General features: G+C 39.1%; 1 pseudogene across 1 annotated transcript; it reads left to right on the top strand.

Annotated features, from left to right (window-relative positions):
* The first annotated feature begins 141,434 nt into the window (after positions 1–141,434).
* On the top strand, positions 141,435–142,206 carry LOC308640599 (DNA-binding protein inhibitor ID-4-like; annotated as a pseudogene). The gene has a single exon. The product of its transcript is annotated as a DNA-binding protein inhibitor ID-4-like (transcript).
* Positions 142,207–144,179: the final 1,973 nt, after the last annotated feature.

Genomic DNA, 144,179 nt, shown 5'->3' on the forward strand with positions numbered 1-144,179 from the left:
TAGAAACATTTTAAATTATATATCATATATTACTAGGCATCAGAGAAAACACACTGGAGAGAAGCTCTACAAATGAGACCATTGTACCATTACTCTAAGAAAGGGACAACATTTAATCCTCACCACAATAACCATAGTGTAGAGCAAATTTTGAAATGTGAAAATTGACTATGTGACAATGCCTCTAAAATTTATTCAGCAATACTCAGCACCTGTGGATACATACTGGTGAGAGAAAATACAAATGGAAAAAAAATGTAGCTACATGTTTCTTAAACACTGCTTATTTTTGGAGAATTCATTGTGCCCAGAAACTCTAAAAACTTAAATAATATTTCCAAAATGTATTTAAATTTTAAATTCATTGAACATCTGAAAACTAATACTAGTGAACATTGAACAGATTTTGTCAAAAATGTATGCCTTATATAACAATGAAACATTTATAATAAATATGAGAGTATAGTAAAATTATTATCTATATATTACAGCTTGATGTATATGAGTATCAGGAAAATACAGAAGTCATTTAAGTTTAGAAAACAAGTAGTTGTCTTTAAATTTTGCTTAAATTTATTAAGCATTATCAAGTTATTTTGTAGAAATATCAGTCATAAATATCATATATGTATAGTGAAGAAACCTCATCCTTCAAAGAATTGTTTTTCTAAATCAAAAATTACTATTTTCACTTTTGAATACTGAGAAAAGAATTATATGAAATCTATTTTTGATGTTTAACACTCAAGTGTAATATTTTAAACTTTATTTTTTTGTATTTCAGTTTAATTTTAGGTATTTTTATACACTGAGCCACATTCCTAAGCCCTCTCTCCACTTTTTCAAATTTTGAGACTGTCTTGCTAAGTTGCTTGAAACCACACTACGTTTTTGAGGCTGAATTTAAGTTTCTGAAATTACTCAGCTTCCCAGTTTGCTTGGATTACAAGCATGGACAATCATGCCAGGTTTACAGTGCATTTTTTAACCTATATTTACCTTATGTATGCAATATGTCTTTATAACTGAATATTTGTTTATGTGTTAACACTCATGTATTGCATCCTGTTGTTTAATGACAGACATCATGGTGTTCCACTTGACTAAATGTTCTATGTAACAGTGAAACATACTGTTGAGTGAATAATACTCTAGCATCTGTTAATACTTTTACACATTTTAATAGCAATTGAAAAAATATGCTGATAATGTCTTGAGATAAACTGGCACCTTTGATATTCAGCTACTTTTCTGCATTGATACCAGCTGAGTCATTAGCATGGAACAGGAATGTGAATAGGGTACTTCCTTGGCTTATTGTTTTTGGGTCAGCTGCTCCAACAGGGTGGGGGATCTGAAACTAGGCAGGGGGAAGTAGTTTTGTGTGTGTTCCTTTGCTCTGGCTGAGGTCTATAATTTAAAATGACAAAAGATTTAGAGTAATGTGCTTGGACTTATTTCCCATACACTTCACAGTTTACATCAAGGGCAAGCACCAGCTAGAATTTATCTCAACACCCCTTTACATATAAAATATAGGTTGATATTTAATATGTTGGAAGTTTAATTAAGGTTTATTAATAAGAGAACCAGCTGGTCTAGATAGATGTAGAGTACCACCAAGTCCTCTGTTTTCAGAACAAAAAGGAATGTTAGCTATATAGGCATGCAGAAGAATTTTTTTCTTTGTTATTTGTTTAATATATATATAGAGGAAAATAGGAGACCAAGAGGAAAAAGGAGACCAAGGTGGGAAAAAGGAGACCAAGAGGAAATAGGAGGAAAAAGGAGACCAAGGTGGGAAATATAATTACTGGCAGGACTATGAAACATCAAAAAATAGAATATAGATTTCATAAAAGAAAAATTTGACATATTGTATTTGGATATGTGGATGATATGAGTGCCCATGATAAGAATGTTGTAAGCTTCTGAAAGAAAATTGACATGGTGAAAATAGCTTATATAACCTACATCCTTACTTAAGCCATTTTCTTCCCCCAAAATAAGCAATGCTAGGTAAACCACTGCTTGACTCTACTGCTGAATACTGAATAAAGAAAAGATTGCCAATGAGAGTGTTGCTTCTTATCTTCCACCTTTGTCAGGTTTGTGTCATTTATGCTAATGTTATTCAATCCAAAATTATACAAACAGTAATGACATTTCAGCCCCTTTGAAATTTGTCAATGAATTCCTCACCATTTTGATGGAGGCTCACATCAGGCCTAGCAGGTGTCCTGGAGAAGATTTGGACCTGGATGGCAGCATTAGAACCTTATTTTCCTCCATCTGAAATTAATATCTTGAGATGACTTTCTGGCTGGAGGAAGAAAACAGCAATCATTTAAGAAGAGTGAGTCAGCTCAGAAATGTGTAAAACCCAGCTGGGCACTAGGGTTCAGTAGTTGACTGGTCATAAATATCTGCAGTGGCCTCATAATGGCAGCCTTGCACATAGAAAGATCAATCTTGGTGCTTGCCGGGTTTCCAGGTAAGTCACATGGATCCCAGGCATTGGGCACTCACCTGTCTTCCTACAAAACCTGCAAAGCCACTGCCCAGGTGTTCATTCTTAATAGTAGCTGAACACTCTGTGCTTTTCAAGGTGAATACATAAATAACAGTACCATGACTACTCACCCCAGCCTGATTGTTTCAATGTTAATAGAGTTAATCTGTTTCAAAACTGAGCTAAGTGGGGCTGGGCTTGTGGCTCAGTGGTAGATCACTTACTTAGAATGTGGGAGGCCCTGGTTTCGATCCTCATCATCACATTAGATAAATAAGTAAATATATTGTGTTTATCCACAAGTAAAATATATTAAAAAAAAAGAAGAGGCTCAGTGTTCTGTCTTGCTCCCCAAGTTTCAGTAGTGCAAAAAGTCACATAATCCAGAGAAGACTTATCATTAAGAGAGACTCAGGAAGGAGCGGGCAGGGGCTGCCAAGTGGATGAAGTCCACAGCTGAGGAGGGTCTGGTTCCTGGCGCTCAGGACTTTCTAGAGGGAAGAGAAGGACCCCAGGGCCTGGGGCCCCCTAGTCCACTACCTCCCTGGGAACCACACCCCAGTGCCAGCTGGGTTTTCTGTCATCCGGACTGGACAGGTTTCTGGAGGGTTTCTTGAGGTCCCCAGTCCCTGCAAAGGCAGTGTCTCCCTCTCGGTTTTTCTTCTTCCTGTAGCTCATCGGGTCTAGGGTTAGACACCAGGAGAACAAGTTCCCTCGGGAGTTGGAGCTCGCCCACACCGGGGCGGGAAAACAGGCCCCGGGGCAGCAGAACCTGGCAGGAGGGGAGGCCGGAGCTCCTGGGCCACCTCTGCAGCGAGGGCGGAGGCCTGTAGTAACTGTGGGCTGCGCTCCAATCTCCATGCGCCAGGACTTGTCTCCCAGATCGCTGGGCTCTGCAGGTTCCAGGGCTTGGTGGTGTCTCTGATGCTCTGATCTAGGGCTCTTACCTGTCTCTCTTCATCACTGTGAAGGGACCAGTGTCTGAGCCCACATTCCTGGGGGCTGTGCGGTGCCACCCACTTTGTGCCTTGGAGGTGGGGCTGCCCAGCTCCCAAAAGGACCAGAGCACAGCGTCTGCTCCATGGACACTGAAAGTGCCTCATTGGGGAAACCGACTCCAGTATGGAGCTCCTCTGCACCTGAAGGGATCTCAGGGGACATGTGAGTTGGGTACAGCCTGCAGAATGTGGGTTTTGCGAGGAATTTATAGCCTGTAGGCCTGGCGACAGCAAAGAAGACCCCCAGTTTATCCTCTGGGATGGCCGGTCAGGCACTGTCATGTAGGGCCACCTGGGGCCACCTGTGGGAGGTCAAATGGATGAAAACAACACCTACAGTTTTGGGATGGCAGAGTCTAACAGAGAGGCATTTTCTAAAAGATATGAAGAGATGGAAAATGGTCAAAACTAGTATATTTTAAACTTTATATGAAAGCTTGCAAAATTTTGGCACCATACAGTTTTGTACCTAGTGCCTAAAGAAATATTAGATCATTGACTCCCTTCTACCCTTTTAGTTTTAGTATTTATTTTATTTTAGCAAAGAATCAGTTTTGCCAGCATTTTCCTCAGGAGCTGAGCATTACCCACAGCAGGGATGACAAATTTACAGATCTCAGGTTCATTTTGACTTCAAGTCTGTGCTCTAGCACTTCTAAATGTAGAGGAAAAAAATTCTTGCTTTATTTTCTATGTGTGATTCCTTCCCTTATCATCAAGAACCCTGTGATGTTTGTTTATTGGTTTCATAAGCATCTATCTAAATATACTTTTTGTATGAAATACTCCCAGTTGCCACAGTGTGTAGTTTAGGGATTAGAAAATGCTGTCTGAGAAAACTGCTAGTGGCTTCATTTTCCAAGAATGTAACTCATTTTCTTTCTGTGATCTCAGGGAGTTGATATTTCACAGCATCAGAACTTTGAGGGGAAAATTTTCTGTAATGCATCTGTAATTAAAAAGGCTTTTGGGTTTTCTTCCTAAGAGCAGTGTATAAATTTAAGCCAAGCAATGTTAAAGGATAACTTTTTCAGCATTCAGGGCATTATAAGACTACTGTACAAATAAATTTTAACAACCAAGACCTACAAATGGTCTGCAGGATGTAGAGTGGGGAAGGGGAGAAGACCAGAATCGGGCAGGAAAACAGATGCCTTTGCTTTTGTCCTTCGTAGTATAAATCTTGTAGCACTTATCATTTTTTGGAATTTAGTTTTGGGAAATAAAAGGTTTATGTTTAAAAGAAAATACTTCACAATATGAGACAATTCACATTTGAATGCCTTTTGAGTATGTTTGGAAACATATTGGATTCATATTTTATATTAAAATGGACTTTTGGTAGGATTATTAGATGTAAAGGGTCCCTGAGGGGATATCTAATATCAGGTTATTTGCAGGATATCTTCTTCAGAAAGCAGACTGGCTATAATAAGAACTAACCCACCCTTCCATATCCCCCTTTGAATTGCTTGTAAGAATCCCTGAGATTTGACCTTGATAGGACACAGTAATCAGCAGTTCTTGCAGTAATCAAAACATTTTAGGGGACAGGAAATCTTTCTCTATATACAGTCCCTCCTTTTGGTAGGTATCAGGAGTAAGTACACAATTTGAACATGCAAATTTAAGATGCCGCTTGTTCTACAGGAAAATGCATGAAAATAACATGGGCTATGATACAGACACTGCTTTTGAAAAGAAATTTCAGTGTACCAGTTAACAGTTTCTTAAAACTATCATTAGACTGAGCTAGCTGAATTAGGGGTGAATTAGAGGTTTTTCTAGATTCTGGATCCTGTTTCCACCTTTAACTATGTTTATAAATCTTTTGGATTTCAGAACTTATGACATAATAGACTGTGTACCCTTTTGTGGCAGATACTTGGAATGAGAGTTTCAAACAGAATTGTTCTGACTGAGCTGTCAGTTTTAGAGTTTAATGCAAATGAATTCTGTCTCACAACTAACTTTTTTGATAAAGGAATTCTTTTTGTGGTTTTCAACTTGAATATTGCACATTTTAATTTCCAAAGATGTGTCTTTTTTATAAAACCTGCAGACAATTATTTTATTACATGGAAGCCAGTACCAAGAAAAAATTAATTCAATCCAGATGTAAAAGTGTATGTGAATTTTAAATTTGGATGATCTCAACAAGTTTTATTTTTGTTGATAAGGCTGCCTGGATGCCAGATGGCACTCACAAATTATCCCTTAGGTTGTATTCTTAATTGATAACCAAATTCATGGGCATTCTCTAAAACCATTTTACCATTGTTTTAAGTCTTTACAGGGTAGAAAGTGGAGAGATGATTTTTTTTTCTATTATTTGTGAATACATACTACATAATGCTCTAGTTTGGTTGATGAAGCCTGTTTCTCAAGTGGGAAAATGAGTTATTTAATATTTTGTGTCCTTATGGGTAACATTAAATGATGCATAATAATATAGAGACTTTCTTTTTAATTATGTGCAATTTCAACTTTTTTCCTTTACAGAAAAAAAAAGATTTACTCTTCAATGGAATTCTGCTGCAATAGAGTTTGTGGTTTAGGGTGAAGCAATTGGTTCTTGTATGAAGGCCCTCATTCCTCTATGGCCTTCTTACCCCTGAAAACAAACAAAAGACACAACTTACAAGAAAAGATAGTGTATTTTTCAATCTCTATCCCTAACATTGGAATTTTAAATGGTATTTGTGGCATACTTACAGTTACATATTTTTAGAAAGTCTTTGTATGAATACACACACACACACACACACACATTTTGAGAGTTTGCTACATTGTGATAGTGTTTAAAAAAGAAGGAGTAATAGGAGAAATGTAGGGAAGGAATTATGATAATGAAATTTTAGTTAATATATATCCTTCCTAAACCAAAGGAAAATAGTATTGTGAGCCTCTGTGGTTAAGCTTCAATGTAGGGGGTAGTCTATTTAAATTGTACCTTATGACGATTCCAACGTGGCGGCGGGCTCAGAGAGATCAAGTCCCTGACCTCTTCAGCTGTGCAGGCATAGGGAGTTGTAAATAACCTAAATCTGTTTGCTCAGGATCACTAGGCAATGCTGAGCTGACGTGGATCTGGGGCGAACAGTCTGGGCCTCTCAGAACACACACTGAGCCCGGATCGGCTGAATTCAAGCTCCCATTCGCCTGCTTCCCACAGACAAACAGCTGTGACTCAGCACTAATCCATCCGGCTGAAACAACTGGTCAGCCCTTCTGATCCTACGGAGGTAAATGCCTACCGAGCCTTCATAGGTAGTGGCCACAGGTTTGAAACGGGGCTTGGGAGAGACAGTAAGGACCCACCCGTTGCATTGGTCGCCCGGCAAAGGGAAACGAACTGTCACCATTTGCAAGAGACACCACCATGGCAGAAAACTGACGTCACCAGACTGGGTTGGAGGAGATAACTTCATTGAAACCTACGGCTACAGGTGTGTAATTCCCTAGCCCTCCCTCTCCACACATCGGGGAAACCTTAAGGGCCCCTCCCAGCTCTCCCGTGAGCGCGATAGCCAGCTCGAGGGAATCAGAGGTGGTGCGGGTCCTGCGGCGCGGAACTACCGCTCCCACCAGGGCTGACAGCTGAGGTCTCTTGCACCAGCTACCGGGGGCGTGGCTACCGGAGGGCAAGTAAAATTTGCTGAGGATTCTCAGCCCCAAGCTCTACAAACTTAGGGTCTGAGGGAATGTCAAACTGGAAGAGTGTGCCAAGTCATTCATGAAAACAGGGCTCCCGGGAGCAGCAGACCTGGCGTGTAGCCAGTATTGTGGTGAGCGGCACCCGTGAGAGGGGCCTGGCTAGAGGAAAAGTGGGCAGTGACTAGACACAAGAGGAGGCCCTAGGCACTCAGGATTGGAGACTTGCCCAGTCTGAGAGGAGCTGCTGCAAAGGGATTGGTTCCCACGTATTGACAGGAGAAACTTGGCCTGGTGGGAACAGCGCCACCTACTGGAAGAGAAGTTAATCAAACTCTAAGACTGCATTTATTAGTTTTTTTTTTTTTCTCTTTTTTTTTTTTGATTTGGGTTTTTCTTTCAGTTTCATTTTTCTTTATTCTTGTTTTTCTATTTTTTTAAATTTTTTTCTTCTAATTTTAATTTTATTTTTTTATTATATTTTTAATTTTTTTTTTCTTTTTTATTTCCTATTTTCTTCTTCTTCTCTCTTCTCACTTCTTTTCAATTATCTTATCCCCCCTTCCTTGAATTCTACCTACTTACTCTCATTCTCTTTAGTGGCTGATTGGAAAAGATATACACAGGCTGAAGGTGAAAGGATGGGAAAAAATATACCATGCACACGGTCCTCATAAGCAAGCAGGGGTGGCCATCCCCATATCAAATAAAATCGACTTCAAGACTAAGTTAATCAAAAGGGATAAAGAAGGACATTATATACTGTTAAAAGGAACCATTCACCAACAAGACATAACAATTATCAATATTTATGTAACAAATAATGGTGCTGTGACATTCATAAAACAAATTCTCCTCAAGTTCAAGAATCCAATAGATCACAACACAATAATTATGGGTGACTTCAACACACCTCTCTCACCATTGGACAGATCCTCCAAACAAAAGTTGAATAAAGAAACTATAGAACTCAATATCACAATCAATAACCTAGACTTAACTGACATATATAGAATATATCAACCATCATCAAATGGATATACTTTTTTCTCAGCAGGACATGGATCCTTCTCAAAAATAGACCATATATTATGCCATAGGGCAACCCTCAGTAAATACAAAGGGGTGGAGATAATACCATGCATTTTATCTGATCATAATGGAATGAAACTGGAAATCAATGATAAAAGAAGGAAGGAAAACTCCTACATCACATGGAAAATGAACAATATGTTACTGAATGATCAATGGGTTACAGAAGACATAAAGGAGGAAATCAAAAAATTCTTAGAGATAAATGAAAATACAGACACAACATATCGGAATCTATGGGACACAATGAAAGCAGTTTTAAGAGGAAAATTCATCGCCTGGTGGTCATTCCTCAAAGAAAGAAAAAAACCAACAAATAAGTGAGCTCACACTTCATCTCAAAGCCCTAGAAAAGGAAGAGCAAAACAACAGCAAATGTAGCTGAAGGCAAGAAATAATTAAAATCAGAGCGGAAATCAATGAAATTGAAACAAAAGAAACTATTGAAAAAATTAACAAAACTAAAAGTTGGTTCTTCGAAATATAAATAAGATCAACAGACCTTTAGCCATGCTAACGAAGAGAAGAAGAGAGAGAACTCAAATTACTAACATGCGGCATGAAAAAGGCAATATCACAACAGATGCTACAGAAATACTGGAGACAATTAGAAATTATTTTGAAAACCTATATTCCAATAAAATAGAAGATCATGAAGACATCGATAAATTTCTTAAGTCATATGATTTTCCCAGACTGATTCAGGAGGATACACACAATTGGAACACACCAATATCAATAGATGAAATTGAAGAAGCCATCAAAAGACTACCAACCAAGAAAAGCCCAGGACTGGATGGGTATACAGCGGAGTTTTACAAAACCTTTAAAGAAGAATCAATACCAATACTTTTCAAGTTATTTCAGGAAATAGAAAAAGAGGGAGCTCTTCCAAATTCATTTTATGAGGCCAACATCACCCTGATTCCGAAACCAGACAAAGACACCTCAAAGAAAGAAAACTACAGACCAATATCTCTAATGAACCTAGATGCAAAAATCCTCAATAAAATTCTGGCAAATCGGATACAAAGGCACATCAAAAAAATTGTGCACCATGATCAAGTAGGATTCATCCCTGGGATGCAAGGATGGTTCAATATACGGAAATCAATAAATGTTATTCACCACATCAATAGACTTAAAGATAAGAACCATATGATCATCTCGACAGACACAGAGAAAGCATTCAACAAAGTACAGCATCCCTTTATGTTCAAAACATTAGAAAAACTAGGGATAACAGGAACTTACCTCGACATTGTGAAAGCTATCTATGCTAAGCCTCAGGCTAGCATCATTCTCAATGGACAAAAGTTGAAGGCATTCCCTCTAAAATCTGGAACAAGACAGGGATGCCCTCTCTCACCACTTCTATTTAATTTAGTCCTTGAAATACTAGCCAGAGCAATTAGACAGACAAAAGAAATAAAAGGCATAAAAATAGGAAAAGAAGAACTTAAATTATCACTATTTGCAGATGACATGATTCTATACCTAGAAGACCCAAAAGGGTCTACAAAGAAACTACTAGAACTCATAAATGAATTCAGTGAAGTGGCAGGATATAAAATCAACACGCATAAATCAAAGGCATTTCTGTATATCAGCGACAAAACTTCTGAAACGGAAATGAGGAAAACCACTCCATTCACAATATCCTCAAAAAAAATAAAATACTTGGGATTCAACCTAACAAAAAAGGTGAAAGATTTATACAATGAAAACTACAGAACCCTAAAGAGAGAAGTAGAAGAAGATCTTAGAAGATGGAAAAATATACCCTGTTCATGGATAGGCAGAACTAACATTATCAAAATGGCGATATTACGAAAAGTTCTCTATAGGTTTAATGCAATGCCAATCAAAATCCCAACGGCATTTCTTGTAGAAATAGATAAAGCAATCATGAAATTCATATGGAAAAATAAAAGATCCAGAATAGCAAAAGCAATCTAAGCAGGAAGTGTGAATCAGGCGGTATAGCAATACCAGATTTCAAACTATATTACAGAGCAATAGTGACAAAAACAGCATGGTACTGGTACCAAAACAGGTGGTGGACCAATGGTATACAATAGAGGACACAGAGACTAACCCACAAAGTTACAACTATCTTATATTTGATAAAGGGGCTAAAAGCATGCAATGGAGGAAGGATAGCATCTTCAACAAATGGTGTTGGGAAAACTGGAAATCCATATGCAACAAAATGAAACTGAATCCCTTTATCTCACCATGCACAAAAGTTAACTCAAAATGGATCAAGGAGCTTGATTTCAAATCAGAGACTCTGCGTCTGGTAGAAGAAAAATTTGGCTACCATCTACATATTGTGGGGTCGGGCTCCAAATTCCTTAATAGGACACCCATAGCACAAGAGTTAATAACAAGAATCAACAAATGGGACTTAATTAAACTAAAAAGTTTTTTTCTCAGCAAGAGAAACAATAAGAGAGGTAAATAGGGAGCCTACATCCTTGGAACAAATTTTTTACTCCTCACACTTCAGATAGAGCCCTAATATCCAGAGTGTACAAAGAACTCAAAAAATTAGACAATAAGATAACAAATAATCCAATCAACAAATGGGCCAAGGACCTGAACAGACACTTCTCAGAGGAGGATATACAATCAATCAACAAGTACATGAAAAAATGCTCACCATATCTAGCAGTCAGAGAAATGCAAATCAAAACCACCCTAAGATACCATCTCACTCCAGTAAGATTGGCAGCCATTAGGAAGTCAAACAACAACAAGTGCTGGCGAGGATGTGGAGAAAAGGGTACACTTGTACATTGCTGGTGGGACTGCAAATTGGTGCGGCCAATTTGGAAAGCAGCTTGGAGATTCCTGGGAAAGCTGGGAATGGAACCACCATTTGACCCTGCTATTGCCCTTCTCGGACTATTCCCTGAAGACCCTAAAAGAGCATGCTATAGGGATACTGCCACATCGATGTTCATAGCAGCACAATTCACAATAGCTTGACTGTGGAACCAACCCAGATGCCCTTCAATAGATGAATGGATAAAAAAATATGGCATTTATACACCATGGAATATTACGCAGCACTAAAAATTGACAAAATCATGTAATTGGCAGGGAAATGGATGGCACTAGAGCAGATTATGCTTAGTGAAGCTAGCCAATCCCTAAAATACAAATACCAAATGTCTTCTTTGATATAATGAGAGCAACTATGAACAGAGTAGGGAGGAAGAGCAGAAAGAAAGAATTAACTTTAAACCGAGACATGAGATGGGAGGGAAAGGGAGAGGAAAGGGAAATTGCATGGAGATGAAGGGAGACCCTCATTGCTATACAAAATTACATATAAGAGGTTGTGAGGGGAATGGGAAAATAAACAAGGAGAGAAATGAATTACAGTAGATGGGGTAGAGAGAGGAGATGGGAGGGGAGGGGAGGGGAATAGTAGGGGATATGAAAGGTAGCAGAATACAACAATTACTAATAAGGCATTATGTAAAATTGTGGATGTGTAACCGACGTGATTCTGCAATCTGCATTTGGGGTAAAATTGGGGGTCATAACCCACTTCAATCTAATGTATGAAATATGATATGTCAAGAGCTTTGTAATGTTGTGAACAACCAATAAAAAAAATAAAATTAAAAAAAAATAAATTGTACCTTATCCTGGGGTAGAATACTGGGCATTCTGTTGAAAGGAAAATTTAAACTTAGCATTGTAAGTATTTAAAACAAGGCTGAGGTAGGGAAAACTTTTAATTTAGATGTGGGAATTAAAGATTGAGATCTTTAGTTGAGAAAAAAGGACTAAATGATTGGAATTCAGCTGCCTATAAGCATGGAATATGTCTCTGGTTGATATTTGCCTTGGAAACCTTGTCTGCCTCAGTGTTGTGTTGAATCACTATTTTGATGTTAAATAATGTACAGAGACTGGGTGCTTATTCCTGTCCCCTACCTCTAGTAAAAGCTAGTTTCTGTTACAAAGATTAGGAACATATTTTGTCTAAGAGCTAATGAGGAAATAAATATGAATATTTAATTAGTCCCCCAGCATTTGGGGAAGCTGCCAATGCCTCGCTCCTATGCTGTGGGACCAAAGGGACTCTACAGCAGTAATAGCTGAAGTTATTAAAAAGTTTTGAGTAAAAATGAGTTATCTGTATTTCTCATTATCTTATGTAATTTAGTGTACAATTATTTCTGATGCAAGTTTGTATACTTTCACTTTTTATATGAATCATATTGAGCTATCATGCAGTATACCATATTGATCAAAGAGGGACTACAGAATACTGAGAATGGCAAAGAATTAATTGATCTGACAGTTGGTCATATTCCCTTATCAAGATAAGAATCTTCTAAACAAATTCCCAGCTGAACCCACTATAGACCTAAAGAGAAGGCAGAGTTTTATAGCATTTTTTTAATGGCTTTCCCCATCTGTGGCCTTACCAGTAGAGGTCAGTCTCTACAGCAGGAAACTTGGTAGAGATTGGGTCATTACTAAGGTCCTTGTATTAATGTGGTGATAGTTGGTATGATTTTTAGACCCTTAGTATTCCAGGTATTTTCAGATTTTTTCCTGTTTTTTTTTTAAATTTTTTTTTCTTTAAAACAACACCTTATATAGCCATAGTTATATGTGAGAGAAGAATTCATTTTAAGAATGAATTCTGGAAGATTTTAAGAAATAAATTGAAGATAAACGGTTAGCTTCCTAGGTGGTTCTCTTTCTGGTAACATTAAATAATGCATAATGAATTTTCTCCCCACAGGTAGCAGCACTTGTGGTATAACACTTCAGTAAATTATTTCTTCTTCTTCTTCTTCTTCTTCTTCTTCTTCTTCTTCTTCTTCTTCTTCTTCTTCTTCTTCTTCTTCGTGAGGGTGGGTACTCCTAATTTTATTTCTTCAAATTTGTTCTTGAATTATTACATATAGCCAGAAAAATCCACATGCAGAACAAAGTGATCACATTTGGGAATTAGTATCCAATTCAAGGAACAAAAAACCTCACTGTATAGTCATAGTCCTTGTCCCAAGGTTAACTACTATTCTGACTGCTAATGTCATAGGTTGATCTGTTGTTGGACTGAATTTAAATTCATTCAAACCTTAGATGTCATTTTTTTGTGTCTTCTTTAGCTCAATATAATGCAATGTCATATGTCCAAATTGATAAAAATAGCAACAATTCTTTTTTATTTGTGTGGGAGAATATGCCCAATTTATTTATTTATTCAGCTGGTTAATATTTGCGGAGTTTGGGGCTAGTATTGTTGATTTAATTACTGAAAAAGTTAACATTCAGGTTGGAAGGAGAGCACAGTCTTATGATTAAAAAAATAACTGCCATTTTTTTTTTTAGAATAGTCCATTCAATTATTAAATAAAATGGTGCACATAAAACAACTGGCCTGGTCTTTGCTATATAGTAAAAAAGTCAATAATTGTTGTCTATTATTACATAATACATAAAGAAATTATATATAGAACGATTTGTGTATTAAAAGAGAAGGAGAGGGAGGGAGGGAGGGAAGAGAGAGAGAGAGAGAGAGAGAGAGAGACTGACTCAATGGTCTCTCTCTTTAAAGAAAAAAAAATGGCATTCATTGTGAGTCCAAGAAAGCTAATCCCAGATTTTATCATTTTGCAAAAAAAATTATAGACTTGACAATAAATAAATCTATCAGGACTCTTACTAATTCACTAAAATGCATCCTGCTTCTCTTTGCCCTAATTAAACATGGGAGGCCTTGAGAATTCCTGCTTCCTGGAATTCCTGCTTCCTTCTATGAATGGAGATGAGGTGTGGGGTCCTTACTTTTCTTCTTTGCAGCACCCTGCACCTCTACCTTATTCTCAGTATTTGACACCTTTGGAGGCCTCCACTTACACAGAGATTCAGATGTATTTGAATGTATCAAAAGATATTTTATCATCAGGGTATGATGATATCAATTTTGTTCTGTTATTTCCCACTAGCTGAGTAAATCCCTCAGTAATAAAATAGTCTACAGATGGTCAGCAGTATTCCAATAGGAAGCCTTTATTACTAGCCAGGGCTCACTCCATTACAAAGGATAGTTGCCCCTACTGATGTTAGGGCAGAGTTTAAAAAGAGAAAAATCACAAAAGTACAGTTTTGGTGGCATTTTTCTCTGGTCTTATCAGCGTAGAAATACTCTAAGAGCCTCAGAAGATCTTGTTTCAAAATTTATTAAAAAAAAGAAAGAAATTTTAAAACTTGTGAAAAAAAAGAGAACAGAGAAAAAGGGGTGGGAAGAGAGCAACATTAGTATAGTGCTTGCCTCATGTGCACAGGGCCCTGGGTTCAATACCCAGAAGAAGCACACAGTCTCTCTCTCTCTCTCTCTCTCTCTCTCTCTCTCTCTCTCTCTCTCTCTTTCTCACACATACACACACACACACACACTCACACACAAACAAACACAAAAAACCTGGGGATATAGCTCAGTAGTTAAAGATCCCTGAATTAAATACTCAATATTTTTTAAAAACATAAATAAAAACAAATTTTTCATTCATCTCATATTGTTTTATGCACCCCACCCACATGGGAATAATATGTTTGAGCAAAGACTTACAAAACTTCTAGCATGAACTTGAAGTAAACTAGGAAAAAGGCTGAGAACTGAATTGAAGGAATTAAGAAACAAAAATATATTTAAATTTCTCATCAGAGAAGAAATTTTAAAATGGATATGTCATATTACAGGCATGTTAATAATGCAACATGCTATGGATAATGCAACCGGAAGACTGTATCTGTGTTTCAACATTCTTGTAAATTGAAGCTGGGTGCAGGGGCACATGCTTGAATCTTCAGTGGTACTGGAGGCTGAGGCAACAGAATTGTAAATTCAAAGCCAGTCTCAGCAAGAGTGAGGTGCTAAGAAACTCATTGAGAATCTGTCTTTAAATAAAATTAAAAAATTGGTCTTCAGATATGACTCAGTGTTCAAGTGCCCCAAGATAAATCCCTAGTCCAAAAAAAAAGTTTTTCAAATTGAAAATATAAAATTCCACATAAGAAAATGAAGAAAGAAGTAAATATGGCAATGTTTGTGTTCTATAAAACAAATGCTACACAAATCTTCACTATAAGAATATCATCTGGGGCTGAGATTGTGGCTCAGAGGTAGAGTGGTTTGATCCTCAGCACCACATTAATATAATATAAAGACATTGTGTCTACCTATAACTAAAAAATAAATATTAAAAAAAACTATAAAAAAGAATATCATCTGGAAGTATAACTACAATACTACAATAACAACATACAAAAAAATCATGATACTCCTTGGAATTTGCTTTAAATCAGAGGATTTGTATTAGCCTCAAATTACAAATGGTTTTCAGGTCTTTGGCTGCTGTGCAGGGGCTGAGACCCAGTAAACAAGGTTTAGGGCTCCAGAGTTTAAAGAAGATGTGAAGAGCAGGTGCAATGGTAGAGTTGCTTCATTTGAAGGCAACAGTTGTCTCTTGCCAGCCTCTAGCTTTTACCCTTCAGTCCCCTAAATTATTCCGTAGAAATTTTTTTTTTTTTTAACTGCAGGTCAGACAAAGAAGTCACATTGCCAATATTTTACATAAGTAAGTACATAAACTCAAGAAAATGTTTATGACCTTGAGTATATACACTGAATAAGTATGTTTATGACCTTGGCTGTGTACTAAAATCATAGTCCTCTGGAATCCCTGACACCATGTAACACACTCAGTCACATTTGGCCCTATAAAAACTTTATGGAATTGAGTATTTTACAACTTCTGCTGTAAAGAGCAGTGCTAACTTTTTCATTTTCAGGGCCTACACAGAATGCTATACATCAATAAACCATACACGCATTAAAAACAAACCATTCAGGGGATCTCTTGCCCCATGTTTAACTTATAGTCATAAGTACACAAATTCTGCTTGATAGGTAAAATGTAATGGAATTGGGTACATGCGCCAGCTCTGCCAGTAGTTCACTGGAGCCATTGGCTGCTCTTGTGTCATTTAATGCATCACAATTTACTGGATTTGCTGGCCATTATCCTCCTATTCCTTCCATGACTCTATCAACACTGTGAGGAAAGTTGATGGGTATTTTCAAAATACAGAGATCCTCCTCTACTTATTGTGCCCTGGCTTTATAGGCTCCTTGTTTGTCTTACAATTTTCTAATTGTTTAAGTCTCTAATATATTTTTATCAGTTTTTTTCCTTATTCTTGTTGTTGTTGTTCATTTGTTTTGTTTTGTTTTGTTTTGTTGGTAATGGGGATTGAAATCAGGCACTTAACCCCTATGCCATATCCCCAGAACTGCTTTGTATTTTATATAGAAGTGTGGTATCACTGAGTTGCTAAGAACTTCACTTTTACTGAGGATGGATTTGAACACATGTTCTTCCTGCCTCAGCCTCCTGAGCAGGTGGAATTACATGTGTGAACCACAATATTTAGCTTTTTTTTCAGTTATTTCTGTCACATAAATAGAAACCACTCATACCATGGCCCTAGCACCTGCACATTGTCCTTAGGCCATTTCTACAAGTCATCAGTGCCACTCCTGCCACTTTTTTTTTACATAGCCTGGGACTAAGGCCTTTGCTTCTACTAGTCCTTGACAGTTAAACTTGCTGGGTTCTTGTAAACACACAGTGCAATCAGAAGCCTTTTTTAGGTTTACAAAAAAATGCATCCCATCATATCTTAACTCTTCATAGGGGTACATTCTAATAAGATTGTGGACACTGAGTTCTATATATTTCTTGATTGTCATAGATGCTCCCTGCTCCCCAAACCATCAACACTAATATATCAGGGCTCAGGTATCTCTCACCTGCAAAATATTGTACAGACTATGCCAGTTGCTTTATGGTAGAGCAGATCCAGGAAGCAAGTGTTGGGTCTCTAGCAGTTGAAATATATGAGGTACAATAGGCATAGTAGTTATGCTTATGCAGAGGTGGCCATAGCCTCCTGCATCATTGTGTAGGATATATATATATATATATATATATATATATATATGCCAATTTCAAAAATTTTACATAATGTATACATACTGAAAAACAAATATTTATGACCTTCAATACATATACGGAATCAGGGTGTTTATTACCTTGAGTACATAATAAACCCAAACTGCTAGAAGCATCACCAAGATAACATATGTATACCCATCCTGGGTCTCCCTATTAATCCACATTTTTAGGATCCCTCATCATAAAATCCAAACATCTGAGATCTTCTGTAATAATCCATTAGCAAGAATTTCAGAGCTCTGCATCTCCCATCCAAAACAATATATGTTGCAAAGTCATGTGACCAGAACATAAGGTCCCTGCCTAGAATTACTAAAAGTCACCTCCAGGTGGTACCCAGAGAAGCTCATCATTCATGCAAATGATCATTGGTCAGTTGCTGTGTGGCTGCAACTTTAGAAAGTGTATGTGCTGAAACCATACTAATATTTTTTTAGTTATCTAGAATACATATACAACTAAATATGTTACATACTCATCACTGTCCTGCTGTTAACAAACAAAATGTCATGTGATTATGCAACACAATATTATATATCTGATAGTTTTTATTTACTAGAAATAGCTCCTGAGGTCTATGACTTAAGGATTGTGCTGTATGTTCTCTCAAAGCAATTATCTGCATCTTAGTCACCATGGATGAATTTTAAAAAAAGAAAAAAAGTACCTCATCCTTGGGAGTAACTAGACTTAAAGGCAGGCACCATTAGGTGAGTTTGTATACTCAACTTTAATATCGATACAAAATAGCCATTTGCAGGGTCATGCATTTCAATACCAGTGATACAGGTTTCTGATGCATGAGGATCAAAGTTTGAGATTAGCCTTGACAACTGAGAAAGAACCTGTCATAAAACAAAGAAGAAAAATAACTGGGAGTGTAAGTCAGTGATAGAGAAATCATGAGTTCAATTCTTCATATTGCTAACTAAGTTAGAAATATGAAACAAAAATATTATTACAATTCATACTATTAATATTTTATTTATTATATAGACTTCTCTCTAGCTGTAAATTCATCATAATTTTGCATGGGCATTGAAACCAGTGCTCTAACAGATTGCAGAGAAAGCACAGAAATTTTACAGGATGAATTATATTTTCAAATTAAATCAAGTTTTACACTATAACAAATTGTGTAGATAAAATGTGAATCAACAGACTCCTGATAAAAGTAGATAATATTTCCTCATTATATGTCAAAACAAGTCCAATGTTTAAACCTTAGGAAATAAGACACCATTTAAGATGGGGTGATTATCACAGCTCTCTTTCTGTTTGATATCCCAATTCTGCCTGTGTATGAGCCTGAAAAGGACCGGTATGGTGATATATTTTTCTAATTTCAGTGACTCAGGAGATTGTGGCAGGGAGATTTCACATTCAAGGCCAGCTTCAGCAATTGAGTAAGTACCAAAGCAAACAAACAAACAAAAAATGACTGTGTTGGTGAAGGTGCACACAAGTGTAATTTCAGAAGAATGGGATAATGAGGCAGGAAGATGGTAAATTCAAAGTCACCCTCAGCCAAAGTGAAACTCTAGATAACTCAGTGAGACTCAGTCTTTAAGTATAATACAAAATATGGCTGGGGATGTGGCCCAGAGTCAAGTGTCCCTGGCTTCAATCCCTAGTCCAATAAAATAAAATAAAATAAAATGGAGCTGGAGATGTGACTTTGTGCTTAGATGCCCCTGGGTACAATCTCTGGTACAAAACAAACAAAAATTCTGTGCTTTTGAATAAGTATCACTATCTAACATCCAAGAGAATAGGAAAATATTGATAACACATGTAGCCTAGAGGAGGTTAGTTTTGGCTTTGAGATAAGGCAGAGTTGACCCTGAATTCCAGTAAAGTTACTTAGTAGTTGTGAGACTTAGCAAATATTCTTTCACAATGAACCCCTATGTAAACCTCATCTATTACAAAAGGCATAATAATAATAAGTGCCAACATGTAACAATTCTGCAGCTTGATCTATATACAGAAAGTTGATGTTGTTTTTACTCCTACTCTAGAAAAATGTAGAATGTATTTTCAAAACGTTAAAATGGTCTTTTTATTATTTTATGGATTATGTAATGCTTGTCTATGAAAAAATAATAGTCAGGTATCTGTTCTAGAAACATTTTGAATGCTTTTGTTTTTGATTTCAGAATACTGTTATTTCCATGAGAACGAGCCCACAATTTTTTTTTTTTTTGATAATGAGTTATCCTGGAAAAGAAAATCAGGGTTCTTTATTGGCAGCCAGATAACACTCTAAAGTTCAGTGTACTTACAAACCATCAGCTAATCATATGCAACAAGGATTCCAGGTGAACGGAGCCTAAACTGATGACCATCCCAAATATAAGCTAATAAGTTTTAGAAAGAGTTAACTAGTGACAGATAATTAATTAATTTACTCACTATAGGCTGCATGCCAGAATTCAATCACATGATGTGCAAAAGTTGTATGTAAAACAGCAGCCATCTTATAGATAGCAATTTATTTTTTCTTCATTAAAATTTTGTTGACTCTCTTAATAAACTGTATTGAACTATAGAAAAATATTTATAGACATATATGCCTTTAATTATGCAAATATTCTCGCAGTACCTAATAAATTTGGTATGAATTTTAGCACAATTATAAAAACCAAATATCTCAATTCTGCCTCTAGGGTCAAGGTAAAATTGCAAATAAGTTTCCCTTCAATGTATTTATACTGTAGAATCTGGGCTACAGAAAAATCTGAAGACCTGGCACCATCCACCTTCTGGGACACCAATTATTTCTGTTTACCATGTGATACCTGAAATGGGAATGAATCTGTTTTTAGAATCTAGTGAAAAACAGTCCCCACATTTGTACAGTTCTGGGTTGGAGCTGCCAGCGGTCTCAATGTGCACTGTCTCTCCTGTTCTTTGGCCCTGTTGAGAATTTGTCCAGGAAGTGTATTCTATCACCTAGTGTCAAGGGCTAGAAGGAAGTTCTCCTTCTAAGAATAGCCTGACCTTTACAAGAAACAGCCTGTGGCCATCTGTCTTCCTGAAACATCCTGCGGTTATCTCACTTTGTGCAGACATCCAGCAACTGCTGATAAGAGAGCTTCCCCATACCCAGCATATAAATACCTCTGTGTGAACAATAAGAGTTTGCAGCTTGATCAGAACTCCTGTCTTGCTGTCATCCCTCGTGTCTCTTGTCCCTTCATTTCTCCCCACCTAGGTTCGCCGCCCACGTTGATGTGTCCTGCCGGTCAGGACAACCTAGGATATAAAACTGCATGGTTCAGGCCTTTCATCTTGCTGATGTCAATTAATTCATAGCTCTCAAACAGGAAATTTTGAAGCAGTAAACTGAAATCTGCCTGAGACATCAGGTAAATAGTGAATATTAAGATGGATTTCCAAAAGTACATGTATGTATTAATAAATTGATAATGTCAAGCTATGATAGTATATGAATATAGTGTTTTTAGTTACAATTTGTTTAAGATCTTATTTTCTTCTTTTCCTTCTCCTCCTTTCTTCCTCCTCCTCCTTTTTCATTTAAGGACAGGGTCTTAATGAGTTTTTTAGTGCCTTACTTTTTGCTGAAGGTAATATTGAACTCACAGTTCTCTTGCCTCCACCACCTGGGCCTCTTGGATTACAGGTGTATGTCACTGTGCCTGACTTTTGTTTTTCATTTGTAATGTGAATAGTAAAAACTTTAAAATTATACTTGTGAGTCTCTTTTTTAGGGATGAGAGATATGGGGACATTGATGCCTTAGGAAATTGCTAATGAGTTTAAACTTCAAGCTGTTTTTCATAAGATCAGAGAACAGAAAATTTAAATAAAAATTTAAAGTAACTTTGATATCATTTCCATAAATAAAAATATATACATATTTATCACAAATTGCTTTAACATTATATACAGTGATAAGTTCAATGCACTTCTGTCTGGGTTAGGTCCTACTATTGGGAGCAAATTCTGCCTCAAAGTAAATCCATCCCAAGACACTTAATGCAATTCACAGCTACTCAAAATAATAATAAGAAGAGGCATCACAGGAAAAATTTATACCCTCTCTGAAGATATATATATATATATATATATATATATATATATATATATATATTTACATCCCAATCCCTTTTTAATAATTATAGATATAGATTGATTATATATAGATACATATAATTATTAGTTTTTTTCTTTTTGTGATGCTGGGTGTTAAACGCAGTACCTCACACATACTAGAAAAGCACTCTACCACTTAACAACAACCCCTGTCTCCACAGTCCTTCACTTACTCTTTTTTTGTGTGTGTGTGTATGTGGTGCAGGAAATTGTATCCATGGCCTTGTATAACCAAAAAAAGCACTCTACTAACTAAGCTGTATCCTCAACTCTGATCATTAATCTTTCAACAATGAAAATTGGGAAGTGCCTGAAGCCTTTTACAACCAGTCTCTTAGGTGAAAACTGTCCAATCCTCACACAGCCAGTGATGGATTCCACAATCTTCTGTTCCATTGGTGTCTGGAGCCCAGCATTCTTTCAATTTCTTTGTAGGCTTTCTGTCCTGGATCAGGAGCATAAGTTTCCTTGCTACACAGAAGCTGAAAACAAATCACAGGGCAAATGCTGAGAACACTAAAAGCCAGGAAATGATAAGTGTGCTTGTTTTCCTGAGACTGGGAATAAAGGTTGTTTGAAGCTGGTGGAAGTAGCAATGGCAGGAACTGGAAATTGTGACTATGGACTCCCCCTGGTTCTCTCCAGTGTCTGGGGCAGCTCAGCCTTTCCCCTGTGACTAGTCTAGTGAAGCTTAGATAAGCAGTTGAAAACCAAATAATTTTGTTCCATCATTGTATGGAGTTTTTAGCTTCTTTCTGAAGCCCTTTGTGGGCATTCATGTGCCACAAGTCAAGCATGTCCTCAAATTATTATCCCAGTGCTGAAGACTGGGATAATTATCAGGAGAGAACCCCAACTCCATTTGTTGTATTCATGCATTGGAGAGACTGCTGATTTTAGGGCTTGTTACTCATGAGGTTTGTTTTGTTTTGATTTGTGTTTTCTTTTATTTTGGTACCAGAAATACAATCCAGAGTATTTTTCCACTGATTTACATCCCCAGCCCTTTTTTGTATTTTTATTTGCAGACAGGGTCCCTTTGAATTTTTTAGGTTCTTACTAAATTTTTGATGATGTCTTTTTTTAATTTTTTGTTCACAACATTACAAAGCTCTTGACATCATATTTCAGACATTAGATTCAAGTGGGTTATGAACTCCCAATTTTACCCCAAATGCAGATTGCAGAGTCACATCGATTACACATCCACAATTTTACATAATGCCCTATTAGTAATTGTTGTATTCTGCTACCTTTCCTATCCCATACTATCCCCCCTCCCCTTCCCTCACATCTTCTCTCTCTACCCCATCTAATGTAATTCATTTCTCTCCTTGTTTATTTTCCCATTCCCCTAAAAACCTCTTATATGTAATTTTGTATAGCAATGAGGATCTCCCTTCATTTCCATGCAATTTCCCTTTTTTCTCCCTTTCCCTCCCATCTCATGTCTCGGTTTAAAGTTAATTCTTTCTTTCTGCTCTTCCTCCCTACTCTGTTCATAGTTGCTCTCATTATATCAAAGAAGACATTTGGTATTTGTATTTTAGGGATTGGCTAGCTTCACTAAGCATAATCTGCTCTAGTGCCATCCATTTCCCTGCCAATTACATGATTTTGTCAATTTTTAGTGCTGCGTAATATTCCATGGTGTATAAATGCCATATTTTTTTATCCATTCATCTATTGAAGGGCATCTGGGTTGGTTCCACAGTCAAGCTATTGTGAATTGTGCTGCTATGAACATCGATGTGGCAGTATCCCTATAGCATGCTCTTTTAGGGTCTTCAGGGAATAGTCCGAGAAGGGCAATAGCAGGGTCAAATGGTGGTTCCATTCCCAGCTTTCCCAGGAATCTCCAAGCTGCTTTCCAAATTGGCCGCACCAATTTGCAGTCCCACCAGCAATGTACAAGTGTACCCTTTTCTCCACATCCTCGCCAGCACTTGTTGTTGTTTGACTTCCTAATGGCTGCCAATCTTACTGGAGTGAGATGGTATCTTAGGGTGGTTTTGATTTGCATTTCTCTGACTGCTAGATATGGTGAGCATTTTTTCATGTACTTGTTGATTGATTGTATATCCTCCTCTGAGAAGTGTCTGTTCAGGTCCTTGGCCCATTTGTTGATTGGATTATTTGTTATCTTATTGTCTAATTTTTTGAGTTCTTTGTACACTCTGGATATTAGGGCTCTATCTGAAGTGTGAGGAGTAAAAAATTTGTTCCAAGGATGTAGGCTCCCTATTTACCTCTCTTATTGTTTCTCTTGCTGAGAAAAAAACTTTTTAGTTTAATTAAGTCCCATTTGTTGATTCTTGTTATTAACTCTTGTGCTATGGGTGTCCTATTAAGGAATTTGGAGCCCGACCCCACAATATGTAGATGGTAGCCAAATTTTTCTTCTACCAGACGCAGAGTCTCTGATTTGAAATCAAGCTCCTTGATCCATTTTGAGTTAACTTTTGTGCATGGTGAGATAAAGGGATTCAGTTTCATTTTGTTGCATATGGATTTCCAGTTTTCCCAACACCATTTGTTGAAGATGCTATCCTTCCTCCATTGCATGCTTTTAGCCCCTTTATCAAATATAAGATAGTTGTAACTTTGTGGGTTAGTCTCTGTGTCCTCTATTGTATACCATTGGTCCACCACCTGTTTTGGTACCAGTACCATGCTGTTTTTGTCACTATTGCTCTGTAATATAGTTTGAAATCTGGTATTGCTATACCGCCTGATTCACACTTCCTGCTTAGATTGCTTTTGCTATTCTGGATCTTTTATTTTTCCATATGAATTTCATGATTGCTTTATCTATTTCTACAAGAAATGCCGTTGGGATTTTGATTGGCATTGCATTAAACCTATAGAGAACTTTTCGTAATATCGCCATTTTGATAATGTTAGTTCTGCCTATCCATGAACAGGGTATATTTTTCCATCTTCTAAGATCTTCTTCTACTTCTCTCTTTAGGGTTCTGTAGTTTTCATTGTATAAATCTTTCACCTTTTTTGTTAGGTTGAATCCCAAGTATTTTATTTTTTTTGAGGATATTGTGAATGGAGTGGTTTTCCTCATTTCCGTTTCAGAAGTTTTGTCGCTGATATACAGAAATGCCTTTGATTTATGCGTGTTGATTTTATATCCTGCCACTTCACTGAATTCATTTATGAGTTCTAGTAGTTTCTTTGTAGACCCTTTTGGGTCTTCTAGGTATAGAATCATGTCATCTGCAAATAGTGATAATTTAAGTTCTTCTTTTCCTATTTTTATGCCTTTTATTTCTTTTGTCTGTCTAATTGCTCTGGCTAGTATTTCAAGGACTAAATTAAATAGAAGTGGTGAGAGAGGGCATCCCTGTCTTGTTCCAGATTTTAGAGGGAATGCCTTCAACTTTTGTCCATTGAGAATGATGCTAGCCTGAGGCTTAGCATAGATAGCTTTCACAATGTCGAGGTAAGTTCCTGTTATCCCTAGTTTTTCTAATGTTTTGAACATAAAGGGATGCTGTACTTTGTTGAATGCTTTCTCTGTGTCTGTCGAGATGATCATATGGTTCTTATCTTTAAGTCTATTGATGTGGTGAATAACATTTATTGATTTCCGTATATTGAACCATCCTTGCATCCCAGGGATGAATCCTACTTGATCATGGTGCACAATTTTTTTGATGTGCCTTTGTATCCGATTTGCCAGAATTTTATTGAGGATTTTTGCATCTAGGTTCATTAGAGATATTGGTCTGTAGTTTTCTTTCTTTGAGGTGTCTTTGTCTGGTTTCGGAATCAGGGTGATGTTGGCCTCATAAAATGAATTTGGAAGAGCTCCCTCTTTTTCTATTTCCTGAAATAACTTGAAAAGTATTGGTATTGATTCTTCTTTAAAGGTTTTGTAAAACTCCGCTGTATACCCATCCAGTCCTGGGCTTTTCTTGGTTGGTAGTCTTTTGATGGCTTCTTCAATTTCATCTATTGATATTGGTGTGTTCCAATTGTGTGTATCCTCCTGAATCAGTCTGGGAAAATCATATGACTTAAGAAATTTATCGATGTCTTCATGATCTTCTATTTTATTGGAATATAGGTTTTCAAAATAATTTCTAATTGTCTCCAGTATTTCTGTAGCATCTGTTGTGATATTGCCTTTTTCATGCCGCATGTTAGTAATTTGAGTTCTCTCTCTTCTTCTCTTCGTTAGCATGGCTAAAGGTCTGTTGATCTTATTTATATTTCGAAGAACCAACTTTTAGTTTTGTTAATTTTTTCAATAGTTTCTTTTGTTTCAATTTCATTGATTTCCGCTCTGATTTTAATTATTTCTTGCCTTCAGCTACATTTGCTGTTGTTTTGCTCTTCCTTTTCTAGGGCTTTGAGATGAAGTGTGAGCTCACTTATTTGTTGGTTTTTTTTCTTTCTTTGAGGAATGACCACCAGGCGATGAATTTTCCTCTTAAAACTGCTTTCATTGTGTCCCATAGATTCCGATATGTTGTGTCTGTATTTTCATTTATCTCTAAGAATTTTTTGATTTCCTCCTTTATGTCTTCTGTAACCCATTGATCATTCAGTAACATATTGTTCATTTTCCATGTGATGTAGGAGTTTTCCTTCCTTCTTTTATCATTGATTTCCAGTTTCATTCCATTATGATCAGATAAAATGCATGGTATTATCTCCACCCCTTTGTATTTACTGAGGGTTGCCCTATGGCATAATATATGGTCTATTTTTGAGAAGGATCCATGTCCTGCTGAGAAAAAAGTATATCCATTTGATGATGGTTGATATATTCTATATATGTCAGTTAAGTCCAGGTTATTGATTGTGATATTGAGTTCTATAGTTTCTTTATTCAACTTTTGTTTGGAGGATCTGTCCAATGGTGAGAGAGGTGTGTTGAAGTCACCCTTAATTATTGTGTTGTGATCTATTGGATTCTTGAGCTTGAGGAGAATTTGTTTTATGAATGTCACAGCACCATTATTTGGTACATAAATATTGATAATTGTTATGTCTTGTTGGTGAATGGTTCCTTTTAACAGTATATAATGTCCTTCTTTATCCCTTTTGATTAACTTAGTCTTGAAGTCGATTTTATTTGATATGAGGATGGCCACCCCTGCTTGCTTACGAGGACCGTGTGCATGGTATATTTTTTCCCATCCTTTCACCTTCAGCCTGTGTATATCTTTTCCAATCAGCCACTAAAGAGAATGAGAGTAAGTAGGTAGAATTCAAGGAAGGGGGGATAAGATAATTGAAAAGAAATGAATAGAGAGAAGCCTGTATATGTCTTTTCCAATCAGATGTGTCTCCTGGAGGCAGCATATTGTTGGATTTGTTTTTTTAATCCATGATACCAACCTATGTCGCTTTATTGGAGAGTGTAAGCCATTCACATTCAGAGTTCCTATTGATATATGGTTTGTACTTCCAGCCATGTTTGATTATTTATCCTTTTTTTAAAAAATAATTTAGTTTGTTTCTCCATGATTATCTTTCCCCTCACCCTCTGTCTTATCGAGGCACTTCCCACTGATGATTTTGGTTATTGATATTCATTTATTACTCGTGTAGTGTTTTGCTCAAAATGCTTTGCAATGCTGGTTTTCTGGCTGCAAATTCTTTTAACTTTTGTTTATCATGAAAGATTTTTATTTCATTGTCATACCTGAAGCTTAATTTTGTTGGATACAGAATTCTTGGTTGGCATCCATTGTCTTTCTGTTTGAAATATATTGTTCAATGACCTTCTTGCTTTAAGCGTGTGTGATGAAAAATCCATTTTTAACCTTATTGGTTTACCCCTAAATGTAATCTGTCTCCTTTCTCTTGTAGCTTTTAATATTTTCTCTTTGTTCTGTATATTGGATATCTTCATAACAATGTGTCTTGGCGTTGGTCTACTGTGATTTTGTGTGCTCGGTGTCCTGTATGCATCTTCAATTTGTATATCTGTTTCCTTTTTTATTTCTGGAAAGTTTTCTGTAATTATTTCATTCAGCAGGTTACTCATTCCCTTGGTTTGAATCTCTGTACCTTCTTGTATCCCGATGACTTGTAAGTTTGGTTTTTTTATGTTATCCCATAACTGTTGGATGTTTTTCTCGTGATTTTTTACCAGCCTTTCTGAGTTGGCTAGACTCTTTTCAAGATGATATATTTTGTCTTCATTATCTGACGTTCTGGCTTCTACTTGCTCCACTCTGTTAGTGATACTCTCAATTGAGTCTTTAATTTGGTTTATCATTTCCTTGATTTCTAGAATTATTGTTTGATTATTTTTATAATCTCTATCTCCTGATAAAGATGCTTAACATCTTCTTTTATCTGTTTTTGTAATTCATTCTCAATGTGTTCTCTCGCTGCTTGAATGTCCTGTCTCGTATCCTCTTTAAGGTTCCATTCCATCTGTATAAGGTATTCCTTGAGTTCTTTATATGACCATTTTTCTGGTCCTCCCGAATATTTAGGCTGTCCTGCATTTTTTGTACTCCTTTTCTTCCTTGCTTTTTGAAGCTGCTCATGTTACTTCTTGTTCTGTTTGACTGCCGAGTTACTGTTTACTCCTATAAATTAATGTGATGCTTCGGAGGAAAGGTATTAGAAGGGAAGGGAAGAGGTCACTAAAGAGAATGAGAGTAAGCAGGTAGAATTCAAGGAAGAGGGAATAAGAAAATTGAAAATAAATGAAAAGACAAAAGAAGAAAAAAATAGGAAATAAAAAAAGAAAAAATTAAAAAAATAAAAAAATTTTTAAAATTAGAAGAAAAAAAATTTTAAAAAAATTGTAAAAAAATTAAAAAACAACAAGAAAGAAAAATGAAAATGAAAGAAAAAACCCAAATCCAAAAAAGTGAAAAAACAAAAACAAGAACAAAAAAACTAATAAATGCAGTCTTAGAGTTTGATTAACTTCTCTTCCAGTAGGTGGCGCTGTTCCCACCAGGCCAAGTTTCTCCTGTCAATATGCGGGAACCAATCACTGTGCAGCAGCTCCTCCTCCCAGACTGGGCAAGTCTCCAATCCTGAGTGCCTCGGGCCTCCTCTTGTGTCTAGTCACTTCCCCCACTTTTCCTCTAGCCAGGCCCCTCTCACGGGTGCCGCTCACCACAATACTGGCTACACGCCAGGTCTGCTGCTCTCGGGAGCCCTGTTTTCATGAACTACTAGGCACACTCTCCAAGTTTGCCATTCCCTCAGACCCTAAGTTTGTAGAGCTTGGGGCTGAGAATCCTCAGCGAATTTTACTTGCCCTCTGTTAGCCACGCCCCCGGTAGCTGGTGCAAGAGACCTCAGTTGTCAGCACTGGTGGGAGCGGTAGCCGGGGGTTCCACGCCGCGGGTCCCGCGCCACGTCTGATTCCCTCGGTCTGGCTATTGTGCTCACGGGAGAGCTGGGATGGGCCCTTACGGGAGAGCTGGGAGGGGCCCTTAAGTTTTCCCCGATGTGTGGAGTGGGAAGGCTAGGGAATTACACACCTGTAGCCTTAGGTTTCAATGAAGTTATCTCCTCCAACGCAGTCTGGTGACGTCAGTTCTCTGCCATGGTGGTGTCTCTTGCAAATGGCGACAGTTCATTTCCCTTTTCCGGGTGACCAATGCAACGGGTGGGTCCTTACTGTCTCTCCCAAGCCCCGTTTCAAAGCTGTGGCCACTATCTATGAAGGCTTGGTTGGCATTTACCTCCGTAGGATCAGAAGGGCTGACCAGTTGTTTCAGCCGGATGGATTAGTGCTGAGTCACAGCTGTTTGTCTGTGGGAAGCAGGCGAACGGGAGCTTGAATTCAGCCGATCCGGGCTCAGTGTGTGTTCTGAGAGGCCCAGACTGTTCGCCCCAGATCCACGTCAGCTCAGCATTGCCTAGTGATCCTGAGCAAACAGATTTAGGTTATTTACAACTCCCTATGCCTGCACAGCTGAAGAGGTCATAGACTTGATCTCTCCGCGCCCGCCATCATGTTTGAATTCCTCCGAACCCATTTTCTTTCAGCATATGAAATATGTTGTTCCAGGATCTTCTAGCTTTCAGTGTCTGTGTTGAAAGATCTGCTGTTATCCTGATTGGTTTACCCCTAAATGTAATCTGCTTCCTTTCTCTTGAAGCTTTTAAAATTCTCTCCTTATTCTGTATGTTGGGCATCTTCATTATAATGTGTCTAGGTCTGGATCTCTTATGATTTTGCACATTCGGCGTCCTGTAGGTTCTAGGATTTGGGATTCCTTATCATTCTTCAAGTCTGGGAAGTTTTCTCATATTATTTTGTTGAACATATTGCTCATTCCTTTGGTTTGGACATCTATACCTTCCTGTATCCCAATGACTCTTAAGTTTGGTCTCTTTATGGTATCCCATATTTCTTGGATGTTCTGCTCATGGTTTCTTAAGAGTTTCACTGAGCTGTCTATGCTCTTTTCAAGATGAAATACTTTATCTTCATTGTCTGATGTTCTATCTTCTAAGTGTTCTACTCTGCTGGTAGTATTTTCATTTGAGTTTTTAAGTTGGTTTATTGCTTCCTGCATTTCTTTTTCTTTTTTTTTTTGCTTCATGCATTTCTTTTTCTTTTTTCTTTTTTTTTTTTTTGCTTCCTGCATTTCTAGGATTTCTGTTTGTTTGTTTTTTATAACCTCAATCTCCCTGTATATTTGATCTTTTGCTTCTTGGATTTGTTTATGTAATTCATTGTCGAAGTGATCTTTCATTGTCTGATTTTGCTGTCTAATGTCTTCCTTGAGACTCCATATCATCTGAAGCATGTAAATCCTGAATTCTTTATCTGACATTCCATCTGCTGCAGCTATTACCTCTTCTAAAGTTGAGTTGACCTGCATTGCTTGCGGTCCTTTCTTTCCTTGTCTTTTCATATTGCTCATGTTTCTTTCTGCTTGGTGAAACTGCTGTGTTATTGAATTTCCCCCCTATATATTTATATTGCACTTGTATAGTTGCAAAGTCTCCCTTGCAGGGGCGGGCGGCGGCTGTGCCCCTCCTCCAATTGGGGTGACATGTCTACCACGCTGGCAGGATGCTGGGCCTGTTCTGCCGGTCAGTCGCAGGTCTACCTACCTTGCAGGCATGGGCAGAGACTCTGTTCTGCACCTCCTCCAATTGGGGTGACATGTCTACCACGCCGGTGGGCCGCTAGACCTGTTCTGTTGGTTGGTCGCAGGTCTGCCTACCTTGCGGGCACAGGAGGTGGCTCTGCTCTGCCCCTCCTCCAATTTGGGTGTCATGTCTACCATGCCAGCGGGCCGCTGGGCCTGTTCTGCCAGTTGGTCACAGGTCTGCCTACCTTGCTGGTGTGGGTGGTGGCTCTGCTCTGCCCCTCCTCCAATTGGGGTGATGTGTCTACCACACCGGTGGGCTTCTGGGCCTGTTCTGCTGGTCGGTTGCAGGTCTGCCTACCTTGTGGGCATGGGCGTGGGCGGCGGCTCTGCCCTGCCCCTCCTCCAATTGGGGTGACGTGTCTACCACGCTGGCAGGCTTCTGGGCCTGTTCTCTCCATTGGTCGCAGGTCTGCCTCCCTTGATGTGTAGAATTTCTCACCTATGCCTCTGCTGTCTTGATCTAAGTATCCATACATTTACTTCACACTGATTCATTGATTTGATGCACAAACACAATACCATTTACTGCATTGGAACAGCATGGTTTATATCTTAAGTCCATTTTAAGCATTCAAGGTTATTAGAGTCACAAAACTATTAGAATACTGCCTTTTAATTCACTGGTATATTAACCTATATAAAAGGAGTGGGCTTTTTATAAAAATATTTATAAAATATTTGGACTGAAACATGTGGGAAATAATAATAGATGCCCACTGCTCTTTTGTGTTGCACTAATATTAATGCAGAGACCATTAGGAGCAGTACACTAGCTGAGCTGCATAAAGATGGCAAATTTCTAAGAAAATCAGAATTTATATATACAGGACCTTTTAGATTACATCAGGTTGACTCCTTTGGAAAGCAAATGTGTAAGCCATGCAGCTCACAAGACTTGACATGCTCATTCACATTCCACATGGCTTGTGTGGCCTTTGTTTGGCAGCACAAGACCCTCAACACTGGCTCCCACAGAAGAGATTGTTGCAGTGAAATATTGGGATTAGTAAAGTGCAGTGAACTATGGTGACAGCAATTTTGAATACAGATTCCTTCTGTTTGCTTCCAGCAAAAAGACAGTAAGGAAAATATGAGTGCAAATCCTTTTTCATGAACTCCTCTTTGTTTTGCTTTGTGAGCATACCCTATAAAAGAAATAGAATTCTGACTGTGGGGGGAAATCTGGACCTCCAGTGATTGTTACAGAAGAATGGGAAATGTTGACACCAAGGGTATGCTATTGAATACTTAGCATAGGACTGCCTACTTCTTTGAGAGAAGGCTCTGTGGTAAATAGAAAATGCTGGTCATATCCTTTCTTTTGGATTCTTGAAGGCTAGAGTTTTATTTGGTGTTTGAGATCCATTGTGCTTTGAAATGTAATCCGCTTAGCATCCCTGCCATAGGTTTATATGAAATGTGGGTGATTTAACGTACTGTGGTGGGCTAATCTCCTTTGATTATTTTGATGGGAAACATTTTTTAATAAAAAAATTTTAAAAATGCAAATATTCTTTAATAGGGAAATTTTATGCACTATTGAGTGGAGGCTTTCTTAAATGATTTTATTCAAACACATCTTTTATTTAAAATATATAAATAACTGGCTTTTTAAAGCCAGTCATGTAAAAAATTCAGACACTTTAAAATAAAAGTAAACAGGTAATTCACATCACATTTTCTACAAAAATTTTTATTTGCCATTTTGTTTAGAAAAGTATAAAATAATCAAATTATTTCACATACATATAAAAAGCAAAACTTAGGTAAAACATAGATACATATATACATTTATACATAGTGTTCTGGAGTGTACACACACATTCTAAAATATATAAAGGATTTCATCAACTTGGAGAAAAATTCCAGAAAGTATCTAGTATTGATATTATTTAATGAACTTTCATGGAAAAGTAATTACAAATTCATTTCTAAACTTATAAGAACTAGTTTCATTTGTTTATCTTTATCCCAAGAAAATAAGTTTTCAGAGGTTTTTCAGAGGATAAATAACCTGTGATTCCTCACAGTCTTATCATGCATTCACTACTTTTCTTATTTCTAGCCTGGATACTGTCTCTAGTACTTAAAACTTTTTCTTCATATGTAAATTTATTTTTTCACTTCTACCTATTTTGATTTACTTTCTTAAACACTCTTTGTATTCTCTCTCTCTCTCTCTCTCTCTCTCTCTCTCTCTCTCTCAAAAAATAGACTTAAATGAGAGAATATATTATTTTTAACAAATTTATATATTTTACTTGTGTCAAAAGTACTTGCTTTTTTTCATAATATGTTACAGTTATTACAAACTCCAGAATGGGATATATAAAAAGTTTTCAACATATACAAATATGCTTTTAAGTTTTTTTTATTTTTAAATATTTTTATTTTCTCTGTGTTTGCTCACAGTCTTTTATAAACTAACTTTTTAGATTTTATTATAATTTGTTATATATGATAGTAGAATGCATTGTAATTCATATTACACATATAGAGTACAATTTTTCATATCTCTTGTACACAACATAGAGTCACACCATTCGTGTCTTCATACATGTACTTAGGGTAATGACATCCATCTCATTCTACAACTTTCCTATTCCCATGCCCATTTTCTTTCCCTTCCTCCTCACTGCCTTATCTGGTGGTTATCTATTCCTCCCATGCTTCTTTCTCCTCTCCATTACAAGTCAGAAATTTTATTAACAGAGAAAACATTCAGCATTTGTTTTTATGGGGAGGGGCTTACTTCACTTAGCATTATATTCTTAAATCTTCATCCATTTGCCTGCATATGCTATGATTTCATTCTCTTTTAAGAATGAGCAACATTCCATTTTGTATAAAAATAAAATTTTCTTTATCAATTCATCTACTGAAAGGCATCACAGCACAGTACAAAGATGCAACTTCATCAATGTTTATAGAAGCACACTTCAAAAAATGCTTTTAACTACCAGATTATAATTGAATTTTCTAAAAATCTGATATAAAGATATAAAAATTCTATTTTACATTGTTTCTATTGAACATTGTGGATGTGTAAGGTGTTGAATATTTTCTTATACATTGGTTATCAGAAATACTATTATTTTTTTCTAATAATATGCTTCTAAAATGAAAATACTAAATGGAGAATCCAATGAAGTAATAGTCTTGCCTCATAATTTATTAGGTATAAGACTTTGTGTATATTTTAGTATTTTTAGGTGTAAAATCATAGCTAGATTTTAGTTTAATGCTGCAGTCTGGCTGGGCACAATTCAGGAGCCACTTGTCAAAAGAAACTAATTTTATTTTTAGAACTACAAACACCAAACAAAACAGCTCCTCAGGAAAAAACCCTCAGAGCCCAACTGCCACCACCAGCTTCCCCAAGCCTCTCACCCCCCCACAAACCTCACCACCTCCCACAATCCTCCTGCTCTTGAGGCTGATTGGCTGGGTCGCATGGGCAGAGCCAAAGAAGTCCCCTAATGAGCAGCTCTGTGGAGGAGCCAATCAGCTAGATGTTGCTGGGGCTGCTGTGAACCAATCATCAGCTGGCAGTCTGAAGGGTGGGGAAACAGCCCAATGAACATCACCGCAGAGGAGCCAATCAGCTAGATGTTGCTGGTGCCGCTGTGACCCAATCATCAGCCGGCAGCTGGAAGTTTGCTGGCAGCTGGAAGTTTGCTGGGGCCCCTTTGGCTGTGGCTCTCAACAGTTTAACCTAATGTTAGGTTTTCTCACTTAGTAACTTTATAAACTATGATATATCACTTAAACTCTGGGAATCTCATCAATTTGATCATCTATCAATCATTAATAATTGCTCTCAGATTTCCTGGAAAACTTTAACATGCCCAATATTATTTTCCTAACTTATATGTTATGAGGAATTATTCAGAGCTTCCTAAAGAAAAGTAGCCCATAAAAAGAGCAAGTGCTCTATACAATGTAGACATGTAGTGGTCATAACTATTGAGATCAGAACTACATGAAGCTTGGTTTGTATACTCCATCAATTCAAGTTTTATTAACAAGGAATAACACAAAGTTTTTATACCATGAAGAAGATCTCATAGAGGACAGGTAGAAATTGCAGTCACTTATCTCCATGAAGTCCCAATATCACATCCACTTATCACATCCACTACATTTGCAAAAAGGCATCTCATTATATCAAAATGGTATAGGAGATGTAACCTCACTAAGAGTCTCACCAAGCACAAAAAATTTTGAACACCATACATGGGAGGGAGGAAACCAGGACCAGATCAAACAGAAACTGCTTGCATTAAGATTTGTAACCACCCTGGTGATGTAGGTGAAACCCCCCCCAATAATCAAAGCATGAGTATTGGGGTTTAGAGATAAGCCTGCAAAAGGCTTAATTGTTCTAAGACAAGGAAGCAATGTAAACCATAATTGTAACTATGCAGTTATAAATCACAATTTTGAACAGAAGAACAGAAAAAACAGGCAGAAGAACACAATTAAAGAACAGGATAGAGTTTTTAACTCATAATAGAAGGCCTGACAATCCTTACCAAAGGGGAGAAGATGTTCCAGAAATTGTCCTTAATGAAGATAATTTGTGGAAGGAGTGGTTTTTTTTTTGTTTCTGGAGAAAATTTGGGCACAAAGAATAGAATCAGGGAAGGATTAGCAAAAGCTCAAAACTCACAGAAGGAAGCTAGAGACTAGTAAGATGTCCAGTTATAGGGCTGAGGATGTAGCTCAGTTGGTAGAATGCTTGCCTCACATACACAAGGCCCTGGGTTCAATCTCTAGTACCACCAAAAAAATAAGGAAAAATGATGTTCAGGTAAAATTTTTTGTGTGTGTTTATCATGATGTCATTTAGAATTATGATTAATATTAGTATTAAAATCAGGAATTGTACCCAAAGGTGCTTAACTACTGAGCCAAACCCCAGCTCTTCCCATTTTTTTTTTTTTTTGAGACTGAATCTTGCAGAATTTCTGAGACTGGCTTGGAGCTTGCAATTCTCATGCCTTAGTCTCTAGAGCCAACCAAGATTACAGGCATTCACCACCATGCCCAGTTTGGAATTTTTTATGTGATTTTATTTGTATATATCAGGACTTCATCTGACAATGATTGTTTTTTCTTTTGCTAATGTTTGAATATAATCTGTACCTTATACCACATATAACCTAAAAACTCACTCTATGTAAATATGATATCATCTTGGGGTGAGTGGAAAATGACTCTACAGTTCAGTGACATTGCATGAGAGGTGTCCTTGCTCAAGGACCAGGGTGGATCCGGGTTTAGGGTGGATCAGGGTTTAGGGCGCTCCTTGGGTTTAGGGCGGTTCCAGGTTTAAGTTGTACCCTGCTGGGAATAGGGCGTATCCTGCTGCCTCAGGCATGCCTGCTCCTTAAGTTGCTGTTGAGTTCTCATGGGATTCAGAGAGTATTTTGGATTAAAAGCCCAGTGGAGAACGTGGATTTTCCCGAGAACGTGTGTAGAGTGCCGGTGTGAATTCGGGAATAAAGAATTGCTGTTTGAATCTACAAGGCTGTGAGTGGCTCGTGATTTTGTGCCCAGCCAGACTGCAGCAAATAATAAATGACAAATAATATTTCATAAGAAAATTATAAGAAGAATAGAATGAGTCATTATGCCTTCATTAAGGTTGCCAAATGAGAAAGAAAATTAATGTGTTTTAAATATTTGTAATTTAAAATTATTGTACTTAAAATGTTATAGCAAATAGGGTGACTTTAAAACTGTTTCTTTATCTTAATATATGATTGAAACTTTATAACCTAAAGATTATTTTTTCAAACCTGTGCTCAATGAATCACACCTCACCAGGTGCAAAACTCAAAAATGATGGCAGAGAATTTGTACATTAAAAACAAGATTAAAAAATAAAAAATAGATGGCTATTATAAAACCTGGAAGATAATGTTGAAAGGATTCTTCAGAGCGAAAACAGAAGATGGGAGAAGGAGAATAAATTTTCCTAACGTGATTCTAAAATAAGAGAAATGAGATATGGTAAAGGGGACATAGGACATGGAAAAATAAAATTTCCTACTGCTGAGTGAGAATGTGAATCTTCAAAGAGTTTAAAGTCTTTCCACAAAGTAAAAAGTGATCATGAATAAAGGTCCCAAACCCACAGTTGTCCCTGAGTTACCACCAGTCTCCCTGTCTAAAGACACGGGACAAGTTCTTTCAAGTTTTTTGAGATAAATTTTCAAAGTAAACTTCCAAGCCAGTCAACCTTTCTTTAAACTAGGAGCTAAACATAAAGACCATGGTGTCTACACAGACTTCATATCCTGTGATATTACTGTGTCTGTGTTTTAAACAATTCCATCTGTTGCTTTATGAAGTTTTAAAAATGACTGTATTCTGTAATGGAGTCCTTTGTAAATTACCTGATAAATGTTGAATAAGAAAAAGTTATCTACCATAGCTAGAATATCAATTAGGACATGGTGAAAGGCATTAAAATTAGCTAATCTAGTGAACTAGAAGTAAAAAGTGTCCCAGAAATGAATGTAAATGTGCTAGTTTATATTTAACTTCTGGATTCCTACCATGTATCCATTAAAATATATGATTTGAAGAAAAATACTTTCTAAGACAGTGTGTACTAGTCTACACTTTGCCTTGGCTAAGGGAGGTCAGACCTCATAGACCACCTCCATTCCTCCTTGAGGTAGCCCTACATGCTGTGTTTTCCTGCACTGGCTTCAGCCTTGTTCTTCAGTTCCTACTGTTCTGTATCACTTTTTAAAATTCAAATAGTGCTCTTCAGAGCCTCATTCTGGGTAGTTCTACATAGTATATATTATGAGCAACAAGTACAGGGTGATCATTAATTATGGAAGAAATCCTAAGGCAATTACTACTAAAAATAGATAAATAGAGCTAATCATTTTCTTTAACTGTTTTAAGACCTAAGTCTAATTACTCAAAAACTTGTTCTTCATTGTTTTTGATGTCACAGTGGAAAGACGTGAGAGAGACACATGGACAGACACAGGGGATGTAAAAAATTTTCTGAGGTTAAACCTTGCTGTGCACACCCATTTCTCAAGTCTTTGCTTGGAATTCTGATTTCTTTTCTCTAATATATTAAATCATTAAGATTAGGTAAATTAGAATGCTTATTAATTTTGAGTTTACATCAAAGTTGTTTCTAGGGCTGGGGATGTGGCTCAAGCGGTAGCGCGCTCGCCTGGCATGCGTGCGGCCCGGGTTCGATCCTCAGCACCACATACAAAGATGTTGTGTCCGCCGAGAACTAAAAAATAAATATTAAAAAAAAAAATTCTCTCTCTCTCTCCTCTCTCACTCTCTCTTTAAAAAAAAAAAAAGTTGTTTCTAGATATTTTCTTGCCAAGAATATATTTATTTTATGATCCTCAGATTTTTGTGCCTTACTTAATATTCTTATCATCTTTCTCTTATGCTTGCATTACTTGAGACAGAGTTGTTGTACTCTATAATATGTATTTCTTAAGGGTAAAAACTTCAGAGTATTTGTTCGGGTAACAAAAGTATTTTAATTTAATCTCATGGTAAAACAACTCTAAATACTCCTTTCTATGTTTTTACATTTTCAAAATGAGGTTTTCTTCAGAAAATATTTTACTGAATATTTGTGTTTCACAATAACAGTCTCAGAAATTTTAGTCACTAAAAGCCATTTATTTACTGAGATATGTACAATTTGGATTTTTAATTTTTGTGCAGCTACAATAATATTTGATAATAATATTTATAATGCTTTCATGAACCAAAGTATACTACAAAAATATATGTATTTCACCTATTCCATGTACATTTATCATTATTTAAATTTTTATTTTCACCTCTGAGTATATTTTACCAATATTATTATAAAATAAATTATATAAGATTTATTAATTTATGTTTATTTGTACCATATTTTGTCATTCTGTTATTGTTATATACATATTGCTGGTTGATTCATTCTCAAAAGGAAAATGCTATGTAATAACCATAGCAATGGTACATTAATTTTAAAGAGCTTTTTAAACTACTCTTTTAAAACATATCTCTGACCCCAGGGTAAAAGATGTCATGGAGAAATCTGGTGGCACCTGATGAGAATTGCAAGGGGTGGTCAAAAAACCCCAAAATTTAGTATAAAAATAGAGCTAATAAACATGGATTCAGCCAGCCTAAACAAATATGAGAGCTGGAGAGCCTATTGAGGACCTGCACTGACATCCCATCACTTGCCATCATTCTCCTGATTCTCTCTGTGACCCTCACTGCTCTCAAACTCTACAGCCTTGTCTGGACCTTTGTGAGAGCTGCAACTTCTCCCTGTGACCCTCTCCTCAACTGGTCGTCCACTCCACACCAGAAAAAGCCTGTTGTGTTTCAGGACCTGATCACTGCTGTCTGAGTGAGTGTACATCTGCAGGATGTAAAGCTGAAGGCTTGAGACTTTTGAACTTAGCATTCAGAGGAAATGTCTGGCCCTAGGCTGTCATGATTAAATGTGTTTTGCAATGTTCAGAATTAATCTAAAATTGTTTTCTGTGAATTAATTAATCTAAAATTTCTTTCTGTTAATTGATTATCTCCATTGCAATTATTATCATTAAGGATTGTCATTTTTTCATTAAGAACCTATAGAGTAAGATTGTATTGAGTAATTTGAGTGAATAAAGCGTTGAAAGTGGCAGAAACACATGGACATTCTTTATTTCTCCCCTTGACTGCATATGTCACAAATTTGCCCCCTGGTGACAGGTTGTTATTATTTTTAAAGTATCAAATTAAGGAATTCTTATCACTAAAGATTATTTTTATCTTCAATTCTAAATGTTGACTTTATTTTTGGCATTATCTCTGACCTTAGACTGTTATTGTTACCGCTGTTTACTGGTAATGAGTCCTTGCTTCCCTGAATGATGAAGTATAACACCAGAGAAGCACACTGAGGCAAGTTTGGAGTGGAGAGTTGAAGCTTTATTAAAGACAGCAGAAAAGACTTCTCCCCAGAGTAAGAAGGGGGGCCCAATGAAGTAGTACCCCCTTTCTCTACAGAAAAGCCCTCTTCACCATGGCTGATTTGGGGACTGTCAGCCAAAGAGTCTCTGCAAAAGAGTTCAATGTAGATTAAACTTCCTATTTTTGTGTTGCCCTGTTTACATGGCCAGTGGCCAGGAAGATAACAGCACTCCAGGTGCTGGACACCCCCTTACTATTTTCACAAATGTATCCAGTAGAGCACTTTGAAGAAATGTGCAAACAAGACCTCTGGCCTTGAGTTGGGCTTCACAGAGATGTCTACATTTTTAAGATAAGTTACAACTGGGCTCCATGGTAACAGCTGGCAAGGGGAGGAAAGAAAGTGAAGAAGAACTTCTCCTCTTCACAGGTGTTGTCCTTGGAGGGTTAACTTGCCCAGAACAGTGAAAGAAAAAGCTGCTTTTATGTGAACTTCTGCAGACTGTGAACTTCTGAGCCCCTCCTCTTACATGCTGGGTATAAAACACTGAAACTCTCTGAACTCAGAGGAATTGATTGATAACAGCAAAAGCTGTGCTTTCTGAACCTGGCTGCAGACAAATAAAACTATTTCCTGCTATCTTTGGTGCCTTGCTTTGTTTGTCCCTACAACAAACTGGGACACAGTGCTGGAGGAAGTTCTGTCACATGTGGTGAGTCAGGGTTTGCAGGAGAAAACACCAACTGGGCTGCTATCCCATACATCTTTCCCACTTAGAGTAGCAACCTGATTCTGATTATCACCCCAAAACCTCTCCCCACAACAAGAGGCCTTTACATATAAGGGTCTGCTTACTGCCCCAGGTTAGTCACATGTCATTTGAAAGCCAAAGGCAGATCCACATGGCTCCCCCACAGATGTTTTATCAGACACCTGCACTCCACTGCTCCAGGCCCAGTTCCCAGCAGGCTCCAACTCAATGGTATCTCTGTTCTACACCATTTCCATGAATTTCAGTCAATAAAGGAACTATCTGGTTCAGTCATGATGAGCAACAGGAGATCTCAAGGTTCTCCAGTGCTTGTTGGTCATGAGAATTTCAAATATTTAACTGTATTGGTCTAGCCATCATTCAAGGATGAAGTAGGAGGCACTGTGGCTTTTGATTCTTTCAGGAACCATTAAGGGGTGAGAAAATTCCCTTCAATGAATAAAATAAATAAATTATATATATATATATATATATATATATATATATATGTAGATAGATTAAATACATGTAAAAGTAGCAATAGATATGCAAATCTAAATTCTTAATGGAACATATATATCATTCAAAGATCATAAAAATATTCATTTTACTCTACATGGGGTTATGTATAAACTTGTTCAATTATGAAACTCACCATTGGTTGAATTTTCAGTTCCCCTGGGGTTTGGGGTGATCTGTTTATGGAATTTGTATTTGCCAAAGTCAGAGTACTCACATGAATGTACCTGTGATAGCAGGAAGGGCAATCTATATGTATATAAAAATACATGTTCTGACCCACGCTAAAGAGAAAGGGAATCCAGAAGTTATACATTTGATAAATTTGTAGATCCATGGAGAAGTATTAGAATGAAAATGTGACTAGTGTTATAACACATACCCTTGATAAAGCAAAAGGAAAATCAAAGTATACACAATTCCTCCTATGAACTGCCTGCATTTCTTTATTTTAGGTTTGCTTTTATCCATAATGTTAGGATTAGTACTCAGAGTCTAGTAGGGTAAGGGTTAGGATCAGAGATTCAATACTTCAAAGGGAAAATATTAAAATCAAGAACAGTAATTTTGGATTAAGTCTCTCACCTTTCTCTGGTAAGGCTCCTGACTTCCATCAAGTGAGAAAAGGGATACTTTTGTCAAATGAGGTGTTCCAAGCCCTGCAATAGCTAGCACAAAGGTGGTTGGGTTTTTTCATGACTCAAGGACACATAAAGAATCTACCCACAGCAGTCAGTAGGCCTCTAATTTGAGAAGCAGGGCAGTATTAAACAAAGTCTTCTACATAATCTCGTTTAAAATTAGTCAAGTTCCCAATGAAGCTACAGAAACCAAATTTCTATTAACATTCTCTGTTGATAGAAATTTTTATTGGCCAAAGTCAGTTGTAGTCATATCCTATGGAGTGATAGTCATATCCTATCACTCACTTTAGCATCCCAGATCTGGTCTCTTTATTTCTCAAAGCCAGCTTCCCAGTTCCTTCTCTGCCTCAATGCCTCCCATTCCCATGGGTGAGCCCACTGTCCATTTCTAAGGCAGTTTACTCTCACCTCAGTTACGCCTCATGCTCTGTCTAGTGTGTCTCCTTCAATTATCTGTTCACAAAAAGAACCTGGAAGTACAAACCTTGATATTGCATCTATCTGGCAAAAACAACTTTCATGATTAGAAGTTGAGAACAACTAGAAATAGAAGAAAGAAAAACAGCTGGATGATATGGTGTATACCTGTAATCCCAGCTATTCAAAGTCCAAGGCCAAAAAAACACAAGTTCTAAACCACTCTAAACCCCTTAACCAGATTCTGTCTCAACATTGTTAAAAGGGTCAGGATTTGGTTCTGTGATTGGGAGAATGCATGCCTAGCATGTGTGAGACCATGAATGCAATTCTTGATACTGAAAAAAAGAAAGAATTCAAACAACAACAAAATAAATATCACACATAAAAAATGACCTTCTAATACATTAAATAATAAAAAAATAAAATATTTTCTTCCCCAAAATGGAAAGAAGACAAATTTACATGCTTTCACGTGTACTTTTTAACATATCGGAAAATTTTGGCCAGATCAATCTGCAAGAAGTACAGGCAGATGACATGCCAAATGGAAAGGAAGAAGTATAATAACCTCTGTTCATAATCCAGATAAAGTTACATCTGGAGAATCTCAAGATTCCAAGAAAATAATCGCCACAATGAATAAATTCAGCAAAGGTGCCAATACAAAACCCCACACACATAAACTGTGTTTCTATACACTAATAATAAAAAATATGGAAAGAAAATCAAGAAAAGAATTTCATCTGACAACTGAAATAAAATGTAATACTAGACCCAATTTTATCTGACAACTGAAATAAAATGTAATACTAGCCCTAGTGTGTTAAAATGCAATGTAATACTACCCAATCAAGTAGATCAAACGTGAAAACATTAAAACAAGCAATAAAACTTAGAATAACATGAAAAAGTAAAATATATTAAATGATCATGGTCAGGAACACTTAAACTTGTTAACATATCAACACTAACCAAAGAAATCTAGTTTCTGTTCCATTCCTAAAAAAATTCTAACTTCTTTTTTTCATGAATACCATTTTTTATTTACTCATATTAGTTTTATATGAAAGTAGAGAATATTTTGATTTATTCATAAAAACATGGAATACATCTTATTCTATTTAAGATCTCAGTCTTGTTGTACATGATGCAGAGATTATTCATTGCAAATTTTAAAATTTTAAAAGCAACCAATTTCAGAAATATTTTTAACAAGAACAAAATTGGTGGTCTAACCTGTCATAATTTTAAAACTCCCTGCTATAAAGTTACCAGTCATACAAACACAAAAGATATAAATGTTGATTAATAAAACAGGGTAAGAAAATCTAGAAATGAAAAAAAACATAAGTTCTCATGTGATTTCTGACAACAGCATTCTATGGAAATTGACAGTCTTTTACACAAATACTGTTGAGAAAACTGAATAGATAGCCACACACCAAACAAAGAAGTTGGGCTCTTATCTGACACCATGGACAAAAATTAACTCAACATGAATAGGGGACCTAAATGTAAGATCTGAAACTATAAAACTCATAACACACAAAATAAAAAGCCCATGAAAAGGGATTTGCACAATGAGTTTTTGAACAGCACATCAAAAGCACAGGCATCAAAAGTATGAAAGAAACTGAACTATGTCAACTCAAAAACTTTGATTCATCAATGGACACAGTCATTAGTGAAAAGATGACTCACTAAATGCAAAAAAGCATTTGAAAATTATATTTCTGATTAGAAGATAAGACCTATGTTATAAAGAGCCCTTATACCTCAACAAGAAGAAAATAACAACCCAATATTAAAGTGGGCAAAGGAGTTCCACAGATGTTTCTCCAAGGAAGATATGCAAATGGCTGAGAAGCACATGTGAAGATTTTCAATATCAATAATCAGTGGAGAAATCAAAATCAAAATCACATTGAGATCCAGCTTCACACACATGATAAAACAGGAAGAAACAGAAAACAGAAAAATCCCTGATCGGCTCCCATCCTCCGGTCCAAGATCAAAGAGGCACATCCACCCACCACCACAACTGAAACAGAAAACAACAGTGCTACTGAGAATGTGATGGAGCTGGAGCCCTAGTGGGTTAGAATGCAAATTAGTGAAGGCTCCATGGGAAACTGATGGGTGGTTCCTGAAATTATCAAAAGGATCATTCAAATGACCCTTCAATTCTACTTTTTTTGAAGAGATATGTATATACTTATAATTACTCCAGAATTATTTATTATACTCAAGGGTCCATTGAGGAATAATATTTTTATTTTTTAGATGTGTATTATATTTATACATAAGCATGGAATATAGTTTGTTCCAAGTCAGTCCCCAGAACTTGCCCTTTCCCTCCCCTCCTCCCTGACCCTGTTTCCTTTCTTCTTCTATACTGGTGTTCCATCCATGTATTTATAGTTTTCTTAACTCATGCTTTACAGATATACATAAAGATGAAACTCACTGTGTCTCTTCTTATATGTATATAGGATAGTTTGGTCAATTTCATTCTACAATTTTGCCCTTTTCCTATCCAAGGAAGAATGTTTCACATGTAGCACATGATGAAGTATTATTTGGTTGAAAAAACAAAGAAAATCCTGGCCAATAGTAGAGTAGTGAGGGACCTTGAGAATACAGACTATACGATCCTACTTATATGAAGTAGAGTACACAGAGTAATTAAAATAATACAGAAAGGAGAATGGTGACTTCATAGAGCAAGAGGAAAATTGATGATTACTGTCTAACAAATGAGCTTCAATTTTGCAAGATGAGAAAAGTTCTGTGGCTGCATGCTAGATTCAGAAGAATGGAGAAATAAGTATAATGAACACCACAGATGTGCCTTCCCAAATAGTTGACATGGCAAAACTTTGCTGTGCATATTTAAAAATGTATATAAAATTAAATTCCTTCTACTTATTTCCACACAAATAAAAACCAAAGAAATTCTCCACTTGTAGAAACTGATCATAAGGAAGTTCTCCATGAGTAGAAATGTGAAAGGATCATTCAGATTGAAAGGATGGATCACTCACTTGGTCATGCCAAAAAATAAAGAATACAATGAGCTCCTCAGGAAAATTTAAAGCAATTATCCTTGTAAAATCAGTTTTTAACTCCTTTCCTAATGTGACTGAGGTGCAGTGGTGTAATAATTATAGAGCTCATGATGTTGTCAGAGCATGCACACCATGAGGCCAGTCATGTGCACATATGGGCCAAGGACACCACCAGGCCGGGAGGGTCCTGTGGAGAATTGTGCTTAGGGTCTCAGTCTTTGTCTTGGAAGAGGGAAAAAATGCAAGGGAACATGCAAAAGGTGGACAAACAAACAACTCTCTCAATAATTGTCTTTGGATTTGTGAAACTCCTGGCAGTTTCCTTCCAAAGTCAGTCCCTTTGAACCACAATGGCCATAACTCACACCTTGGAGGAAAAGCTACCCCACCACTCCTGAGGGACCATCCCTGATTGGCTCCAATCCACCAGTCAAGGATCCAAGAGGCACATCCACCCATTACCACAACTAATGTAGACAGATGTCAGATAAGAATGAGAAAGCAGAAATCACTTTTGGAGCTCCAGATCAACAAGAACAGGGTCAGTGCACATGGGAAAGGCTTGCCATCATCAGTGTGTCCCTGCCATCCCTTACAGCCATAGATGCACACGAACACCACCCAGGCACAGAGACCTGTGAACACCTCTTGCTGAGGCACGTACATGTGAAGATGAACACTCATTGCAACCCCTTCTACCACAGATATCATTAAAACCCCTCACATTTGGAAACAGGTGCAGAACCTACAACTCACTACCATCCCACCAAAAACACAGATGCATAAATCAACTTTATCCCTGCCTTCCCTGAATACACACACCACCACTTCCTTTCTAAAAAAATGTACTCTATGCATACCCCCAAATACACATGCCTGTTATCACCCAGGTATGATGGACATGCAACTATAATATATACTTTACCAAATGCAGGCTTATACATTCCTATATACTCTACACTTCCTGAAGACATGCATATGATATAACCAAACACTGAGTATGCACACACACAGAAATACAACATACAACCCTCCCCAAACAAAAACCCCCTACTTGTTACCAGAAGTCACATATACAAAATCCTAAGTACTCTGGAAAATTTCACAGATTTGATCCTCTCAACAGAAATACACATTCATCCCCAACATACACAGAAAGCTGTTTTAACTTCCCTAAGATTGAGTGCAACTGTATATACCCTGATTACAAAAATGTAACATCCTTAACAATAAAGAATAAAGGTACAACCACCAACATATACACATAAATATGACTCCATATTACCAGAATCACTTGATATGCAAACACCTACTCCCAAACACACATAAATTTTCCCAACCCTCTCCAAATGTACACAACAATGATGTCAACTACAATCTACTCATTGTCATTTCCCAAATACACACACAACATATGTGTGGTTTTAATACACATATTTTACCGCTGCACTCTGATGTCACAACCTTCCCAAACCAAAAACTAAAATAAAATAAAAAATCAATATTTTGTAAATATCAAAAAGTATTCACCAAAATACTCCATTCAAACACTCTTTTTTTTAAGAGAGAGGGAGAGAGCAAGAGAGAGAATTTTTAAAATATTTATTTATTTTTTTAGTTCTCGGCAGACACAACATCTTTGTTTGTATGTGGTGCTGAGGATCGAACCCGGGCCACACGCATGCCAGGTGAGCATGCTACTGCTTGAGCCACATCCCCAGCCCCCATTCAAACACTCTTAATAATTATTCACAAGTCCCACCATGTCATAATAACCCATATACACAGTCAGTACCCAGCCTCCTAACTTGTATTCCCATATAACTATAACTCCTATATTCTCTCAGTGGAAACACACACCACCCATCTACAGTTTGAGGATGAATACTCAGCCATCACACTTCCTAAATACATCCACAGTCCTAGATTACAAAAGTCTGGGAACACACAGGTCTGTCTTAATCTACAAATCCACAATACTCCCACAGACCCATAGTACATGCAGCCACTCTCTCACTATTAAAGGGCACAGAACTTACTATTAATGTACAGAACTGCTCATACTTTCTGATATACTCAGTCAACAGCACACAACACTGTGGAACTCTGAAAATACTCAATGGCATAAACTTTCTATCTTCCAGATGCCTGACTGTAAACCCAGAGGTCCTCATGCCCAAATTAAAACAAATACACCGCAACATCCAAACAATTCCAATCAATAACCTTCCTTACAAAGTCTCATACATAGTCCAGTCACCTCCAAGAAACATTTAAAATAAATATTAAGTAGGACCAAAGAGGCTGGATACCAGAGGAATTTTCAGAAAGCAGGTTTATTGGCTGTTGCCAACCGGTCCAGAGTGTGGCTCATGCCTGAAACATTCTATGGACAGATAATTTCAAAATATTTTTACTTTTATGTCCCATGGAGGAAAATGGCTTGAAGATTCACATGACAAGTGCTTTTCATTCCATTCTCTAGGCCAGACACAGGTTTCACATGTATTTACAAAAAAAAAAAAATCTGGCCTTTACAAGAAAGAGGAAGCTACCAACCACAGTAACTTCTGCATACTTGCTGCTGATCTGACAGGAGAAGAAGCTTAATTATGGCAAGGGTCTTTTGGTTGAGAGTATCTGGTGTGTTTTAGATACCCATATTTTCAGACCACACACCAATCAGTATCACCCAAAATGCAATCATACAAACACACCCTCAGTAACTGAATGGAACAAACAAATTACTTATTAACATGACAACAATTTGTATTCTCAAATGAAAACGTATATCATCATCTCTATGTTGCAAACATGCACATACACAGAATGCCTCAGAATATGAAGTTCAACAACAAATCTCAGGCCTACAGACACTGCTAACTCCTCCTACATACTCACAAATGATTCCCCTCCATTCCTAAGAATAACGTGATCACCTCAAAGCCCTAAACAAGAAAATACACAACAGTCCACTTGAGACATTATCAACAGAACCTGTACAGATCTATGTGCCACATATATATAACTCCAAACATCCCAACATACCCAATGATTCCATTCTCTTCAAATCTCTGTACACCAAAGATTATGTCCCTAAATTCTCACCTAGACACCATGAACATACATATACATTCTAAAATCTGAAAATGTACAGATCCAATACAAAAGGGTAAGATAACACTGTAACTCTTCTCAAATGCATTCACAATAGTCATGTTCACAATAGTCCACAATGCCAACAACACCTAGAGATGCATCACTAAAACCCTAAACACATGTCCTGCCAGAAAGGAACTCAGCCAACACTGACCAAAGAAATCACTCAGAAAATATTACACATGACAATCAAACAGTCACACACAAGATAATTTATGGTGTCTTGTTTCATATCCTTTCCATACCTATACACATGAAATACATGAAAGCACAAAGTCCTGGTGCTAGAGGAACAAGTTCTTGTGTTCTCTCTCTCTCTCTCTCTCTCTCTCTCTCTCTCTCTCTCTCTCTCTCTCACACACACACACACACACACACACACAGACACACAGACACACAGAACATCACATACATAATCTGAACACTGACAAAACCAGTTCAAGGATATTATCTTGTGGGCCCTGCACACAGAAGTAGAGGGGTGAAGATGCAGATTTCAGGCACATACCTTGTTGTTAAAAATTTAAGAAAATATAAAAGTGCAAAGGAGAGACCACATTCCCTCCTATAAAACTGAAAGGTACTTGCCAGCCACTCAATAACTGCTCAATATAGAGAAAAACCCTTCAAATAGTAAGAGAACACTCTCAGATAATGCCTCTGCACATGAAGGTACTCTGGGACACTTAAGGGGTTCTAAAGGAGAGAATTACCCCAGATAGATTCTTTTGAGTATCCACTGTCAGCATAGATAGATATCTTCTAGCTAGAAAGCCAGATCATCATGCAATGTGTGTTCCCATGCCAGGGCTGGGATTGTTCACCTGGGCTCCCTGCTCAGCGACGTCAGCTCCAATTTCTGAATGGGGTCTGCAGTGTTCTCACACAGGAGGCCTTTGGCATCCTTACATGCCCAAATTCTAACCTGAAGATATTACTGGCATATTTGTTGCTCAAAAAATTAGTGAGTAATTGTCAGCTTTTCCATGCTACATATAGACAGAAGAGTTGAATCTCGTTAGAGAAAGGGTCTGGGGCCCCCTTTTTTTTTGGATGGCAGCTGTCCTAATCACTTTCTAAACCTGTGAGAATATACCTGAGATCACTACATTCAAAGGAGCATAGATTTATTTTGCCTCATAATTTTAGAGATTACAGTCCAAGGTCACTTGGCCCTCTTACCTCTGGACCTGTAGCAAAACAGAATATCTGGCCAAGAATGTATGGCAGAGGAAAACTGGTCACCTCATGGCTGCTAGGAAGCAGAGAGAGACAGAGACAGAAGTGTATTAGGGCCCCAGTACCTCATCAGGGGCACATCCCTAATGAAATAATTTTCATCAACTAGCCCCACTTTCCACAAGCTTCCAACACCTCCCAATAATGCCTTCAGCTGGGAACCAGATGTCTAACAGGTGAGCCTTTGAGGAACACCAAATGTTAATGCCAGAACACCTATGCCTTGTCCCCAAAAGATCATGTCTTTCTCACAGCAATGAATAATTAAAAATATTTATTTAATAAATAAATAAATAAGCATTTGGACTCCAAGAGTCCATGAATATCAACAGTGCATTCTCAATTGTTCTTGTCCAAAGTATCTTCTGAGACTCAAGGGAATACAGTGATGCTGAACCCTGAATTGAAAGGTTTTTTTTCTGCCATTCTCTTCTTTTTAATTAATGAGTATAGCTTTCTTTTCTCCTCACACCCTCAACCCTATCTTAATGACTAACCGTAGAGTCAGTTAAAAGCACTAAAGTCAATTAAAAGGGCCCTTGCACTGGGCACTCCTCCTTACTATGTCACAGGAAATATTCAAATTAAAAGGTATTGGCAGAAGTGTACAGAAAACACTGACTAGGAGAGAAACCAGACACACACACCTTTAGAATTGCAAGCATATAAACAATCACATTATCTTAGATTCACAGGTCTGGGATGGGTCAGGGTCCACTGGACCCAGATATAACCCACACAATCCCAGCTTCTCTAAATGATGTTTTTTAAGAGAGAGAGAGAGAGAGAGAGAGAGAGAGAGAGAGAGAGAGAGAAAATTTTTAATATTTATTAGTTTTTGGCAGACACAACATCTTTATTTTGTATGTGGTGCTGAGGATCAAACCCAGTACTGCACACATGCCAGGTGAGTGCGCTACCACTTGAGCCACATCCCCAGCCCATAAATGACATTATATATATAGTTGTCTATAAATCTTTATTGATTTATATACAGTTCTAAGAATTGACTCCTGTGCCTCACACATTCCAGGCAAGCTCTCTACCACTGAGCCATGACCCAGCCCCCTCTAAAGGACAGTCTGTCAACACTAGTGAACTGTGCTTGTGTCCACTTGCCCAAGACTGAGAGAACAATTCCACATAACACACTGTATACACTTTCACTCAGCAGCACTAAGCAAGATGAAACCAGGAGCTAGCCATTCATCTCTGAAATGCTGGATTGTTGCCAATGAAGCATTTTCCTCTCCCACCTCTCTGCCTCTTCAGTTACTGACTGTCATCAGTGGAAGCAAAGAAGCATAATCAAACCTTTTGTAGCTGCATTGGCTGCAATCCTCATTAATAATCAAAAAGAAAGTTAACATGTTTCCAAGATACAACTACGCAGGGGAAACACAACTAGCCCCAAAGGGAAGAAGAGGACAGTAGCAAGGAGAAAACTTAAAAAGCACAGCAGGGCAGAATACAACAATTACTAATAGGGCATTATGTAAAATTGTGCATGTGTAACCGACGTGATTCTGCAATCTGCATTTGGGGTAAAATTGGGAGTTCATATCCCACTTCAATCTAATGTATGAAATATGATATGTCAAGAGCTTTGTAGTGTTGTGAACAACCAATAAAAAATAAAACAAATTTTAAAAAGTCTAGTGCTCCATTAAATCTCGTGCTCCAGGTGGGAAAATAGGGCACCTGATGGTGTGATATGGGTCCCTGAGAGCTTGAGCCTCCTCACCCCTCCAACCTGGTCTGATGTCTAGGGAGTGGGACCACTCCCTAGAGCTGGTGCACTCACTGACTTTCACTTCCCTGAGCAGGTGTTTCAAAGGCTGCCACTGCTAACCTACTGAGCTCTCCACCACAACACTGGCTCCACTCTCACAGTTTGACAAATCACTGTTTCTGGGGTTACTGGGTTACACTCTGAATGTGACATGCATTTCTTGGCCACCAGTTTTTCCTCTGAAGTATCAATGGAAACCTTCACAACCCCATAACTTTTAATTCTGTAAGCCTGACAACCAGCATCACATGGATGATACCAAGGTCAGCTGGGAATGAGGACATAGCCAGGCTTGCCTGCACCATGGCCTCTGTGAGCCCATATGATGTTAGTTCCACAGCAAATGAAGCTGAAATGAGGATTCTGAGGCTGCCCTGTGCAAGCAGAACACCCTGAAACTCTCTCCATAAGTCATTGAGCCTGCTAAGGGTGGTGTCTTTCCCAATCCTGAGATGCCTAAAGGTGGCTTCTGTGTAATGGAACTAATCTCTTTATCAACCACTCCATCCTTGGCCCCAACATTACAAAGTTTTCTTTTCTGGAAAACCTGCAAGTATTTTAAATTTTTCTACCCTGGCTTTTGCTCCTGAGCCCCATGGTAAGTCAGGCTGAAAGCAACTAGAAATACCCAGGCCATATCTCAAATGCTGTGCTGCCTTGAATATCCCTGCTGGATTAATTAGTCTGTGTTTTAGTTGCTTTTTACATCACTGTGACCAAAAAAATCTAACAACAACAATTAGAGCAGGACAAGTTTATGTAGCTCATAGTTTCAGATCTCACTCCATTGACCACCAACTCCATAGCTCTGGGGCCAAGGTGAGGCAGAACATAGTGGTGGAAGTATAGGGAGTGGGAAAGCAGCTCAGGATATGACAATGAGGAAGCAGAGAGAGAACTCTGCTCACCAGGGACAAACTATGAACCCCAAAGGCATGCCCCTTTTGAGGCATGCCCCTACTTCTAGGTCTACCCTACTTGCTACAGTTACCATGCAGTTATTCCATACCAGTGGATTAATGCACTCATTAGGATTAAGCTTCCAAAACCTAATCATTTCACCTATAAACTTTCATGCATTGCCTTATACCTGAGCTTTCCAGAGACAACTCATGTCTAAAGTATAACCTTCTCTTACCTTTAAATCAGCCTCCCATGAATTCTAAGTACATGTAGAATATAGGTCATTTCTTGCCAGAATAACATAAGTGGCTTCTAATCCAATTCCCAATAAGGCACTTACTTCAACCTCAAAACATCATGGACAGCCTCTAATGTCTGCAATTTTCCACACATTCTGGTATGACCTCGCATTAGCATTACCCACAAAGCTCTCTTCTAGCACTCTAGGCTTTCTCTAGCCTGTTTCTCCAAGCTTTGTCATCATCTTCTGAAAACCAGTTCCAAAGCCTTCTGATTCACATGAGCAGGCAGGGTCACATTTTTTTTCTGGGTTAATCAGTCATCTGTCACAGTACTAAAATATCTGGGATCAACACCATGAATGGAGGAATGATTAATTTAGACTCATTGTTTGGAGGTTACAATCCATGATTGCTTGGCCCTGTTGCCTTTGTACCTGAGGCTTGGCAGTATAATATGCTGGAGGAAAACTGCTCACATCAATGTGGCCAGAAAGCAGAGAGAAAAAGAAAGGGCGTAGGGATAGGGAAAGGCTCAGGCCCCAATATTCCATTCCAGAGAACAAACCAATGACATGATTAACTTCCATTACATCCCACCTCCTACAAGCTCCCCTTACCTCTCAATAGCACCATCCACTGGAGACCAAACTTTTAACTCATGAGCCTTTCTCAGATGGTGATTATCCAACCCTTAGAAGGGATTGAGAATCTCTCACTTATTCCTTCTACTCTCTCTCTCTCTCTCTCTCTCTCTCTCTTTCTGTCTCTCTCTCTCTGTCTCTCTCTCTCTCTCTCTCTCTCTCTCTCTCTCACACACACACACACACACACACACACACACACACACACACACACTTACACACATGCTCAGGAACCATCCCTGGGTCACAGCCAGAAGGAGAATCTGCGTAAGGAGCCAGGCACAGAAAACATCATGTGAGTCCCAGGAAGGAAGGACATGTTGTGGTTCCCCCTGTTGGCCACCTTGAGCATGCAGCTGATAGGTCAGACACTCAATGGGAAAAGAGAAAATAAAGAAGGTGGCAACACAATATGAGACAAACATGAAGCAGGGATTTGCTTCCCACAGGAAGAGAATGCTTACCCTTCAGAACAGAAAAAAAGAATATTACTTCAACATATGACCCAATGGAACATAGCTACCAAAACAGAAACTCAAATCTTCTCTGAGATTTGGGGTCCCTGGAGGTCCTAACTAGCTCTGAAGCCTCAGGTTTCCACAGGGAAGAGTTACCTGACCTCCACCAGCAAACACCACCCAGGGCACAGGTGGTAGCAGAGCAGTGGTTCTGTAGGCTTTCAGCTCATTTTCAGTTGTCTATGGATCTCTATTGATCCATATGTGGTTCTGAGAATTGAACATTTCCAGTGAAGAAACTAACAGAATCCATAAACCAATTTGCAATCCCTACTGTTAGGAGCAATGCTGTGGATCAGAATGACAAGGATCAACACTTTCCCCAAAGGGTCCCTGATGCCCCACTCATAATACATGTACAATCTCCAAGATATGAACATACAGTTGTCTGAATATATTTAATTCACATGGATGCCCAGTATTAATAATTGTGCACACAAACATCCAACACACACACACACACACACACACACACACATACATGAGGTTTGTTAGTAAACTTTTAATAAGATATATAGGGGTAGGTAAGAAAGCCTTTTCTTTTAGTGTATGAGGTATATCTATCTCAGACTAATTTCAAGCTAATGACCTGATGCCCCTGAATACCAAACTGAAAGGGATGGATGGCATCAGCTACCATAGCTGGTTCCTGGCAGTTCCATCCCACTAAGAATATGTACACAAAATTCACCTACCCCCAGGGTACTAACCTGAATTCCAACCACAAATACACAAACCAAACCACATTGACATCTCCATACAAAAATGCAATGCATGGCTTCTGAACAGATGAATACCTGACATCTCCACCCTATACATACAGAAACACCACCTGTTACTACATGAATGTTTGGAGAAAAATACCCTATTCTTTCTAAATATTCATGTGTGTTCCCACAATTGAGCATACACATACAACATGGGCTGGGCATATAACTCTACAAAAAACACACTGCTCATATATACCCAATGAATACCCTAAAGCCACAGACTCTGGCCTATACAACCAGTCATTGCTTGCATTACACAAAACAGAACCACATGAAATCCCACAGTCCTAAATTACATACATTCCACAACACCTGAAGAAAATCAATTTGGAAGCACACTATGAACCTCTCAAATCTGCCAGAGTATGCACTCCAGGAACCCCCATGAATTCAAGACATGCTCAGCCACCAACAACCTAGACTTCTCAAATGCATGAGACTAAAACATAATTATATACCAGAACTATACCCATGTACTAATACCACAAGAATCTTTAAGAATTTTTTTGCCACAATAAACACAAACACAATTCCTGAGCATCTTGTATACACACAGATTCTAAATACACATATTCACAAATCCATAAATATACACCTAATCACTTGGGTGCCTACACACAAAACACAAAAAATGCTAATCTTGCATGTATGAGGCAGAGTTCAATACCAACACACAAGAGAAACGATGCACACATTAATCTCTATATACGGATCAATGTATACAGAATTTCCACACAGGCGAGACAGACAACGAAATATATCCAGAACGTGAATATAGAGATTCCCCCAAACACTACACAGTATTCTAAATATTCAGAATGCACCCTGCCAACCTCACCAGCCAAACATTCCTATCCACAAGTAGAAATGTCACAGCATTCTCCAAAGAAATCCACTTTCCTAGAAACCTCATTCCCAATGAAGAAACTAACAGAATCCACAAACCAATTTGCACACACAAGATCTAGGTCCACCAGATCATATAAAATACACATATTCTCACTTACATATTTCAGATAGTCATGGGCAAGGAGAATACATTTTACCTCTACTCCAATTCTAAGAAATAACTGTGTCATGTATCCCCAACACATATAAACACAATTCAAACAATCCCCTGTTTAAATACACAATGCCACCTCTCCATCATGTACATATATCCTTACTTTTCAGTTACAAATAACTTTCTACTTAGTACATATACGGCCCCAGAAAGCATATATCAACTGCCATGTCCCATAAATACACATACTAATGGACACCTATTTTTTTCCTCCTCACAACTATTTTTACTACCTGCAACACAAATACACACACACACACACACACACACACACCCCAGAGGTGTGGTAGTTATGAAAAATTCAGTACACAAGTAACTCTCCATAGACACTGCAGAATGGATCCAACATTCCACTGGGCTTTACATTAAAACTTTGCCCAGGGCTGGGGATGTGGCTCAAGCGGTGGCGCGCCCGCCTGGCATGCGTGCAACCCGGGTTCGATCCTCAGCACCACATACCAACAAAGATGTTGTCTCTGCCAAGAAGTAAAAAATAAATATTAAAACTTCTCTCTCTCTCTCTCTCTCTCTCTCTCCTCTCTCACTCTCTCTAAAAAAAAATTAAAAAAAAAAAAAAAAAACTTTGCCCAGCTTGGCTCACTTGGACCCTGAGCATCTGTTATACGCAGGTCATTCTCTGGGTCCTCTACTGACTTTTCCCACTGTGGAGACTGTGAGACACTGTGTCCAGTGTCCTGACCTTTAGAAAGAGGTAAGCTTGGAGGATCAGGGGTTTGTTATCTGACTGCAAGTCACACTGTAAATCCTTGGGAGTTTGAATGGAGTATGTCCCCTGCGTTCAACTCATTGAGCAGAAGTAAAGGAAGAAAAGAGACTTAGACAATGCACTTGACATGGCCCAGGAAGCCCAGGAAAGACTGGTACTACTCATGGAAAGGAGGACTCCTAAGACCCAGATCCAGACAAATAATGGTAAGTACACTGGGTCAGTAGAAAGGAGAGAGGCCAAGAGATTGATTTCTTGTAGAATGGACATAGGTCACTGCATGGCTTTTTATGCAGTCACAGATGATGTCACACTGGTGGTCAGTTAGGGCTCCCTGGAGTCAAGATGCTGAGCCCTGTGTCCATTCTTCATTCACATGAAAGCTGCCTGTGATATCATTCTGGGAGGATTGACCAAGAGTCTCAGATTATAACTGGGTAATGGATAGAAATGTTCTTAGCTAGAAAACTGCCCAGGGCGGTTCTCAATGACCACAAATGCAGTGTGACATACTCCCTCTGGGTGAGGCTGCAGGGCACTCCAACTGCCACAACCTAGGCTACCTCACCAACTTTTTGCCCAGGAAAATTTCACCTTCCAATCTGACAGCAGGTGTCCTTGATTCCTGAAGGGCAGGATACCCAGGAAACTCAACCAACATAGATTTGGGTCTCTGTGAGGTCTTCTGAATTGTTATCACTTTCACACTCTGTGTGTATCCTCAGCTCATTGTTTTTACATTGACATAAACACTTTGCTTATCTTCCTGGTTTGCTATTCCATGAAAAGGGAGCACATGTGAGGTGTTCTTCATTTTCCAGTATCAGGTTTGAAGATGATGAGTTCTTATGAAGACAGGAAGGAGTATAGCACACAGTTAGGAAGGGGCCCTACTCGAACTGTCATTTGAAGTTAGGCAGGTGTCCTGATTAATACATGCAAATGTTGAAGTGTGATGGACCTTCCATTCCTTGACTGTGCTTTGCATAATATTCTGGTGAATAGGAATGTGCTCCCAACAACCTTGGCAAAGCTAGCAGCTAGCACAGGCCTGAATCTGTGTGACACTTTTCTTCCCATTATTGGGAGCTCAAAGGAAAAAGACCTCAGAATGGCTCCAATTCCCAGACCCAATAAAAAAAAAATGATCCGTGTCTGTGAAAATCTCTGGAAAACCCCAATCCTCACCATTCCATCAACTTCATAAACCTCAGTGGCCTTTCTGGTCAGCCCAGGAGAGGATCTCAGGAACTCAGTGTCTATCACATAGTCCTCTTCCCTGGGAAAGGAGCTTCCTGCATCATGACAGGAACCAGTGAACACTAAAGACACAGGTGGCCAGAATCTGACCCCTATTAGTATTTGCTGTGGGAAGTGCTGGGAGAAGTGCCCACATGCTGGGCAGGATGTGCTCCTGGGTGATCTTCAGAATTCCTCAGCCTCTAGCTAGGTAGAGATCTAAATTCAGGTATTTTTTGCTTGTTTATGGAAGCCTAGGGAAGATGTGGAGAGGTATACATGGAGTATTAGCAAAAGGAAGGATGAGGAGGTGATGGGGCAATAATATTTAGAAACAGTTATCTTCACAAGTGACCTTGGAGTACCTGCATCTTTCCTGGAGAATATCCCTTTCCTGTTGGTGAGCATGTGGCAGGGCATGGTGCCACTGAGCAAAGTCAAATTGATCCATTTTTTGGGAGTCACCTAGAAGGCCAATGGATTTTCTGCAAAGGATGCACAAGGGGTCTTTCAGAGGCAGGGAAAGCTGAGGTGTCACAGTCAACAGATAGCACTCAAGGAATCCTGGTGTACTGGAAATGAGTTTTCTCTGTGTATAACTATGACTAAGGGAACACAGCATAAAATTCATTAAGAGATTTTTGCAAACTTCCAAATTGCCCTGCCCATGGGGCCCTGAGCTCTTAGCATTTGTCCTCAGAGTCCCATTGACTAAGGAACCGGGGGGAGGGGCTCAATCCTACTGCCATTTCCACTCTTCCATTCTCCCCTTTGCTTTGCCTCCAAAGCATCTGCATCATGGAGACCAGGCATGAATTTCAATCCTGGTGCCCACATATCTGTGTTCAAGAGCATGCCCTTTCTGCACTACCCCTGTGCCAACACACCACCCATTCTGGGAGCCACTCCTGGCACCACATGTGACTGCACCCATTTCCCATGGTAACCCTCTGGTGCTGTCCAATTACCCTGGACAACCATATGTGCCTGGGTTGTTCACCTATGCACAACATGAGCCACAACTGAGGCCAACAGGGCCTCCTCATATTCAGAACATTGCCCACACTCAGGCACCCCTCAACTGGAAGGGCCCCAAGGGCCTTCTGTGGAGGTATGGAGCATCCTGCTCCATTCCTCATGGCACCTTCTGCCTTGAGGACCACTGTGCCTGCCTCAGCCAGTTGGGGAATCCAAAACTATGTTATCCACTGGCACCTGGGCCTTCACCCTCCAGCACTACAACCACTTGCCCAGCTGGCCCCCATCATGTTTCCAAAAAATGCATGCCAATGGCCAGGTATATTATATGGGGTGGGCGCACCACCCACCTTCCTGGCTGTGGCACCACGAGATGACCCTCGTGGACATCATAGCATCTATAAGAACTTCAGGCCCTGGCACCGTTTCAAGACCCTGGTCCACAGGCACCTTCCTCAGACTCCTGATGTGGAAGTACTTCCCTGCTTCTTTGTGTGAGTATTCTCCTCAGGCTTCTCCTTGAGCTCTGCAAGAAGGAAAAGCATGGGTTGGAAAGAGGAGGCTGGGATGTAGGGAACTGAAATAAAGGTCCTGAGGGTGGAGGACAAGCTGAGACACCTACATTCCCAGACATACTCATCTCACACCAGGCAATAAAATGTGCCTCATCTCAGGGACCCATCACATCCTCATGAGTGCAGACAATCTTTGTTTCCAATGATCATCACCATCACATGGAGGACTCAGGTCAGAGGTGGTTCCTGGGGGTAATGGGAGTCAGGATTTGAAGTTGGCTGTCTCACTCCAAATGATGGTGCCTCCACCAGTCATTTCACCTTCTACCATAGACCTGATTGTTCCCAGCACAGGGGACATCACAACCACAAGTGGGGTTAGGGGTGCTGGCCCAAAGACAGAACTCTACGGATACCCACATACATTGTCATGAACTCCTCATTGAGAGCCTCTGGTGATGTGGCACTCGGGGGAAGCTGTCTTTGGATACTGCATGGGGATGTTCATCTTTGCCCTAGTTTATAACTATGTTCCCAGTCCATTCTGTGCACTGTCTTAGTCAGCCTGGGCTGCCACACATGACACTATGGGACATGTGAACACAAACACAGGCATTCCCTTCTCACTGTTCTGGACTCAGCATTCCCAGATGAAGGGTGCCTGACCATAAGTCCCATAAAAGCTATCTTGTCTCTTTGCTTGAAAAGACAGCTGGCTCTGCTTTGTCCTCACATGCCTGACAACTCTTCAGTGTCTCTTCCTTCTACAGGAAGGCCACTGATGCCCTCATGAGGCCCCACCCTCAGGATCTCATCTAACATTCTAAGCACTAAAGCCAATCTCCAAATATCATCACATTGGGGGTTAGGGCTTCAACAGGTAAATTTGGAGAATAAAAACATTCAGTACATAGTACATGACATCATTGAGGAATCCAAGCACAATCATGCTGGGCAATGCAGCCCTTGGTGTTAAGGTTTGGTATAAGTGACCTGGAGTCCCAATGCCAATACTTTGAATTGAACATGATGGGGCAAATGTAACAAAGGTAGGAAGGTATGTTGGCCTGGTAAACTGAGAAAAAAGAATGACCTTGTGGATGCTGATCCTGATGAATTCCATCCCAGTGCTTCAGTCTCTGTCCTGATAGGAGCCCACCATAACCATGGAAGAAGGCCTGAAGAAGGGTTTACAGGAATGTCAGCACACAAGCAACTTTGATTGGATTGTCTTCTATGACACTGCAGAAAAGTGAGACACTTTTCAGGGCCCAGAGCCTACTGGTGGGAGATCATTGTTTGCACATCAAGGTCTGGTACAACCTGTCATCTACTATGTGTTGGCTCCACCACATCTAGCTCTCCAAATAGTGGCTCCCTCTAGCTTGAGAGCTGGGCATTCTCTCTGCAACAATCCCAGAAACTGCGACCTCCATATTCCTGATTCCAACTCTGCGTTGAAGTTCAGGATCAGAATTGAGATGAGCAACCAGCCCAGCCAGAGAATCTCCTGCTTTGCTGGCTCTGCAGAGGGAAAAATGTTGCATTAGATTCACTCAGGCCACCTGCCTGGAAACTGGCACCTCTTTACAATCATAAAAGTGACCACTACTTCAACCTGATGTTCCAGAAGAGGGTGGCAATGGGGAGTGTATGGTCAGGGCCATGAAGCACTCGGATGCCCCAAGGACATATCTTGGTCTTTACTGCCTTTGCTCTGTGTAATCCCTGCCATTGTAACAAGGGAAGGGAAGAACCAGCCCTCATTGGAAGAAACCCACTGTTATTGGTATAGCTTCCACTTTCACATTACCCCTCCTGTAACCTGGTCGCCGAGGTGATCCTTTCAGGGCTCATGTCCCAGCCTCATTACCCCTGAATTGGGCCAGGACCCCTGGTGTTCCCTCACAAAAATCACACCTCTGACCAGTTTCTGGAATTTACCTGATTGTGAGGTTTCCTGGCAGAAACAGGAGATAGCCAGAACAAGGGTCAGCTAGGGTACTGTTCTGGGTCCCTCAGACCTGATGCCCTTCAAGTGCTAGTTGATGTATCGTTTCCTAAGGACTGCAGTTCTTCCTATGTAGCAGCTCCCTCCTGGGACTGGCCTGACCCACTCCAGGATGCAGCTCTAATTCCTGCCACCAGCTCCTGAGTAGTAGCTTAGAATACTCCATATCCTAGAATCTTACACCAGCACCTTCCCACTATGGCTAACCTGATTCTCAGCTCAGCCTGTGCCTCCCTTACCAAAATCCCACCAAGATTCGTGGAGTTTGAGGCTTCAGAGGAGATGGAGGATCCAAGGATGCAGCTGTCATGAGTCTTCCAGTGCCATCCCCCTCCTGCAACTTCAAGGCTGGAATTTCCAAGGCCCCCAGTCCCTGAGGCTGTCCAAAAAACAGGTAAGGTTCCCACATTCACATAGGAGCCCATGATAGTGTGCAATAAGTAACAAAGGCTAAGGCAAGTTGCTGTCCTAAATAAGAACTTTTCCTTCTGTATGGGGGATTTGGTCTTGCAAGCAGAACAGCCCCTAGCACCTGAGGTCCTGGCCACCCCATATTGAACTGCCTAATGACTGGGCCAAGTACAAAAGTACTTTCTCTCCTTGTCTGTCCAAAGAAACAACACACCTTCTACCTGGGAATTTGGTCCCGGGAGGGTAGAGTGCATACAATATCAGTCACTCTAAATGTCCTCCCACTTGACTCATCTAGATGTTGCATCTGGTGCACTGTTACCTCCTTTGGGTCCTCAGGTCAGACTATCCTCATGAATTCTGAAACAGGAAATGATTTAAAGTTAATCATATGTACACTCATTTTTAAACATGGGGTGAATGGATATAGATATAGCATAGATTGAATATGAACTAATTGACGGTCGATGTACCATTCATAAGAAAATCATATCATATCTCATAGGAATTCACATGTATTGATGATAAATTAAATATAATTACCATGGAAAGTTAGGGTTACTATTCAATGTTAAATGGGGTTCGTGTGAGTATGAGAAAATGGCTATGTATAGCAGAAAATATGAATATTTCTGGAAAAGAACTTGTGAAAGTAGTACAGAGTTTTTTTTTTTTTAAAGAGAGAGTGGGGGGGGGAGAGAGAGAGAGAGAGAATTTTTTAATATTTATTTTTTAGTTCTCGGCGGATACAACATCTTTGTTTGTATGTGGTGCTGAGGATCGAACCCGGGCCGCATGCATGCTAGGCGAGCGCGCTACCGCTTGAGCCACATCCCCAGCCCTGGAGTACAGAGTTATTCATCTCTTCAATATTGCATAATTTGTGCACTGTACCTACATTATATACATATGTCTATACTAATAGATACAAATATATGTGATTTATAATAGAATATACAACCTTCAATGTGCACATAAATATTTGTTTCAGTTCAGTTGCTTTCATGACAATTCTTGAACTGTAATAGATGTCATGTTAGGTTGAATTTTTATTTCAGCCAAATTTGAAGCTTTGTTTTGTTCTTAGAGAATTGATACCTTACAACATCAGAGAACTCATAAGTGTGTATGTGTGAAAACATGTACAAAATATGTATGTCTATAAAATTATGTATTGTGATCCAGGCTACATTGTAGTGAGACTCAGTATATTCTACCTTTTTTTAAATTGAAGGATTTATGGATAAGTATTTTAATGACTATGTGACTCATTTTGTAACACCTAACACTCAGAATGGAAAAGACATGTCCAAATATATATAAGCCCTCATTGGTCTAACTGTATTTGTTTTCTATTGTTTAGTTTTTCCAGTAATATTAGGAAATGTAGTGAATACTTAGTAGGATTAAGTTTACAGTAAGAGATTGAATAAGTGGATGATAAATAAAATGAGAAATTTTCTAGAATGGACCACTGAGCATGTGTACACATATATTTGCAAAATGTCATCATAAGCAATGACATGAAATTTCCATTGCCCCAAATAAAACACAACTAGAAAAAAATGAAGAATGATATCTGAAATGGGGTATCTGGAATGGGATATGTTGAGGAGCTCACAATGATGGAGTTGGCAGAAAAGGGCATAAAATTATGATAGAGGTAAACCTTCCACAAACGTGGAGATGTGCTGGCAAAATTGTTTCTTGACAGCATGTCTCTAAGCTTTTGGCACTTGAAATTTATATTCTAGTCATGAGCCTTGCCTTTTTTGGAAGTGAAACAATCACAGCTGGATCTTCATCTGGGTGAACTGGAAGACATATTTTTTGTTGTTGTTGTTGTTTTTGTTTTTGTTTTCCAATGTGCATGAGGCAGCAGAGCTGAATCATCTTCCTGGAGGTGAACTGTGGCCACTGGGGGCTGAATGTATCCTTGAGTGCAGGGTGAAGCCATTGCGCCATCTTAGAGTTTTCACAGTGGTTCTATCACAATCACAGGGAATTTAGTATTTGCTTGAAGAAGAATGTGAAGGTCAACTGGGACATAGTGCTGGAGGGAGTTACATCATGGTTGGTGAATCAAGTTCTGCACGAGAAAACACCAACCTGACTGCTGTCACATATATGTTACCAAACTCAGAAGAGAACCCTGATTCTGAGTGTAGTTCCAATCAAATCCCCCAAAGAGGATGCGTTGACTTTCACGGGTCTGTTGGCTGCATGATTTGAGAAACATACTGTTTAAAAGCCTATGCCATATCCTCGAGGTTTTGGTACAGATTTCTTGGCACAAACCTATTCTCCTCTGCCCAAGGCCCCATAATCAGCATGTTCAAACTTGCTGGTCCTGTGATCTCCAGCATTTTCATGAGATTCAGTCAATGAAGTCTCCCTCTTATTCAGTTATTTTGAGCAATAAGGAGCTCTAAAGATGCTTCAGTGGTTTCAAGTCATTGAAAATTCAAATTTCCAGGCTATATGTATAGTCATATTTCAAAAATGAAGTAAAAGGTTCTGTGGAATTTGGATTGAGTCAGGGCCAATAAGATATGAGGAATCTCCTTTAGCTGGAACATCTATAGATATCCTGCAGAGTCAGTCTTTCAGATCATGGTCAATACGCCGCATGCAGCCATTCCCATGGGTTAACTTGTGAGGAATATGTGTGTTTCAGACTCTTAACTTTGGCTCACAAGGCTCTGCAGAGAATAATGTGTGAAATTATCACTGAGATTCCTGGTGTTGTGGAAAACCCACACTGGGCCTTGCCCTCACTTCTCAAAGACAACTCTGGTGCTGAGGTACGTAAAATCCCAACACAGTTCACTGCAACACTACTATTGGGTGAGCTCTAGAATCCAGATCTCTCCTGAGATTCACACCAGTGTTACATATGAGGTTTACCCAACTATCTCTTTCAACCACCACATGAATAACCACCATTCAAATAAGAACCCTCCCTCATGACACAAGTCCACTCTTCTTCTTCTTGGTATACACCCATCCTAAACATCTAGCTGGAGGTTTCCAGAACTACACAAGTCCAGGATGGTGTTGGTGTCAAGTGAAAGTTCTCTTTCCTTTCATTTGCCTAAAGTCATGGTTGGCTTGACACCCTTCCTGAGAATGAGGGAAGATACAATGGCCCAAGAGTTCATACTGCAAACTAACCCAAATTAGAGGCCTAGTGTCTGAAAATGGTAGGATTTTCATGTGTATTTGAGCCAGAAGGAACTCAAATACCTATGTGCTAACTACTTCAGTGTGAGGACAAATTTATTTGACACAAAGGGTCCCTGTTTTCATTTCATGGACATTACATGAAGCAATGGAGAGTCTCCACTCAGAATTGTATTTTCTTTAATAATATTGGTTTTGGATGGACACACATACCTTCACTTACTTAATGTGGTGCTGAAAAGTTAATCCATTGCCTCTCACAGGTGGGGCAAATGCTTTAGCACTGGATAACAGATGCAGCCCATTCATGCAAATTTCTAAAGTGCTTTTCCTGAGGCTTCACAAAAGAGTGCCCTGAGGCAAAGAACTTCTTCACAGTCAGGGGAACAGGAAAATAGGAAAGAACAAAGCTGGCAGACTTTTCCACAGGACCAAGGCAATGGCCATGAGTGAATTCTGCTGCTAATCCTGCTTGGAGATCTACGTATCCAGGCAAGATTCTCCTTGGAAAACCTGACATTTCACCATGATTTCTCACTTTCACAATGATGCTCAGCCTTCTATTCATTAAGCAAATAGATGGCCATTAAGAGACCTTGGAGTTGGTACACTTCCTTTATGCAAATCCACCAGCACCTTCTGTGCAGTGGCCAAATTTCATGAGGAATACAGGAAGAAATAAACATAGTAGGTGTTTCCCATCCACAAGGCAAGCAGTAGCCCATTTGTTAGCTTGCCAGGGTGAGTGCTGGAAATGTTTTTATTAGGACACATTGACTTATGCATTTTTTTCTTCTCCCTAGAATGACACATGAAGAGGGACGACTCACTACTATAGAGTCAAATAAAAACATAACATATGCTTTTTCCTCCATATGTTTAGGAAATATGAGAGAAAACCACATATCCAATCCCACATCCACACACACACACACACACACACACACACACACACACACTCACACTTACACACACACCCCTAAAGCAGGCCTGCCTCCATCAGCAGTTTCATGTGACTGGTGGTTAAAACTATGTTTACCTTGAGCAAACTCACCGGAGTCATCATGCCCCAGTATCCTTACCTTCATTACCTTCCTGTACCTTCATTCTCAGGAAAGGCCCCTCCTCAGTGCTTTCCTGGCATTTGGGAATGCAAGACTGTGTACTTGGTGAGTCACAACAAGTGAGCAGACTGGGGATGTGTGTGAATCTGGGTGCCTAGCTACCTGAATTCAAAGTTGAGGGAGTTCCATCTCCAAAGAAGTGAGGTGAGGTCACTGAGTTGAAGGAAGTGTCATGAGGTCACATCCCTGGCAACTACATTCTTCTACCAGGTGTTGCCAAGGGTCCCATGAAGAGGAGGCTGCAGCCATTCCTGTGACATTTTCAAAAGTTGACAATCTGATACCAATGCACCTGAAATCAGGTGTCCAGACAGGCCTGGTGTTGTCCATCTTCCCTGGATTGACAAGATAGAGCTTGATTCAAACACATCCCCTTACTCTCACCATGTTCTTTGTCCCTGAAGATGGCATTAGGCTGCTCAGAGCCGAAGAGCTGCCTTCATATTCACCAGGGTACATTCTGGCATCTAAATTTGAGGTTCTCAGCAGGTCTATGATCCCCTACATAACTGTACTGCAACCCCAACTCTATACATGCACTTCTGTGAAATTTAATTAAGGAAATGGAGTAAGGTTAGGGTTAACAAGACATTTGGATTTTTGTAAGGAGTCACTCTAGAGGAAGAATATCAGTTTGGTGAAACATGAATATACATAAAAATGTATAGGTGAAAAATAGGTACAAAACCATAAAAGTATGTATGAGATAAAACATAGAAGGACACTAGGTGGGAAATTTGGATACATATTTTTAAAAAGAATTCTGGTACACACTGATGTATCCTAACAAACAATATATGATAATCTAGGAAGTGTACCATTGATAAGTGAATGTACAAGTCAGCATCCACTGAAATATGCACAGTAGGCAGGTTTGCAATGTAGATTTAGGCAGAAGAATGAGTTGAAGATTAGCATTGCATTTTCTTTGGAAACAGGGGTTGTGTTAGATATTGAATGTGAATGTCAGCACACAAATGGAAAAAATATGTATGAAAAAGAAAAATATGTATGTCCTGAGATACAGAAATGTATCACGTGAGTTAAATGATTATTACTATTTTTAATTGGAAATGGTAGAATATATAATATTCAAAAGACACAAAATCTACAGGCACCAATGCCATTGAATATTGAATGGATTGCTACCATACATATGTACATTCATAGCAATACAGGATTTCATTTTAAATTCAGTTTTGTTATAAATAGAAGTTTGGAAATAATATTGAATTATGTGTCAGTAAGGTAACTGTGATGAAATGCAGATGTATGTTAGATAACGTGAGTCTTTTTTTCTACCATCTCTGCAAATGTTTGAAAACATATATGTTAATCTTTTTCAGTAGGGGAAGATATATGGAGTGTTTTATATATCACTATTTTTGTCTAGTTGATGCATGAGTATATGTTAGGATGAATACATAATATTTTTCATGCAAACATAAAAGGGAAAATTGAAATTGTATTTTAAATGTACACAGAATCTGATATTCATGTACATGCATAAATTCAAAGTAGCTCTAAGTATTGTGGTCAAATTAAGAGTCATTATACATAATGAGTTCGTTTGGGTTTTGCTTAGAAAACCAATGTTTACCAAAAATGACATATGATCAGAAGAATGTTCATGTGAAAATGAAAAGGAATACTTGTATGAATATATGTATTCTGAAACAGGAAATAATTTGAAGTCAAGCATAATATAGACAATTTTAAACATGGGGTTGAATGGATATAGCATAGACTGATTATGAACTAATTGAAGGGCTATGTGCCAAAGATAAGAAAAGCATAAGTCAACATGCATATCACATTTCATAGGAATTACATGCATTGATGATAAATTTGGTATACTTACCATGGCAAAGTTAGGGTTACTATTCAACATTGATTTGGCTTAGTGTGAGTATGAGAAAATTACTATTTATAGCAAAATATATGAATATTCCTGGGAATGAACTTGTGAAAGTATACATAAAAGTCAACATACATACACACTATCAACTCGGGTTTGAGAACAGAGTTATTCGCCATTTCAATATTGCATAATTTGTGCACTGTACCTGCATTATATACATAAGTCTATATTAATAGATATGGATATATGCCATTGATAATAGAATAAATACCCTTCCACATACACATGAATATTCATTTCACTTCACTTGCTTTCATGTCAATCCTTGTCCTGTGATGGAGGTCATGTTAGGTTGAATTTTTATTTCAACCAACTTTGATGCTGCATGTTGTGCTCAGAGAATTGGTACCTGACAACATCAGAGAACTCATAAATATGTATATGTGAAACCATGTAAAAATATGTATGTATATAAAATTATGTGTTGTGACTCAGGCTTCATTTTAGTGAGTGTCAGGATATTCTACCTTTTTTAAATTGTAGAATTTATGATATTTTAATGAATATGTGATGAGTTTTGTAACACCTAACAATCAGAATGGAAAAGACAAGTCCAAATATATATAAGGCCTAATCTTGTCTAACTGTATTTCTTTCTATTAGGTTTAGTTTTACCAGTAATAGTAGAAAATGTAGGGTTAGGTTAAGAGATTGAATATGTGGATGATAAATAAAATAAGAAAATACCTAGAATGGGCCTGCAAACATGTGTTACACAAATATACTTCCAAAATGCCATCATAAGCATCTACTTTTTAATATTTTTGTAATATACAATATTAATTATAGTCCCAATATTGATCAGCTTTTTGTCCCTGTGAATGAAATACCTGACAAGAATAACTTAGAGGAAGAAAAGTTTATTTGGGGTCCTGCCATCTCCATTACTGCGCCGGGGTGAGGTAGGACATCATGGTGGAAGAACATGGCTGAGGAAACTGTACAGCTCATGGCAGACAAGAAGCACAGAGAGCAGGTGTGGTGGTACATTCTTGTAATCCCAGTGGCTCCAGAGGCTGAGGCAGGACAGCAGAAAAATCACAAGTTCAAAGCCAGCCTCAGCAACTTTGAAGGACCCTAACTAACTTAGGAATATCTTGTGTCAAAATAAACCATAAAAGAGCTAAGGATGTAACTCCGTGGTTAAGAGTCCTGGCTTTAATCCCTGATCCAAAAAAATAAAAATAAAAGGGGAGAGAGAGAGTAAAAGTTGGAGGGAGGGAGGGAGGGAGGGAGAGGGAGAGGGAGAGGGAGAGAGAGAGAGAGAGAGAGAGAGAGAGAGAGAGAGAGAGCGCAAACCCTGGGACCTGAAACAATGTTTCTTTTTTTCCCACATTTTTAAGCTTTATTGGGCTATACTTGATATAATGTTTGACACAATGTATCTTAATGTTATGGCCTGCCCTCAAAGGCACACCTCCAGTGACCTACTTTCTCCAGCCACACCCACCTGTCTGCAGTCAGCACTCAGTGGTCAAATTATTAATTCATCTAAAGGAGTAGTCTACATATAAGGTTACAAATGTCACAATCTAGTCTTTTCACCTCTGAATATTTCTTCATAACCTAACACATGTTCTTTAGGGGGGCATTCCTAGATCAAAACCATAGTAATCACCATTGTTTACTGGACTTTTAAAAATGACTTCCCCACCCTTTGATTTTTCTGAAGTTTGAATGTAATATTGTGTGTGTGTGTTGTTTGTTTAGTTTGCTTGCATTTCCCCTGCTTGGTGAGGAAATATGTTACTAGCCCTATGATTAGATCTCAATGTGTTAGTGAGTCTGGGCTCTTGAATGGAGCTTCATCAGTTTCCTCATTTCCCCCACTCTGATGGGAGAAGATGTCTGGAGGCAGCCATATTTGAATATTTTCTCTCTCATATGGAAGAGCAGTGGGAGCTGGTGATGAGTGTGTCTCTTCTTCCCAGTGGAGAGCTGGAGCAGGTTTAAGAATGGTAGCTCCCTTATCTTGGGTCTTTTAGGGTCTGATAAAATTTCAGTAGGTTATTCTTTTCAAAATAGTTTCTCATAACATTGAAACACCTCATGAAGAACAGAATGCTTTGGTTGCCCTATAAGAACCCGGTTGAGCTCCTAGAGGTAAAATCCACCAAAATATGAGGAGCCCTGGGTGACTTTATCAGCCTTATCCACACTAAGCTTCCAGTTATTGTTCAACACTTGTTCAGGTTTTCCTAGTACAGTACTGCTTCACAAAGAGGTTTCTGCTAGTGGATTTATACTGCAAAAAGTTATGAATCTTTGTGTCTTTCTGTTACAATAATTTTTGGAAATAGGGATTGGTCCTGCAATTCTATCTCTTTGAATCCAAGACTTATATATTTCTCAGTTTGTTTAGATTTTTATATGTTATTTTGATGGAGTGATAATTTCTAAGATCCTTACATGATGAACTGAAAATACAGTCCTCTAAGCTGATTTGTGCATTATTCATTTCATCTTCTGATATGACTCTGATCCTCTTAGGCATATCTGGCTCATATTAGGGGATTTCAGTAGACTGCTACACTGATGATCCCTAGTGAATAACATCTCTCAGTAAATACCTGCCCCCTATTGTGATTCCTTCTCACAATGAATTTAAGCTTGGTCATATGGTTTGCTTTGGCAAATGGGCCCTTATTAAGTTAATGTAAGAGAGGCTAAAAAAAGCATATATGTTGGGATGGCTCTATTAGAAACTGCTGTTGTCTGGAAGCTCATTCTGACTCAATGGATAATGAATGATCTCAGGTCTCTACCTTTTACTCACCCTTCCAAGACCCTAGATATGTGGGTGAAGCTATTTTAGAGACTCTAGGTTTAGCTAACTCATAATTGATTTTAGTTTGCTAAGGCAAAACTAGCTAAAGAAACGACAAAAAAACAGGGAACCGCAGTCCTAAAATTATGGTGCTTGAAGTAATTGTGTTTTGTTATTCAGAAGTAGTTAACTGATGTCTTCAACATTGGCAATTTGAATAGGGTTTAAAATAAAGTCATGTTTAATATTAAAATCATTATGATCATATATTGTCATGGAAAATTTTTATTTATGTCCATTATTATGAAAAGATAAAGTATGTGCATTATTTGCATTGTATTATTTCTAAATATTAGATTTAATGTGAATTAGGGAGATTTTTTTATTATAAATTAACATTTCTGGTTCAGTGAGTAGAACATCTTTCTGCTCTTTTTATCCTGCTCTGGAATTACTAGGGACCTCCACATTAAGAGTAAGGGATGGATGAAGAGCTCTGCTGCCTCCCCTGGGGCACCATGAGGAGCCCACCAAAGAAAGAGGAGAAGCCCCATCCCCACCATGTTGATAGGTATGCTATAGATCTGGCTACAGTTAGAGCAAAATACATCTACTTCAGTAGTGAGGAAATGGTAATAAAAAGGAATAAGAAGTTATTGTACATGATTTCCTAAGTGATGAACAATTATTTGTTACATATAGGTACAGGCTATTTGTATGCCAACTTGCATTACTATGTAATATTTTGGTACTGATAATGTTCAATTTAGAAAGTAAAAACAGATACTTCTCAATGGCCCACGTGTTCACCCTCAGATGTCAGTGTCCTGTGATATTTTTTCCCCAGTGCATTAGAGTTAGTTGTCCTAGGTTTTTAGCTGGAGACAGATGTATTCTTGATACTTTGTTTCATCCCCCCTCTCTTTCTCTATTTTGCATTATGGCTTTGTCTCTCTGTTTCTGTTTATTTGTCTTCCTGCTCCTCAAGTCTACTGCTTTCACTGCTAAAACTATGAAAATTCTAACTTCTCTTTGAGAGTTCTCACTAGTGAGTTCTTAGGATATGACTTTTCCATGAATATATATTGTCTGTGGCTCCTGTTTTGGTAATAGTGCCACTCATTTTACCCCAGCTTGGCTCCAGTCATTCCTTCTCCTCCTTCAAACTTGTGTACCAGCTCTTTAATGTCTTAACCATGGAGCAAATTCCATAGGAAATAGTGTTTTAAGATGTGTTTTGAAATTGTGGTATATATACACAATGGAATATTATTCAATTATAAAGAAGAATGAAATTGTGATATTGTCCAGTAAAAAAATGAAACTGGAGACTGTCGTGCTAAATGAAATAAGCCAATCCCAATAGACAAAGGCCAAGTGTTCTCTCTGATATGCAGATGATAATACATAAGGAATGGGGAGGGAAGAATAGAAATACTTTGGATTACACAAAGGGGAATGAAGGGAAGTAAGCAGGGATGAGAATATGAAAGACAATAGAATGACACAGACATTACATTCCTATGTTCATATATGAATAAACAACCAGTGTAACTCCACATCATGTACAACCACATGAATAAGAAGTTATGCTATGTGTTTGTGTAATATGTCAGAATAATTCTACTGTAATGTATAATTAAGAAGAACAAATTTTTTAAAAAGGCCTTCTGTGAGCCCTGAAAAGCAATTGCTCCTTGTTATTCTTACATGAGCTGCTGCAATTTTTTTATCATTTAGGATCATTTGCCTGGTTGAGTTGTCTTGTATATGTCTCAGTTTTCTCCTACCTGGTAAATTTTGAGGAATTTCTTAAAACTATGGTATAAATTTATATATAAGCATATATATAAATATATATATGCTTATATATGCATATATGGGATGCATATATGGGAGAAAATCTTTTCTAACTACTCTTCTGACCAAGGATTAATGTCTAGAATATATAAGAAGTTCAACAAACTTAATAGAAAACCAATTTACCCAAAATGAATCAAACAGATACTTCTCAAAATAAGAAATAGAAATAGCCAGCAAATGACTGAAAATGCTCAACATAATTAGCAATTAGGGAAATGCAAACCAAAACTACACTGAGATTTTACTTCACACCAGTTGGAGTGTCAGTCATCAAAAATACAAATAATAATGAATGGGAGGTCCACTAAGCTGCCACTGCATGGGTGAAATGTGAAGCCCATGACACTGAGCCTTCCCTTATTATGGTGGCTGGAGGTCAAGAATATATTCCAGAAAAGCTCCATAGAATGCTATCATCAGGTCCAACCTCATAGGTCAGATAGCCGTGGAAAAACTTACTGGAACCTCACTAGATCTGACTATAACTGGCATTCTCAAAAATTATTCCTATCAAAAAGCATCAGGAATGAAAATCAAAGATATGTTCCTACCACTTCAAGAAGTTCCTGTACAAGCCAACAATGTCTAGCAGATCAGGTAGTTTCTTCCACCATCAAGCAAATACTCAAACCACCAACATAGAAGAGGTCACAAAAATGTCTTTTTATCGATGTTTTTCACAGTGACCTGTTAGAGTCATGAAATCAATTCTGTAAGTTACTGAATGTTTTTAAAAGAAAACAAAATATAAAATCCCAGAATGCTTTGTGTAGACCTTTTGCCTAAATTATGCACATCTCTAGAAATATTGAGGTTCAATTTAATATATGAGAAAACTATTTGATAGAAGGGATATAATAAATAGAGTATATATTGACTAAGGACTGGCTTTCAGTCATTTGTTAATGGGTGTCACTTGGTGTCCATGACGACAAGGTTAATGTGCAGTCTGGCTTTATATTATCATGACTTGCAACTGGATGTGAAGTCTTAGATTCATTTGCAGACTTTCAGTACATTATTTGGAAAGATGTTATAATTATATAGGCTATATATTTTTATTTTATTTATTTATTTTTAAATTACTAGCAATTATAACATTTTAATCAAACTAGAACAAATTGCTGCTAAAATGGATCATTTCTTTATTAGAAGAAAGAGGAATAATGAAATGAAATATCAGGAAGTATGTTTTCCATCTGGAAGTGTGAAAATTGATGCCATTGTACAAAATACTGAGTGCAATCTCCCAAATTCAACTTTTTCATTTGAGCCACATTTCAAAAATAAAAGAGTAAGTACAAGATGTTATAATGAAGATTACTTAAATATGGTTTTATCCATTGGAGAAGATAATGCTAATTGAAATTAGCCAACCCCCCAAAACAAATGCCAAATGTTTTTTTTTTTTCTGATATAAAGAGACTGATTTATAGTGGGGTAGAGAGGGGGAGCATGGGAGGAATAGAGGGACTTTATATAGGGCAGAGGGGTAGGAGGGGAAGGGAGGGGGCATGGGGTTAGCAAGGATGGTGGAATGTGATAGACATCATTATCCAAAGTGCATGTGTGAAGACATGAATTGGTGTGAACATACTTTATATACAACCAGAGATATAAAACTTGTGCTGTATATGTGTAATAAGAATTGTAATGCATTCTGCTGTAACTTATTTTTTTAAAAAATAATTTAAAAAACTTTCAAAAAAGAAAAAAAATATATATGGTTTTATCAAATGTAAAAATCTTTTGAAAATGATAGGCCTCATTTTATTATTAATAATTATTTTCCTGCAAATGCAAGCTTAAAACCTTAAATATAAGAGACACTTGGAAACTCAACTTGGTGAACTTTTACTGATAAGCCTCTTGAATATTTCTCAAAGAAAGAAAAAAGACATAAAGTTATCAACGCAATTTCTTCATTGCCCTAGTGCTGCTGAGAAAGACTTACTCATAATATTTGGTTTCATATAATGTATCAAAAGAGAAAATGGCTCACATAGTTGCTGAAAAAATATTCTTTGAGTATTTTTGGATATGGTATGTATATATAATAATTGATGATAAGTCAGCCAATAATTTAAAACCTATACCTAGAGACAACAAAATATCTCTTCAGATTTGTACTATTGCAAGACATTTAGAATCATCACTTCTTACTCAGTTGCAATCTAGTGTAGATTTCGCAGGCCAGCTGGGTGAAAGCACTGATATTAGAAGCTACACAGTGCTTTTAGTTGTTTATGTCAGGTATGCATGGCAGGATGATTTCATGAAGAATTTTTTGTGCTTTTAAAATTTAACCTCTCATTTAAGTGAACTAGAGATTTTTACAGAGTTGTATAAGTTCATTTTTGGTCAATATAAATTAAACTGAAAGAACTGTACAAGAATTACAAGTGACAAAACAACAAACATAACTGGAAAACACAGCAGAGTAATTAAAAAATTGCTGGAAGTTACTAATAATAGTGCTGTGTGAAATCATTCATTTTTCATGATATATACATCATGAAGCTTTAGCATCAAGAGAAATTTCACAGAATCTCATGGAAGTATTTGAAAATGGAGTAAATATTGCTAATCTTGTTAAAGAAAGCTCACTGCATAGCTGATTTCTTGAAAGATTGTGTTCAGAAAATGAAACTAATCACCCCAACTTACTGTATCATACCAAAGTTCATTGGTTGTCTTAGGGAAAAATCTAACCAGGGTGTAGGTGCTAAGGAATGAGATTCACAGTTTTCCCATTGGGGAAAAAAAAACCAACTCATTTAGCCAATATTTTTGAAGATGATGTTTGGGTAACAAAATTGGCATATTTAACTGATATTTTTGGCATTTTTAATGAACTGAGTTTAAAACTACATAGGAAAAAACATGGTATTTTCCAACATGTTGAATGTATCCAAGCATTGTCAAAGAGATTGTTGTCAAGGCAAGCAAGGCTTAAAAGTAATCATCCTGGCTACTACATTACACATTCCCAAGGTTTTTATGACATATTGAAGAGAACATTTTTAATAAAACAATTTGAAGGAAGTGAAATTAGAAGTATTGTTGTATCTCACTTCTCTATCTCAAATATTTAACCATTTCTCTCCAGAAGAGAAACTTGAGAATATGATAAACAGCAGAATACATCAGTCACTAGAATGGCAATATGTAAATCAATGGAAGAGTAACTGATGTGATACAGCAATCGGTATACGGGGTAAAAATGGGAGTTCATAACCCACTTGAATCAAATTGTGAAATATGATATATTAAGAACTTTGTAATGTTTTGAACGACCAACAATAAATTTAAAAAAAAAAAAGAAACTTGAGACATTAAGGGAAAACAGGTGGATTTTCCATTTCCTTTCAAACTCCTGAATCAATCATCAAGTTAAACTTAGTACCTGAAGAAGAAAATGAATTATTGTATCTTAGTTCTTCATATATGTTGAAGAATGATTATGAGACACTAAGTTTATCAGCATTTTGGATTAAGATAGAGGGAGCCTTTCTTTGCTAAATAGACAGAGGATCCTGCTATTACTACCATTCCCAACAGCTAGTTTGCATGAGGTGGACTTTTCCATCTTAACCCAGTTAAAATCAAAGGGAGAAGAGAGACTGCATGGTACAACAGATATGTGGGTAGCATCATCTTCCTGTGCTCCAGACTGGAAAGAGCTGTTGAACAGAAAAGCACACTTGTGATATTAAACCAAATCTTCCCTAGCTTTTGCTTTTGCATTATTTTTAATGTTATTTTAATATTAATAAAAGCAATGATTTTATGTTTATAGAAGTAAAAAATACAAACAATAAGAAATTCTGGAGAGGATTTCACTGTTGTAGGGATCATAAATTAGTATACCAGTGTGAAAATTAGTATGGAGGATCCTCAAAAAACTAGGCATGGAACCATCATATGATCCAGCTATACCACTCCTCAGTATTTATCCTAAAGAATTGTAAGTCATCATACTACAGTGATACATGCATAGCATGTTTATAGTATAGCCAAAGTATGCAACCAGCCTACCTGTACTTCCACAAATGAATGGGTAAAAAAATATGGTATATATACTCAAAGGAGTTTTACTTCATAATAAAAAATGAAACTATGTAATTTGAAGAAAAATAATTGGAACCATTATTTTACATAAAATAAACCCATCTCAGAAGGTAAAGGGTCATTCATGTTTCCTCTCATATGTGGAAGCTAGAAAGAAAAAATGGAAAAAGAAATTTTAAGCCTGGGATTTCATAAAAATTATAAGGAAATCAATAGCAGAAAGGAACCCAGCAGGTGGGAGACAGGGAGGAAAGGGGGAAAGTTGGAGCAGTAGGGAAATTAACCAAATTTTATTGTTATATTTTGCATATGTATGGATATGAGTCAACAAATTCTACCATTTTATACAATTATAATGTACCAATAAAAATGTGGAAAATGAAAAAAATAAATTCATTAAAAATTTTTTTTAAAAATAAAACTTTGTGACCTACTGTAGACCTACAATTTCTTCAGGTAAAAGAGACTGAGGGGTAATATTAACTAATCAAGCAGCATGTCAAGCCAATCCATTCCTCTACACATCTCTCTTTGCTCATATGGCTGCTCTGCCTTGTGTTAATCTTTCCCCTCTCCTGATCTTAGGGATGAGGATACTGAGGCTCAGATTTCTACAGAAAACTGTTATAGTACAATTAATTACACACTCATATTGACATTATTTGTAACTCTTGGTAAGTTTTCTACCTATGGGAAACGTTTTGCTATGAAATTTCCTTATTCTGATTTTACTTTATGAAATACCATTTGATCTGTAGGCAGCTAGTGCTTGTGTAATAGGAAAGATCATTATTAAAATGTCTGAAGGTAGGACAGAAGAGGGAGGTCAAAGAAAATGAGAATTGCTGTTTTTAAAAAAGAAAGGGATTAACTTTGGATACTTGCTGAATATAATCATCTTAAATACTATCAAGTTAATATTAAATATTTTTCTCTTATACTATTTCAAAGCACATTATAATTGGGGTTTATTGCAAAATGTACACAAAATAAAAGCCAATAGTGAATACTGTCTCATAGACAGCATAAAAGGCAGCAAAAAAAGAAAATAAATTCTATCACTGCCTTGTGCTCTAGAGGCTATAGGAGGAAGGCTTTGGCAGAGGTGGGAGTGACTAGAGACCACGTCTTCATTCCCAGTAGTTCAGGATTCAACTGTGGCATTCAGTTTTGAAACAGTATGCTGATATCTCCCTGCTGTACTGACTATAGCAACTTGGGTACCAACAAAAGCACTGTGATAATTCAAACTGTGGCTCTGCGTCTTCTTCTGTACATGTGATTTGCTTCTTCTTGATGTTCATTAGTAAAACAAAAGTGTTGGACTGAGGTAGTAACCGTCACACCATCCACCAGCCAGCAGAACTTCCAACTGGTTTTTAAGCTGCTCACACCTGTCATTCAAGAACAGCATTTCCAATCCCCAGCAGCAGCAGTAGCAGCAAAACACTAGTAGCCCAGAACCTAATAGGACAAGAGTTGCTGGCTGTAGCCCAGACAGCACTGACAAGTGGAGGTCACAAAATTCAGATTGTTGGGAGGGGGGATGTGTGCTTCTTGATCTTAAATAAGTCAACAGAACCCAGCTGGTACACCAGAAGAGGCTGGCACAGGTCCCACAGGAAGCCAGAGCTGGGAGGGACTGTCCCATCAGTGACAAAAGAGTTCTATTCTGGACCAGACACCATCAGGAGTGATGGTGGTCAGGACATTGCCTCTGCCAAGGCCACTGACATCCAGGCCTCTCACTCTCAAGAATCAGCACCAGGCCATGTGACCTGGAGGGCCTGATGCTAAGTAGCTGGACCAGAGCTGATTGCGAGCAAGCCTTGAATCTGCCTCACGTCATGTGTTTTAGAGTCGAGGAGACTGCAGTGGTTATGAAGGCTCTGGCGAGGTGCATGTTGGCAGGGCAGCTTGGGGTTAGCATGGGCTGATGCTTGGTTCTTGGTCTCAGTGGGGCCTGGGCTGCCCCAAAGTAGTTAGCCAGTGCCACGTGGGGGAGACAGCTTGTTCCTCACTTTGGTGGACCATAGCAGCAGAGCAGAGGAGGGGTTGAGAGGAACTTAGTGGAGCCATGTGGATGGTGACAGCTGTATCCTACAGGCACTACCTCCCTTAGCCACACTTCTGCTGGAGGTGATTGAGCCCCTTGGCAAACTGGGCCCAGAATTACATTATAAAGCTATAACTGGGGCAGGGGCTGGCTCAGAGATAGGGTGCTCACCTGGCATGCATGAGGCCCTGGGTTCTATCCCTAGTTTATCTCCCTACAAAAGCTGGAATCATCCTGGGTAGGAATACGGTGGCTTGCATTTTCTTTCCCAAGGCAAGAGGTCAGATGCAGGCCAAGGTCACTCCCTGCATCTCCCTGGCCTTACTCTTGCCTTCCATTTTTCCATCCTGAAAGACTCCTTTTCTCCCCACCATATCTGCAAGGCTCCCTCATCTCCTTTCACCCAGAGGAGTCACCTTCAGCTTTGGGTGGTGATCGAACATTCCTTCCTTCTCTACTCTTTCTGGGAGGGTCGGTCCCTCCCAAGGACCTCTTTCCCTCAGCTGGGTGCTTTGCCACATTAGAGCCTTTATCATTCTCCCTGTCACTGTCCACCTGGCATACTGACTACCCCCAGTCTGTTGTGACCGCGTCTGCAGCATGGTTGGAGTGAAGGCTCATGCCTGCCCCTGAGAGTGGCATCTGAGCTCCCTGCACTGTACTTAGTACTAGAATGTTCCCAGCACATGCAGGTGCTCCAAGCATGGTGGTGCCTAAATTAATTTCTTATAGTGGAGGTAGGAAGACTGAGGCTCTGCTGTGACATATTGGCCTTGGGGCCAAGCCCAGACCCCACAAACTGTCATTGAGTAGTGGCCAAGTGGAGGTAAGCAGTGCCCAGCCAGTGCCTGGTTGTGGTGAAAGACAAAGCAGGGGACCTCCAAGAGCACTCAGGCTTTATGACATGTCCTGCATAAAGAAGCAAGTGGTTTGAGAACAGCTCTCAATGAGCCTCAGTGGTCTCACCTCCTGCAGCCCAGGCACCCCAGGAAAATCCACTGAAGCCTGCTGGAAGAGGTCTCCCTTTCAACTCCAGGGCTTCCAGAGATTAACAAGTATCTCTGTTGACTTGCTGGACAGTCATGAATGTCCAGTTGGTGGTGTGCACTGCAGCAGGGGGGCTGGTTACTAGTGAGCCCCCCATATTTTCCTGTGTCCCTGAAGTGTGTGTTTGGGGGGGGAGGCAGCCCACAGTTGAAAGGATGTGCTGTTTAACAGGCCACAGAGTTTACTGTTGTGCATGGCTGTGTCTCCCTAGGGCCTCACAGATGCAGGGTGACAAAGCTTGTTCCCCATCCTCCTAGGGGAGGCTGTGTGGCTTTCTAGGTATCCCAAAAGCTGTGCTGGCTATTGTTATCATCATGTATGATACCAAGGTCTTTGGGACACTCTGGTGTGTTAAGATTATGTATATGCGCCAGGCAACAGTGCTCACACCTGTCATCCTGGGAGGCTTGAACAGGAGGATGGCTAGTAGGAGAGCAGCTGGGCAACTTTAGCAGGATCCTCTCTTAAAATAAAAAGGGCTGGGGTGTGGCTTAGTGTGAGAGCCCATGCCTAGCCCGTAAGAGGTTGTGGAGTAAAATCTCCAGTGCTATTATATATATATATATATATATATATATATATATATATATATATATATATATATATATCTCCAAAATCAGAGAATATTGTAGCTGTGTCTTTGAACCATGAGGGCATGCTTAATCACACTAATCCTCATAAATCCATTCTGTTTTGCTTACTGAAGTGTAAGAACTTATGTAGTTTGTGTTGCTTGCTTCCCATGGCTCCAGTGAGTCACCAAATGAAAGGAGTGGTTATTTTATCCATGGGCTTCCATGAACAATTCATCTTTAGAGTAGCCTTGGAACACATTGTCATGCCTTTGTGCAATATAAGGCTCTCCTGAGGGAAACAGGCTTTTGGGGGTGAAACATTTCTGAGTCACATATGTTGGGGAGACTTTGTGGCTACACTTTGCCCTCAGAACACCTCCTCAGCAAAGGAGACTTGTGAGTCTGAGGTTTTTGGTCCCCACACAACCTCTCTCCTAAGCCCTTTGATAGCTTCAATGATCTCATCCCTCTGAGGTTCTTTGAGGGAAGGCCCAGGCATGTCTTGCCTGAATCTCTAGCACAAGAACATCTTCCTCTCTCCAAGGCCTGTGTACCAGCTGTGACCTGTGGCAGTTGCCACTGAGGCTCCAGAAATGGAGGCCTCTGGGGCTGCTTTGGGTCCCTGAACACCATTTCTCCACATGTGAGGACCAGAAGGCTGTCCTTCTGACTGCAGGGTGCATTGGGCTCAGGTGGTAGTGGGAAGCCAGGGAGGAGAGGTGCTGCTCAACAGACTTTTCTCCCAGGGCTGGACCTGCTACCTCTCTGCATCAGGTTCCTGATGTGTTTCTTGGAGGACAGTAGAGCATGCTGGATAGGATTCTGGTGTCATCCTTCTGCACTCCATAGCCAGGCCCAAGACTCAGGTGTGGACCAGTGGTGAGCACTCAATGGTGTGACTCCTTGGCCTGGCTTTCCTGGTGTCTGAGTTCATGGGGTGATTTCAGTCCCTACTGAACATGATGTCCTTTGGTCATGCACTATATCAGTCTCCACAGTGCCTGGCCTCCTGCCAGTGCCCCCTTCTGTTCCCCCAGCACACTGGGATCAACATGGGCTTCCTGCTTGGTACAGGCAAGGCCTGGCAGCGGCTACGTCCAACCTGTCTCCAGAACTCAATCCTTTTTCTCTGCCTTCTCAGGTGTCTGAGGAGTGAGTCCTTTTCTTGCAGCTGGTCAGTGGCCTGCACTTCCCTGCCATCAAGGCCCTGTGGGAGGTAATACTGAACCAGGTCTTGAAAGGAATATGGCTGGGCTGAGGTCACTGTGAGCTCCCCCCCTGCCCTCAGCTCCACTGCTCTCTGAAATATAATCCTCTTAGCATCCCTGCCATAGGTTTATATGAAAGGTGATTTAAAATACTGTGGTGGGCTAACCTCTGTTGATTATTTTGATGGGAAACATTTTTTAATAAAAAATTAAAATGCAAATACTCTTTAATAGGAAATTTTATACACTATTGAGTGGAGGCTTTCTTAAAATGATTTTATTCAAACACATCTTTTATTTAAAATATATAAATAACTGGCTTTTTAAAGCCAGTCATGTACAAAATTCAGACACTTTAAAATAAAAGTAAATAGGTAATTCACATCATATTTTCTACAAAAATTTTTATTTGCCATTTTGTTTAGAAAAATATAAAAGAATCAAATTATTTCACATACATATAAAAAGTTAACCTTAGGTAAAACATATATACATTTATACATAGTGTTCTAGAGTGTACATAGACATTCTAAAATATATAAAAGATTTCATCAACTTGGAGAAAAATTCCAGAAAGTATCTAGTGTTGATATTATTTAATGAACTTTCATGGAAAAGTAATCAGAAAATCATGTCTAAACTTATAAGAAATAGATTCATGTGTTTATCTTTATCCCAAGAAAATAAGTTCTCAGAGGTTTATCAGAGGATAAATAACCTGTGATTCCTCGCAGTCTTATCATGCATTCACTACTTTTCTTATTTCTAGCATGGATACTGTCTCTAGTACTTAAGACATTTTCTTCATATGTTAATTTAATTTTTCATTTCTACCTATTTTGATTTATTTTCTTAAACACTCTTTGTATTCTGTTTTTCTCTCTCTCACTCAAAAAATAGATTTAAATGAGATAATATATTACTTTTTTAACAAATTTATATATTTTACTTGCTTCAAAAGTACTTGCTTTTTATTTCATAATATGTTACAGTTATTCTTGGGTATTACATACTCCACAATGGGATATATAAAACATTTTCAACATATACAAATATGCTTTTAATATATATATATATTTTTATTTTTAAATATTTTACTTTCTCTGTGTTTGCTCACAGTCTTTTATAAATTAACTTTCTAGATTTTACTCTAATTTGTTATATATCATAGTAGAATGCATTGTAATTCATATTACACACATAGAGTACAATTTTTCATATTTCTTGTACACAACATAGAGTCACACCATTTGTGTCTTCATACATGTACTTAGAGTAATGACAGCCATCTCATTCCTCTGCTTTCCCATTCCCATAGTCACTTTCTTCCCCTTTTTCCCCACTGCCTTATGTAGTGTTTGTCTATTCCTCCAATGCTTCTCCCTCCTCTCCATTACGAATCAGAAATTTTATTAACAGAGAAAACATTCAGCATTTGGTTTTTTGGGGATGGGCTTACTTCAATTAGCATTATATTCTTAAACCTCCATCCATTTACCTTCATATGCTATGATTTCATTCTCTTATAATAATGAACAACATTCCATTTTGTATAAAAACAATTTTTTTTTATCAATTCATCTACTGAAGGGCATAGTACAAAGATGCAGCTACATTAATGTTTATAGAAGCACACTTCAAAAAATGCTTTTAACTACCAGATTATAAATGAATTTTTTAAAAAATCTGATATAAAAATATAAAAATTCTAGTTTACATGTTTTCTATTGAACATTGTGGAGGTGTAAGGTGTTGAATATTTTCTTATATATTTGTTATCTGTTCAGTTATAGGGCTGGGAATGTAGCTCAGTTGGTAGAGTGCTTGCCTCACATGCACAAGGTCCTGGGATTAATTCCCAGTACCATCAAAAAAAAGAAAAAAGATGTTCAGTTACAAATTTTTATTTTGTTTATCATGATGTCATTTAGAATTATGATTACTAATATTATTAAAATCAGGAATTGAACCCACAGGTGCTTAACTACTGAGCCAAACCCCACCTCTTCCTATTTTTTTTTTTTTGAGACTGAATCTTGCAGAATTTCTGAGACTGGTTTTGAGCTTGCAATTCTCATGCCTTAACCCCTAGATCCAACCAATATTACAGGCATTTGCCACCATATCCAGCTTAAATTTTTTAACTGATTTTATTTTTATATATAAGGACTTTATCTGACAATGATTGTATTTTCTTTTGCTAATGTTTGAATAGAATCTGTACCTTATACCACATATAAACTAAAAACTCACTTTATGTAAATATGATATCATCTTGGCATGAGTGGTAAAATGACTCTACAGTTCTTGAAGTGACTCCCTAAGTATGGTCAAGCATAATGACAAATCTTTTATATTGTTCCTTAAGAAATTTGGAAAAGAATGTGGCACATTAAATGAATATTTTAATAAAATTAAAAAGACTTGAAAAATATGTCTCAGAGACTTGTGCTTCAATCCATTAGGAGTAATGTTTTAGACTATACAGTTGAGAAAATAAATGTTGTTTAGAACCCACATCTCAGTGATTTATTTAATCAATGTTTATTTCCCACTCTAAAAAGTCTAAAGTAAACAAAATCTAATAGTCAGGCAGGTCTCTGGGTGGCTTACATCTGAGATAGTTCTCAGAACTCTGGGGTTCCTGCATTTCATTGATTTTATGGATCATTTTCCCTCTACAATTTGTTAGTTTCACAAGAGTACATGTCCCCATTAAAATAAACCACATTAGTCTCCCAGGCCTTAGAAACGTTCACTTCATGGTGGTGTGCTGTGGGAGAGGCATGCACCTTCAGGGTCAGTTTCGGCCTTCAGCAAATTTGTTTGTGCTACTTGCCATCTTGAGGTTTTTTTCCCATCATAAATTATACTCAGAAAGTTATTTTGTGTATGGACAAAAACGTGAATTTTTATTTAACTTGCCTTTTGGCTGACTGATGTCTCTTAACCAGTGATGAGTTTCTGTTAATATTTTACATGAATAATAAATGACAAAGTGTATTTCATAAGAAAATTATAAGTAAGAAGAATATAATTAGTCATTATGCCTTCATTAAGATTGCCAAATGAGAAAGAAAATTAATGTATTTTAAATATTTGTCATTTAAAATTATTTTACTTACATAATTATAGCAAATTGGGTAATTTTAAAACTAAGTTTCTTTATCTTTATACATATGATTGAAACTGTATTAACTTAAAGATTATCTTTTTTCAAACTTGAGCTCAGTGAATCACAACTCACCAGGTGCAAAACTCAAAAATTAGGCAGAAAATTTGTATATTAAAAACAAGATTAGTGCTGGGGATGTGGCTCAAGTGGTAGCGCATTTGCCTGGCATGGGCGGCCCTGGGTTCGATCCTCAGCACCACCTACAAAATAAAAGATGTTGTGTCTGCCGAAAAAAAAAAATTAAAAGTTTCTCTCCTCTCTCTCTCTCTCTCTCTCTCTCTCTCTCTCTCTCTCTCTCTCTCTCTCCCTCCAAAAAAAAAAAAAAAAACAAGCTTAAAAAGAAAAAAAAAATAGCTGGCTATTATAAAACCATGAAGATAATGTTGAAAAGATTCTTCAGAGAGAATCTTGAAGATTGGTCCAGAAGAATACATTTCTCTAACATATTCTAAAATGAAAGAAATGAGAATATGTAAGAGGGAAAATAAAACATGAAAAAGGAATATTTCCTACTGCTGAGTGGATATGTGAATCTTCAAAGAGTTTTGTATTCCAGAAAGGAAAAAGTGGTTATGAGTAGAGGTGCCAAACCCACAGTTGACCCTGAGTTACCACCAGTCTCCCTATCTAAAGACATGGGTGAAGTTTTTTCAAGTTTTATGAGATAAGGTTTCAAACTAAACTTCCAAGCCAATCAACCTTTCTTTAAACTAGGAGCTAAACATAAAGACCATGGTGTCTTCACACACTTCATATCTTGTGATACTACTGTGTATGTGTTTTAAACAATTTAATCTGTTGCTCTAACAATTTTTAAAAATGACTGTATTCTGTAATGGAGTCCTTTGTAAATTCCCTGGAAAATATCAAATAAGAAAAAGTTATCCACCATAGCTAGAATATCAATTAGGACATGGTGAAAGGTATTAAAATTAGCTTATCTAGTGAACTAGAAGTAAAAGTGTCCCAGAAATGAATGTAAATGTGCTAGTTTGTAATTTAACTTCTGGATTCTTACCATGCATCCATTAAAATATAAGATTTGAAGAAAATTATTTTCCTAGACAGTGTGTACTAGTCTGCCCTTTGTCTTGGCTAAGGGAGGTCAGACCTCATAGACCACCTCCATTCCTCCTTGAGATAGCCCTACATGCTGTGTGGTCCTGCACTGGATTCAGCCTTGTTCTTCAGTTCCTACTGTTCTGTAGCAATTTTTCTTTTGACATTATTCAAATAGTGCTTTTCAGAACCTCATTCTATATTATGAGCAACAAGCACAGGGTGATCATTAATTATTGAAGAAATACTAAGGCAAATTACTACTAAAAATAGACAAAGAGAGCTAACAATTTTCTTTAACTGTTTAAGACCTAAATATAATTACTCAAAAGCTTGTTCTTCATTGTTTTTGTTTTTGGTGTCACAGTGGAAAGACGTGAGAGAGACACATGGACAGACACAGGGGATGTAAAAAATTTTCTGAGGTTAAACCTTGCTGTGCACACTCATTTCTCAAGTCTTTGCTTGGAATTCTGATTTCTTTTCTCTAATATATTAAATCATTAAGATTTGGTAAATTAAAATGCTTATTAGTTTTGACTTTAAATCAAAGTTGATTCTAGATATTTACTTGCCAAGAATTTATTTATTTCATGATCCTCATATTTTTGAGGCTTACTTAATATTCTTATCATCTTTCTCTTATGCTTGCATTACTTGAGACAGAATTGCTGTACTCTTTCATATGTATTTCTTAAGGGTAAAAACTTCAGAGTATTTGTTCAGGTATCAAAAGTATTTTAATTTAATCTCATGGTAAAACAACTCTAAATACTCCTTTCTATGTTTTACATTTTGAAATTGAGGTTTTCTTCACAGCATATTTTACTGAGTATTTGTGTTTCACAATAACAGAGTCAGAAATTTCAGTCACTTAAAGCCATTAATTTATTGAGATATATACAATTTGGATTTTTAATTTTTGTGCAGCTACAATAGTTTTTGATAATAATATTTATGATGCTTTCATGAACAAAAGTATATTACAAAAATAGATGTATTTCACTATTCTTAATAAAAATGGACATGTACATGTATCATTATTTAAATGTATATTTTTCACCTGCATATATTTTATCAATATTGTTATAAAATAAAACATATAAGATTTATTAATTTATGTTTATTTGTTTGTACCATATTTTGTTTTTATGTTACTATTATATACATTTTGCTGGTTAATTCATTCTTAAAAGGAAATGCTTTGTAATAACCATAGCAATGGTACATTAATTTTAAAGAGCTTTTTAAACTACTCTTTTAATAAATATTTTCTTTTATCTTCCTAAAACCTTCTAGATGTATAAATTTATAAATATATACATTGCAGAACAAGAGATCCTATGGCAATAAGTAATATATCAAAGTGACAAAACCTGGTAAATTTAGTGCTAGAATTAACAGTGTTTCTCTAAATTGCAGGTCAATGATGTCTCTAATGCAGATAGATAGTAAGCAAAACATTAAAATAACTAAATAACTGTAATTGAAATTATTCTATTTGGCATGCTCATATATTTCCTCAATTTTAATCAAATATATATTAGATTGATTTCATAATATCTAGTTTAATTTATTACTTTGTGATCATTTTCTCTTCTTTGAGAAGTGACCTCTAATAAAGATCCTCATTTGGTCTCAGGAAGTGTGTACAGTAAGCAAAAGAAAAATCTCAAGAGTTCTCCCTATTATATTCATATTTTTCACATATCTATAAAGAGCACCTGTTTCTTCCAATCTGTCTCTTCCATGTTGTCTCTAAGTATATGTTCATCTTCACATTATTCTCTTTGCTTTGATATTGTGTAAGATGGACAAAGGTGTTTCACAAATATAAAAAAAAATCCAAAGTTTTTTTAATGCTTGTTTTCATGAATGTGATCTTGAACGTTATTTAAACTGTAGATGCTTAATGTTTTCAATGGCTTAGTGCAATAAAACCCACCTGTTATTTTTGGCTGTTTCATTTAGATCATCTGCTCCACAAAGAATGAAAAGCTCAACAGCAGATGAAGAATTGTCTACTCCTCATGTGTCAATAATTTATTTATTGTCTCTATTCAAGCCACGTGGTAATTGCAAAACTGTGTATCTATTCATTTTCCAGCACAAGGGAAATCAAATATTTGGTGTTTGGTTTTATGAAAAACCATCAGAGGGAACTGTGTTTTTTGTTCACTCATAGTTTCCTGTTTTCCCCTATGTTGAAATAGATTGCTAGTCGGCAATCCATGGCAGGTTGAGTATCTCCTTAGGGGAATTTTTGGCAACAGTGTACAAGTCATACATTTTTCACAATTCAGGTAGTTAAATAAGCAATACCTAGTGTTGCTCCTAAATTAAGAGAAAGTCCTCATCAGAAATGAGAATTAAAAAATTCAGCCACTTTGGTTACTAACTACATCTATTTTTGGAATGATTCTGAACTTCTTATCTAATGTTTTTGCAACATAATACACCAGGGATAACCTTGTACTTTAACTTTTCTTGTTAATTTTATGACCATGACTTTGTTCTCTCCAGCATTTATTCTACCAATATTTTTCATGATCTCTAAGAGTAACAACAACAACAGTAATAACAACTAGTATTTATCAATTACTTAATATGGTTCAACTTACCACCATTTGTGGAAAATACCTAATTGCATTTCTAGCCACTGAGATTGAAGTTGATTTCCATTTTATTTTTTCAAACTCCATATTATAGGGTGTTTTAGTTTTAACTTAGTAGAATAGGAGATAATATTTTTTGAGTGCCTATTAACTACCAGGCATTTGCTGAGAATTATATGTGTTAACAGTTCAGGCCTCATATAAACAATTTTATTTTCAATATAGGTTTGGGAAAATATAGGTACAAATAATGTAATAATTTTCCTGATATTATTGTTGGCAAGCAGAAAGGAGATTCTAAAACTCTAAATTTTAAACCCATAACTTTTGCAATATTATACACAAATTTGCAATATTTCCCTCACTAATTACCATAGTAATTGAGAAAATCTTCCATATATTGCCATTCTTCATTTTAATATTTCTGTGATCATGTCTTCTTTACCACTTTTGTGACCCTTGGTCTGCAGTAACCACCTTAGATCATCCAAGTTACCACCCATTTATGTCCTTCACTTCTATCCCATCCTGAGTAAAATGACTAGATTTATTTTCCTGGGGATCTATTTTCCCACTGCCACTTCCTAGCTAAATAATCTATGTTACAACCATGAAGGTTAAATTAGAGATTCAGACTTTTGTCTTCCACTTGCTCCAAACTGCTTGTCTAAAATGATTATTTAATTAATTCACTTCAGTCATAACAATCTTTTTACAGGTTCTTCACTCACTCTACTCTTTGCCATTCCTTTCATACTTCCATAAATTCCTTTCCTCACTTCTTGGCCAATCCTACCCTATTCAAATTTCCTTACTGAAGTTCTTTTCTTTCAAAGAAGCCATATTACCTGTCCACAACTCACTAACTTCTCTCCTTTTTTGAGCTCCTGTAGCATTTGCAGTGTACACCATGATTTATCTATTGCCATAAATTTTGTCTTTCATCATTTGCACCTCCAAGTATTAGACAGCACACTTTTGAGGACGGAGGCCCTCTGTGTTCTTTTTTGGAGATTGGCACATCAAGTGTACACTCAGTGCACTGTAATTGACATAAGCAGAGTATTTAAAAGTGATAATCATTATTTTATATTCCTATACCTTCCCTGAAATCTTTGACAATAGCTTGTTTATCCCACAGGGTGAAGGGGCCACACAGCTTTGAAATCATAAAAAAACTAAAAGAAAATTACAAATACTCACATGATTGCAACAAATTTTATCAATGAAGATTTTTTTATGTCAGTGTACACACTTTTGTAAGATATAATATCATTGCAAAATTAATGCCCTACAATGTGTTGTAAATTTATTTCTTTAAATCTGCCTCATATGTGTGAGGTAATGGCACTGCCATGGAGCCACAAACTCAGCCTTTGCAAATGTATTTTTATACACAATTGAAAACCAAAACAATTGTAAGGCTCACTTTAATGTAGTATTTACCTTATTGCACTAAACTGGTACTTTTGAGGTATGCTTACACTAGTTTCTCTTTGCCTCTTCCAGAAATCCTAAAACAAACATCCATCAAAAATTTACTATATCACTTTTTACTCTGCCTACTTGGGAACCTTCATGTACAGGAAGGGTAGCCATACATAGATTCATGAACTATTTACAACTTTTTGAATGTACATGATAGCATGGTATATTATGATCTTTTAGTTCACACAGCCTAAGGTTTAAATTCATTGTGCTCCATTAAAAGTTGAGCTATACGTAAAAAATAAATAAATAAATAATGTGATACATCAGTAGTGCATCACAGAACTTAGTGGTAAGTCTGTACTTTGTTAGAAGAATAAGAGTTGTATTATTATAATTATCTGACTTCAGGACTTGCTCAGGTAGTTTGAAGGTAATGGAAAGAAAAAAAAGAATAAAAATTATCAAATGTATGTTATGAATTCTAACACTTTAAGTGTAAATGAACACTTGAGTTTTGACAGAGCTGGTCAAAATTATACATATGAGTTTTGGTATGCTCAACCTGAGCCAAAAATTCCCAACTGAACACAGAATAGGAATATAAGAACCGGGGATATAGCTCAGTTGGTAGAGTGTTTCTCTTGCATGCACAAGGCCCTTGGTTCAATTTTTAGCCCAACAAATAAATAATAATAATAAATAAAAAATATGAATATTCTGAATATACACATTCTTGAAAATCTCATGTAGTAATATGACTTGAGAAACTACTTTTCAACCAAAATCTATATTTGATATTCATGGACACATTTTATAAATACCAAATCAAAACTGGAGATACAATTGAGGAAATTGAGTATTTTGTAACATTTATTTAATTTGTATATTTATTTGTATATTAAAAATAATTTTGTTAAAATACAAATAGTATAAACTACTATTCAAACAATTATATTTTTATAAAATTTGCCTTCATGCAGGTATGTCTTAGTAAGTTGAAAAACTGATAAGGCTCTAAAATTTCTATGTGTAAAGCAACAAACCATTAAAAAGGAAGATTCAGGTTAGGCATATTTATAGAGATACTACCATTCTATTTAATGTCTATATTTGTAAAAGTTTCCTTCATTCAAGTTGTTTTTGTACTTTAGACCCTTTTAAAATCACTGTTCAAAACACAGCAAGAATTTTCCATGTTGACACATGAGTGTCATTTTAATTCAAAGGTCTATATAAGAGACAAAAGGTGCTTAAGTAATTTTTTTTGATGTGTGATTAAAAGGTATTGTAATAATCAGAATAAAACATTTCAAAGGAGTCATAGAAGAAAAAAAATTCATGAATGTTTTTCAAGACATTATCACAGCATGAAAAATCAAGCAAATACAGAAAAAGTAGCAGTTCTTTCCTAAAAATATTCATGTAGTTCATGTGGGCCAGCCCAACACAAATGATGTTATAGAATTGATATTGCCTTCTAAAATTTTATGCTCATAGATTACTGTTCACATATCCATTAGTTTTAAATTAGTTTTTAATCTTTGAATTATTATGTCTAGAATGATAAAATTAAACAGGAATTCTTGATTTTACATTTATTAAATTTTACAGAAAGAAACTTCTGTATTTGTTATAACAAAACATTTGCCAATAATTATGGTTAGAGAATATCTCATGGTGTTTATCTTTAATGTCTAGCAGAGTAAGTTGTAACATTGGTGGGTTAGGGTTTGGAGGAGCTTTAGATATAAAAAAAAGGGAGGAAGGGGAATGAGTGGGTAGAAAAGATGGTTAAATAAGATGGACATTCTTATCATAAGTACATGTATGAAGACATGAAGTTTGTGACTACACTTTGTATACTACCAGAGATGTAAAAAAAATTGTGTTGTGTATATGTACTAAGAATTGAAATGCATTCTGCTATCATATATAATAAATTAAAATAAATAATAATAAACATTGGTGGCAATCTCACAAACTCTAGTACCTACAATTCAGAAACAAAAACACAAGCTCACAAAATAGACACAAACACATTCACTCAGCACAAGAAATGAAAGAAGAAACATGAATGAGAAAATGCCTTGTTCTCAATCAAGTACAAGACAGAAGCAAGATACAAATCTGCCAATCTTCAAAAGTAAAAGCATGTCTGATCAGAAAATTTGTTGGGATCAACCCTACTGTTTTGATTACTGCAAAAGATAAAATATATTCAGATTTTTTTTGAAAATGATATGTTATAAAGTAATGAGTCATTATTTCAAAGATTAAGAGAATTCTTCCCAGGTCAGACCACATAAGTCACATACTCAGAAAGCAGCAGGTAAGAAAAAAAAATTAAAATACTGAAGAATTTGAAGAATTTGCCTAAGCTATTGCCATTTCTGATAATAAGGTAGGCATCTTTCAATTATAATTTGCACATATGTATACAACCTGAAAACCTCTACTTATATTTGATAACTACCACTTCAACAGCTGTCAATTTGTTCAAATAGTCTATTCAGCTTGTATAGAAACCCTGGATTCCTGTTAATACTAATGAAAATAATCACACACATACACACACACCAACTTAAAATAATAGAAAATCATTCTTTTATGGATATTGATGTTTTTATTATCATGATAGCATTAATATCAACTTGTTAGCAAAGCCACTCTCCTTCCAGAAGCTCTAGAAAAGAATCATTCTAGCTTCGAGTGGCCACTGGTAAGTTTTTTTGTAGTTACAAATGTCTCTTCTTTGTTTATGTTGATGTAGCCTTCAAAAGCATAAAGAGAGAAAAACTATCTTTATATATATACATACATATATATATATATATATATATAACATGGTAATGTCACAACAGGTTTCTTCATTAAAACTCCACAGAATCTGATAGCACCATAGATGGCAGATACCCAACTAGATGATTCTTATACTTACACAGAGTATCTGAGAGATTACAGAAAAAAATGTCATGCCCGGTGAATGAAGAAGAAGAGGGGAGAATGGGCCAGCAGAATGAAGTAAGACACATCAAAGATCCACATAAGTGAGTGAGATGGATAGAGTGGCATCATACATTGTCTCCAGATGCAGAGAAGAGGACAAAGCCATGTCCAGAGAGCAGGTCTTACTTATTTTTGCTGAGAACCATAAAAACTCTCCCAGTCTTATGAAAGTTTGAATTCTCTCAACTAATAGTCTATTCACTCTTAGTGCCTGTCCTTTATCATACACCAAAATTAATATGCAAGGTAATTTTTTTGAGTATCAGAAAAAGAGAATCTACATATATCAGTTGTCCTTGCTACTCCATTTTAAAGACATTTCTCTGTGAATTTCTATGAATTTATATACCAGAAGGCCATTAAAAAAATTCTGAACAATGTACATCCAGTGATTCAAGCTAAAACATAAAGTGGGAGAAAATATTTGCAGAGTACATATGTAGTGGAAAGTGAATATAACAGAATGAATGAGATTTTATATTTGTGAAGAAAAAAGACATACCAAAAGAGTTAAGCACAATATATATACTGGGTCTGTACCTCAGTGGTAGAGTGTATATATATATATATATATATATATATATATATATATATATATATATATATATATATAAAATTGAAATAGAATGGCAAAAGATCTAAAAAGATCTAAAAAGCTCTAAAAAGTACAAACATGTTAATTGAAATTGTCAAACCCCTCTGTTGTCCATGCAAAATCTTAGAGCCACTTTGAAAATTGGTTTGGTACTACCACCATGAGGATACATTCTACTCTTTGACACCAAATGTTAGTAGAAATTTTCAACATGTAGCTTCCACTTCTGCTTTCACCAAACTAGACTGCATCTTACACCTCCTTTTACCATTCAGGCCCCCTAAGTCAGGGCCCTGCAAAACCAATATTCCAATGAGCCAATTCCCAGCCCCACAATAATTTTAGAGAAAAGCATAGATAAAGTGGCATAGTTGAGATTCAAGATCTTAATTAGGAAACAGTGTAAGAAAAGAAAAACTAAAAAGAGCAAAAGAAAAATTAGTGAGGGGGTAGGAAAATAGATCTGAGAAAAAAGAAGAAACTGCTGAGGATGTATAAGATGCAGAGGTGGAAAAAGTTGGATCCTAAGTGGGAGAAGAAAAGAAATATTGTGACAACATCATACTTATGCAAGTGGCCTCATTTTTGGAAATTCCTAAAAACAAGGAATTCATGATATAATCAAACAAGTATGCCACACACATGACTCTCTGCTCCTCAAGCTCTAGCAGAGATGCCACACATTTTTCCCCTCAAAACTCCTAATTTCTTCCTCTCCAGGCACAGTTTATCCAGCTTAAATGTGCTGTTTCTCTGTTTCCTGACCTGGTCTATCTGAGCTCCCTCAGATTTTCTCCAGTAATTTGTAACCACAATTTTTTTTCTTCAACCTATCCAACCAGATTATATGCTTAGATAATTTCTCATAACTAAACTTTAATGCCCCATCTATGGCATTTTGAGATGCATCTCTGTCTTCTGATTTCTGAATCACACTCAGATTTTCTCCACCAAAAATGCATCAAGCATGATTGTTTTTAGGTCTGGTTTCCTACACAGTGGGCTACCTAATGCTTTCATTTTTAATATAATTAAATAAATAAGTGATCTCTGTTCTGTTTTTTGTTTTTGTTTTTGTTTTTGTTTTTAAAATAATACTTTTAAAAAGCCAGTTGAAAAAAAAATAGTTGAAGTTTCCACTAGGGAGAAGTCAAGATGACTTGACAAATTCGTTTTGTAGTATCATTAATGTTCTATTTCTTGATAGAAATAATGGTTATGTGTTATGTTCCCATTGTAATAATTCATTGATTTCTATAATTTCAATTCTCATCTAGTGTTGGCCTTGTTAAAAAATATCAAATTCATTTCATAAAATGTGATGGGGAGGAGCATAACAGAGACATTATAAAAGGCTACTAGAGGGCTGGGGCTGTAGCTCAGTAAATTGGGTCTGTACCTCAGTGGTAAAGCACTTGCCTTCTAAATGTGAGGCACTGTGTTTGAACCTCAGCACCACATAAAAATGAATAAAGATACTCTGTTTTATCTACAACTAAAAAAAATTAAAAATGGTAATAGATAATACTTTGGGGGTAATGCCTAAATTAATTGATTATTGATCTGGTTATTTGGATGTGTTTATATGTCAAAAAATAAAAGTATACACCTTATATACACATTAAATAGAGCTTGGGATATAGCTTACTCAGTCAAGTGCTTGACTCACATACACAAGGCCCTGGGTTCAATCCCCAGGACCACAGAAAAAATATGTAGATAATTATATCAATAAACCTGAAAAAATGTGTCTAAGTTGAGATTAAAAATAAAATACACTATTAAATGATAAATAAAAGTAAGGATTCACTATCTAAATATCAATCTCAATATTTTGGGAAAGGTCATTTTTATAAATAGAGAATAAATGCTAACCAAAGGAGCAAAATTGAAAACATTAACAGTAAACAGAGCATAGAGAAATTATCAGTAATGTCAGATGAAGAATTTAGAACACAAATTAAATTATAAGAGCTCTGACAAATTTCAAAGTAAAAATTTTATATTATTTATGCATTACATAATTGTAACTTGTAAAGTATATATAATGGTGCCTCAGTTAATGATGCAGATACATTCTGGAAAATGCATCATAAGGTGATTCTGTTATTTTAAAGATGATACAGCATACTGACACATTCTTAGGTGATATACCTACGTTATAATTTAGACATTAGTGTACATGAAGTCCATTATTAATAAAAACATTGTTGCATATATGACTATAGGATTCAACATTATAGCAATAAATATAGACCTCATAATTAGATAAATAATTAGCACTGTGGAACTAAAGACAAAATGCTCTAAAAGAATCTGATCATTTAGGCAATGAAAAAAGAAAAAAAAAAGAAAACTGCACTGCATTAAAAATGAATAAAAGGGTACTTTAAAAAACTGCTGAAACAGGGCTGGGGATGTGGCTCAAGCGGTAGCGCGCTCACCTGGCATGCGTGCGGCCCGGGTTCGATCCTCAGCACCACATACCAACAAAGATGTTGTGTCCGCCGAGAACTAAAAAAATAAATATTAAAAATTCTCTCTCTCTCTCTCTCTCTCTCTCTCTCTCTCTCTCTCTCTCTCTCTCTCTTAAAAAAAAAAAAAACTGCTGAAACAGTGGTGTCCCTCAGTCCTGGAAAGATCTCTCTCCTCTTTCATTCCATCCTTCCAATCTCCACTTAAGTACTCATCTTTCTCTTAATTGTTCTTTATTCTCCTTCTTCTTCCATTTCTGCTTGTGAATCAAATTGGAAGGCTGGGAGATGGGGTGCAGAGGTTGATAGTTGGGGATTTTCCAACATTGGTGCTTCCTTGAGTGATGGTTTGAGCCAGTCAACATTCCTGCAGAACCAGTTCTGTCTCAGGGAACCTGAGGGACCTTTTGCTCAGAACTGAAATTAGGTTGGATACAGAAAAGAGTTCACAAGACATTTGAATACTGTCTCAAATGCTCTTGGATCTGCATTCTTGGGGGAGCTGAGTATGTGTGTCATTTAGTTAGCCACTAGAAGAGCTTATAGGTTTGAGAAAATACACAATCCCTATGCAGCCAGAAGTTACTCGGCCTCCTTTTCCGTCTCTCAAGGTTTGGGTTTGCTGAGGAAATTTCGACCTTCTCTTTTCAGCCCTAGACCTCTGTATCCCCTTGTGGGCCAAGGGCTATTAAATGGCTACATTAGGGTCCATGTTGTAATCCACCCAAGGGGCCAGCACCCTCCTACCCCATTTTCTCTTTCAGAAGCCACTGTAGAAGGTCCTTCTGTGGCCTACTAAATCTGTAAATCCAGCAACGTGACTACTAAGCTATTCAAATGCATGACCTCCCATAAGCTCCAGGGTTCAAGAGCTATAAATGGGGTTCTACATCTAACCTAATTTCAATTCAGAGTGCCCCTTGACTCCTCGTGGGGTATGGGTAGAAGTGGGTAGACCTCAGTTTTTAAGATATAGAACATTGCTCTTCTCTGTCCACCTGTCTTGGGGACAGATAGAATCAGATGAGAGTCGGGACAGGTGAGGGCTAGAGATATCCCCAAGTGCAGCTCTATCTCTTCCCTGATGAGAACTGTATACTTCTCATGCCCTTCCTGGGTGGGCTGCGGGGTCAGCCAGGCCTACAAGACAAGACAGGTGTTTCTGCAGGGACAGCAGCCCATTCTGCTTCACTTTGAGGGATGGTCCAGGGCAGCTTTGACCACAGATGAAAAATGATGTCACTAAGAAGAAGGAGATGACTCAGGTGTACAAGAGCACTTGAACCTCCACACCTGGGGCCCTGCAGGCTCTGTGATCTGCGACTCCTGCACCTGGCTCAGGCAGCAAGAGGAATGAGTAATTCTCAAGTGCTGCATGTCCACACTGTCCTACCCCCTAACTCCAGTATCACTGTTAGAGGAGGGGCCAGCAGTGAGAAGACTGGGTTGTGCCAGTACACTGTCCACTGCCCCAGCTCCCTGCATAAGGGTCCAGGCCCTCACACCAAAGGTAAGTAGGTGACTTTTATTTTATTAAGGAAGCAGAAGTGCAGCCTCTGTGACCAACAAGACTGCTTCATAGAGTGGACAAGAGCAAAGACTCTGGAATCCAAAAGACTGTGTTTCAATCCAGTCTCCAACCACTGCTCCAGTGATATAAAGTCAGTTCCTCCCATGGCTTTACTCTGGAAGCCACAGTTTCTCCGTCTATGAAATGGGGATGTCAGTAGAGCTAAAATTCTAGGTAGATTGTGAAATGGGAAACACCTGGCATCCAACTCATAGTAAACACTCAAGAAATAAATTATCCTTAATCAGTGAAAATGTTTGAAGTTACTAAAAAGATGGCCACCACAATTTTTATTTTAAGATTAACTTTACAGAGTTATAAATTATACATGCCAAAACGTGTCTACCTGTACATTCGGCACCTTCAAACAATGGACGGCCTTGTACCTGCTCCAGTTGAGACACACTCTCTCCCACCCAAGGGCTCCCCTTTGCTGTACATCTCTGCCAATTCATGACCCCAGGCAACCACTGTTGTGCTTTTGACACTACTGATTAGCTTCACATGTTCTAGAATTTCATAGAAATAATCTCAGTATGTGCTCTTGTTCCTCGTGCCTTTCATTCAGCCTGTGGTTGTGAGAGCATCTCTGCTGATACATGTATTAGTACTTCCTTCATTGCTGAGTGCAGTTCCATTGTATAGATGTGACTCCATTTTTCACCCATCACACCTTGTTGATGAACATTTGAGTGTATTCCAGTTTGGAGCTCCTGTGAATACACATTTTTGGATGTTGTACACTAGAATTTTGTTTTTAGTTTTGTTTTTCATGGTGGTGGAAGGAGCACATATTTATTTTTCTTCGGGGTAAATACATGGCAGTAGACCATCAGGTCATATAATATACATATAATATACATGTAACTTTTTTTTAACCAGAGATTGAACTCAGAGGTGCTTAACCACAAAGCCTCATCCCCAGCCCTTTTTTATTTTGAGACAGTGTCTCACTAAGTTGCTTAAGGCCTTACTAAAGGCATGTCATAACTTTTTAAGAGACTACTGAACTGTTTACAAAAGGAGTTGCTGGTATATCCACCCAAAGAAAGATCTGAGAGTTCCAACCCTTCGTATCCTCACTGACATTTGGTATTGTCAGTTCTTTAAATTTTAGGCTTTTTGTTTGGTGACTAGTGGTTTTAATTGGGTTTTCTCTCATGAATAATTAACAAGTATTCATGTACTTACTAGCTCTATTGAAAAAATACATAAAAATTCTTTAAATTTCACCTAGACTCTCATGTAATGATTACTTTTTTTTTTCAATTGCCCTAGCAAATAGTTACAGATCTTACCTTCAATTTGTGTAGGTAATCTGCTCAGGTATATTTTAAAATCAGTATTTGCAGATCACTATAATTTGCAAAGGATAGTTTTATCTAATGGTTGTTTTTGCCTTTGCTGAGAGCGTCATGAGTACTCCCCTGGATCCCTGCAAACTGTCCAAGCTGCCCACTCAGTTTACCTGCTGTCTTCTCCTATCCTCCAGTCTCCCTGCAACTAGCCCAGACAAAGGAACAACTTTCCTTAGGATCCTTCAATGGCCCTGCTCAGAGTTTGGATTGGGAAACTAAAGAGCTGTCTGTACATGTCTCTGCACCCTTCACCCATCAAACCTCCCCTCCCCCTCATTCCCCTTCTTCCCAACTGTACCAAATGCCACCTGTTGCCCTGAGGTGTCACAGTACTGCTTGCCTCTATTTTTCATATGCTGTACCTCTGCCTAGGATTCTCTTTATTAAACTTGAAGCCTCAGATTAGCTAGCATCTTCTCCAAGTATCTGTCCTCCACCATGATGTTTCCCAATATTGCTCATGTAATGACATCCAGAGAAGTTATGATTTTGAATGGTAATGAATGGATTGAGGAGAACCAAGAGGCCACCTGAGACTTCTCTGGCCAGAGAGGACCAGCCCCAACCCATAAGTCAGCACCTGTATTCTGTTTGCTTCTATGAAAGCAGTAGCTACAGCCTTCAAAGGCACTGAGTGCCCCTGCACCTGTGTGACTGTCATAAACAAATGCAGCTGGTGAGGAACCTGGTACTGTCCCTGTCTGACCCATCACTGCACACAAATGTGACAGGAGGGACAAATTAGCAGAGCCAAATCTTATGGCCCATTGCCTTAATTATTGGCTACAAAACAATTAATTCCCTTTCTGGTATACTGGGTGGTATAGGTCAATATTAAATGTGGAAAATGGCATTTTCATTTCTATTATAGTGATGAGAGTTATCCCTTCCATGCAGAAATTGATTTTGTTCCTCCTTTTTATACTCAACAGACTAACCCTCTCTGAATTTGAGGAATCTTCTGAAAATTGTAAGCATCTATTGTAATGAAGATTTCTCTTAGACTACAAGACTGCCAAGCAATTCCCAAGTCCCCCATGAAACATTCACTTCCACTAGTTTCTGTCCAGCAGCCTGAAACCAGAACACTGTGCACACGAGAAAACTGAAATGTGGCTCCATAATCATTATAAGAAAACTCATACTCAACAAATGTCCTTTCTATACTGCTCTTGTTATTTTTTTCTGAGTGGTTTAATTTAAGAGTTAATATCAAAGCTCCTTATGTAGCTCCAGGCATCCTTAGCCCCTCAAGAGGAAGAGTTTGTCAAAAACAACATGTATTCAGAAGAGACAGATGCTTTTCTTTTTTAACTTACCTTGAACTGAATACTATTTCCAGAGCTAAAATTAAAGATCTGCTCTGCTGTAGGCTATGGCAGCATCTCCAAACAAAAGCTTTCCTGGCAGCCTCAAAGCAAACCCATTTGACCCTGAGCACCCATCATTTCTGAGTGTTTTCACTGCCACTCTTCTCTCCATAAAGAAGTAAATCAGGAGACAACAAAGACAGGCAAGGTAAGCTGTCAATCATTTCAAATATTCATTTTTCTGAATAGAGTATTTTTTTCATGATTTGCTAAAAAATGCATGGCCACTCATTTGGAATCCCTTCATTAATGTGAGACATTAACTTAATCTACTTTGCCATTTTGGAGAATTGTCTTCATTTAAACTCCTTCTTTCATTGGAAGTTTAACACCTCTACCTCCCAACACTGTTTTGTTTTGTTCAAACCCCTGGATCAGTTAAACAAGGCATTTTTATAATATCACCATAATTTACCTGAGAACAGAGCCCTGTCTTATTCAGGAGATTGATGTGTGCATGTGACAGTATCCTTAAGCTCTCAGAAAGAGCACAAACATTAACCACCTTTATTTTTATCATCTCTTCAGTACCTGATACATAACAGAGACTCAATGTATGTCTGTTGAATTAATCTAAATGTGGACAAACAGAAAAGACACAAAGGGAAATACGTCATGAGAATGATAGTATGTTCCAAATAGAGAGTCGTCCCCTGTGCAAGCATTGCCAACCTCCCAGTGTTGGTCTTGGACCAGAGTGGGCTCCTGATACTGATTGCATACTCATAAACAGATGTGATTGCCATCATGGGTCATCTGGTGCCAACCTAGAGTTGCATTCAGTGCTCACATTTCCCAAAGAGAAAACTTACTGCCGGTGGCACCTAGTGAGCAATGAGATTTTCTGGTCCCACAGGGAGCCTGAGAACATCACCGCTACCCACCAAGAGAGCTCTTCTCCTCAACTACACCCCCAGAAGTCCCCTCCTGGCTACTCATGCACTGGACTCAACACTGTCATCAGAGAGTAACAAGCTACCAAAATGAGGATGTCTTTCACACAGAGGGTTTTCCACATTGGGATAAAGAAAAAGAGGTATAGAGATAAAAGTGGAACATAAAGGTCTTATCCATCACAGAGACGTCACACAGCAGAAAGGTGACATGCTAAAACTTGCCACCATAATGTCATGTTAATCTGGCTCTTCACTTCGTAAAGGGTGATGATAGCACATGGAAAAGGGACCAATAATACCAGGGCTTCTCAGATCCACCCAGAGAAAACAGTCCAAGAGCATATTTCAACAGGAGGAAACAATGTATGCATCAAATTGTTCAGTGAAGAAATATCAACAGTAGGGAAAAAATGAGATGAACCAGGATGGAAGATGGAAAGCAGGTGTTCAGGCTAATAATGGACACTGTGCCCACTGTGCAATATTTATCCCCAACTTAAAAATGTGTTTAAGATGACTACCTTGAAACATGGACAAAAGTGTATAATAACATTAAATAAAAAGTAAAAGGAAAAATTAAAAAGCAATAGGCCATAGTTATGGATTACAGTTGTGTAAAAAAATAAGTGTTTGGAGAAAGGTTTGAAAGTGTTTTCAGATAGGTTTGAAAGTGTTTTCAGATGTTTTGGAATGGTTATCATTAAAAAGAAGCTGTCCAATTAAGGTTGTTTCAAAAAAATATAATAGTTACTTCATCAACTTTGAATTCAAAAGAGCAAAAATATTTGTTCACACTCAAAAGAGATTTTGAAAATTTAGATAAGAATCCTAAATAACTCGACATAGCAGTCAATTGAGAACACTATCCACCTGGAGTCACACCTAACCTTGGGACTCTCAATTACAGATGCAGCAGTCAACTTGGGGCATTTCAGGAAAAGCTTTCAGAGGAAGCTCTAGAAGTGCTAAGCACGAATCCTCCTTTCAACTTCCCTAAAGCTCCAAAAGCCCACCAATGAGCACATTTTTTTAAAGAGAGAGTGAGAGAGAGAGAGAATTTTTCAATATTTATTTTCTAGTTTTCGACGGACACAACATCTTCGTTTGTATGTGGTGCTGAGGATCGAACCCGGAATGCACGCATGCCAGGCAAGTGCGCTACCACTTGCGCCACATCCCCAGCCCACAATGAGCACATTTTTGAGCCCAACCCTATTTTAAATCTCAAAAAAAATTTCTTGAATAGAACAATTCTGCACCTTGTAATCATAAGATGGGGTTAAGAAGTATCCGATGTGGAACAACAGGAAGAGAGTCTCAGTTATTTTTAAATGTTGGCTGATAGGGAAAGGAGTTACAGCAAATCATCCCAAACAGCGGGCACAGCTGAAATGAGTGAGGATGGGCTACACACATGACATCATCAGTGGGTTACACGTCAGTTCTTCCCAGATGCATCTCATTACCTAGCCCACCTGAAATAAGAAGAAGGTGATGTTGAGGTGCCTCACAGGAGGCATTGTGAAAAATGAAATTTTGTTCACTTACCTTGTTTTCTTTTAGATTTGAACAAGGCATTGCTAGTAAACCCTTCCATCAAACTCAAAAGGAAATTCTAAAAAAAAAAAAAAACTCTTCATATGACCCAGAAGGCACCCTTAAGTGCAGGCTGAGTGAAGTGTTCCCATCTGCACTAGGGAAATGTTCCTGTTTACATAGGAAGCCCTGAGGTAGAACAGCCACTGTTGCTGGCAGCCCAGGAGGAATGGGAGAAAAACTGCTTCCAACAACCCCAGGCATCCCTTAGAATTGCCTACAAAAGCTTACCCTTCACCTTCCAGAACAAGCAACAAATAGCTCTTTTCCCACATTTCGCACCAAAATATAATTTAATTTCCTTTCCCTACCATGTCACCCCCACTGTGTTAGGCTGCAGAAAATGTCAGCTTCCAAATAAGAATAAGTCTAGGAGAACAGAAACAACCTGCTTCCCACACACTGTCCATGGTTCTCAAAATGTCCTCAGATGGGCAGCATCAACCTCATCTGAGAACATGTTTAGAAAGGAAATTTGCAGCCCCACCCCAAATATCCTGGGTCAGAACCCGTGTTTCAGCAAGCTCTCCATGTGGGTCTCCACTTTACACTGTGAGTAGCAATCATCCCATTAAAAGTTTGAAGTGAGACCACTTATCTGGACTCCGCTGTTGAGCTTGGTCACACTTTATGGTTTCACCAATGTACTCTCCAAAAGGGGAACAGCCTTCATGAACCGGCAGCAATAAAGCATGGAGCATAGTCTGGAGAGGGAGAGGAGAGCCTGGGCAGAGGAAGGAGAGATGAAAAGGCAGCTCGGACTATCAGGAAAAATATAAAACAGATCAACTGATCTACAAAACAAGATTAAGGTAAATCAGCACAAAACATGAACGGGGACCTGCAGTAGACCTTCGTGACTCTCTGGATATTCAAATAGAATTCAGAATCTGGTCAATGCTAGAGGCAGAAATTTTGCTTCTGGTGGACAACTTTAAAAGCTGCATGGAGGCCCCCCAGCCAGGTCCTCCCCACTGCAGCTGCCAGGGAGGCCACCTGTGCAAGTGACAGAGATGTGGGATGCCTACTGCTGATCGGCCCACAGGGCAGAGCTCTCCCCGTCAACTTGACCTGAGAATCGACGTTAGTGTTATTGAGGTACTGAGAGTTCAGGGTGAAATGTGCTACAAAGAGCACCAGAGGAAACTGAGGAGGTGGAAAGGTCAGCTTAAAGGGAGGTGAGGGTCCACACTTGTCCTGGCTAGGGTGTCAGCACTGACCAAACCGTTAGCCCCGGGACCCACATAATCAGGCATTATGGGAACATGACAAGACCCAAGTTATGCCAGATGAAGATAAGCCATCTTTACTTAGATGAGGTGAAAAGAGGAACAGAGGGACAGCCCTAGGCTGTGCAGTTGCCTCTGTGGTTGAGCCTGTGACAGAGAAGCAGGTGTCCTGCCCCATTCTGTCCTATAGAGGACAGCCCAGTCACCTGGAGGCACCCCTGTATACACCACCAGCCCCTCAGCTCTGCTAAACAGGCTTGATTCTCATCACTTTGTATGGCATAGTAGATCTAATAGGTTTTTTTGGTGATTGCTCATAGGCTTTTGGAATTAGGATCTCTGGAGTCCCCATAAGCACCATCCAATATCTAGCCACTTTATTTCAGAATTCTCTCCTGGAATCAGAATTCTACCAAGACTGAGTGACCCTGAGGGAAATGGGCATTGTGTAGCTTTCCTTAAAAATACTAAGCAGAGGAAACAACTGTTGATTCAAAACTTGATCAATTACCACAGGGAAAATGTGCACATTAGCAGATTATTAGTTGTTGTTGGGACTTGAACAAACTCCTTTCTTAACATGTACAATGATGTATTTCTGTGTTAATGAAATTAGGGGCTTAAAACATCTAATTTTTGCTCAGAGGATGAAATATAATTATTCCACTGTCAAAATGATGACCTTGCCGGGCATGCTCTTGTCCTGGTGTGTACAGAGGAGGTTCCTGCTGAAGTAAAAGTCTGGCCACCCACCGTGCTTGCCCCCTGACTCTGCTGCTAGGCTTGCTGCAGGGAGCAGCAGAAGTGGACAAGAAGGCCTGTCCAGCTGGCACTCATTGCCATTTCTCCCATGAAGCAGTCTCTCTCGAGGATCATCAGTGTGGGGAGAAGAAGCTTGGGGAGGGGTCACAACTCTGTGGAAAGTCTGCCTTCAAACCCAAGGGACTAGGGAGGAAAGGCCCAGTTTATTGTTATTTTGTAATTTTATTTTACCTATTATATGTTATTTTTACTTTACTTATGGTCGTGGGCTGCACAACACTTTATTCAGGACCACATGACCTGGTCAATGAGGGATTAGGAAAAGGACAAACAGACACAAAAATACAGAAACATCTGGGGCTTGGAGTTTCAGCCTGCTGCTGGTGGGGGAACCTGGGCACTAGCCAACTGGGCACATGCGTTATGTAGGTTTCAACATCAGATGGACTTATTGTGAGAAAGGTCTTCAAGATAAACAAAACCAAAGCTGAGGGTAGAATCAGCCCAGTTAGAACTTATCAGCTTGTGCCCATGATCTTCTACCTCCAGGCAGCAGATGTTTGAACCCCAGATTATGAACTAATAAAAGTCCTTGGCTAGCAAGAAATTTCCCTTTGAACAGGGCATCACCATACAGCCTGCTGCTGCACCATAATGTGGCAGAGGGCATCTAAGGCAAGACAGAGCAAGCATGCTGCAGGGTGGTTTTCACAGCACCTTTGCATTACGAAATCCCCAAGAGAGGTGTCCCCTGTGTCTCTCATCATTAGGTTTTTATTTCTTACATTCATTTTCTTATTTATATATAAAGCATTAAGTTGTGAAAGTGGAGGAAGACTATTATTCCTCCATTTCATTGTTTCCTTTCACTAAATAAAGAAGTGAGACAAAACAAGGGCAGATGAGAAGTGAGAAAGAAGAGTGGTACTAGCACTAGAAATAGTTCCTGTTTCCCAGACTTCTGGATTCTCAATTTCAGGAGACTTTTCTGGTCATTGCTACCCCTGGTCCAGACAGATTCATAAAAAGATGTACAAACCTTAACATGATGCAGTTCTTTACATAGATGAGCTGTTCTCGGTCTATTTCTGTTGCTATGGCAAAGTATCTGAGGCTGGGTAATGTATAAAAAATAGAGTTTGTTTAGCTTATGGATCTAGCAGCTTGGAAGTCCAAGAGAAGGGTGCCAGAGTCTGCTCAGCCTCTGGAGGGCCTCCTGCTGCACCATGATGTGTCAGAGGGCATCTAAGGCAAATCAAAGAGAAAGCATGCTGCAGAGAACTTGCTTTTATAACAGAGTCACTCAGTGACCCATTAAGCTGTGAATAGTCCACCCATTCAGGAGGGATGCCCTTCTGACCCAGTCACTGCTCAAAGACCCCACCTCCAAATGCCATTAGCATATAAACTTGGGGACTATGCTTCCCAACAAGAAACTCAGGGATGCATTCAAACCACAGCAGACACCTCAAGTGACCTTCACTGCCTTTTCCATGTATGAAAGACGATAGAGATGTGCACTCCTCTACTTTAGGACTAATGTTTTAACGTGTCAGAGGGAGGGTGCCACTTTCATGCCTTCTTCCTCTTATGGATCTCATCATCAGCTGCTTTGTGATTGTAGTTTTCATGGAAAACTGGCTGTGCATTTGCTTTACACTTTATTCTATAAGCAACTGCAAACCACTGCAAATCTTGCCTACATCTGACTTTCAAAAAATAACTAACATAGCAGGATTTTGATTAGTTTAATTACTGACCTCTCTACTTGCCAATCTGGTATTGGCAATAAGAAGTAGCCTGGCAAATTTTCAGAAATTTAATTTATGGCATAAGCTGTATGCAAAAAAATTCCCTCATTTAAAATCTGGTGCAATTTTTTAACCTCCAGAATGACGAATGCAGTCTAAATTTACCTGCGTAGATATTCTCCGACTCCCTCCATTGCTGTGGAACCCCACTGCTCAGGTGACAGCTGGCAAAAAACGCCATGACAAGCTCTTGGCACAGTGTCAACAATAGCATGATAACATGTTGCCCTATGAGAAAAATAAACCCAAATGATTAGATGACATACAGAGGAGGAAAATAGCCTATATAGTCCTATTTCTGAAAATCAAACGAGATCAAAGTGGTAAGTCTCTGAATTAGAAAAGGAGAAATGCACACGTATCCCTTTCCTGTGATACACAAACTCCATGGCATAAAAACAAAAATTTATGGTTGAAAGCTCCAGAGACCAGAAGTCTGAAACACTAACAGGTTTGTCTCCTGCTGAAGCCACAGGGGAGAATCTGTTCCAGGGCTCTCCCCTGCTTCTGGGGCTTTGCTAGTGACCTCTGGTGTTACTTGGCTTGTAGAAGCACCTTCCTGAAATGTGCTTCATGTTCATGTGGCATCTGCCTTCTGTGCATGTCTGTCTCCAAATTTCCTGTTTCTACAATGAAGCCAGTGACATTGGAATGGAGTCCATGCTGAACACCTCATTTTAACTGGATTACCCCTGTAAAGACTCTGTCTCCAAATAAGGTCACATCTCTGTACTGAGAGTTAGGACTGCAACATATGAACTTGGGGGAGGGGACACAATTCAATCCACAGAAGTACATATTCATTTCATCTGGGGTGGGAGGTTGGGTTTTGCCATCCAAACATAACCTGGGACTTGCAAGTGCCTTTACTACTTGGAGAAAGCAGCTGTTGTGGCTGTGGGACACATCCTGAACTGTGAGGAGCCACTCAGTCCAGGAGTTATTCTGGAGATCCCTTCCAGCTGACCAGAGACCAGGCTCTCTTAGTTAAGCTAATCTCAGAAATAAAATACCACTCCATGTAGTTCCTACAGAAACCTTTAAGCTTCTGTGGACAGTCCAAGAAGGATGTGATTCTTAGGCACAAACCTTGTTCCTCCAATTCAGCACCAAATAGAAATATTTGTTGATGTAATTGTTCTTTCATTTCCTAATCTTCTATATGTGTTTAGTGGATTGCATAATGTCCACCTCAAAAGACACAGATCCAACTTGTAACACCCAGTAACTACAGATGTGATATTATTTGGAAACAGAACCCTTGTGGATGGAATTAAATTGACTCTCAGCATGAGATTCTCCTGTTTAGAGTGGGCCCTAAATACAGTGACTGATATGCTTCTATGAGGAATGAGAAAGAGGTTAGACATACAGGCCTCCCAACATAGGCAGGACCCAAAATACCAATACTGTGGAGTAAAGGAAAGTTCATGAGTGAAGGATGTAAAGTTAACAGTCTAATCACTCTTCTCCCAAAGTACTCTCTCAACATGAGATGTACAGGGGAAGTTAGGATCAAGAAATAAAGGAAGAAAAAAAGAAGAAGGAAGGAAGGGAGGGAGAGGGAGGGAGGGAGGGAGGAAAGGAAAGAAAGAAAAGAAAAAGCTAAAATTCTAAAGCAGAGCTATTGGAATCTTTACGGTATTAAGTAAATGAGTATTGAGACTGGATGAAGAGGAAGATCCAGGAAAATATTAGTTTTCACTTGGGACCCCTGCAGGATGCTACTGCAGGATGGTAAGGGTAAGTTGAAGGACAGCAGACCTCATGGAGAGTGGAAATGAGGCTGTACAAACAGTCCCTGACTCACATTGTTTGACTTACAATTTTTCCCACTTTACAGTAGTGCAGAGGTGCCATGCATCTAGTAGAAACTGCATTGTTTTGAATTTTGATGTTTTCACAGGGCATGGTACTGTTGGGGTTCTGGGCAGCGGCAGCAAACAATGGTGAGCGGCCACAGCTGATGCTCTGCGGTGTGTTCCTAGGACATGATGTTTGCTAGGCGAGGTGTGTAAATGCAGTCCCACTTACCATGGGTTTACTGGGACCTAGAACCATCAGGAGTCAAGAAGAATCTATATACATTCCAATCCCCACCTGAGTAGCAGTGGTCTGCTCCTAACCAAGCTCCACATCAGGAGCTAAAGAGAACCTTCTTGGGAGGGAGATAACAGGATCCAGAGCCTCTGTAACTTCCCATGGGTACAAATGTATGTGAATTCACAACATTCAATAAAAATGTAGCAGCATAGCAAGATACGGGACATATCAAGAGTCTGGAAAAAGAGAAGAAAAGACAATGGAAACATACCTCCCAAAATAGGTGAATCCACCAGGAAGATAAAACAAATGGTCTGATCCTGGTAAAACAGGTCTTCAAGTGATTGTTATGTTAGAGAAGCACAGAGAGGGGTATTTCTGTGTGATAAAGTGGACTCTAGACAACAGATCTGGGCCCTGCAGACCACAGCATACGTAGGCTAAGGAGGTAAGGAGGGAGACAGCTTAGGGACACTATGGATTGTGAGAAATGAGTGTCCTTCCCCTCATGCTGATTCCCTCATATTATTCTCAGATCTTAAGCAAGGTGTTTTGAGCAACCCTACCTTAATAAGTTTATGCCTTGGGCATTAAAGGAAGAGTTGTGTCAGAGTTCCTACATGAGGTGTCCTCAGGGGTTTGCCTGTGTGGAAAGGATCATCAAGATGGCGCCTGGAAAATGGTGGAAGACATCATAAGCAGGCACGTGTGGTAGATTCCTTGGTAAGGGACTAGATTTCTGTAGTCAGGTCACATGGAGTCCTGGGTTCTGACATTTGATTATGGCCTCTGAGAGGCTGAAAGCTTGGAACACTTGGGCTTCTCTTAGTTTGAACATCATGTTTACTTTTTTGGGAATAATTTTCCAACTATCAAGTAAAAAGATTGCCCCAAAGGAGATATGATCCCACTGTGACTGAGCAGGAGTTGGTGGCTCCAGATCCTGAGGAAGGACTTCCTATTTCAGAGGAAGATTTCCCAGGCAAGCCTGTTCTATCCACATGCTGGACATTAGTAGAGTTATAATCTTTTAAACTAAAAATAAGAAAATCATTCTATAAATATAAAAAGTAGGTTAACTGTGTGGCTTGAGGAGAACTTCTTGAAAGAGTCACTCTCTGCCTGCTGTGACCTGGAGAGTCTTGTAGTCCAGGGCTGCTCCTCAATGGCACTTGGGACAGAAACAAAAAGCAAGAGCAGAGAACCCAGGGGCAGCTGATATTCTCTGGGGACTCAAGCAGTGCATTCATGCTGCCATCAGAGAGAAGCCTGCAAAAGGATACATATATCCAGTTTGGGGCAATAATGGATCCTGCACCTGGAAGAAAGGTAAGATTGGTAAGGTCAGGAGAGCACCCTTATTGCTCCCGTGTAAAAGGTTCCATTTGAATATATTCTGATTTCAGAGATGGTAATATTATTTTAAAATGTGTCTTTAAATCACTGTCTTCAGTGGCCTAACCTATTCTTTTGAGAAAAATCAATACACAAAAAGCAAGTCAACAACTAATTGAGTTAATATTAACGGAAAGAAAATTTATCTACCAACAACCACATTATTGAAAAGCATGGCCCTGAATTTCTAAAACGTCTCCTCAGGAGAGTAGAAACTCTTTTGATTTTGGCTTTTTCTTTCATACTGAGTGTGATTGCTCCTCTTGATTTTGCTACTACTAGCTGGATCCACAGAGACCTTCACTTTAACCTGGCATTACAATGGAGCACTGTTAAGTTTTGTGAAATAAATTTCCTACCTGCATTGAATTACTCGTAGAAGGGTTTATATATCTACACAGAACTGTCAAATTGAGGATGTATTCCAAAAGGGAGTTTTATCAAAACTTTATTTTAGGTTTAAAAATTAGAATTTTTTCTTGCTGATGGACTACAGTAAACTAGGGATGATTCTTTATTTCCTTGAAAACAATAATAAAAAAACAGATCCTGGGTGGTTTTCCCTGGATGGTGTGCCCACAGCAAAGTTTGAGGGTGTATGTTTTGGGTGAGAGGTATCCCCCAAAAGCTCCCATGTGAGACAGTGCAAGAAGATTCAGAGGAGAAATGATTGGTTTGTAAGAGTCTTAACCAAGTCAGTGAATTAAAACCCTGTTAGGGAGTAATTGAGTGGTAACTGAAGTGCTGAGGTGTGGCTGGAGGAGGTGGGAATTGGGGCATGGCTTTGAGTATGTGTTTGTATCTGGTGAGTGGATTCTCTCTCTGCTTTCTGATCACAATGATGTGAGCTGCTTCTCTCTGCCACCCTCTCCTGCCATGATGCTCAGCCTCACCTGGAGCCCTGAGGAATGGAGGCAGCCTTCTATAGACTAACACCTCTGAAACTGTGAGCCCTCAAACTCTTCCTCCTTTATAATTGTGCTGGCCAGGTCCATTATTCATAGCAGCAAAAAAGCTGACTACAACAGAGGATACTCTTTGCCCAGGTCCTTTTGAGTTTCCATAATGAATCAAGTCACCCAACCTCCCAAACTAGGAAATCAAGATAGTAAAAGTTAGTCCATCTCTCTGCAATCCCATCCTGTTCCATCAATTGACAGGCCCTGACATTTTGGAAATAAATTAATTTTGTTTCCATGCACCTTCTCTCATTCACTTTCCCAGTCTTCCTTGATGTTGACTCTGACTCTCAGTCTAGTTTTCTTGACTCTCTGACATCTCACTGGTATCCTCCTCTGATCCCTTTATGTCCACTCCTCAATAAGATCAATTCACTTGTCCTACCCGTGATGTCATGTGTTCTCCCTGCCAGGAAATATTTCGATTTAATAGAAGATCAATGGAGTGATCCAATGATTCTCAGCCCTACCTGAACATTAGAATTTCCTAGAGCAATTTTTACAATTATCAAATTCCAAGGCCTCATCCATAGATACTCTGATTTAGTGCGTCCAATATTTTTTTATAAATCCTCTCCAGGTGAATCTGTTGTCAAGAGATTGGTAAGAAATCACTATTACCCCAAGGGAAGTAGAAGCAGGTTGGTTACAGGACTAGGTGGAGGCCTGCTTAGAAGGCTGCCTCAGATCTGACCATGTTGGTGACTGGCTACGGGGCTAAACACCTACCTATATCCTCTTGTTGACTAATAGGAGGAATTTCCCACAAGCCTAATCTAATCAAAGAATAGAAATTGATTTCCTCTGATGACCTACCCACACCAAGATCTTTCAGATGCAGCTGGTCCCGTGACATAGCTCCTCCTCAGAGTTCTTCCTTCCCAGGACTTGGCCATTTCTCCTCTTGTCCTCAGAGCCCAGACACATCCATCTTATGGGGCCCCCAAAGAAACAAATGATAAAACTTTTTTTATATGTTTATCCTCTTAATTCCATTAAAGTGTAGCATAGACACCTGTCAGAGACAGAGAACAGAAGATGTCACTTGGCACTCCTACAGAGCAGACAGAAGACTCTAATGCCCAGCATCCATTTCCAGGGACATCTATAAGGATGTGCAAGTAGACCACACTCCTCTCTGACACTGGCCATCCTTGGCAATAGCAGGATTACCTCCTACAGGAGATGCTCAGGAAATTGTCCTTCTGCTCTGTACATTGGCCTTACTATCATGTAAAAGTAGAACAGGGTAAGGCTGAACTGTTTTGCACATCATCTCAAGAAATTTTACGCTCCAGATTTACTTCCTAATTATATTATTTATGTTCCAAACTGATAGCCTTTTAAAATTGCCATTATACAAGCATCTTGAGTCAGTATAAATTACCAGTGTTTGGTGACATGGCATACTGCAGTCTTAGAATGTTTTATAGCAGGTTAACATGATCAATGGCCCTGGTTAGGAAACCAGGGCTGGTGTTAAGTGGTCTTTGTCAAGTCCATGTAGCCAAAGAGCCTCCATATGTAGGCACTAAGAACAGGAGCTTCCAGAAAACAAGGAAGGAGAATCCAAAGGCAAGGAAAAGCCAGAGGATTTTGAAAACAGGTAAGACAGACCCGCCATTCACTGATTATCTCTTTCACTAGCATTTTCCCACTCAAGATGACAACGGTGTGAACTGGCAGTGAACTAGACTCACTAGTCATATGAAAACTATACATTCCTTAGCATAGTCACATGAATGGGACATCTTGGAGACATCTGAATGTCTTCCCATGTTGTCCTTTCCATGTGATGCTTACTCTGGACTCATGATCTTTGAGAACACAAGGAGAAGGCCAGGTCCTTCCCTGGCCAGCAAGCGATCCTTTCCATGTCTCTACAGTTTCTGTGGCTTCTGGGCTATCACTAGGGACCCCTCTCACTTTAAGATTTAGATTTCTGGGGAAAGAGAAAGGTCTTGAAGTCTGGATGTCTTTTCCCACCTTTGACCTTGACATTGATATGTGGGTCTTTGCTCTTAGAATATCATTTTGCACACAAATGGGGGAGTAAACCAGATATCAAAGCAAATGTCAATTTAATATTCATTAAAATATCTAGAAGACCAGTTATTGCCCTTTACAATTAGGGCAAATGACCAGATTTGGTGTTCCACTCATTTTCATCCACCAGTGTGGGCTGAAATGCACCTTTTTGAATGATCTTCTACTTTTTCCAAAGTATAAAAATCTTTTGCTTATCTTTAAATGTTTTATGAATTTCTGAAAGTACCACCTCATAAAGAACCTTTTATACATTCCTGCTGTGCTGTATCTTGTTATAGCCATGCAGTTGACTTGGTGCCAGAAACTGTCACAAAGAATATATGCCTGTAACTTCTCTTAAAATTTGTATAATCGAGCTGGGTGAGTGTAAGTGTTAAGAATATTGGCTTTAAAAAATAGCACTGATAATGGCGATAAATTGTCAAACTCTTGAGCCTCATTAAAGTCAACAGGATGACAAACGGAACCCTTGCACTGTCTCATGGCTTGGGCCTGCAAAGCCATCCAAACATGATATGTGTTGTGATGAAGGGATTTTCTGGGTGAGTGTATTTACTGTTCAATCTGTCCACTTTTCTCCCACCCTCCCTGAACATCAAGAAAGGGGAGAATCACACTTAAATTACTCCTTTCATGGTTTAACTGAATAGACGCTTCCTAGGCCTTCCTCGTGGATTCTCAAGGTCTAACTACTGAAGAAAAGCAGGTCTGAGAACAGCCACTCAATCCCCTCTGCAGGTGACACCATGGGCTGCAGATGCACCAGGCCATCACCTGGGTCATCTACCAAATATTGGCCTCAGCCCTTAGCACCTTGTTTGCTTTGACCTCTGACTTATGCTATTGGCCTGGCTCTTTTGCTTGCAAGTGCTTTGGTTGTTAAAGGTTTCTTAGGTGTTTCAAGGATGCACAGGGAGAGGCCAAGCTCCATTAGAGAGCTTCAGGGAGGATATTCTAACCAAGTCTAAGGGAAATGAAAGCAGTAGAGTCTGTTTCCAGCCTCAAGAAGTGAAACACCAAGTGTCATTGTCCTTACTGCCAGTTGGAGATATCAGGGAAACCACTTCCCAGAATTCCAGCACTTGACATCCTACATGTGTCCATCCAAGGGCATCTCATCAGCCCTTCCTATGCTCAAGCGTTGTCATTTTGTCCTTCTAATTACTAAGCTCTTCTTTTTTTTTTATATTTGAATTTCCTTCCTCTGTGTTTCCTCAGCAGAACATGCCATCATTTAAAAATGCTCTTTGGAAGATAAGGCATTCATCACATGGGAGGGAGCAGGGTCTGTGTATGAATTACACACTCCTGGCTTTTCTAAATAATAATCCTTGAAATTTGAATAGCAGGTTGAAAATAACATTCAACACATCATTAGATGCTCACCAAAATGTTACAAAATAAACATGGGAAACCACTGCGGAACCTGGGCTCCAGGTAGACCTGTCCAGGTCCTGTTGCTGCCTGGTGTCACCTTTGCCTGCTGCCCTTCAGCTGTGACAGCCTCCACGCATAAGGAGGCACAATCATCTGACCCCTCAGCTCTGGTTCTGACACCCTGCTGAAGGCCTAGGAGCTGAAACAGTGGAGCTGTAAGTTACTATGCCAGAGATGTTTGGTTTTCTTTCTCTGAAACCTATGAAAATTTCTCATTTGGGTAAGGAATTAGAATTTGCTTAGATAAAAAAAATTAATTTAAATTTGTATTAAATAAACACACACACATGTACACAAACACAGTCAGAGTCAGTCACTTGTGAAATACATTTTGTCTGTGTTGCACCTACAGCCTTCTCAAAAACTCATTGTCTCTAAAATATGGACCTTGTAGAAACAGTAAAATGATGGTTCGAAGAGACCCCATGCTCCTCAAAGGATACATGTAGAAAGGAGAAATAAGTTCAAGACAGCACTATGCCAATGGTTATAACACTGTATAATATACTTGAAAATTAAAAAGAGAGCTGACCTTAGATGTCTTCACCACAAATAAATAAATATAAGTATGTTAACTAATACATGTTGATGAAGTTGATTTAGCTATTCCACAATGAACACATTTATCAAAACATTCTGTTGTTCACCATAAATGCACACAATTTATCAATTAGCTTTAATTCATTCATCTTTTAAAGGAAGTCATTGTCCTTATGTAAGTTCAGAGAAAGCTCACTGCATACTTTTTGTTAGCAAAATTTCTAACCATTGCCCTCATTGCTGGCAGAATGCACAAAAGCCACTTGTAGTAACTGTGCTCTAAGTTCACCAAAAAGCCAAGTTTCCTATATATATAAAATGAAAGCAGGATAAATAGCTAAACCTGACCATGCTCCCTGTTTGTCTTCACAGTTCCCCTTCCCAAAGCCTTCCAGGAATGCAGGGGTGCAAAGCCCGCTCATGACCACATGGTTGAACAAACACACTCAGCAGGCTGGGGCAGGAGGCTGGGCTCGCAGGATGAACAAGTGTGAGAATGGACTTGTTCCAGCTCCTCAAAGGAGTGATCACTCAAACCCAGGAGGGGAACACAGAGGTCTGCAGGAGGAGGGAGAAATGCGATCTGGGAAGAGGGTGATGAGACACAGTGAGAGGCAGCTGCCCTGGAGTCAGTGCTACCCAATAAGAAGCCCCATATCCAACAGAAAAAGCAAGAGCCTCCTCGGATGTGCCCTGGCCACACCATGGCTGAGGATTCGCTATCGTTGAGGTCCATGTGTTTTCTGTTGTTGACGTTGTTTCAAAGATCTTAGTTGGCTTAATTCTTGATTCTAGAACTGAGTGACACTTCATTCTGCAAACCAGAATAAGGGTTCCCAGGTCCACATTGTAAGAACAATATAGATAAGACAGGAAGCATTCAGAAGAAAGTGAACAAGGTGAGAAGCCCATTCAAAGCATGCTAAGCACACTGGGGTTGAAATCTATATCTTTTGAATGGCAGAATGTGTAAGGAGGAAATATGGGTACTGTTAGCAGGAATTGGGCCTCAGGAAACTCAGTGAAGGAGCAGTGTGCTCAGGCCTTCTCAGAGGACAGATGCAGGGGTCTTATTAGGGGAGGTCTAGCCCACCTGGGCAAAGGCCCTTCCAGAGCCTTTTTCCAACTCCTTTATTTCCCTTGCATCCTGACATCTCTCCCTGGGTGTCTCTGCATCACCTCAAAGCCAGAGCACCTCTTCTCAAACACCACCCATTGCACCCTCAGGGCCAAATGGAGAGAGTAATCTGAGTTTGAAACACAAATTCTCTCAAGTGCCCGCAATAAAATTTGTTTCATGGCTTGCCATTTTATAACATTTTCTCTCCTAAGATATTTATGATTTGTGTATAGTTAAGAGGATATTTTCCCAAAGTTTGATCAAAATGAACTCCCCACAGACGTGGGTAAGATTTATCTATAACTTTTTGTGTCTCTGCCCAATGCCAAAGTGGGAGAAGTAGTGTTTTTTTTAAGGAAATTAGGGAACTCAGTTCTTTATATCCATTGTTTCTCTAAACCCAAACCCTGCAGTATAGTTCTACATATGATGTACTTAAAGTGATCTTTGCCCCTCTTCTGTCTCACCTGCTTCTGATTCTAGCCTTTGGTTCTGCTGTCCCTCCTTCCCTGATGCCATCTCTCTGCCCACCCTCCACATTAATATCTCTAAATTGAATATTCTCTAAAGACTTCCCAATATGACAATTCTTTTTCCCATTGCCCCACCACATTCAGGCAAAGGGTTTCTTTATTGGAATTCACCCATGCAATTCACCAAAGTTTGTCAACCTTGTTTAAAAATCAATGTACAAAAATCAGTAGCATTGCTGTATGTGGATAGCAAATTATCTGATATAGAAATCAAGAAAGCCAATTCCATCTACAGTGGTACTTGTGTCTGGCTAGTATAGCATTCAGATAGATGCCACGTGAACATTTGCCCTCTGGAGATCAAGGAGCACTGGCTGAGTAATGTCTCCACTCATCCCCATGATGAAGGGGATGTGGCAACCTCATCTGCAGGCCTCAGTGAGGGAGCCTAGTCCCCAGATGCCCTGCCTGATGGTGGAGCCTGAAAGTACAGCTGCACATCTCAAAGAGAAGCACCCTCTGAAAGTTGACAGAGAGCCAGGGACAAGGACTGTCAAAGTAATTGTGACCTTCTCAATAAGAGGGACTTACATAATTGCAGTGGGCAAACCATTCTATTTAGATTTACAACTGACATGATTGGAAATGGTTGGCACGTAATTACAGAGTCTGGGTTCCTCAATGATGAATTAGATGCTGTGGCTTCCTTTTATGTGAGTCCTCCTAAAAGCCACACTGCCTTAAATAGAGCCCCTTTGATATGAATCATACTGTACATTAGAGACTGGAAAAGTAAATTACACTGAAAATGAGTCCAAAAAAATCCATTTTTTTCCTTCTAAGCTGGCCAAAATTTTAAAACTTATATTCATGTGGGGGTCTTGTAGTACTCTTGGTCTCAACTCAAAATACAGGCTACAAATCATGTTATAAAAACCCTTTTCATTTACTGACTTATTTTCAAGTATGAGGAAAAGAATCCAACATTTCCTAGATCCACAAAACTAAAAGTGACTCTCAGAGGACACGTGTGGAATCTCCCATCCAGTGTCCACTCAGCCTTCAAGCACAGCTACATATCAACAATCAGCTGGCCATCAGTCCTCCCACCTCCTTTCTTTCTTTCTTCCAATCTATCTCTTTTCTTTTAAAAATTTCTATCATAAAATACACATAACATTATGAGAAATTATATCCCATCTGATTCAAATGTATGATATGTCAAGATCATTGTACTGTCATGTGTAACTACGTAAAACAAAACAAAAAAAATTATAAAATAAATGGGCAGTATATTTCCACTAAAAAAAAAATACACATAACATTTACAATCTTAACCCCCTTTTTCAGTGTGCTGTCCACTAGAGCTAAGTCTATTCACATTGTCAGAGGCAGATCCCCAGAACTTTCCAAGTTTGTTAAACTGAAACGCCACACTTAGTAATCAAGGATCCCTGTTCCCCTCCCCTGGAAACCACCGCTATACTGTGTTTCTATGCATTTGCCTACTCCTCATCTTACCTCATACAAGTGGAGTCACAAGCTGTTTTATTGTGCCACTGGCTCATTTATTTAACAAATTGTTCTTGAAGTTCATCCATGTTGCAGTATGTGTCAAGATGTCCTTCCTTTGTAAGATTCAGTAATATTCCACTGTATTATAGCCCCCATTTGATTTGTGCTCATCTGTCAGTGGACACTTGGGTTTCTTCCTCCTTTTAACTCTTATGGAAAATGCTACTACAAATATTTTTTGAGACCTTGCTTTTAATTCTTTCGGACATACACCCAGGAGAGGTATCACTAGATGTTATGGAAATTTTATTAATTTTTTAGGCACTTCTGTACTGTTTTCATTCTTTCTTCTCCTTTTAATGACATTAGCTTTGTTTTTGGTTTATTCTGGCAATAAGAGTTGCACATGGTCATAGTAAAGTCACCAAAAACAGAAAGAGAATATGACCAGTAATTCCCAGCAAAAACTAAAGCTAATGTAGTATTCCACCTTCTAGACTTTTACATATATTTTTCTTGTTTATTGAGTTATTATCATCAACATATTTTAAAGGAGAGTAAATATGATAACTAACAGTTTTCAGCAAAGTCAATTAATGAAATAACCACTTATAAAACTGATCCTACCCATGGAAGCTGTGGTCCAGGAGGAGCGGGCTCTTGGGAGACACGGAATCTGTCAGTGCCTTGGTCCTTGACTTTGATCCCTCAGCACCAATTCATCTCTCTTCTTCCTGAGGCATTTCCCCATGGGGGTCCAGTTGTTGGTCCTCCCTTGGCTTTCCTCTCCTCGCAGGCCTGTTGCTCACTCTGCTGTGCGTGATCCTCTTATCTCTCCAGCCCTGGCCCATCCTCAGGGACCCCTTTGCTGCTGCTCAAATATGCAGGTATAGCCCTGGTTCATGGTCTCTGCACCACATCTTGCCTCTGCCTAGAGCTCTCCCCCCGTGTCCCTTCCATGCCCAGGGACAGGCATGGGACAGTCATGTGGTCTGCTCCATGACACTCATTCTTCATCTGTCTTCCCCTCTAAAAACCGAGCTCCACAGGAGCAAGCCTTTGTGTTGTCTGGTTTGCTGTGTCCTTGGTGCCTGTGATGTGCCTGCACATAGTAAGTGCCTAATAGTTGCTGTAACACACCTCTCATAAGAAAATCTATGCTCCCAAACTCATTCAACACAGTTCATTATTCATTTAAGCATTAGTACTTAGCACCATTTTGTTTTTTAAATGCTGTAAGAATAAAAACATTTTCCAAAATTTTTTGTTTTGATCTTCAAGATAAAGTAATAAAATACATTTATTTCTTCTTATTTATTTTTACTGCAAATTTTTTGTGCCTTTTAGGCAAATTCACGTTAGGTGACCCCCTTCTCTCCCCTCATGGCAGTGGCTCCGCTTCCCTACCTAGAGGTGGCAGGACTAGACATATGGCAAAAATGTATTTGTGGCACAAATGCTGTCTATATAAGTTGCAATTTCATTCAATGCTGAATATTAGAAAGAAAGAGAATATGACCAGTAATTCCCAGTAATGTGTCAAAAAACATAATTCTGTATCTCATTGCAATGACTAGAAATAGACCTTAATAGTCATGGCAATTGGAATCGTGAAAATTTGTAGAACATTTTCTATGCACCAGGTATTCTGTTAAGCTCTCGACATGCATTGCTTCCCCCTTTTATCCTCACAACTCTGAGGGTGTGATTAATTATTATCTGTTACCTTTATGAAAAGGTAGGCTTAGTGGGTGATTTCCCTGGGATTCAAGCCCAGGCCTACCTGGCTACTGGTGGGCACTCACATCTGGGATGCACCTGCCCACTACACCTATCTCAATTTCTCTGGTGATGAATTTCTAGTACTAGAACTTCTGTGTCAAAAAGATGTACAATTTGGCTTTTGAAACAAGCAAATTTCCCTCCAAAAGTGCATTATGAGTTTGTGTTGCTTGTTTCCCACAACTCAGCCATCCCTGTGTACCTCATTATTGCTATAATGCACATTTTCAAGACTATTGGTGGTGTTATGCTGCTGCCTTTATAATTTGCCTGTTTGTGATCTGTGTTTTCCTACTGAAGTACACCTTTATCTCATATCCACAGAAGTTTTTTAATGATTCTACTATTAACCCTCATAATTTTTTTTCTGGTTTATTTTTCTTTATATGCTTAAAGTCTATCATTTATCTGAAGATTTTCATTTTGATGTTGTCAGATTTCTTCTTGGTGACTTCTGCCTTTGTGTTCAAGATCACATAATCACCAAAAATTTTATCCAGTTATTTTAGCTTTATTTTTTCTTTAAAATATTTAATTCTCCTGAGCTGTATGTATGTACATGGTCAGGTAGGGATTCCATTTGTTTATTTTAAAATTGTTAGCCCAAATCTCCAGTAACATCCACAGGGTATATCTTTTCTCCAGGGAGTTGAGATGCCATCTTTTTAGTTTGCATTATCCCTGATTTTTTTTCTAGAGCCACCAGTTTGAGGACCAATCTTCTTGTCTTGCATCAGCACTATACCACTTAAGTTTCTCATAAAATGATTAATGTTTGCTAGCACTATTTTAACCCCTTTCTTTTATTTTTTTTAAAGTCATGGCTAAGACTCAGAGAATTAAGAGTTGATATTAGAGCAAAGTAAGAGATAAAATGGGAGGGGTCAGATATCCTAAAGACATAGGGAAGATCAATGGAGTAGAAGGAGATTGAGAGGGAGGGGGAGGGTTGGGAAAAGGGTGGAAATGCAGGGTGAATTTGACACAATTACACCATGAGCATGAGTGAACACAACACAGTGAATTTCACCCTTGACACTATTTATATAGAGCATCAATTAATAAATGAATAAATGAGTAAAACAAAGACCAGGAAAGTAGAGAAAGTGGAATAGGGGGAGGGAGGAGAGGAGGAAACATAGACAGGGGGCACTGAAATGGAGCATCCTGTATGATTACATCAAAATGGACCCAACTATTATGTATAATTCACAAATGAAAGGAAATAAATTATGGATATATATATTCTTACACATAAAATTATGTATACATTAATATACTCTTTTTAAATACATAGAGGGAAATTACTTTAGGCTTTTAATTTGTAGAATAAATTAGATTAAAATTTTTAGCTCTTCAATTTAGAGTCTTTGCAACTAAGGAAAATGTATTACTATTTACTAAAGTCATTGTTCATATTCTTTTTTCAAGAGTTAAAAAATAAATTCTGGGCCACGTTGTTTGTAAATTTTATTCCTAAAAATTTTGTCAGTGCTATTGAGAATGTCATTTTTTATTTCATTTATATTTTTTACATATTTTTAGCTGATATAGTAAAAAAATGAAAAGATTAATAAAAGCAAATGTTTGGGGGAGAGCGTGAAATAATAAGGTTATATACACTGTAGTTGGAAAATGAATTGAGAGCAACTGGGCTTGGTTAGAAAAGGTGAAGAATATTTGGAATTTTACCCAGGCCCTGGTACATACTGCAGGTCCATGGGGCTGGAGAAACACTCACATTTGTGAAAAGGAGACTTGTACATGAAAGTTCACACCCAAGCAATGGAATAAGCAGAGCTGCATTCTGGCACTGCAATAACCCATAGCCAGGCAGTGGCATGCTGCAGCCCACACACCCTCCCAGCAGAACTCCACCAACCTGCTGCCAACAAACACAAGCAGGCTCAGAAGGAACCCTTTCAGAGTGACACCATTTCCATCGCATCAAATAAGCCATATATGGAATCCAGGCATGCATACATAGACCTGTGTGCAAATGGCCAACAAACCAATCTCAAGATACACACCACCTCCAAGGGAGAACGTGGTCAGGAGGGCGCTGCACTGTGACTTCTGCCGCATGCTTCTTTACAGCCAGATGACAGGTGCACAGGTGCACATGCAGCTTCCTTATATAGCTCAGTGTCTGGTGTATTTCATTCTAATTTGTACTAAAAACACTTCCACTTTCTGTATTTCAATTCTGTAACCTGTTTATTCAATTTTTCTCCTGTTCTTAGAGGTTTTTCCACTATTATGGTTGGGTTCTCCAGGCCTTTTTCTAACCAGGATATAGAACTCTGATCACAGTTTCCCTCTAACTTCATTGTATCATTCCCAGAACAATTTAACATGATGATTATAGAATTAACCTATTTCTACTCTCATTCACCAAACATGACATTGGCTATTGTTATAATGCAGTGACAGGACACAGAATTTTTGTATTTGACAGGTGGGGAGTGTGATGGACACATGTGTGTGATGGGAATTGTTTTTTTTTTTTCCTTACATCCTATACAAGGCAACTTTCCATAAATTTTCATGAGAATGATTGTGTATAAACTGAGGAGTGGAATAGTTGGGTCAAATGGTGGTTCCATTCCAAGTTTTCTGAGGAATCTTCATACTGCTTTCCAGAGTGGTTGCACCAATTTGCAGTGCCACCAGCAATCTATGAGTGTGCCTTTCCCCCACATCCTCACCAACATTTATTGTTGCCTATATTCTTGATGATTGACATTCTGACAGGAGTGAGATAAAATCTTAGTTTTGATTTGCATTTCTCTAATTGCTAGAGATTTTGAACACTTTTTCGTATATTTGTTGATCAATTGTATTTCTTCTCTGAAGTGTCTGCTCAGTTTCTTAGCCCATTTATTGACTGGGTTATTTGTTTTTTTGGTGTTAAGGTTTTTGAGTTCTTTATATGTCCTAGGGATTAATGCTTTATCAGCGGAGCATGTGGTAAAGATTTTCTTCCAATCTTTAGGCTCTCTCTTCACTTCATTAATTGTTTCCTTTGCTGAGAAACTTCTTCATTTGAATCCATCCCATTTATTGATGCTTGATTTTACTTCTTGTGCTTTTGGAGTCTTGTTATGAGTCAGATCCTAGACTGACATGGTGAAGATTTGGGCCTATGTTTTTTTTCTATTAGGCTCAGGGTCTCTGTTTTAGTGCCTAAGCCTTTGATCCACTTTGAGTTGATTTTTATGAAGGGTGAGAGATAGAGGTTTAATTTCAATTTGCTTCACATGGATTTCCAGTTTTGCCAGCACCTTTTGTTGAATAGGCTATCTTTTCTCCAGTGAATGTTTTTGGCACCCTTGTCCATTATGACATAACTGTATTGATGTGGGTTTGTCTCTGTGTTCTTTATTCTGTACCATTGTTCTACAAGTCTATTTTGGTGCCAATACCATGCTGTTTTGGTTACTATAGCTCTCTAGTATAGTTTAAGGTCTGGTATTGTGATTCCTCCTGCTTCACTTTTCTTGCTAAGGGTTGCTTTAGCTATTCTGGGTCTCTTATTTTTCCAAATAAATTTCATAATTGTTTTTTTTTCTCTTTCTATGAAGAATGTCATTGGGATTTTAATAGGAATTGCATTAAGTCTATGTAACACTTTTGGTATTATGGCCATTTTGACAATATTAATTCTCCCTATCCAGGAGCATTGGACATGTTTCCATCTTCTGAGGTTTTCTTCAATTTCTTTCTTTAGTGTTCTGTAGTTTTCATTGTAGAGGTCTTTCACCTCTTTTGTTAGATTGATTCCCAGGTTGTTGTTTTTTTTTAGGCTATTGTGAATGGAGTAGTTTTCTTAATTTCTCTTTCAGTGGATTCATTGCTGGTGTGTAGGAATGTGTGTGATTTATGGGTGTTGATTTTATATCCTGCTACTTTGCTAACTTTCTTTATTAGTTCTAGAAGTTTCTGGTGGAATATTTTTGGATATTTTAGATATAGAATCATGTCATTAGCAAATAGTGTTAGTTTGATTTCTTCTTTACCTATTTGTATGTGTTTAATTTCTTTCTTTTGTATAATTGCTAGAGTTTCAAGGATGATGTTGAATAGAATTGGTAAAAGAGGACATGCTTGTCTTGTTCCAGTCTTTAGCAGAAATGCTGTCAATTTTTTTTCCATTTAGAATGATGCTGGCCTTGGGTTGAGCATATATAGCTTTTCCAATATTGAGGTATGTTTCTACTATCCCTAGTTTTTTCTAGAGTTTTGAACATAAAGGTGTGCTGTATTTTGTCAAATACTTTTTCTGCATCTATTGAGATGATCATATGATTCTTTTTTTAAAATCTATTAATATGATGAATTAAGTTTATTGATTTCGGTATGTAGAACAAACCCTGCATCCCTGGGATGAATCCCACTTGATCGTGGTGCACTATCTGTTTAATATGTTTTTGTATGTGATTTGCCTGAATTTTATGAAGAATTTTTGCATCTATGTTCATCAGTGATATTGGTCTGAAGATTTCTTTCCTTTATTTATACCCAAAGGACTTAAAATCAGCATACTACATTAATGCAGCACATCAATGTTTATAGCAGTGCAACTCACAATAGCTAAACTATGGAACCAAACTAGGTATCCTTCAATAAATGAATGGATAAGGAAAATGTGGTTTATATATTCAATGAAATATTACTCAGCTTTAAAGAAAAATGAAATTATGGTATTTACCAGTAAAAGGGTGAAGTTGGAGAATATCATGCTAAGCAAAATAAATCAATCCCCTCAAAAATGCCAAACATTTTCTCTAATATGTGGAAATAAATTCACAATAAGGTGGGAGGCACTAGAGAAGAATAGTGTTACCTTAGATTAAGTGGACGTAAGTGAAGGGAGGGTAAGATAGGGGGATGTGGGGATAGGAAGGATAGTAAAATGAAACAGATATCATTATTGTATGTATATATGTGATTACATGACCAATATGATTCTGAAACATGTACACTCATAAAAGTAAGAAATTATAAATACATTCTACTGTCATGCATAACTAATTAAAACAAATAAAAATTTAAAAATGAATGATTGGCCTGATATGTATATTACATATTCTCATATTTTAATATATAAAGACAATCAAATGACTTTTCCTCATTCAATCTTTTAAAAGAGTATGCTCTATTATATTTTCTCATTTTAAACCACCCTTCCATTCTTGGAGCCTCACATTTGCACATTATTTTTAAAAATACCAGTGTCTTGTCTCTGATGTTGTAATGACGACACTCTTCTGTGTTCAACGTGGGTGGGATTGGGCAGTTTTCTCACATGTGCCCCGCTCTGTAGGTTACAGGGTTAACTGACATCAGGAAAGAAAAAGGAGAGCCTCATCCTTCCTGATGTGAAGGAAGAGTCTAGGATTTATTCAGAAGATATGACAGAATTCCCCAAGGAAACAACAGTTTTCAGATGGAGGTACAGGGTCTTTTTTGATTAGTTTTTAAATTTTTTTTCCATCTTAGGATTTTATTTAGATCTTTAGAAATGAAATCCTAAAACTGCATAGTTTTACAGTCCCCACAGTTACAGCATCATAGTTCTACACATTCCTCTTGCAGCAGATAAAATTATTCTTTTGGAGACTGGAGACATATTTCACAATGAGTGTTTTACCTGTGGAAACTGTTTGGGTTTTTTTTTTTTCTACATTCAAACTTTTCTTCCAAGTAAAATAAAATCATCTCCCCCAGTCTTTCCTCTTGTTATTACCTGTTGGGGTTCAAGTGTGCAGAGTTTAGCTCCCTCAGGCCTGACAGGTTGCAAGAGCTGTGGCTGTGATTTAGGTCAGCTGAGTCAAACCTCAGTTAGGAGGAGAAAAAGTTCTCTTCCCCTTATTGCAAGTCACAAGTTCTGCATGGTTTGGCCAAGAGGAAGAAGCTTCCTGCATACTTGTCCTGGGAACAGTACATTCTAAAGAAACAAATGCATCCTCAGAGGATTAGATAATGTTTACAAAGAACTTTGGGAGGGTACTTATCATATGAACAGGAATGATCTGAATTTAGCTCTGTGTACCCGCTGAGGCATGATATTTGGGCAATGTGGGTAAAGTGTTAATTGCTTGCTTTGTTTCAAGAAGAATATAAAAGGAACTTGCAAATAAACCTCAGCATGCAGTCACAACTGCTGCCTTTGCTCTGTATCCCCTGTGTCCCGGTTATTTTGTGACCCTTACCCAGGGACCCCAATGCACTAGACGTTCACAGTTACCCAAATGAAAGATAGCAGAGTGGAGAAAATTGACCATCTCTTGTCTAAACTATGGCAATTTCTACGTGGCTGGCAGTTCCTTTTCAGCCAGTCAGAACATAACAGTGACAAGATACCCTTCTTACCAAGAAAGCAAAACCAAAAGAGAGATCTGGGGGAGAGAAGGACAAAGCAAAAGGAATTTCTCAGCAGCAGAATCTTAAGAGACCACCATAACAATCCTTGTACTTCTTTCTCAATGTTCACAGGCTATTGCTACAAGGTTGACAGTAGAAGTCAACTAAGATTGTTGGTTAGAACAGTTTTAGGCAAAGAAGTAAAGAAATCCAATATTTCAGTTATAATATCAGGGTCAGAGTCAGTCTGTAGAAAATTCAGAACAATGACTTTCTGTTCCATAACAGAAAAAAAATATTGCTAAAAATGACTTTTAACATTTTTAAACTTGCGTTTCATAGATTTACAATTTATTCAGCATAGCATTTATTAACAGTAGTTATGATGGCAGTTTCCATTTTTCTAGACATTCCCAGTCAATATTCACTAAAAATCCTCATTGGATTGTTTCAAGTATTCTAAGAAATGATAATAAGGCCCAAGCCTCATGTAACTGGAGCTGGGTGTCCTTTCTCTGTGCGTATTTCAAATTGTGAGGCTCTTCAAGCCTGGACTGATAGCAGAGGTGCTCATAACTGCATTAAGACAACAGCCTCTCCTCATCCCCAGTTTGTCTTAGCTCAGATTTGAGAATGTGGCTTTTATCTGCCCACGCTGTGCGATCACTCCATAACTTACGTACTTAGGTAAATGTGGAATATAGCAGGCTGCAACCGGTTTGCTGCAGTGTCTGAGACCAGGACCTCTCAGATTCCACTGAGTGTGATTTTTTCCCTCTAGTCCTTCCCAAGGAAACAGGAGAATGATGGGTAGGAGCAGGGCCTTGCAGGCCAACAGGTCAGAGAAACTGCTTCATTTCATTTACTTCTTCATACTTATTTCATTTGCTTCAACAATGTTCAGCAAGTCAATCCCTAAACTTCTGACTTTTTATCATAAACATGTCCCCACCATAGGAAGGTTCTAAGGATCAATCAAGATGCCATTTACAAAGGGCTTGTCATGATACCTGGCATGTTGAATGGTCCCTAGGTAATATTTTAAAGGCCTTAAGGAGTTATCTAAAACAATGTCCTTTCCAAATTCCTGAAATAATATATTTCAACAGCACCCAGGCTTAACAAGAATTCTTTTTATATTTTCATTAAAGTAATATGGTCATCATCTGGATCATGGCAATCATGTAGGACCAGGATTTCTTAAGCCATGTGCTATAGAAGTTTATGTTTCCCCAAAACTCATATGCTGAGATCCTAAAACCAAGGTGGTGGTATTAGGAGGTAGGGACTACCAGAGATGCTTAGATAATGAGGGGAAATTTCTCAGGACAGAATTAGGGTCTTATTTTACGTAGGTTTTGGATTGCTATGACCAAAAAATACCCAGAAAAACAATTTAAAGGCCAGGTGCGGTGGTGCTTGCCTGTAATCCCAGCAGCTCCGGAGGCTGAGGCAGGAGGATTGCGAGTTCAAAGCCAGCCTCAGCAAAAGCAAAGCACTAAGCAACTCAGTAAGACTCTGTCTCTAAATAAAATATATAATAAGGCTGGGGATGTGGCTCAGTGGTCAAGTGTCCCTGAGTTCAACCCCCCCCCAAAAAAAAGAAAATACTTAGAGTGACATTTTATTTGGTTTAATGGTTTCAGAGGTCTTAGTCCATAGATGGTTGACTCCATAGCTCTGGGCCCAAAGTGAGCAGAACATGACAGGAGAAGGTCCCAGAGGAGAGCTGCTTAGTTCATGGCAGAGACAGGAAGCAGAGCAAAAGAGAGAGGAGAAGATGTGCCCTTCCAGAACATTCCCCAGTGACGCTCCTCCTCCTGTCACGCCCTACCTGCCTACAGTTACCACCCAGTCAGTCCACTCAAAGTAGAATGGACTGATTAAGGTACAGTTTTCATAATCTGAACAATTTACCACTGAATATTTCTGCAGTAATAGGAGATTTGGGGGAATATTTCAGGTCCAAACCATAACATGCTCTTTTCTTGGAGAATCCAGAGAGCTAGTTTGCCTCTTCCATCATGTAAGGACACAGTGAGAGGCCCCATCTGTGGACCAGGAAGAGAGCCTTGACCTGATGCTAAATTCACCAGATACTAGCAGCTTGATTTCATAGGCTCCCCAGCCCCCAGAATTATGGGAAACGCATTTCTGTTGCCACTAAGTCGCAGGGTCCATGCGATTTGGCTATAATAGCCCCCAACAGACTAAGGCACTTGCTCCTCCCTTGTTTTTGTGTTTGTGAGAGGTGTAGTCCAAATTCCTTTGCAGAAGATCTCACAGAGATGTCACAGTCCTCCAAGCAGAGAGATGAGGTGGTAGCACTGAGTCATCACCCAGTACTGAGGATCATGAGCAAGCCTACTCAACACCTGCACAGCAGGAGAGAGCCCCTGGCTCAGGCTGCAAGGTGAGCAGCTCAGGTCCACACCTGCAGCAGTTCACTGGCAGTGAGCACAGCAGTAAAGATTCAATGATGGCATTTTTCATTAGATGCTATTTTTATGCTTTGCCATTAGATTTGGGAACCACTTTTGCATTAACTGGTTCATCAAAATAATTCATTACAGATTTCAAATAAAGTTATAATTAGAAAGGAACATTTAAACTCATAACTGACACTGGAAGGACACTTATGCTACATTATGCTATGTGCAAGGCATCCTTCTAAAACAAGTCACTAATTTCTATAAATGTGTCACATCCTCTAATTCCTACTCTAACCCTCAGAGGCAAGTGTTAGCATTTCATCCTTATTTTACAGATGAGGAGAGTGAGGTCAAAATATTCTTACAAGGTCCTGTATCTCAAGTTTGAGAACACAGTGGGGTGACATTTCTTGTCTAACCACCTCATTTTATCACTTACAATGTTCCTCCTGCCCCAAGGCCCATTGCGATTCTGTTTTCTCTTACAAACCTTGACCCAAGAACAACATGGAATAGCACACCACATGCACCCTTGGGGGTACACTGGACGTGGTAGCTCACCTACCTTTGAATCTCTCTCTCTCACCCTCTGTGTAACTATCTCCTCACATGATATTTTCCTCCATCAGGACAGGAAATCTGTTCTCCTTGCTGTTCATACTCTTTGGGCAGAGCACACAGGGTTCTGAATCTAGTAGATGTCCCATGTCTGTTAAATAAAAAGATCTCCACCCAAAGACTAAGACCACCCTGCACTGTTAATTTATCTGCTTCCATGTTTCACAAAGCCCTGGGGGACTGAATTTTGTAATCTTACTACAGGTTCTCCAGCAAGCACCCTCTGGTCTGTGCTCCAAGGCCTGCAGTAATGGAGAGCTCATTCTGGGGGAGGCACCATGCTGGTAGGAGTGCCATGCAGGTCAGTCCATCTTGAGACCATATTAGGCAATCTAGTATGGTCTTTGTGCCATTGCATTAATAATATCATATTAGACTTTGCACTGCTGGGCCCAGTTCTGCTCTCTGGTGTTGACTGACCCAGCCTTGTCTATCAGTACAAAGAAACATACCTGACAGTTGGTTTCCTTCTTCATTTTCTCATGAGGGAACTAAGGCCCAAAGGATTTAAAACATTTGCCTAAGGTTACTCAGGTGAACACAGAGGCAAAGGCAGTTTCACATGTGAACTTGGCCCTCTTGATTGGAAGCTACTGGAAGATCTAACCCACGTCTCCAGTTCATTTGCCTTCCTTACTGCCGCAGTCTGGGGGGGGTGACGAGCAACTTGTGTAGACTGATACAGCAGGAGTGGGAGCCGTTTATTGTAGGACAGGAGTGGTATATATACATTCCACACAGCTTATCTAATTAAAATAAACTTGATACAGCAGTCAACCAATAAGGAATCTCCACACTTAATGGCTCGCTGGCATTACTTCACAAACCACTCCCTCTGGAAAATGCCATGCACCGTCCTGACTTATTTACAGACCTTAACACCTTACCACTTCCTTAACACTAGTCCTTGGAGATTTAAAATGAGTGTTTCTTCAGTGGATGAATAGGTGCATGAATTAATCATTCTGGGACCAATAAATGTAAGCTAAGTACCCAGATACTGTACCCTGCAGTTTCATAAGGCAGGCAGCAATTAGCCTGTAATATTTTGTGAAATAAAGCCACAAGGTGATTCATGAGATTATTTGGAGATGGTACAGGATTCTGGTGAGATTCTTGCCAGAAACAGTACACTACAATATGCTGCAAAAGAGGCAGCATTTTGTGACTTGGCTCATGAAATATACAACATGGGAACAGCCTGAAGCACTGCTGAGCTCTGTCCTGGCATTTCCCTGAATTCTCGAAATACACAGAGCAAGATCCTCTGAAGGAGAGGGGTGAAACTGCTCACTCCACTTGGGAAATCAAGTGGGCAGACACTCAGTGATGGAAGGCAACCCCCTTTGCAACTTCCTCTGGTGGAAGGAAGGAAGAGCCAGGGCATCCTGCCCTGGACAGAGGCAGCTCTGCCCAGTCAGTGGGGATGGATATGGTATTGCAGCAGAAAAATCAATGGAGGGTTTGATGCCAGTAGCAACAAAGGCCAAGTGTCTAGGCAGGGCCAGCATTTGGTCAAGGTTGATAGCAATTGTAAGTAGGCCAGGTATCTGCAAGGGAAACCACATCATCTTTTGTCAAAACCAAGACTTATCTTTGTCCACAGTGGCTATCAGTGTGATGACTCCCAGGAGGAGAACAGAAAGGGGCTCCAGGAGAGGGACTTGGGGTGACATGTGCTGGAGGGTTGGAGGCTGGTGCTCAGCCTAAGGGAGATCAGGGATCTGGAGAGCAACAGCCATGAGAAGGAAGCTCTCTAGGGCTGTAGGGGCAACATGCAGAACAGCCACATGGATCACAAATGAAGCAGATTGAGTGATGGTCCTGAAAGGTGGCAGCTGGCCTGGCAACCAAAGGAGATGGGGGCATCCTGAACTCCCTGAAGCTTTCCCAATATCCTTGGAGAATTGAACTGGTTTTCCTGCAACTGAGCAGGATGAGAGTTCAAGTGATGATCATTTGGAAAATTCATGTGGCCTCATGAGTCGTTTCATGGAAGAAAACTGAAATTTCAGCAGTTGACAGCTTCCCTGGCAGACAGAGGACATCCACTGGATGAAAATGAACTTCCCCAGAGTGCTAAGACTTCAGTCATGGTCAAAAGACCCAGACCTCCAACTTCTGAAACCAGCTTAATGCTGAGAAAGATTTTGTGGATCCTTATTTTGCAAGGTGGTACTAATACAAAAATTGTGAAAAAGAGTACTTTACCCAGGTGGCTGGCCTTCTTCAACACAATCTGCCCATCTTTCAGGAGTGAGACTTTGACTCCCACATGCACACTTAAAGAGTGTCCTCCAGGTTTACGGCTTTTCTAGTCTTCTAAATTTATATTCTTCAATTCCCAAGCAGCCTACTTCATTTTAAGGAGTTTTGGAAATGTCTAAAAAAAGTCATTTTGAGTGAATTACCTCTCTTGTAGATGACGGAAAGGATGTTTTCTTTGATTTATTTTTCTCCCTTTGTTTCCAGAGCTGTAGCACACAGACAGTAGGGGTTTGCACCCTTATTAACATACATGGGAGGCAGGACAAATCAATGGCTGAAGAAATCACACACAAAGAACCAGTTAACTAATCACCTGACTTTGCTTTGGCTTCAGGTGATTCGCTCATTGTTCCTCCAAATACAGCCCACCTGTCCAGTAGTGGCCCGCCATACAGCAGATGTCCCAAAGAGAAAAGTCAACTTTCATTGGAATTAATGCATTTTTCTTACACTGATCTGCTTTGAAAGAGATTTCTTTCATTTTTCTTTGTTTAAGAATAAAACATGCTATTGAACTAAAACAGAGCAAGATGGAGAGCCACATCTGAAAGCCCTGGACTCCTTGAAGGCCAGGCTGATCACCACCTGCTGCTTCTCACTCTTTTATTCCATGGCAAAACCAGCTCCGACTTCCTTCCTGCAAAGGCCTCTTTTATCTTGTTTTAAAAAAAACTCATTAGCACATTTTGTCTTTCCCTAAGAATGTTATTGAGTTTAAGTCATAACAAAAGGAATTATGTAATCAGCCACAATCTTTGAATATTCCCCCTAAGTTCATAGAAGGAATGAGATCATCAAAACAATCCCTGACCCTAGGAAGAAGATGAAAACCATCTGGAGAAATGAGTCTGGTGAGTTTCCTGAGTCACAGAGATTGTCCATTCACAGAATCTCCTGTTCACACCTCTCTCTCCACTCATTCCTCACTCCAGGAATTCTACAATCTGTGGCTTCAGAGAAAATGTTCTACATGTTGAGAATGTGTCAATCTGCTTTTGGAATCGATGGATGGCACCAAGAAAGACAGGATGGCTGTAGTTCAATGTTTGAGTGTCCTGGTTCCTTTCTTCCCCAATCACCTCCAACTCACCAGAACTCATTTATGGCAGTCAAGTCAGGAATTAAACAGGGGGTGAGGGGAGTTACTTTATTTTTCTTTGAGAATTTGTGTATAAAAATTCATAAAACTGTATTAGTCTGGGTTCTTAAGAGAGACAGATCCAATAGGATATACAGTCACCCCTTGGTATCCATGGGGATTGGTTCCAGGACCTTTCCTGGGTACCAAAATCTATGCATGCTCAAGCCCGTATATAAAGTGGCATAGTATTTGCATTTAACTTATGAACATTCTGTATGCTTTAAATCATCCCTAGATTATTTATAACTCTTAATACAATGTAAATAATTGTCTTGCTGTACAATTTAGGAAATAATGATAATAAAAATATCTGCATGTTTTCAGTAAAGATACAGCTTTAAAAATATTTTTAGTCTAATCTGCTAACACAGAACCTTCCTAAATATGTAGATATAAATAAGATATAAATATATGAGAGAAGATACCTTAGAGAAATTCACTCCTGTGATTATGGAATCTGAGAAATTCATACTATGTCAACGATAAGCAAGAAACCTGGTTGTAGCTCAGGTCAAATCCAGAAGTCTCAGAACCAGAGAAACCAATGGTGTAATTCTATTTTTTTTTTTGGTGTGGGGGGGTAATGAGGATTGAATTCAGGGGCACTTGACCACTGAGCCACATCCCCAACCCTAGTTTGTATTTTATTTACATGACTCACTGAGTTGCTTAGTGCCTAGCTTTTGGCTGAGTCTGGCTTTGAACTCAGAAATCTCCTGCCTAAGGCTCCTGAGCTGCTGGAATTACAGGCGTGTACCACTGTACCTGGCCAAATGGTTTAATTCTTACTCCAAAGTCAAATGCCTAGGAGTCTGAGAGTGTGACTGTGCATGCTTCAGTGTCCAGAACATGGAGAAGCTGGAGTTATGATGTTCAAGGCACTAGAAAAAGAAGGCTCCAGCACTGAAAGAGAATTTGACCTTTCTCTGCTTTTTTGTTCTATCCAGTCCCTGATGACTGGTATGCCCAGACAACATCAGGGGAGGGCAGATCTTTCTTTCTCAGTCCACTGATTCAAATGTGGGGGGAAACATACTCAGACTCACCCAGCTCTCTAGGTATGCCAAATCTGTTAGTGCAGTCAAGTTGACACCTGAAGTGAACCATCTAGACACTGTACATCTCAAGTGTATTTAACCTAGGAAGAAAACTCAATTTTATTATAATTAAGCATTTCAAGACCCCCTACTTATTTTCATATTTCTAGTGCTTCCCCTGTGCTTAGAGAATATGAGAGTTTAATCTTACTTAATTAGATTAACAGGGTGATATTTGTACGAATTAGCATCCTGTCTAATCAGGCGACAGCAGTCAGGAAAGACCCTGAGATGGATGGGGGCTGTGCACACTGATCATCATGGGCACGCCCCATGTCAGCTGAACGCCATCCTGGGTCTGAGGAACCCCTCCGGTGCTCACTCATTCCCTGGGCGTCTCCCAAGGACAGGTAGCTGCAGAGCGAGGGGCACATTGTCTCTCTAACAGCCTCTCAGAGGCTCTTTGGAAAACCCCTTCCGGCCTGGCAATCAGCACCCAGCCCGGCCCAGCGCCCTCTGCGCGTCTGCCCAGCTGTGATCACAGCACTTGGTGACATTTGTCTTGGGAGGGCTTCCCTTGAAATGTACCCAGGCCCCACCTGGGCTTTGCACAGCTCAGCTGCGGAGTGATTTATTGTTCGGGGAGTAATTGTCAAAACTTTTTGTCGACTTTGTTCTCTTTTGCTGAAGGAGGAAAAAGATGCATTTTGAACAAAACAAGTGGAGGACACAGTACCTGCAAGGAATTAGCTAATGAATGGGAGCAGAAAGGCACAACACCTGGGGGGGGATGTAACCCTCACCCGGTGAGCTCAAGCTTCCACCTCCCAATGTGGGTGCTGTGGCTGCAGCTGCAAATATACTGTCCTACCCCCTTCCAGGAGAGGGCCAGTTCAACTATCCAGCGCTGACTATCTCCTGCATGCCAGGCCCACAAAACCAACTTCCGATCAACTTTTCCAGGGAAACACCCAGCACCATCAGAATCATGGTGTATCTGAGATGAACTCGCTGTGTAAATGGCCCCTGCATGGATTTTATTCTTTCTGTAAAATTTTTATGCCATTCCTGCAGTCACCCAGTTGTAAATGACTTCCTCCTCTGGCTGGTCCCATGGTTTCCTGTTCTGTGTGGAGTCTGGTCATGGTATCCCATGGACTTCCCTTGTGGGTCCAGCCTGTTCCACCTGCCTGGATTCCTTCGGCAGCCTCCTCCTCCATCAGCCAACCTCCATAAATCACTTCCATTAGTCTTCTAAAAACACAGCATTCATCTGCTCCTGTCTGCTCACAACTGTTGGTGTCTGTCTATCGCATACCCTCTGTGTTTCCCAAACTTGCCTGAGGAATTTGTCTTGACCAATGGGTTGAATTTTTAAATTTTAAAATGAGAATCCTGGATGTTCCAGTTCAGTAAGCCCAGAATAGTGTCAAAGCAGTGTTCGTATTTTTGGACATTCATATGATCAGAAAGTCCGGCAACACTGACCAGTAGCCCGATGTCTTCCCGCAGAGATCCTCCCCATCTGGCTGGGCTCACCTCCCACTTCCTCCTCTACCTTCAGATGGAGGTTTGCTCTTATCATGATGCGTGGTCTGCCCTGATGGGCTGAAAGTCTTTCCATGTTCCCCCTCTGGGATGTTCATCCCATTTTCCTGATGAAATCCCATGCATCCTTCAAGGACAGGAATCTGCTGCTGCACAAAACCCTCCCCCATCTGTCTTAGTGCTTGCTCCCCTTTCCCTTTCCACCTTCTCTCCCTCTTGTCCAGTGATCCTCTCCTGCAGAGTGAGTGTCAGCACTCACTCTTTTCCTGCCTCTTCCTGGCTTTCCTTCCAGCTGTCATCTCTCCAAGTAGACTTCCAGCTCCCTTTCAATCAGGATGGAGGTCTCAGGTCTCCTTGGTCCCACAAAACCCAGGTCTCACAATCATCTCAGGTGGCATCTGTCCATGACTTGCAACTAAAGCAATTCTGGTTGTTTTCCCTCCTTAACACTTGGTCCTGTTGATGGAAAGTTGCTCCAATGTTTCAATTATGTCACTGAGACATGACTTGCCCCCTCAATAACTATGGAGAGACTCCAGAGTCAGGCCAGCTGCTAGGCACTATAGATCCAGCAGTGAGGTAAACCACCCCTGCACATGTGAAGTTTCCATTCCACAGCAAGGAAGCAGACAATCCACTGACAACTAGCAAGTAACTCTGCACTGTGTCAGAAGGTGACAAGCAATATATTTGCCATTTGATATGTGTCATTTCAGAAATGCCAAGTCAAAACACATAAATTTGAATGAGATTCTGTAATAAACACAAGAAATTTCTAATAAGCCAGAAAATAATGAGCCCAGTGTGCTGGATGATGGCACAGTCCAAAGAGTTAACATCTTCCTGTCTGAGCTTCTGCAATCCAATCTAATGTCTGAATTACAAAATTGGATTTGATCCACTTGGCAGGCAGGAAAAAAAGATGAACCAGAGACTGACAGCAGAAAAAATTTAACTAGTGACATCTACTTAAAGCATGGGTATAATGCACCTAACATTATCTTCAGAGCAATCTAAGGAAATCAACAAACTGGACATCACCCCCCCGCACACACACACCACCCCAGTGGTCACAGGTCACAGGCCAGCAGCGTGGGACCCAGGTGATTATACTTTCACTGAATGTCAGGGCAGGGTGTGCACTGGCCCCAGTGCCCTGTCCCAGAGTTCCTTCCACTAGATCAAGGTGTCTTCTTAATGAAGTCAAAAGCAAGGTCTTCAAAATGACAACCATGACAATAGGTGGTAATAATCCAAGCATCTGTGCTCAGCTCTATACTGAGAATTCACCTGCTTGAACTACCTGATGCCTCCCAAGGAATCTCTGTAGCAGATCACACCTTATCTCTGCCTTTTACAGATGAGCAGACTGAGGCACCAAAAGGTCATGAAATTTACGATCATTAGTAAACTGTAGGCAGTGACTCTTGGTGCCAACATCCTAATCGATAGCAGACATCAGTCTCAGTCTGATTGCTGCTGCTATAACAGAATATTGCAGATGGAGTAACTTGAAAGGAAAAGAAATTTTATTTTCTCACAGTTCTGGAGGCTGGGAAGCCCCAGGTCAAGCAGCCAGCATCTTTTCTAGCAGTATCCAAAAGGGTGCAACAGAGAGACAAAAGGGGGGCAAACATCTGTCCTTTTATAAGGAGTATGTTTCCACAACTTGAAATCCATTCCTGTGACAGCAGTGTTACCATATCCATTGTGCCTTCATGACCTCATAACCTCTCTGTAGACCCCTCCCGACATGATTGCCTTGGGGGTTCAGTTTCCAACAGGCACCTTTTGAGGATACCTTCAAAATGGTGATACCGCAGCTGGAGATTGGATAATCTTACTTATTCTGGAATTCTCCAGCACCAATTCCCAGGATGAGCCCTGGGAACTGAGCTGCATGCCTGAGTCCTGACAATTCAAGTCCAACATCCAGATGTGAATATCCACTTTGGCCTGAGAAGCAGACCGAGGAAGATGCTGCATCCAGATGAATAGAAAGAGGCCATTCTCTGGGCAGATCTATTAGGAATTAGAGAGATGATTTTCAATTCATTTTGCTTCTCTAGGTGAGGACTTATGGACTATGTACTTTAATTTTATTTTTAATGTTTATATGACAGAAGAGCTGAGATGCCTCACACACACACACATACACACACACACACACCGCATCTCCCCAAGATGGTGTTACTTTCTTCCATCATTCTATTTTCTGAGGGAACCCTGAGTTGAGCTGTGTGCTTGTTACCCCTAACTAATTAATAGCACATCTGTCCAACAGCAGGCTGCTGCTCCTCTAATGCAAACTCACAGAGAGCAATGAACTCAGCACTCCTTCAGGTTGAATTAAGTAAATATAGAAAGAGGATGCAAGAAGGATGACCCATCTAGTTCAGGAATGGTGAGTGTCAAGTTTGTCACAAGGAATAAAATCACACTGGCCTCCTGAATAGGCAAGTCAGAGTGCTGAGCCGCAATCTCACCTCTTTGTCTGTCTGCTGGGGACACGAAGCCTCAGACTTTTTTCAGCAACTCTTCCTGTGATATGAGGTGGTCTAGAAAAATCTGCTCTGTGTTGTGCTGTGATGATTATCACTTCTGGGATGCTGCAGGAGCCAGGAGGAAGCAGAGAGACAGTTTGAATTTCCACACACTGGGATTCTGCAGGCATTTCTGAGTCTATGTTGATGAGGAAACTTCACTGACTCTTGGTTCCAACATCCTAAGCAATAGCAGACATCTGTGTTCAAGAGCAGGTCAGGCATTCTGGCATGACTAAGAACATGAAGAGAATTAAAGTACTATGAGTTAGGAAAGGCCAGTCAGGAGATGGGAGGGTTGCCTCACCACACCATCGCTGTATTAAACTGCCCAGAACAGAAAGTTAAGTGAAGAACACAAAGTTTTATTATTATTATTATTAATGAGAATCCCCCCAAGTTATTCTTAAAGTAGTTTCTTTCAACTCCCATTTCCGCTCAAATTGATTTCACTAAAACGTTACTAATCTCTCATCCCATCTCATACCCAGCAGGTACCAGAATTCCATGAGCTTCCACTACTGGCTGCTCTAAGCCCCTGACAGAAGGGACAGAGAGGTTTGTGAATGTGCCTGCCCAGAGAATGACTTCAGGAAATAGTCAGATGGCTCCACATGCCCCCGTCTACCTGCCACGAAGAAAACCCCTCAGCCGCATGGCTTGTAACAGAGCCAAGTATGTGGTTCCTCCTGCACCACTTGGACCACAGGGGTCGACAGCCCCAAGTGACCCACCCAAAGGCCCTCTGAGCTTTCCAGAATCATATTCCTAATTACTAATAACTTAGCCCCAAATTGGACACAGAGGTTCAATCTGGGATGACTGCAGGTGAGTTAGTGAAACAGTGTCTGGGATTGTCCTCCCTATCAGAGCCCATTATCTCCTGCTCTGTTGGTGCCTGGTTCCAGGATTTATGGCCATCCAGCATCAAGGGAGCCCTGGTTAAAACACAGACTCCCAATCCCCACTTCCCAGACCTAAGGAACTGGTCTGACATTTCATGAGCTCCCACTTCATGAGGAGGTAGGACAGGCAGGAGTCAGTTGAAGGAGCCAACAGGGGCACAGGGAAGGGGCCTGGGGACACGAAGCAGGACAGCTGGGCTCTTGGGGAACAAACAACGAATATTTTGTGGTTTTGCTTGGGAATGGCCTGTCACTGTGGATGCTTTCCATATTGGCCAGCATGGGGACAGAAAGATTTTTCTCCTCATAACTCTGTCCCTGTCACAGGCCAGTCACAAACCTATGCTGATCTATGAACAGAGCAGGCTGACCCACCCTTCCCTGACCTCACCTCAGAAGGCCCTGTCCAACCTTTCCACCTCCTGCTTGGGCAGATAAAGTCAGAGAAGAGCCAAAACCATCCTCTAGGGCAAAACGTGTTCATAAAAGCATTGCCCTGGTGCACAGTATTTGAAAGCCCTCCTCCACATTGGCCCTGCTTTTCCCTTCCGGTCCTATGAGTATCTGGGTTCTTGGCCTCTGGTTCCCTGGCAAACCAAATTACAGCACAGGTAATAGCCCTGGTTGTGGTCACTTACATGAACCCAGAGATATTGCCAGAGGCCTCTCCGGCCAACCTCAGTTCTGCTTTCCTGGCTCCATGACAAAGTCCTCAGACAGCCCACATGCATTCCAGGGGCCAGAAAAAGCCTCTGCCACATGAGGTCCCAAGGCAGCAGTAGTGTCCATTTACCCAATGTCCTCTACAGCAGGACTGCTTGTCCAAAATTCTGCATACAGTATTGATTGCAAGCCTGCAATATATGCAGTGTTCCATAGCTTAGAAAAGTGGGTTTCAGAGAAATTCAGAGTACCTCTCCCAAATCAAGTAGCCAGCAAGTGAATTATTGATGTTTCAGTATTCCAATAAACTAGACTCTTTTCAAGTACTGAGATATGGTAGATGTGTCAAAATTGCTTTACAGCAACAAATATACAATTGGTTGTTATAAAATCTACTATTTTGTTGTTGTAAAATAATGCTGATTTTTTTAAGAAAGGACTCTGAATCACTTTATGATTTTTATTCAAGATCAATGACTCAATTATCCAATCAAGGGGAAAAAAACCCAGATCCTATGTCCAAACTGCATGTCTGAACAGATCTCTGCCTGAGCCGCCAGAATAAATAAATATTACAGTATCAGCAAAAGTTTCTATTTCAAGAATAAATCTTAGTCTGCATTTTTAAAGTTTCCAAACAAATGGAACAAAAACAACAGTATGAAATTGATGTAGCCACCTGCCTTGTCTTTATCATCTGCACCCGAAGAAAGCAAGGAGAGAAAAGATCAAACAACACACTCTCAGAAAAATAAAAAAAAAATATGTACTTAGCTCCTCTCTTAGTCAGATATGGCTGCCTATCAAAAGACCAGAGTTGGGGTGGCTTAAATAACAGACAACTATTTTCTCACAATTCTGGAGGGTGGAAGTCCAAGGTCAAGGTGTGGGTGGGGTTGGCTTCCCTTGAGGCCCTCTCCAAGTCTTGCAGGTGGCCATGTGGCCTTCCCTGTACCATGCATGCTGGTTTCTCTTCCTCTTCTTCTAAGGACAACAGGTATATTGGATTAGTGTCCCATCCTTCTGACCTTACTTAACCTCAGCTACTTCTTTAGAGGCAATGTGTCCTACTGCGGTGACACTAGAGCTTAAGGCTCAAAATGTGAATTTGGGGGAAGATCACAATTCAGTCTGTAAAGCTCAGCAGTAAGAACACATTCCAAGAAAAAAGAGTATTCAAACACACCTCTTTACAATGATCAGATTTGAAATTAGCTGATAATTATTCCATCACCAATTCTTCTCTAATTAAAAAAGATATTTTCAGCAGCTGGAAGAATTTGCCCCCTTACAATCTCTCTTTTTGGTCTTGGGGATTGAACCCAGGAGTGATTTACCACTAAGCCACATTCCCAGCCCTTTTTACTTAGTATTTTGAGACAGGGTCTTGCAAAGTTCCTTTAGACCTCACAAATTGCTGAGGCTGGCTTCAAAGTTGTGATCCTCCTGCCTCATCCTCCTTATTCACTGGGTTGACAATAGTGTGACATTATGCCTGGTTCCATTCAAGGTCTTGAATGAATCAGTGATGAAACAATGTATTTTAATATGGCACTTTGAAAAAGAGATCAAGCTGGGCTGGGAATATAGCTCCATGGTAAACACTTGTCTAGTACATGCAAGGCCCTGGGTTCAATCCCCAATACACAAATAATAATAATTAATAAATTAAATTGAACAAAAAAGACATCAAATGACATTTTGTAATTTTTCACTCTTATTTAAATTATTTTCACTTAGGGTCAATAGTTTTTTTATTACTATTTTATTTGTATTCATTTAATCTGCTGAGAATTTATATGGGAATGATAAAAATGTTTTACATTCTCTACGAACTCTCTGCTCTAGGGAGATCTCACCTATCTCCACAGCAGTTGTGTGTCACGTTAGTTCTTTACATTTGTATTAGTTCTTTACATTTGACACTTAATCCTAGTGTGACTTTTGGTGTTGATCCAAGATCTACATCATTGTAAGATTATAATGTTCTTTAGGGTCAGGAGGACAAGCCTCGCCCATATTTGCACAGTGTACATCCTCAAATATTTGCTGAACTTGGGACCACTTACCTAGATCCAGAAGCCAATCCACAGCATTATTTAAATGGTTCTTTCTGTCACATAGTCATTCAGCAATTGTTTTCTGCACTTTTATTCTGCCAAATTTTTCTACTGGTGTTGACAAAATTTCAAGATGATATTAATGAGACAAAAATAGACATTGAGAAGATTATTGCACAAATGCAGATGCAGGGAGCTCACAGGGAGCTGTGGTCCACAGGAAGGTCTAAGGGAGCTAGCAGGATACCTGTTCCTCCTCACTGCAGTATGTGCTCAGAGAAATATCATCCAAAGACAGGATGATATCAAGCTGATTGCAGAGCTGAGCACTGCTTCAAGGTGGCCACCTGCCTGTGGTTCTCAACCCTGGCAGCCCATCAGAGTCACTGACAGGGCTTGAGAAGAAAATGCTCATAGGGTCCACCCCAACCCAATGAACTCACAACCCTGGGGCTGGACTTTGTTATGCTCCCTGGGTGATCTAGCACACAGCCAACTTGTCAGTGAGTTTGTTGGGGGTGGGGTGTCTCAGCAGGGGCTGAAGCATTCAAGAGCCCATCTTCTTCCTGATTTCTTTCCCTCTATCTTCCTCTTCCTCAGTTCATTCCAACCCTCACCCAGAGAACTTAAACTCAAGGAGCACAGGGGAGGAGGATGGTCAACTGGAGATGAGCCCCACCACCACCATTATAGGGGATGTATGGCAATATCTGGAAATGTTCTTAATGGCCACTCCTGGTGAAGCAGAGTTACAGGTTCGGGCCGAGTGTCGCCCACTGAGCAGATTCCCCTCGCAAAACCTGAGCGACCTTTCCATCAATTGTTGGGCTCGGAATCACAGGCGGGGGCCGAGCGGAGCTTGCCTACCTCCCTCGCTCGCCCCAGCAAGTCCTTTCGCGCAGGGCGCAGGGCGCAGGGAATGCGCGATGAAGGCGGTGAGCCTGGTGCGCCCTTCGGGCTCCCTATTTCATATAATAGTCTTATGCCGGGTGAGACTGTTGAGCTATTGGCCTCCGTTGGGCTGCGGCAGCAGGGAGCTGGCGCTGCGCTGTCTGGCCCAACACGGCCACAGGGCGGCGGCAGCGCGCTGCAAGGCAGCCGAGGTGGCGGCCGACGAGCTGGCGCTGTGCCTGCAGTGCGATTTGAACCAATGCTACTGTCGCCTGCGGAGGCTGGTGCCCACCATCCCGCCCAACAGGAAAGTCAGCAAAGTGGAGATCCTGCAGCACGTTATCTACTACATCCTGGACCTGCAGCTGGCCCTGGAGACGCACCCGGCTCTGCTCCAACAGCCACCACCGCCCGCACCGCCGCACCCACCTGGACGGATCTTGTCCAGCAGCCCCGCCTCGGACCCCGCTCACTGCGCTCAATACCGACCCGGTGAGAGGCCCAGTGGCAGCTGGGGCCAACGACAAAGGGGGTGCAGGAGGGTGGTAGCAGGGTGGCGGGAAGCGGGCGTTCCCTCTCTTAGGAGTGGGAGCCGGCCGAGAATGACAGCCCCCACTTGCTCTCCTGCAGCCCGTGCAAACTCCCAGGTAGGAGGAGTGTGCACACTAGATGAAGAGGATCTTCTCATCGCAGATACAGCAGGAGCAGTTACAAGGCAGCAAAAATGTCCAGGCAGCCATTCTGCTGTGCGCACCATGGCTATTTCTCCTACACTTGGGCCCTAACTTTGCTGACACCGCTGGGGCAGCTTCTGCATTGCTCCCAGGGCAAGAGGCTGCCGCAGTTGGCAATTTGCCTCACCTGCTCCTCAACATCGCCACGGCTCATCAAAGACCATTAATCAAGCATTTACTTTTAAATCTAAACAGTTCTAGAAACACAAATTTCTGGCACAGTGGGCCCTAGCATGCCTGGGGTTGTGAAAACCCAGCAAATTTGCTGCTGACATTCCTCCGGTTACAAGTCACCTAGCCCTGCCAGCAGTGCGAGTCATCTGCTGCCCTCTTTTGAATCTTAGGGCACACTGCACCCTAAGAAGGGCCAATGGCCTGAAGAAGGTCTCTTCCCCCTTGTCAGGGGGCAGCTTCAACATGGCTGATCCATGCTGGCATAGGGATCTAACTCTCCCTGGGAGCACTACTTTCTCTGAAGGTGCACCTCTGCTGTGAAAGCAAACCGGACTCTAAAGCAGTAAAGGAATTAAAAGACATGAGGTTATGTTTTTTTTTTAATTTATTGATATATAATTGACTGATAAAATTGTATATATTTAAGGTATGGAATCTGGTGTTTTGCTATGTATATACAACGTGAAAGGGTCACTGCAATCCAGTTAAGTGACACATCCCTCACCTTAACGTCCTTACTCTTTGTGTATGTGTGCTGAGACACTCAGAAAATATTCAGTACCTGACACAGTACTGTCAATGCCAGTCGCCTTGCCATGCATTAGAGCTCTAGAACTTCATCCTGCAGGACTGGGACTTGGAACCCTTGGGCCAGCATCTTCTTATTCCCTGACCCTTTCCCCTCAACCAACTTTTATAAGTGTAAGCTCTACTTTATGAGTCTTGGTATTCTCAACGCCATGTTCAGGTGCAGGAGGCATCTCTCTGGGCCTGGCTCACTTCACTTCACACTGTCCTTCAGGTTCATTCCTGTTGTCACAAATGGCAGCATGTCCTCCCCTTTTTTTTTGAGGCCAAATAATATTCCATTGTGTGTTTGGTGTGTGTGTGTGTGTGTGTGTGTGTGTGTGTATGCCACATTTTACTTATCCACTCCTCCACCAGAGAACATTTAGTTTGTTGTTCCACATTAGATATTATGAATAATTTCTTTTCTTAATCCAGGTTTTCACCCAGAAGGCTTCCCCTCTGACCTAATTTATTTAATGCCCTAAAGTGCCCACAGCATTGCAGGACACATTTCCTGAGCCTCTCTAGTGGGTCTTGTCTGTGCAGGACAACAGTGAGGTGAGGTCCTCACAGGTCCTCGCCTGCTGCACTCATGCAGCTCCTCCACACAGCACCCTGCAGCCTGCTGCCTGCCTCTCCACCAGCTGTGTCTGCTGCTATCCCTCCCACCCCCACCCCCATGCTCCTGCTGCCATCCCCCCACCCCCACCCCTGTGCTCTGGTAATCTGGGCCCCACTTCCCAGTCCTTCCCTGATCACATCTCCTCACTCGGCCTTTGTGCCCCTAGTCAACCCCTTACTCCCAAAGAATGCACAAAGGAGCAGGTCGGAATGTGTTCCTGAGAAACAGAATGAAAGAAGGGATTGCCACCTTCTCCTCAGGGTCAGGGGGCTATATGGAGGACAAGAAAAGGGCATCAAGGTAGTGCCACGAAAATCAGGAGGCAACTTGTTTAATATCTTGGCCATGGCAGTCTCATTTTGAGAAGGCCACACCACAACCATGGAAATGCAGATCCTGGTGGGAAAAATGATGATAGCACA

This window comes from Spermophilus citellus (genome assembly GCF_964194105.1).
Source record: "Spermophilus citellus genome assembly, contig: SCAFFOLD_55, whole genome shotgun sequence".
Lineage (NCBI taxonomy): Eukaryota > Metazoa > Chordata > Mammalia > Rodentia > Sciuridae > Spermophilus > Spermophilus citellus.